Raw genomic sequence first — 118613 nt, 5'->3', positions numbered from 1 at the left:
TTCTGCTTTAAATCAAACGCTTCATATGTCTGAGAGCTTCTTCTCTGCGAATCACAGAGCTGCAGCTCACACCGGTGAAAGTACACCACGAAGAGTAGAAGTATGTGAGTATTATCAGCTACATGTATTTCACGTACTTAAAGTAAAATTGATTAAAATTAAAATTGATTGTATTTTATTTTTATTTTTTTTGTTCTCTTCTAATCAAAATGTATGATTTTTATGCTTCTGTAAAGCACTTTGAATTGCCTAGTGTATGAATTGTGCTATACAAATAAATTTGCCTTGCCTAAAAGTACTGTGTGAGTAATAAAGTGTTCCTGTCAGTGTTTCTCTCTGCTGTCTGTGGATTCATGTTCCTGCTGCATTCATGTGTTCATTCATGTTCCTGCTGCATTCATGTGTTCATTCATGTTCTGCTGCGTTCATGTGTTCATTCATGTTCTGCTGCGTTCATGTGTTCATTCATGTTCTGCTGCGTTCATGTGTTTATTCATGTTCTGCTGCGTTCATGTGTTCATTCATGTTCCTGCTGCATTCATGTGTTCATTCATGCTGAACTCTAAAACGATCCCTTCAAAATAAAAGCCTCACAGCATGTCAGCAGACAGATGGTGCTTGTTTGCAGACAGACCTCCGTCCGTCGGCTTGCTTACAGTCAGAGCGCGTAAATCCAGATGTGTCATGACCCACAGCTGCCGGCCGGTCAAGGTGACTGCTCCGTCCATGTGAGGAGTCTCTTCAGATGCCTCTGATGTCACGAATCGCTCGTCTCCTGCAGATGCATTAGGAGATTACATGCTTCACCTTCAGGGTGTCAGCATGCAGAGTGATGAATCCACTTCCTGCTGCGTCCACAACAAACCGCGGCCGCGTGTTCGTGGTTAACGGTGATGGACTTTAAATGTCAGCAGTCACACCTGCAGCTGAGCAGCATCCATCAAATCTGACATCTCTCCAGCAGCTCTGCCTCAAATCACCTGCTCCACGGCAAATATTTGACCAAAACTTTAAACGCCTCCTCCAGCAAACAGGCGTCCAGCAGCTGCAGGGCAGGATCTCCACCCGGATGAAGCTCAGCAGCCTCTGAAGCATGAAGCCATAAAGCCTCCACGAGCTCCTGAAGCTCACACGCCATTTGCTGAACATGAACGTTCATGACGTCCTCACTGTTGCTTTGAGACTGAACATGGCCACTTCCTGAACTTTCCTTTATTTTCTTAATGATTTTCTTAATTCTTCAGATGTTTTCAGACTCATCAACAGACGAAACACTCAGTGAAGCACAGAGGTGTGTTTTCGACGGGGAGTGAACACACTCACACAGAATCCATCACATCAGTTTAGGATTTACTCTGATTACAATCATCCAGCGTGTTAATGCACACGGCAACTATGGAAGAAAACATACGAACCAATAGGAAATTATGTGAGTTCAAAGGTAAATATGTAAACTTTTGAGGAGGAAGAAGCCGCGGTCATTTTCCCGGCTGTCATGGACTTCATGTGCTTCCTGTCTGAGGTTATGACGGTCAGCTGGTTTTATGAACGCTGATAAACTGAAGGACGTCAGCGTTTAACAGTTGCAATAAAAGTATTTTACAGTTTGAGCTTCAGTTGGTTTATTATCATCTTTGTTTGTTCTTCCCTGATTTTAGATTCACTGTCTGCTGAAGCGCATCATGATCAGAGCTTTCAATCCAGGAAATATCCTGAAAGCTAATCTAGGCTACAGGTGGAGTTCATGAGGCTGCAGGTGGAGCTCATGAGGCTGCAGGTGGAGCTCATGAGGCTGCAGGTGGAGCTCATGAGGCTGCAGGTGGAGTTCATGAGGCTGCAGGTGGAGCTCAACAGGCTGCAGGTGGAGCTCATGAGGCTACAGGTGGAGTTCATGAGGCTGCAGGTGGAGTTCAACAGGCTGCAGGTGGAGCTCATGAGGCTGCAGGTGGAGCTCAACAGGCTGCAGGTGGAGTTCAACAGGCTGCAGGTGGAGCTCATGAGGCTGCAGGTGGAGTTCATAAAGCTGCAGGTGGAGTTCATGAGGCTGCAGGTGGAGCTCATGAGGCTGCAGGTGGAGTTCATGAGGCTGCAGGTGGAGTTCATAAAGCTGCAGGTGGAGTTCATGAGGCTGCAGGTGGAGCTCATGAGGCTGCAGGTGGAGTTCATAAAGCTGCAGGTGGAGTTCATGAGGCTGCAGGTGGAGTTCATGAGGCTGCAGGTGGAGCTCATGAGGCTGCAGGTGGAGTTCATGAGGCTACAGGTGGAGTTCATGAGGCTGCAGGTGGAGTTCATGAAGCTGCAGGTGGAGCTCATGAGGCTACAGGTGGAGTTCATGAGGCTGCAGGTGGAGTTCATGAGGCTGCAGGTGGAGTTCATGAAGCTGCAGGTGGAGCTCATGAGGCTACAGGTGGAGTTCATGAGGCTGCAGGTGGAGTTCATGAGGCTGCAGGTGGAGTTCATAAAGCTGCAGGTGGAGCTCATGAGGCTGTTTGTTCAGTCTTGTGATTGAACGTTGGTGCATCATCTCATCCTGATTGGGCGAGATGTCACCGATAAAGACAGTTAAGAAAAAATGACATCTACAGACAAACTCGTCTCCAGCGTCGCGTTTCTTTTCTTTTCTCCACAGTCTGAACTCGAGCAGCTGATCCAGGTCAGAGCTGATGAGCCTCCTCCATGCTGACAGACGCCTGAGGCTTTGCTTCAGTCTGACTGGTTTTACTGGTGCTCAGCGGTGGTCCTGGCTCTCCTCTGCTGTGGTGGCTGCAGGGGTCTGGGGGTCTGAGGACTCAGCGGGTCTGCGAGCTGATGGAGCTTCTCAACTCTGAAAACGCTGAACTGAAGTGAATTTACTGATGAAATAACGAACATGTAAAACACTTCCTGTTGTCGGCCCGACTGGTCAACGCTTTGCATTGTGGGACCAGCAGGTGAGGCGGCCTGGTCTGACGCAGACTGGTGGTTTTTGGAGAATCATCATCCTGGTATCTGTGACGTGCTCCACAGATCAGCGCAGGCAGTGGTTCCCCGCAGCCCCCGTCTCTCTGACCTGACCTCAGATCTGGTCCAGGGAAATCCAGATCCGGGTCGCCTCCAGCAGACGATGTGAACTCTGCAGGTTTATTTCTGTTCTCCTGGAAGCTCCCTCTTCTATTTCTGTGGCACGTCGGTAAGTTTCACACAGTCTGTCTTTACGCTCGGCCTCCCTCATCGACCGCTGTCGGCGGGCTCAGACGCACATCAATAACTGTCATCCGCAGCTGCACGCGGCCGACGCTAATGTGACTAATTTGGGGGTGGGTGGAGGGCGGGTGGGGGCTGATGGATCCAGATTCCTGCTCCTGTAATAAAGCAAACAATGATTGTCCTGAAAAGCCTGCTCTTATTTTTAGGCCCTGACTGTGTTTTTACGTAACGGGTCACAGTCATAAGAATAGCTCCATCAATCACTGGGCAGCGCCGTCCAAACGTTCTGGGAACGCTGGGATCAGAAAACAGCTCGTTGTGCCAAGACCACGTTTCCACTTCTACTGTCCAAAAACCGCCTCACTTCTGGAGACCAGAGGACCTCGACGGACCGCAGCAGCGAGCAGAGCCTCTGCTGCTCTACGGTGCTTTTCTGTGGGCAGACTTCACTGTTTGTTCGTGAATCTGACAGCTGGAGCCGAGCTTCAGGGACTTAAACCAGCCTCCATCTGACACCACCCTGGACAAAGATCTTCAACAGCATGTTTGGTTCTAGAGGAAGATGTTCAATTAAATCTCAGAAAAACAGAGGAAGTAAATATGACGTAACTGGTGACATAACTCTGGCTTCCATCACGTCTGCCCGACAGCACGTCCTTCTCACACCTTTTCAGAACAATACAGCACCATACATCAGACATCATCAGCTGCATGTATGTACGTTCTATGTAAGTCATGAGAGACACCGAAGCGTCCAATCAGATGTTAGAACAGCCTGCAGCGTCTGAGAGGCACAACTGAGGGCACAAAAGTCACAAAGCAGAAAAAACTGAAAGGCATCCGGTGTGAGCTCATCAGCGTGATCAGCTGCAGCCACAGGAAGCTGCTTTCAAAGTAAAACTCACTCTGAGTTTTCAAAATAAAACACCCTGTGCCCTCACCCTCAGTAAACAGAGTATAACAGTAGAAGTTGCAGTAAATGGTGTAGAGACACTGCTGGTGCTACTGTAGTGCTTTTATTTTGGAGGAGGGGGGTTCTTCCTGGCTCTCTGGCTCTGTTTCACCCTCTTTCCTCCCTCCTCCCTCCCCACTGATGGATCCACACTGACGGTCTGTTTATTTTCCAGTTGGACCTTTTCTGCGCAGAGCGATGAAGGTCCACTTCATCGTCACCTCGCAGTTAATCGCCGCTCTGCAGGTCGCTCTCATTGGCTCTGCTGACGAGCTCAGGTGTGAGAGACTCACAGTCATCAGCAGCCTCAGTGTGTGCTCCTCCGGCAGCCGTCGTTTTCACATTTACAGCCAAGAACAGGAATTATCCGTGGCTTCACTCTAAGAATAATCTGTCTTTTCGACATTTTTCTTCTTTTTCTCTTCACTCATCTCCAGGACGTTTGTTTGCAGCCTGAAGTCAAACTGTTGGAGCTAAAAGCTGAAATGCTTTTAACTGTTTGCATCAGAAATGAACCAAACGTGCAGATGGGACGTGTTGCTTCACCCCGCCTGCTCTCTCTGGCCGAGGCTATGATGTAAGCGGGCGAACACACGGCGCACGGCGGCAGCCTGCGGGCCGTGCCAGCTCCGGGTCATGTGGTGAGGACGGGCTGGTCTGCACAGGAAGTGACTGAGGACAGAACGATGACTCTGCTGATTCAGGACTGACTCAGTTCAGGCGTCCTGCTCACCTCCATGAAACATGGCTGTTATTCATCAGAGCACTCGAACAGAAACAAACAGGAAGTATCAGGAGACTGATACTGTGAGAGTTTCTGTCATCATCCCTGAAACTCGCAGTGCTGAGCATCAACCATTAGTTTTTCTACCGGAGGCATTTAAAGATCCTGGACCTGGGAGGCTCTGGGACCAGGTTCTGTCTTCTGTCCTGACTGTGTTCCACAGACCGGCTGGGTGTTGTTGTTGTTGTTGTTGTTGTTGTTGTTGTTGTTGTTGTTGTTTTGTGCTGACAGATAACAACTCATTTTGACTTCTTGCACATTTAATCGTCATGATTGTTAAATTCATTGAAGGACGGATGTGACAGCAGGAAGCGCTACAGTCACACAGAGATTTTTCTTTCTTCAAAATAAAAGCACGCGTACCAGACCTTCGTCATCACATGGTTAACATAGTGAAACAGTTTGTTTGGGTTTAGACACAAAAACTACGTGGTCAGGTTGGGGAAAAGATCATGTTTGGCGCGTTATGTCTACGTTTTTAGACAGGAAGTCAGGACAGTGTAGAGAATCCAGTAAATTTTCAAAATAAAACACCCTGTGCCCTCACCCTCAGTAAACAGAGTATAACAGTAGAAGTTGCAGTAAATGGTGTAGAGACACTGCTTTGGTTGAAGTATTCAAGGTGCTGCTGTTCCTCTTCTTGCCTGTTGGCGGCACATTTTAAAGTCTCTCTGCAGGTGTGACGCAGCTGCTGTTGGATGATGTCAGTTTCCGGGTGCTTCGTGTCCGTCGGTGTCCTTGTCAAACACGATGGAGCTGTTTTATCTGTGCGTGGTTCGGGCAGGTGGAGCAGCGAGGTGAGCCGACATGAAGTCACGTCCGTGAAGCTCTGCGGGGACCTGCACGCCATTATTCATGTGAGCAGTCACACGAGGAGGTGAAGGAGCCGCTGTCAGTCAGACCTGATGCTGCTGCAGCTGCTCCGCCTCATATACCACCGAATAAGAAGTCATAAAGCCTCCATAACTTCACATCAACACGGCTGTTCAGCGGCGCTGATACTGACTAAAACATCCACCTGCAGCGCTGCGTTACGACGGGCAGCCTCCTCCTGCAGCCGCCTCCATCACCTGCTGATGGAGGAGGCAAGCAGAATTCCCTCTCTCAGCCTTCAGGGGAGGGGGCTCACCTGCCATGCCAGACTGTCGGTAGCCGTGGCAACCTGGACGGGTCCTCTGTGCCCCCCAGCAGCAGCAGGACGCAGAGGCTGACCTGCCACATCTCATCAGTCACGCAGAGCTCGCAGGCCGTCCGGCTGCTTCTGCTCTCAGGTGTGACAGGGACGTCCAGCTGTGGTCACCAGCTGTCCCACACAGAGACATGCTACAGCCGCCACGACTACAGGGGCCATTTAGGGACATTATTCATAGATATCAATCTGCAGGTGTTAGCAATGTTTTTCTGTATGCTGACGATTCAGCTTTGTTAGTGAGTTAAAATGTGTTTTCAGAAAGAATCAAACTTCATCAAGAAATGTGAGAATGAGGCACACGGCTGCTGCATTCAGACCTTTCCTAAGTAAATGTCAGTATTACCAAAGTAAAAGTCCTCCTGTCGCAGAACCACGTATCTCCAAAACGTCTGACTGATCCAAAAGGCTTTTAAAGAGTTTACTGAGCTGAAGAAGACACGAAGGAACTCTTCATCCTTCAGTTCAGCTCAAACATTCAGCATCAGCACATCTGGATTTCAGCTGAAATGGAGTTACGATAAAAGGCCACAGACTCTTTTGAATGCTGGTGGTAAAATACGTCGATATGATTCAGAAACTCTTCGCTCTCCTCTTCAGCGTTTCGGTCAAACTGAAAAGTGTCGCTGGTCTTGAGTTTTCAGTCTTGTGTGTCTGGCAGCTCGTTATAATTGCCTCTGTTGAATGGCTTGATTGGGGTCATCTCACTGTGGGTAATTGCAGTAATTGTATTCTCTGCTGCTCATTATGCAAAGCAGAGAGGCTGCACCACCACGGCGAGGTGAGAGCGCAGCAAAGAGGAAAGAAAAGGCTGCGGTCAGTCATTTATCACCTGGCTGAATACCTGAAGATACAGGAAGTGATGAGGGCTGAGGAGGCTTTGTGTGTTTTCTATTGTTCCATCCACGGACGCGTCCAGATGGAAGGTCAGTTAATCAAACATACGTTATAAAAATGACAAATGGCCCCACAGTGTCCGAAGCTCATAACCACACTTATTAAAGTCTGAATCCCACAAGGTTCTTCCTCACATCCACAGCGGAGGTCATCGGACCAATAACCTCAGAGCACTGGTAAATCAGTCAGATCGTAGCGAGCAGCCACGCCGTCAGGATGAGCTGGACGCCGTCAGTCACTGACGTGTTGCACGTTAGAGAGTAAAATCACCTGAAGACTTTCAGGTTCTGGATAAATCATGCAGGAAGCTTTTATGTGGCATGTTCGGACAGAGCTGCTCTGGGATCAGTCTGTTCGTGCTCAGCTTTGATTCAGGCTGAAATCTGCCTCAGACGTTCAGGATGAACCAACTCTGGCCATCATCATCATCATCATCGTCATCAACCATCATCAGGACAGCAGGTCTTGTCCTTTGTCTTGGTGTCTGACCGTTTCCCTGTAACGTGAATGACTTTCCCGTGAAAGCAGGTGGTCACATGATCTCAGAGATTCCTCTGACCGTCAGATTCTGAGAACGGTATGATATGAAATATGATATGATATGAATATGAAACACGCTCCTCGTCAATGACCTGCTGTCCATCTTTTCTAATGGATCCTCTGTGCTGCACACAGTTCCACAGTCACTGCAGGGGGAACATGACCCTCCAAATACCCAACGCTGGAGCTCACCTTCAGACGCCTCACCTGAATACTAAATAGACCAAACCTGCTGGAGCTGAACGGCTGAGGAAATATTCATGTGTGTCGACTCTTACGGGCTTCAGCTCTGCTGCCTGTGGCATTAAATCTGGATTATCTGATCGTTCGTCAATCAGCTGAGACTCAGCACCACTTTCCAGTTGCTAGGCTAACAGGTGATCACACAAGACGCTCGCCGGTAATCCCTGACCAATCACAGCGAGCTGTCTTTTACAACCTGTGTGATGTCATCGGGAAGGAATGTAAACAAACCTGGCGGCTGAAGCGGCGTATGATGACAGTGGCTGTCATCACTCCTCCATCACTTCACCTTGTTTACAGGTGAGGAGCGCTGCGCTCCTATTGGACGTCACCAACACGTTGTGCTGCTCGTCTTTCTGTGGGAAGCTGAGACATGTTTTTATTAAAATGAAACTCTGCCAGGACAGAAGACAGGACAGATTCAGACACACTGAGTGTGTGATGGACTTTGCTCTGAAGCTCCGCTCTCAGGGGACGACTTACTGCGATGTTAATTAGTGAACAGATAATGAAATTAGCTGAAATGTGCAGCCGGGACGTCGCAGAGTGAAGACGAACAAGGTCAAAAGATTTCAGAGCTTCTACCTGAGGACACTTACTGTCCCCTCGCCGCTTGTTAACTTTGAGTTAAGTGTTTTAGATGTAATTAAATTACAGACACACAAGGAACCAATGACATTCCCATCAGCTGTCATCATTAACAAATTAGCATGCTAGCATTGTTAACATGGTTAGCATGCTAACACAATGAAGATGGTAAACAAGCCTGATAAATGTCAGCATGTTAGCGTAATTTAGAAGCATGTTAGCATGCTGCTAATGCTGAAAGTCATGTCTGAGCTACGACTTCAGGTACTGAGACATGAAATGCAGTTCATGCAGTATATGTACAGTAGTAATATACAGAGTAAACAGTAGTAGGTATGGATGAACAGTTTTCAGTCTGGATGGAGGCGGTGGAGCATCAGAGCTTCAGATTCAGGACCAGATGATCCTCAATCAGCCTCTGAAGCCGGAGGTCGTTCCCCGTCTTTCCTAGCTGATGATTGGCCGTTGGCGCTCTCTCTGCCTGCTCGCTCAGTGTCAGACGTCTCATTCTGATGAGGCAGTAACTTTCTGTTGGTCAGAGGTCAAAGGTCAGGCTTTCCCTCTGCTGCTACAACCAACAAATGGGAACAAAGAGAGACGATGCAGCACATTCTTCTTGTTTGAGTGGAGCTTCAACAAAAACAATCCAGGCTTTGATTTGGATCAGTGTGGAGCTCAAACGGCGCTCTGAACAGAATCATATTTGACTGTTTGAGGAAACATTTCAGTGGACGCCTCCATTAGGCCAAGGTGAGGTGAAGAGAGACTGAAAGCTTTGCATCAGCAGCGTTAAAGCGCTCATAAATCCGTTCCACTTTGAAAATGAGGCTCTCTTTGCTGCATTTCAAGTCAAGAAATTCTATTACAGCTTCCTCGGTTACTCCGCTGATGGACCATCGACCTCTGACTTCAATTTCTGACCCTCGAGTCGCTGTTTGAGGAGTATCGCACCTCTGAGATCTGCCTGTTCGTGTCCGCGGCGGCCACATCAATCACAGGAGGTCGCCGCTGGCAGGCTGTTATAGCTTCTATTACCCATCACGCAGCGGGCTCATCACCAGCTCACATCATCTGTGTGAAATGAGCGGCTGAACTCGTCCACGTGCCCAAACAGATGCACACTTTAGCAGTCGTGGCGAGGTCACGGGGAGTCAACGCGCCGCAGGCCCACAGCGACAATGAACACATGAAACACAGACATGGAAACTCTCCACAGAGCAGAGGTCACGGTGGATGAGAGGGTGAAACACTTTCACCTGGAGGATCAGCGTTTGAGGCCTTTGACACCAGAAGTCGACGCTGACGTCTCATCTCATCACGTATGTAACGTAAAGTACGAGACATAAGTAAACGTACGCATCAGCCAAAACCTTCCCTAAAGCACAGCAAACTGTGACATATTTCACTGATCTCTGGTCAGATTCTGAAATTAAAATCTCTTCTGGTGTCTTGATGGATCCTGATGAGCTGCTCTTCTTGCTGCTCTCACAGTACATACGTATACTGCGTGTACATGTACACACTCGTACTGTCTGACGGAGTTTCCTCCAGCTGACCCTCAGCAGCAGGCCGTGACAGCAGTGACGCTCGCTGATCGATGATCATTTCTACAACTATTTTCTGGAAGTTTTGTGATTTGTCTTTGTCCTCAGCGTCCTGCCGAACCCCCCGATGTGCACACGTGCGCACACACACACACACACACACACACACACACACACACGTTTGCTGGGGTCACCTACCTGTTGGACAGGAAACCCAGGAGTCGTCCAAAGGGAGGTGTGTGGAGGCCCAGTGCATTCAGAGTGAGGCTCGACGTAGTTCAAGGTCTTCGTGGGAGGACACGCTGGAGCGGAACGACTGCTGACTGCTCCACAAATATCCTCCATATCCTGATTACAGTTTATTGAGCGGCCCGAGATAACGTATTGAACGCATCGCTCCGCATCAGGTGGCCGCCCTGCAGAGGTCACCGCTCGGAGAAACATGTCTCTGCTCATTCCTGTCTTTTCCTCTCCTGCTCCTCTGTCTCAGGTTTGTCTTTTGTCCTCGCTGTGGTCTCCAGCAGGATACAGGCTGAAACTCGAGACCTTTGTCCTTCCTCTCTAACAGCTCAGGAGTCACCACACGACACCACGACTCTGAGGATGAAGCATGGAGAGGCTTTCATCTCTGCACACACCTTCCTGCTCTGAGCTCCGCTGAGACGTCCCTTTGAGGAGCTTTCCCTCCATCACCTTCAGATGACAGCGCAGAGCTGCAGGGCTGACACGTACAAGCTGCACATTGATCATGACGTGTTTGGTCTGCAGTCATGCAGAGTGAATCAGCCTTCATCTCATGAGTTTTTAAGAAATCTTTCATCATGTCTGCGAACATCTGGCTGCTGTATCAGAGCCTGGTTATGCAGAGTGAGACACAACAACACTGTCCAGTCAAAATGTCAGCATGTCCACCTGTCTGCATGCTCGCCATGACGGTGCTGACATGAAGAAACTGGAAACAGCTGTCATGTGTCATCAGTCATGTGACTGAACTTATTTTCTTTTCTGAAAAGGCAAAAAGCATAAAAAGTTGATTTTTCAAAGTTTGTCGTTTCCATCAAACCTTCTTAATGTGATGGAATCACAGCGATAATCTCATGTGTCGACTTGCCTTCACTTGTTCAGCCTCTCAGATGAGCTCATGAGTTGAGTTTTGCATCATGGATGTAGATGTTTTCCCGCCCTGCTAGCTTACATCAAACTGCCAGGCCAGCGGTCGAACCAGCAACCCTTCATACTGCTCAGCCTCTTCCTCTCCCGGCCTCCTTAAATGTGGATTTCTCTCTGATTTCTCCTTGTGTTCAGGCAGCAGGATGAGGGGGAAGCAAAGGGAGAGCTGAAGCTAACAATTAGCAGCCTGGGCTGGATCTTCCTGTCCAGAGGACGATAATTAGCAGCGGCAGAGAGACGCTGCAGCTGATCAGCTGCCCTGAGTCATTACACTGAGTGGGAGCACAGCCACCCAAACCGGAGAAAGTACGAAAAGCCGAGGCTGAAGGGACATAAAGCAGAATGAAAGCTGACAGAGGACGCGTCAGCGGTGGGACGGTGTCGTGAAGGTGGACATGTCAGCGTCTTGATCGCTGTCTCTCAGCAGTTATGTAATTTTCTGGATGTCAGGAGCTGCCGGCGAACGTGCCGAGTGTCGGCGATGCCCGTCCTTCCCGGCAGCTCCGGCCTGCGCGAGGTTTGGGTTTCCCTCGTCTGAAAATAGCACAGACAAACATGTGAGGACCCCCGTCACGATCTCACTCTGCTGCTCCAGCTCCTCACTGAGGACACTGTCCTCGTCCTCGAGGAACAAACCTGCTGGAAGTGAGGGAGAGGTCCACGACGGTTGCTTAATTACTTATTCCTTGAAACCACCGACCCCTTAGTTACGGTTGCATCAGCTGAAATGACAATAATTGCTGAAACAGTGAATTCTTGATCTCAGAGCGACGCGATGGATCGTGAATAGCAGAGCTAATGCTAACCTAAACACTGGTGGACTATCATTCAGTGGCTGTTTCCAACATCGCCTGCGACCCCACAGCTCGTTTTGCACTTAGCTAATGACATTCAGACTGTTGGCAGTAACGCTAGCTGGACATGCTAACGCTAGCTTTGGTTCGGAAAGACTGAAACAGCTTCTTTGGAAAGACTGAGGCGGAGAAGGCGGGCAGGATGTAAAGCTGCATCAGATGATGTACAGAATGGATTTTCCTTTTTAAATTAGCTGGCTGGTGACTGACAGCTGACTACGCCTCCCCCTGCAGTCCTGGGGGGAGCTGACAGATGTGACAGATGTGATGGATGTTCATAATAACACACTCCAGTCTGTTGCCTAACAAACGCTGAGGCTTTCTGTGTCAACAAAACGGCATCAGAGACGGAGGAGGAGGCGGCTGCTGATGTGTTCAGGCTTTTATTGTCACGTAGGCAGAGGCCGCTGTCATGCTGGGGGGGGGGGGGGGACGACTCCGCGTCCTTGTCAATGACCTAATTACCTGCAGCAGGAGTCCAGGGGAGGGGGAGGCATTACACTCAGTCCTCTCATATTCTTATTTCCTGAATCGATCCAGTGCGGCAGCTGGCAGAAAAGCATGTTTAACAGCTGGCCTCAGGCTGCTCCAGACCTTCGTTTAGACCAGGGCTTCTCAAAGGCCAGACCCCGGCCCGCGTCCGGACCGACCGGCAGGACGCGGCCCGTATCGTCCACTGGCAGCCTGCGGACATCCGGACTGCCAAAGGTTACGAAGCCACCGCAGAATACGAATGAATCCAGAAAATGCTCTCATGTAACGCTGACAGGCCGGTCTGTCCTCAGAGCGACGCTCAAACGCGTCGTTAACGGTTTGTTTCCACTCGACGAGCTTCCACCTGCTCGTGAGTGAAGCATGTGATCGGATGAAGGAGTGATGATGTTTGAGTCAAAGTGTTGTGACAGGAAGGCTTTCTGTTCGTGGTCAATGAGCACAGAGATGATGCGTTCAGTGTCAGGGATCGACTTCACCTGACAGCTGCAACGACATCCTTCCTCTTCCTCTTCCTCTTCCTCTTCCTCTTCCTCTTCCTCTTCCTCTTCTTCATGCTTACAGTAAAAAGGTCACTAAATGTGAGTCTACAGCCAAGCTAGCATGGCTAACAGAGGAGGCTGAACTCCTCTTCATCACTTCCGGTCCATACGTCACGCTGTGAAGGTGAACGTGTTCAGGAGCTGCTGGTCGTGTGAGGCTGCAGAGCTGCTGTGTGGGCAGGTATGAAAGGAGGCGACGTGATGACAGACACCTGCAGCCTCCAGGTGTTTGGCTGCCTGCTGCTGCGTTCACAGACCTGTTACCACTGCAGTAATTCACAGAGATGCGGCGTGTTGAGCGGGACCGTCAGACAGACGGGGGGTTAACTACCAGCAGATGTATGACACCACTGATGGGAGCTTTTAGCACAACGATCATCCTCTAATTCTGTCCTCACGCTGAGGCCGCCTCCCTCTGGCCTGATTCATCCGTTATCTCAGCGCGTCGCTCAGAGAATATGACGACTGCGCCGATCTGCCTACAGGCATGAAGGGAAGTGATCGCTGGGGACTGATCAATATACCAAAGTCAGGCAGTGAATTTACATGAAACAGGCAGACATCAAACGTCTTCAGTCCTGCAATCAATGCACCCAAGAGTGAGAGTGAGGAGGCCAGCAGCTGTGTGTGTGTGTGTGTGTGTGTGTGTGTGTGTGTGTGTGTGTGTGTGTGTGTGTGTGTGTGTGTGTGTGTTTAGCTTATTATTAATGTTATTATTGACTATCGGTGAAAAGCTTGTTTTCAGATCTCGCTGCCTCTGAACAAAGACGATCACGTCACAAAGCTGTTTTTCAATATTTCACTGTCATGAGCCGATCATGTTGAGTAAGGTCATCTGAAGAGCTGTGTCACAGAAATGTTCCTGTTCTACACGAGGAAACCTGTCGTGTATCAAATATAAATATGAGGAAACCTGTCGTGTATCAAATATAAATATGAGGAAACCTGTCGTGTATCAAATATAAATATCTGCATGTGTCTGTGGCTGTTCTGGCCTCTGATTGGTTCAGGCCATACAAAACAAATCAAGCACATCTGAAGAAGAGGAGGCACAAGTTTGTGAAAACCACTCATTGTATTTGCTGCTGTGTCTGTGAGGCTGATGTCTGGGGGGGTGGGGGGGTCAGGGGTGTATGTGCTGATGAACACGCGTCAGCAGATCACCTCTGCACGATGTGCAGTTTGGTGAAGGAGACCAGCTTCAGCAGTTCCTCCTCCTCCTGGGCGTGGAGTTGGCGTGCTGAAGGGTGGGGGACAGGTGCAGCATGCAGTCAGTCCTCTAAGTATAGACCCCCCCCCCCGACCAGCACCAGCCCAGCATTCCTGCCGCGCCTCCCGCTGCAGGGACAACAATACGCCGGCTCGGGTGACGGACGCTGAAAAGCCTCCTGCTGTCATCCCGCCAAAGGCTCCACGTCGCTCACCCTGCGCCATGTGACCCCCCAAATAACCCTCCACACCCCCATCAGGGCCGTCGAGCAAACGAACGATGCAGTGACGCCCAGAGGGCCGTCAGCTGGGCGGCGCTGCTCTTCATCGGAGCTCCAGACTCTTCAGTGAATTCTGGCTCACAGGTGAAGATGTTGTGAAGCTCCTTCTCCTCCTCCTCGTCATCATCATCATCACCTCCTCCTCATCACCTCCTCCTCCTCCTCCTCCTCGTCACCTCCTCCTCCTGCTCCTCCTCCTCCTCGTCACCTCCTCCTCCTGCTCCTCCTCCTCCTCGTCACCTCCTCCTCCTCCTCCTCCTCGTCACCTCCTCCTCCTCCTCCTCCTCCTCCTCCTGCTCCTCCTCCTCCTCCTCCTCCTCCTGCTCCTCCTCCTCCTCCTCCTCCTCCTCCTCCTCCTCCTTTGATGCAGTGGACGTGGACATGAGCAGCAGTAGCTCTGCCTTGTTTTCCATCACCTGTGAGGTCAAAGTGAACCTTTAGCGTCACAGACAAACAGTCAGCGTCCCTGACAGCGAAGGCTCTTCAGTCCTGTGTGAGGACTCTTCTGTCCAGCTGGACCAGCAAGGACTGAACAACAGGGAACTTTTATCTTCTAACGAGCTGAGCTGAGGCCTGATGGGACGTTTAATGACCTGCTTCACTCATCAACGATGTGTTATTATTGTTATTATTATTATTATTATACCTCCATGTTTCCTTTTCCAGTGACATGAGCATTGGTTTTACATTTAAACATGAACGTGGGCTCTTTTGAACATGGCTAACAGTTCCTGAATCAACCTGCAGCCACGTTCCTTCAGCAAACAGTCACATCCATCCCATAATAAACGCTGCTTTGGGCTGCTGCGTGTCGATGAGTTCCTCGCGTCTCTAAACATGAATTAAATATTAACGTCGTGTGAATCGGCCCTCAGTAACACTTCCTCTGCTGCCTCTGCTCCTTTATGACCAGCTTGTTCTGCTTTAGACTTTATTGATTGCTGGACTATGGCAGCCTACAGAGGCCAAAACAAATGAGAAGCGGGTCCTTCCTCATGGTTTAAGCATTACTGATTAAAGCGAAGAGCTGCTGAGTAACAGCAGGCCGCTCACCTTTAATGTGTCACTGCTTCCTGTTATTGATCACAGCACAGAAAAGGCACTGACCGGCCAATGAGAGGCTCCAGAGAGAAGGCGGCGTTCATGACATGATTTATGGGTGTTTAGATTGAGCATGAGGCCCGAGCCCCCCCCACCCCCCCACCCCCACCTGCGCAGAGCACACACATGTACATGAGAACACGCAGGGGCACGCACACACATGCATTTGGAGTGATTGCGGTTCAGCAGCGGAGCGTTGAGGAGGCCTCGTCCTTGTCTCCGTGCAGCCGCTTTATTTCCTGACATGCAGCCTCTGACTTCATGATGGGGGGGGGCTCCTCTGCAGTCAAAGCCAATTTACCACAAGATCTCACAGCCAATGATGCCGATCTGCAACAATGGATTGATTCCATTGGACGCTGTGATGCGTGGACGCCTGCAGACGTCTGTGCTCCCAGAATGCTGATGCTGAGGACTGGACGGATGTCTCTTGATGCTGTGGACTGGAAGGATGTCTCTGGACTGGATGGATGTCTCTTAGTACTGTGGACTGGACGGATGTCTCTGGACTGGACGGATGTCTCTTAGTACTGTGGACTGGACGGACGTTTCTGGACTGGACGGATGTCTCTTAGTACTGTGGACTGGACGGACGTCTCTGGACTGGACGGATGTCTCTTAGTACTGTGGACTGGACGGACGTCTCTGGACTGGACGGATGTCTCTTAGTACTGTGGACTGGACGGACGTCTCTGGACTGGACGGATGTCTCTTAGTACTGTGGACTGGACGGACGTCTCTGGACTGGACGGATGTCTCTTAGTACTGTGGACTGGACGGACGTCTCTGGACTGGACGGATGTCTCTTAGTACTGTGGACTGGACGGACGTCTCTGGACTGGACGGATGTCTCTGGACTAACTGAACTTCTGGAGTGTTTAAACACATTTTCTTGACATTTTGTGGAAAGTTTGAGTGACTGAAATGCTGTCGTGTGTGGACGCTGTCCTGCTGTTATTTTACAAACTGAAAACAGTCGAAAGCTTTTTGAGACCACAAAGTCGTGGACGCGGCAGAGGTCAGAGGTCACGGCATCAGCTCGGTTCACTGGGATCAACTCGAGTTTTAATCATGTTTGAATCAAATCCCGCAGATTTCCACAGATTCGTAACAGAGGACCAAAAGTTTGACCTGAGCAGTCTGCAGGTGAGGCCTCCCTCCTCTTCCTCTCTCTCTGATGGTTGGATCGGCCGCTGTGATTGGCTGACAGCCTGTCACCAGTGATGGATGTGTCTCTGACCCTGCTGGATGCTTTACGGCCTGCCGCCTCCATAAACACCTTCTCTCTGATTGAAGTGCTGCTTCTACTGACGGGAGATGATTTTTATTTCCTCCTTTTTTAAACTTTAACGAGCGCCATCACCAACGGAGACATCAGCGTCCGTCCCTGCAGGGCGCACACACGGCGTCTCTGCTCTGTGAAGCATGGGCTTTGTGTGTTTGTTGGACAGTTATCACCACAGTAACCGCTAACCATGCTCACCATCTTCGGCTGTAGCTACTAGCTGCTGTTAGCCGGTTAGCTCAGTTAGCCGTGCAGCTAGTGGTCCTGTTAGCTGGATCTGTGTTCACAGAGTAGATTTTAACAGCACAGACAAGCAGAATGACAAAGTTATGAATAAGATTTATGAAGAAAATGGATCCAGGACGTCGAGAACAGTGTTGAACGCAGTTTCTCGTCACAAAAATGAAATGTTTGTCCTGCTGCTTCACATGTTTCAGAGCCGGCCATGAGGACGTTAATGGGTGTCTCTCAGGACTCTGTTCTTGTTCTCATATGATTAGGATTTGCCTTCAGAATGAGCTGCAGTTCAGATGTCTGTCTTTGCTTTGGACACACTCTGGACGCGGCCATCTCCAGCTCAGCACGTTTGACGCTGTCAGGTCTGCGTCCGGCGCTGCTGTTGAGTTTCTGGAGACGCCAAACGACTGAACTCACCTCTGAGACCAGACACACGACCTCAGTATCACACATCCAGATGGATTGTGGCTTTGATGGTTGAACGTTAAGGCAGCACTAACCTCTGAAACCTGACGTTCACATCAGATGAGCTCGGCTAACCCGACACAAACACATGGTTTAAGCTAACAGACGGTAACTGACAGCAGCCAAAGCTTTCTGGGCTGAACCTGCTGTCAGACTTCTGTTTACACGTGCAGAGATGTCATTAACTTTTAGCTCAACTGGACGGGGATGTTTGGTTTGTGGTGAGAGCCAAACTGATGCTAATCACAAACTGAGCGTTCCCTGACAAACGGGTTGGCTTGAACACCTTTACCTGCCGCAGTGATCTGCAGAATGCGGCTCTAACCCTCCACACAGACGGCCTCAGTGTCGCTCCTCAGACTGCAGATCCAACATCTGCTCGTTCACCTTTTTCCACCACAAATAAACATGGTACTCCCTGCGTTGGCACTAATTACAGAATGAGAACATGCACCATAAATACTAATGAGCGTCCTGTGAATAATGGAGACTCCAAGGTTTCCTGCTTTGAGTTCCTCGCCTCGCGGCGTTGTGGACATTGAATTGAGTGTTGTTCTGCACTCTGCTATCACGTGAAGTCCGACGCACTCGGACAAACCACCTCCTTCAGTCAACACTGGCTCATCACACACACTCCTGCAGGTAAACACCACCCGGCCTGCTTATCTGTTTTACAGCTGCTGTCTCCACGGCTTCACACAAACAAGCGGCTGCCGATGAAAGGCTCGTCCTTGTTTCAAACAGAGGTGTGTGAGTGGCGTCCATACCTTCGGTGGTTGATGGTTATAAAGGAATTTGCAAAACAAACACAGAGCAGGAAGTGAGACACACCTGTGTGGACTCATTTGAATGCTCAGTGGAATCTGCAGCTGCAGCATATAACAGTAATCTGATCATTTAGGCAATGATCAACCTGTGCGTAGATCACCTGAGAGTCAGCCCACAGACGACTGTCAGGAGAAGGCCGACTGAAGGTGAGTCTGGATGAAGGTCGACTCTCTCACACACCTTACACACATGTTCTCTGGTGGATCTCATTCCTTCAGGTCACACCAGAGGAGCGCTGCTTGTCCTCTTTGAGGTCTTTGGACAATGAGTACAAAAGCAGACTCACCAAACCTTCATTAATGAAAAGAGTTCAGTTTCATTCGTAGCAGCATTCACACAAAGAGCTTCCAATACAGACATGCTGTTCACATTTTTGACTCGTTTTCTGTAAACTGAGTTTAATCTGCTGGGTTTCATGAGCCTCAGCCTCCCTGCACTCTGCCGCCTCACCTGCAGGAGTCAAAGGTCGTCAGGCAGATGTAGCTCACCTGGTCCGACTGGCTGCTGTTTCTACGTTCGTTTGTGTCCTCTGTGTCGTTGCCTCATCACACCTTCTGTCATTCTGTCAGCCTTCATTCATGTAACTTTGGTTTCACGTTGATTCTTTTTTATTGATGTTTATTGATACTGAAGTTTTCCTTTCACACACACACTGCTGGGACGCTGCTGCAGAAACGTCAAACTGGGCTTAAATAAAGGTTTCCAAAAACACGTGCACATGCTCCTCTTTCCTTCCTGCACGTGTTCGGGAGGTGTTCTGTCTTCCTGCTGGCGATCGTGTTTGCTTCAGCGATGCTTCACTCGGGCTGCAGCAGAGAAATCCTAACAGGCTTCTGAATGGTCGTCAAAGCAGCGGGAGGAAAGCTCGTCTGCACGGCAGCAGCTTCGCTACGACTCAGGCTTTTTTGTTCCCCTTCTCTTTGAGGTTCAGAGAGGAGAGAAACGAACTCTCGAGGTAATTCTGCAGGCCGATCGTCCCGACGGGAGGAAACACGTCTGGAGGTAATTAGTGCCAAACTGAAACCCCCCGAGATGACTAATACGTGTGTCTAATATCAGTAAATATGCATGTTTCAGTATTTGTGCGCACATGATGCTGATTAGCTTCTGATGGTCCAATGAATAATGTCCAGCAGGCAGAGACGCACTGCAGGACATCTCCGTCCTCACCAGTTATTCTGCCGGTTTATCTGTCAGCTGGATGAACTTTCGACCTGGTCCACTCTCACTGAACCATGAAATATTAATAATCCATCCATTGTCTATACCCCACCATCCCTTTTCGGGGTTGTGGGGGGGCTGGAGCCTATCCCAGCTGTCGACGGGCGAGAGCGGGGTACACCCTGAACCGGTCGCCAGTCGATCGCAGGGCAACACACAAGACAGACAACCATTCACGCTCACACTCACACCTGAGGACAATTTCGATTCACCAACTAACCTAATGAGCATGTTTCTGGCCTGTGGGAGGAAGCCGGAGAGAAGCCACGCAGCACGGGAACAACATGCAGACTTCACACAGAAAGGCCCCGCCCGACCCGGGGATCGAACCGGCGACCTTCTTGCTGTGACGCGCACTACCTGCTGCGCCACCATGCCGCCCAATATTAATAATAATAATAACAAAAGCTCAATGCTTTCACTGAAGCCTGCAGGTAGCGTGCACTCAATGGCCAAAAGTATGTGGACACCCTGTCCACACGCTGTCCCAGCAGCAGAGACAATATTTTAGAGCAGAAACTGGACGTTCCTGTTTCACATCAGTTCTCTTTTACAGTCATTGCTTTATTTAAGCAGCTTGAAACAGCACATCAGAAAGAAACATGACGCTGCTCTGAGGAGAAATTGAACACATCAGTCACACCTGAGCTCCACCTGAGCTCCACCTGAGCTCCTCCTGAGCTCCTGCAGCCACAGCTCCAGTTTGGGAGAGAGGACAGAGGACAGTTTCCTGAACTGGAGCCAGTCTTTCCTCGGCCTTCAGCGAACGCTCCGCAGCCTAAACCGAACCACGTGTGGGACGCAGGTCAGCCAGCAGCCTGGAGCCGAGCAGCTTTCAGGCTGTTCGGGTTTTAAACCCTCAAAGTGTTTTTGTTGTGTTTGGAGGCAGAACTTCTGACCTCTGACAGAAGCCGACAGATTTCTCATCGCTCGTTCTAAAGACGGTGAACAAGACAATCCTCCCCGCCCGCCGACGCCCCGAAGCATCCAGCCCGCTGACAAAGGGAATGCCGGTTGCCAGGCAGCACCCTCACAAACTGGAGGGCCAAGCAGGTGCCGAGGACTTCTGCTGGCGGGTGGCAAGAGACGGTTGGCACAAACATCACTTTCATTGGTCGCTGAGGTTATTTTTGTCCCAGGGCCCGTCCTGTGAAGAGGAGCGCGTCCCAGAAAAGTTCCACCCTGATGACAACTGAGAGCGTTGTCGAAGCTGACCCGAGGTGGAAGGTTTCACCGAGCTCTGAGCGGCTGCATGGACCAACGGCCCCGAGCCCGGACGCGATAATGTGTGAGGACTGACGCCCTGACAGCTGGAGCACTGCAGTACATCGAAGTAAAAATACACACAAACCCTCTGATAGCTGGGAGCGCTTGTCCAGTGATTCATGACCACGAGGAGTGATGGATTATCGATTAAGAGAGGCCGAAGCCAAGAAAACAGCTGGAATATCAGCTAAATGTCAAATGAAGATTCAGATGATTGGAAGAAGCCGTTCGCTCCTCCTGAAGCTAACAGACGCTAACACGCTCTGCTCTTGCATTTCAAAGTGAGACCTGCTTTTAGAGATTTAGATCAACATCTCCTAATGTTGTTGGGTTTGATATGTTAATTTATGTTGAGGATTACAGTTGGCAGCACGGCGGCTCTTTGATGTGATAATGTGTTTTCATGGCACAGTGTGCATTGTGTTATAGATGAAAAGGATTTCACAGCAGCGCTCGTGAGCTGCAGAGACGTGACGGCTCGACAGAGACCTTCATGTAACGCACAGACCTCCACTCGGGGTTTTTAGACTTCATGCACCAACACACAGTTTGACGCTTCAGTTTTTAGGCCTCATCTTTCGGCCCTTTTGCAGCAAGCTAACGTTAGCATGCTAACAACTCTTAACTTCTCTGAGCTGGCTTTTCATAATGTGTTAACTCGCTTGCTGCTGTAGCTAACCTACAAGCTAACCAACGTATTTTGTTGTCTGTTTTGTCTTTTAGCGCCTGTCCGTTAGCAGTTAGCTCATCTAGCTAACTGTGAGCTGCAGTCGTCGTTTCTGTGGTGAAAGTTTGCAGCAGCTCTGACATTGAACTCATCACTGTAATGATTCAGCTTATGAAGACATGTTGAGACAGTGTCCTGGGGCCCACCTGGCTGTGATGAGTTCAGGGACTGATAGCTTTGCTCACTGACTTCAGTTCTCCAGCGCCTGGTTTTAATCTGCTAAACTGAACAAATGCACAGCTTCCACATTGATCTCCCAGATTAAAACTAAACTGCTGTCTCCTGGAACTGGATTGTGCTCAGGTCAGGGGTCAGCATTGATCCCTGTGGAGCACCGAGGAGACAGAGGAGCCCGTCCACTGCTCTGAGCTCAGTGACTGAGAGGCCTCGATCAAACAACCGAAATACAGATAAATAAAACCCCTTTTGGTTGACTTCCAGAGCAGCACAGCTGGTCTATGCTGAGCCTCCCTCCTTCTAAAAACCATGATCCTTTGCTTCTGAGACTGAAGACTGGGAAAGGAAACTGAAGCTCCCTTTAGAGATTCGACGACGTCAATCATGGTGCCACTTATCATTCCTCAAGGTCAACTCCTCGTTATGAAGCTTCTTAATTAAAAAAGCTATTTCAAGTGCACCGTCAGTAACTGCTCCACTGAGAGCTCAGGGTCAGGTCCGAGCCGTCGGCGGTCAGAGCCGCTCACGACCACGCGCTGAGGGTCACATCGATGACTTGGGGATGAGGTTTAATTGGTCTTCAGCTTCATTAAGGTTGAAAATCTGCTGCGTCTCTTGGTGGAAACGACCACAGAACAGAACATCGATCTGTTAAAGAGTTGAAGTGTGAGGCTGCTGCGATGCTTCGTGAAGCCTCTTCAGTGTGGACGACCACGAAGACACAGCGCGTCTCTCAAACCGCTGCTGACGTGGCTGATGAGGAAAAACCAGAATGGATGAGTGAAAGGTATTTATTATCATCAAGTGTACTCAGTCAACACTGTGTAGGATTTAGTGGCAGTACTTAGATGAAGTACTTAAAGTAAAAGTACTCCTGTATCAGTAGTGTTTCTAGGAGTCGCTCTTCAGATCATTAGGTGTTTGATTAGAGAGATTTGATCATCACTGATCAGTTTCTGTCGCAGACTCTCTGCCTGACATGTTTCCTGTGTTTCGCTTTGTGAGCTCGATGGCGACACGTTTCCAGCTTCTCCTCCGTCGCCTCTCAGAGCTCGGCTGCTCAGAACCTGCAGACTGGAGATCAGCGTGCAGCCTGCAGAGCTGCATTCCTCGCAGGTAGAAACAAGGGCGTCCTGTCCTGTCAGGGCTGACAGGTGCTCTGTGTACATTGGACCGCGGCCCGAGAAGCGCTGCCAACTGCAACTAGGGCACACGTTTGGCAGGAAGGCAGCAGCGCTCCAGCCGCCCTCAGAGCGCCACGGAAAAAACAGAGTGAGCATAAACAAGCCGGCGAGCGCCGCGTGTCCGCAGACGCGCAGGCGAACACGGCTCTGCTGTTATTTCCTCATGCAAACAGGCGAGCGGCTGCTCGTCAGCGCTCTCTCCTGAGTAAACACCAGCAGGCCAGACACGCCCGGCCGTTTACTTCCTGTCAATTAGTCCAGTTCAAATTATGTGCAATTAGAAAATGATGCTTTCAGGCTGCAGTCAGGACATTTTAAAGTCTGTCATTACACACAAAGTGGCCGATTCTAGCGTTGATAGACCAAATTTAACTGTTACAGTGACTCAGTGTCCTCCACCAGACGTCATGCAGGAAGACAAATGAAGACAGGCGTTCATGGGATTTGTTTTAAATCCCTGAAATATGCACAGGCTTTGGTTTGGACAGTCGCTCTGTTTCTAAAACGCTGTTTGCGTTTGCTCTGAGCGTGAATGAAGCGCCTGTTTGTGTCGTTGCACAGAGCCCGGCAGGCGTCACGGAGCTCACAGAGGGACTGAAACACGGCGTTCATGCTTTAATGGAGAACGTCACCGAGCGTCACGGACGAACCGTGAGCGCTGAACCCAGAATGCACTGCACAACCTTCTGAGACCTCAGGCCACATTTGTCTCCGGACAGAGACGAGCCGCTGAGGGTTTGTGACACAGTCGAGGACACAGTCAGCTGCCTCGAATCAATAGTCCCTCTGACACACCGAGTCACTCCATCAGTCAGACATTAATAAAGGACTGCAGAGTGAATATATGCAAATACTGCGTCTCTTTGAAGTACTGAACGCAGTTCTTTGATGTTTTCCTGCACGTTTGACATTGTTACCTGTCTTCAGCCACGTCTGTCCTTTCACTGAGCGGAGGACAGCAGGAAAGCTGCCAGTTATTGGCTGATGAGTGCGACTTTTCTGTCTGCTGTCATGAACAACGTGTAGAACGTGTGCGAGGATTCATGACTATGAAGATGGAAATGCTTCCACACAGGAAGTCGACATCACAGCGTGTGTCCAGAGATGGTCGGTGGGACGAAGAGACGCAACGTTTGTCTCACAAAGAAAATAAAGTTCAGTGAAGTGAATTTGCTGTCGACAGTCTTTGAATGATTTTAATGGAGTCTGGAGACGTTTTTGTTTGTCAAAGTTCATGTTTTCGTCAATAAAATGAGTTCTGCAGAAATTTACTGTAAACAGCGAAATCGAGCCGAGCGTCCCCCTGACCCCTGTGTGGTATTTGAGTCCGAGCAGAGACCATCGATGGTCTGACGGCTCATCGGAGCTTCATCAGCCGTGCTTTCCTGCTCGTCTACCTCAGCCTTCCTCCTCAAACACACTGAGTTAATTAGAATCCAGCTTTGTGTCTTAAACTTACGATTTCAGCGCTCTGATGGATTGAACGAGGTTATTTTTAACCTCAGAGCTCAGAGTGAATTTAGTTTTTCTTTGTTTTTGAGCAGCTTTTATTAATGAACACATGAAAATCAGATTTTAGGTTTTTTTTAATCTCAGTTCAAACTAGTTTTAAACTGAGACTCAGATTAAATGATCATAGAGTCAGAAACTGCTGCGACACATTGGACCAATCAGAGTCGCTGTTTGACCTCACTGAGAGCATGTTAGCATAGCTTAGCATTATGATGTGTTTTATTGAGCGACCACCTTCAGACTCGACTGTTCCACATCATTTGATGAGCGCATCAGTAGATCGATGATCTGATGAACCACGTTTGTCCTTTCACCCTGAAGTCATGTGACGAGATGCGGCTGACAGATTCTCCTCTGATGCACGGCGTCCTCTCACAGAGGACATATTTCACTGAGAGGGAAAGTCCCCCCATGACTTCCATAAATCATCCGCGGTTCGACCTTCGGGGGCCGGACGCTCCGCCGTCCTTCACAGGGGAACATGCAGCGGACGCCGCTGTGCCTCCGCGTCAGGACCGGACATCCGATCCATCACAGCCGACAGTCATTCACTGCGGCATCATCACCAATGAGATGAGGGGAGCTTTATAGAGCCTCTGCGGGGACGAGGACGAAGACGCAGGATTGATGTTCATGTCCCGATCAATAAGGTGATGCCATGGACTCGACTCCCAAAGCTCAGGAGGTGCATTAACCTGCTGTGGGGGGGCGATGCATCTCTAAATGAAGTGGCCCTGTCACTCGCTCTCATGTTAAACTGGCCTCTTTAAAACCTCATCAATTAGACTGTGTGACGGCCGTGTGGGTGTGAAGCACGTTTCCTCTGAGGTGCGTTTGTTTTCCCAAAACACTGACCCCCCCCATCAGCCTCTTGTGACCTCTCGATGATTCTGAGCCGCTGAATGAGGCCTCAGAGGCTGCAGAGGTTTGCCGGTGTCGGACATCCGGGCCTCAGCAAAGCTCCTGATCTACAAACACCAACAGGAAGGACGAACACTGAAGCAGAGGACGCCAGAGGACACCACCAGCGAATCAGATGTCTCTTCACCTGACTCTGATCCTGGCAGATCTACGCTCCGGACAGGAAGTCTTGGCCTTCATGAGCGAGCAGTGAGTGTGCAGAAACGTTCACGTCGGCCTCTCGGCTGCTGTGGATGTCCTGAATCCAGCTGTTTTAGAGGAGCTACAGCCACATTTCATTATTTAATCCTGTTCTGTATGACAACAGCACAGCTGAGCATTCATATCTCAGTTATGTAAAATGAGTTGTGTGTATGAAGGCGTATCTCGGCCACCACGCGCTCTCATTTATTGTTATTACCTCTAAATGATGTGCTGCTGAGGGTTTTCACCTTGGTGCTCTCATCAGATGCTGGAGACCGTATGAAAGGACACACTGAGGGGAGTCCTGCACAAACATGTCTGACAGCAGACCGGAGGCTCGCCGTCCCGCTGGAGGTCCCCCTCAGCGTCGTATAAGAAGCGTAAAGAGGCAGATTAGCGTCGCTGTGGCTCTGAAGGATGCTGCTCAGCTTGGATGTCCTTCTAACCGAAACGGCTTAACGGCAAATAATAGTGCCAGAGAGGCAGAGAGAGCGATTCATTGACTGTTAGCTTTCAGTTTGTTCCTCAGCTTGTCGAGGTCCATCTTCAGCACTGCGGCAGAAAACCAGGTTCCAGGAGCTGAAGCCCACACGGCCACGCTGTCAGTTCTGCGTGAACGTGTGTCTTTCTGTCGCACAGGTGGACATCTCACCTGATGGCTTTAACGGACGCACGAACAGTAAAAGGCACACGAGACACCTGCTGCATGAAAGGATCGAGCGTGCGTTGAATGTCGTTCTTCATCCTGATGAAATCAAACTCTGTGTGCAGACATAAACATCAAAGTTCAGCTCAACAACAGGCGTCACTGCAGCTCGTTTCAGAAGTGCATGTTTAGACGTCTGCAGAGAAAAGACCAAGCCGCTGTGTGACAGGAGACACAGACAGAGACAGACAGAGACAGACAGAGACAGACAGGGCTGCAGACTCAGCCTCTGCGTCAGTGTGTGCTGCAGGTTTGGATGAAGGACGCTGGAGAAACAGATCTCGTCCCTCGGGGCCAACATGTCCCTTTCACCTTCCGTCAAGAGTTTCTCCAAAGTGCACGAAACTTTCCACCTCAGCGAGGATGCAAACCACACCAGAGGAAACCTGGCAGGAGCGCCTCTGCGGGTTTGCTACCACGATGACCTTTGTCAACGTTCCTGATGAGGTGACGTTTCAGATCATCCCACCGGCCTCAGATCAAAATCCTGGAACACAAAGCGCCGAACAGAAAGCTGAGCTTGAAAAGTTTGTGTGAGAGCTGAACTTCATTCCTTCCCTCTTTGATTTGGTGTCTAAGCTGTGGCTCCTGCAGCCTCCAGGCTTCGGTCCTCATTCTTTAATGAAGCTGATTCATCTCCGCCGTGCACGCTGTCACAGTCTGAGAGGCCAGACTGAGCGCTGACGTTCAAAAACACCACCACAGGTGCGTTTCGCCTCGTTACTAACACCTGATCTGGTTGTGCTCTGTGCAGATCCACAGAATTTTTTGTTTCTCTGCATTAACTTGGAAGCTTGAGTCACTTTTCAGGTCCAGATTTTACACTAAAAACATACAAGTCGATACAGTGCAACTCGTTTTAAAACAATAAATCAGCAGTTTCTGACTTTTTCACTCGTATAAAATCAGTAGCCGTGTTTCCATCGAGGTGTTTTTATGCACATTTTAAACGGCACAATTTGAAAAAAGGCCGTTTTTACGCTCGCTTAAGGTGGTTTTTGCCTCATCTGAGAGTTGATGTGTTCAGTGAGAGATGGAGACGCTTTTGATCAGATGATCTGTTTCCCTATTTTCTCTCTGCTGACGGACTCTTTATTTTAATATTCACTTTACAAATGACAGTTTTTCATTCCCTTCCTGTCAAGTGAAAACCACGGATCTCCACAATATAATTCTGCATATTTACATTATTATCTTCATTACTTAATATATTGCTGGATAGCTGCATGGCTGATAATGCATCGTGATGTATTTGTTTACTTCTGACCACTCATCACATCATGAGGTGTAAGAAACATTATGTGGACCTTTAAACCTTCAGGCAGCTGCTGTGTGTCCAGCTTTGTGTTAGATATCAGTTATAAAAATACAACAGAGACAAACCAACGAGAAAGAAGCCGACGAGCTCTGTGATGAATCCTGGACTTTATCTTCCTCTCGAACAAACGGCTCTCCCGCAGGTGAAGCGGACTCTTCTGGATTTCCTGTTATCTGAATGTTGCATATGGTCGTCGTTCTTTGGCCAGAGACGCTGATCCAGAGGCCTGCTGGGAAAACGTTTTCTGTAAATCACAGCGACGCCTTTGAATGGGTGAGAGTCATTATCTCCATCAAAACAACTGTAGTGTTTTCTCTCTGCAGTCTCAGGGCCCTGCAGGGACGGCCGTGATGGATCCGTGTGTGTGTGTGTGTGTGTGTGTGTGTGTGTGTGTGTGCGTGTGTGTGTGTGCGCGTGTGTGTGTGTGTATGTGTGGTGATGCACTCCTGTGTGAACGTGAATGCAGATGGAGGTTTGAAATGTCTCCATCCTTCACTGTGTGACAGAACTCATGTCATATCTTCTCGGCTTTGATGCTTTCAGGTGCTCGTAAACATGAGTTTGTGTTTAAAGGCACAGCAGAACATGTTTAATGTGCTTTTGTTTGCTGTGTTTTTCCATTCCACTATGAATCAGGCTGACGTTTAAAGTGCAAAGTGTCGCCGTGGTTATCAGGACGATCAAAGAAAAGTGTTGATTTAAGAACTGTTTTATGACTAACAACTGTAACCGTCTGGGTTGTTTGGCTCAAAAAACCCTTGGCTGTTTCCTCGGTTTATCTGTTTAACCGTATTATCGATAAAATGTGGTTAAATGTTTATTTCCTTAACAGTTTTGTGATTTACTACTGAACTTGAACGCATCATAATGCGTCTCTTTAACGTTTGCATTGTGGGGCGGTGTTAAAACCTGATTGCTAGTTTGCTTCTTACGCTGATGATTGTTTGAGTCTGATTCTAATTAGTCAGTCAAGATGCAACGTCAAGTTCCTTGGCTTCTGATTGGTTGGGGGCGGAGCGTCAGCGTGAGGGCAAGGGTGAGTGAGAGCACACGGTGTTTTGGTCTGTGGCGGTCTGACCGTCCATCGGAGTGAGCGCGGAAGTAACGCGCTGATATTCAGCTCAAGTTAACAGCCGAGCTAACATCGAGCTAGCATGAGGCAGCCGTGGACGTCATTAGCCTGGAAACTAACGCGCTTTGGGACTTCAAACCGCATTAACCAGTGCTAGCCGTTAGCCTCCTCACTGGAGAGGACATACCAGACGTGAGAAAACCAGGTGGCGCATTGGGTGACCAGGTGAGGCTCAGTTGCACCTCGCGACGAGAGCCGTTTTCTTCACGGAGCCAGGACGTCTGTTAATGAGCAGCCGCTGCCCGGAGGCGGAACTGACGGAGGGTGAGTGACCCGCTTCACGGCCACATTCCGCGCCAAACATTGGTGGTCATCTGAGTTTAATTGTGATTTAAAAGGCCTGCCGTTCACATTTTCATCATTCAGTAATATTGGGGGTTGATATTTCACGTGTGTAAAGCACTTCAGGAGTGTATTGTGGTAGCTTTACTAATTGCTGAGAGTACCGTGTAGCAAATGTTAGCATGCTAACACACTGAATTGAGATGGTGAACATCGAGAGCAATACACCTGTTACACATTAGCATGTTAGCATTTAGCTTAAAGCTCCAATCAGAAGCGGCCTCACAGAGCTGCTAACATGGCTGTAGCCTTCGTCCTGTTCCTGGATGCAGCTGGGTGGCTAAGCCTCACCCTGACCTTAGTCCTGACCCTGATCTTAAGCCTGACCCTGATCTTAAGCCTGACCCTGATCTTAAGCCTGATCCGCATCTTAAGCCTGACCTTGACCCAAAGGATGCAGAAAGGTTTCATGTCCATTCTGAAACCTGTGTTAACTATGAGGCTTCATTTTAATGTATTTAACTAAATGTCCTCACAAGCTCAGGACTAATGTGTAAGTATGTGTGAACACAGTCAGTTAGAAAGACACGCATGTCTTCGTCCACGCTCTGCCCGTCCTCCCGTCCTCGGCGAATGGAGTCAGCAGCCTCTGGTCTCGGAAAGGACGGCAGCCATCGCTGCTTATCTCTCCCCCGCAGCCTCCCCTCTGCAGACATGTGAGCGCGCTGAAATCCTCCACAGCAGCCGCTGATCATCTCCGCCCGCCTCCTTCTGAGGATTATCGCACAGATTAACTGCAATATTGTCTTGACATCAGTTAGCAGCTGTGTGCTTTGGCTCGGTCCACAGGTGAGGGTTGTTCTCCTGGTGTGACCGTCAGAATGCTAATGAGTCGGTTTCCACGGCGATAAATGTCCTGGATGGTGTGTGTGTGTGTGTGTGTGTGTGTGTGTGTGTGTGTGTGAGACTCAGATCAGGTGTTTGCAAACAAGCAGAGATCACAAACACACAATGATGCAGGCCGTCAGAGATAGATTTCAGACCTGTGAATGTTCACAGCCAAAATCCTAAAACTGATAAAAATGTGACGAAAGTGAGCAGAAGTCCCTGATTTCGGCGTCCTTCACGTCCCTTCATGCCAGGACGCAGAAGTCCCTGATTTCGGCGTCCTTCACGTCTCGTCCTGTCGTGTCAGGACCTTCAGCCACAGGTTAAATAACTGTGATTTGCTTTCTTCATTCTTTCTTCTCCTTCACATCTGCAAACTGAATGGCCGACCTCTGACCTGACTGAAGATGAAACATGGCGGAGCAGGCTGGAGGACGACGGAGAGCACGGGACAAACAGGACGAGAAAAGCTCTGCAGGACGACAAACTGGAAAAATTACAGCTGAGTTTAAAAACCAGCTCGCAGCGTCGCCGTCGTCCTGAGCTCAGTCTGTGCTTTGAAGGACTGATTCATGTCTCAAAGACTGAAGATCTGTCTGATGGAAGTCATTTGTTTGAACCTGGGATGTTCTTTCTGAAGCAGTTTCTCTCTGCAGCCATAAAATGAAAAGCTGTTTTACTGAATAAACAGTAAACAAACCAAAGTGGACCTGAACCAGGAGCTGAAGGAGGCTGAAAAGCTGCTGGATTTATCTGATTTATCTGCACCATCGCTGTTTGTTTTCCATCCACAACTGTCACAGACTTCCTGGAAACTGACTGTCTAACCACCATGACGCTAATCTGAGTGTTGTGTGCAGTTTGGGACACCCTCCTCCTCCTCATCATCATCATCATTGGTGACACCTCGAGGCTTCAGGCCACACTGAAGTCTAAAGTTTCAGAGCAGCAGACATCAGGACGGAAACCTCAGACCAAAGTGAGTCTGACACACCGGGCTGTCCAGGCCTGGCAGGACAAGCAGTCCTGGTTTGGGTGTGTCCTTCTGTCCCGGGGACACTTTGAGACCTGTTTGTCTTTCTTTGTTACTGTTGGATATGTGGGTCAGACTGTCCTCCAGGCCTGTGTTTTTAGCAGGATGAAGTTTGGGAAAGCTGAAGGAGCCTGAAGCTGCTGGGATGAGTCCAGGTCCAGGTCGTGTCCCGGTGTCCTTTAATCCATCGCACGTCCACAGAAGGATCCTCGACTTCAGCAGCTGACGGCTCAGCGTCCTCCTCCTCAGCATCCGTTATTCATCCGTCTGAGTCCGGAAATCAGAGCGAAAGCCGCAGTCGTCCTCGTGCTGATGACACTGGAGCTGCTCGTCTTCATCAGATCACAGAGGAAGAGGAAGACACGAGCGCAGAGCCACCTGAGTCATCTCCACGCAGCTCAGAGCGCCGAGCGTCGCTGATGAGGATCAGGAGCTTCATGGCAGACTGACAGTCCTGAATGATTCCAGGACTTTTTCCAGGAAACTGAATTCAGTAAAGTTCGATTTTAAACCAGCTCACCTGAAAATCACACCTTCAGCTCAGTTATCTTCATTCATTCATTCACTCATTCATTCATTCATTCATTCATTCATTCATTCATTCATTCACTCATTCCATGAGATCACAGTGTTTCTGAAGGGAATGACAGCTGGTGTACAGTGACTGATGTGTGACAGGTGTTTCCTGTGTGCAGTGGCGTGTCCTCAGGCTACCTGCAGTGCTTTTCCTGACGGTCATGTGCAGAAACATCTGACTGCAGGTAGAAAAGATTCATTTGATAAATGTTCCTCTCCATCTCTCTGAAAGCTCTGGAGATGTTTCAGTCTGGACCAAAGATGCTCTGCTCTTAAGATTTTCGTTTTTTTTGGAGAATGAAGCAGATTTTGGTTTTGAATCTGGTCTGTCGAGTCATCACCATCATCATCACATCACCATGTCATCAAAAAACCTAAACCTGACCTGGAAGATTTAGGTCTTTCTGGACCGTCTGTTAATTCTGACCACATGTCTCTCAGAGCAGATTGAAGTCGTACAGCTGAAGCACATCAGAGGAGGACTGGCCCAGAAACTGGCTGATAACTGGGTTATTAATGTAAACACGGAGGCTTCAAACCGCCCACCGTCATGCTGAGGTGACGGCGACCCTCCACCCGCTCAGCACGCCGCAGAGAAACATGTAATAATTGGCAGAGGAAGAGCGAGCGTGTCCACGAAGCGCCGCTGCGTCCAGAATGTCATCAAGACCTTGAGATTACAACGGAAAATCAATTAGGGCCTATAATGCGGCGCGGTGGGCCGGGCGGCCGCCGCCGCCACTCCTCACGGTTTTAAATTGGTGGTGGAGCCGAGGGGCGGCGGCGCGGCTCTTCAGCTGATTGTCCCTGGCAGAGGTCAGAGGAGCTCTCCAAACGTTTAACAGCAGACAGCAGGACGGCTGATTACAGGCGACGGAGACGCCGCGTGCAGGACGTCCGTCAGCAGCTGCAGCTGATCGGATGGACAGCGTCCTTCAAGACAAAACACATTCCTGATGATTATTTTGTACAGTGTGAGGACTTATAGATCAGTCAGACCAACTCTGCACATTGATTCAGATCTAAAATAATATGTTGTAATCATCATTATTATTATGAATTATTCTGATGTGATTTCTAATTTTGTCCTTTTATGTTCAGAACAAACACTCTCACTGCAATAAGATGAAAATCTTATTTAATGTCTTTAGTGTCTTTGCGCTCCAGTTCCTGGACATGAAGGACTTTGACGTCGTCCTCTGATAAGACTTGAGACGTTGTCAGAGAGACAGTGTGATCAGTGACAGCAGAGATCAGATCAGTGGTTTCCTGTGGACTCAGCGTCCTGTTTGCTGGCTGTGAGAGACACAGGAGACACGTTAAATAGCAGACAGGATGATTTAAACATGTTGGTTCTCATCCTGAAATCATTAAACGCAGCCTTCTTCACCTCTTCTCTAAAACAATCTCCTGAACACATCAAACCTGAGCTGCAGTCCTTTTAAAGGTGCCATGTTAGCGCCACGTGGACGCCTGCAGCTGTCCTCGGGGCTGCAGCGTCCCTGTGCTCTGGGTGGAAACAGATAAATGGTGGACGAGCCGTCCAAACATGGCTGCATGCTGATTACCACAGCGCTCGGAGGCCTCGGCCTCTTGTTTATCTGCCTCAGCAAGAGCCTCCGCCGCCGCCTGCAGCGCTCAGCGGCTCCACCGCCGTCTGCTGCAACGTTGACACCTGCTGGCCGCTGGGCTGCAGCACAGGACGACCAGACAGGTGACAGCAGAACCTGCAGGTGGAACCTGAACGCAGCACAGAACCCAGGAGACAACAGGAGAGGCGTCATGATGGATGGTGATGATGATGATGGTGATCCATAATATAGCAAAGGTGTACTGACGTGTGTTGAAGGTACAGTTATTCCGATGAGCAGGTGGGCTGCGTGCATTCATGATGATTCATTTCATGTCTGACAGTAAACGAGCGAAGGACTGAAGCAGCAGGTGAGGAAGATGAGAACAGGCTGAGGCTGAAGGGTGTCCACCTGTCTTTGTCCTGGTGCTGAGGGATGATGGATGGATGAATCTGCCGCTGAATGTGTGGATGGATAGATGGATGATGGATGGATGGATGAATGATGGATGGATGATGGATGGATGGATGAATGATGGATGGATAGATGGATGAATGATGGATGAATGATGGATGTATAGATGGATGAATGATGGATGTATAGATGGATGAATGATGGATGGATGGATGGATAGATGGATGATGGATGGATGGATGATGGATGGATGAATGATGGATGGATGGATGGATGGATGATGGATGGATGGATGGATGGATGGATGATGGATGGATGGATGGATGGATGGATGATGGATGGATGAATGATGGATGGATGGATAGATGGATGGATGGATGAATGATGGATGGATAGATGGATGGATGAATGATGGATGTATAGATGGATGAATGATGGATGGATGATGGATGTATAGATGGATGAATGATGGATGTATAGATGGATGAATGATGGATGGATGGATGGATAGATGGATGATGGATGGATGGATGATGGATGGATGAATGATGGATGGATGGATGGATGGATAGATGGATGATGGATGGATGGATGATGGATGGATGATAGATGGATGGATGGATGAATGATGGATGGATGGATGGATGATGGATGGATGGATGATGGATGGATGGATGGATGATGGATGGATGGATGATGGATGGATGGATAGATGGATGGATGGATGAATGATGGATGGATAGATGGATGAATGATGGATGGATGGATGGATGGATGGATGGATGATGGATGGATGGATGGATGGATGGATGGATGGATGATGGATGGATGGATGAATGATGGATGGATGATGGATGGATGGATGAATGATGGATGAATGATGGATGGATGGATGGATGATGGATGGATAGATGGATGAATGATGGATGGATGGATGGATGGATGGATGGATGGATGGATGGATGATGGATGGATGATGGATGGATGATAGATGGATGGATGATGGATGGATGGATGAATGATGGATGGATGATGGATGGATGGATAGATGGATGGATGATAGATAGATGGATGGATGATGGATGGATGGATGGATGATGGATGATGGATGGATGGATGAATGATGGATGGATGATGGATGGATAGATGGATGATGGATGATGGATGGATGGATGGATGGATGGAGTTTCAGAGGGATGGGTGGTTGGATGGCTGCCTGCCCGTCTCTTTGTTCATGACTCCGTCAGGATGCTGCTGGATGATGGAGCCCCCCCCCCCCCCCCCCCCAGCTTCACCATCCCTCCACTCTGTGTCTATTTATAGATCCTGGCGTCGTCGTGGTGAAGTGGACTCCAGCTCCTCACTCTGTCCTGTGGACGTGTGCTGTCCACATGTTTGGACACACTGACCTGCAGCGACAGGAAACCACCGTTCACCATCTGTGCACCGCAGGAAGTCACTGGACTCATGGTTATTGTAGTCCTCATGTAGGTGTGGACTACAAAAATGTAGGTTAAAGGACGAGATATTTAACGACAAACAGCCGAGACAGACACCTGACTGTCCATCCGTGAGATAACAAGAGGAGACGTTCATCTCGGTCATCATCATTTGTTTTATGATTAAAGTCATTTCGTCCACCTCACCTGTGAGTCATTTCACCTGTTACACACCTTAGCACTGTCTCTGTGTTAGCATGTTGACGTTAGCGTAGCTCGAACCTCCACCTGCTTCGTCTTTGCCTTCTATGACGACACATAAACGTCTTCTGATGTGACAGCGGGACATCGTTTGTCCTTCGCCAGTGTTTCAAATCGTTGTTAAAGTGATAATAAAGCTGTTTTCTGCTCCTGTCATGATTAGTGTGTCTGCTAGAGGGCGCTGTGTCCTCAGCAGGAGCAGGTTCAAGTCACGTCTGTTTTTCAGACCAGGCGTTAAAATTAGGGACTGGGACACGTTCTCCTTCCTTTTCTACATAAAGCTGAGACGTTAAGACGAGCTTACAGGGAGATTGAGACAAACCTTTTGTCCTCTTGTCTGTCAGTCCACCATGGACAGCAAAGAGGAGACCGTGTGTTAGAAACGTTGAAGTAAAATAAACTGTATCTGATATTTGTACATGAAAGTACAGTCTGTCTGTCCCGAGGACCGTCCTCCGCTGTGTTTATTGTAGTAAATCCATCGTCTGTATTTAGAGGACGGCTCGTTATAGTGTGTCTTCCAGTGTTATTCCCAGTCTGCAGCGTGTGGACATGTCCGCCCTCTGCTGCCTGCGATGTATTCTTCCATATGTGGGTCACAGAGTCCCAGTGTACTCCGCTCATTTGCATAATCACAGAAAACCACATGAAACCCTCTTTTTTTAGCACTGCGGTGTGTGTGTGTGTGTGTGTGTGTGTGTGTGTGTGTGTGTGTGTGTGTGTGTGTGTGTGTGTGTGTGTGTGTGTGTGTGTGTGTGTGTGTGTGTGTGTGTGTGTGTGTGGAGTTGAAGCTGTGTTTTCATTGGTTGCTGTGTATCATGAAGCCGTACAGTGAAGCACGACTGACTGTGGACCAATCTGTAGCGTCCAATAGATGACCAGCAAAAATGTCCAATTAGAGTTTAAGTCAACAGCACCGCTATGCTAACGCTAGCAAGTGGTGCTTGTTTTAGCCATGCTAAAGGCTAAATGTTGCTCTGTGTCAGTCCACGGCTTTGCTTCAGACTGAAACGTCATTGGATGGATTCAGGACAAACATTCAGGCTCCCCAGAGGGTCGTCTTCATGACTGTCCTCTGATTGGTCCTCTCGAGGGGCCAATGGGATCATCTTACTGAGATAACAGGGAGCCTTTAATATTCCCCTCAGAATGAGTCTAAAGGCTCTCATTAGCTCCAGCTGTGTTTGCTTAGCGAATGTTAGATTAGCATGCTAACATGATGGACGTTAGCCAGAAAGCCGGCAGCTCCTTCAGAGGAAGCGTTTCGCTGCCGAGCGTCCGCGTTGTCATCGTCAGCGGCCCCGGTGTCGTACCCTGAGGTACTCCAGAGACAGTCTACAAACTGAATATGAGCGGGACAGTAATCAGGACAAGACAAAGACGCTGCAGCAGCGTGTCTTCAGTCAGCTACCTCCATCATTAACAGTGAGGACATTATACTGTTTGATTTCAGACTTGTTGACGTCTTATTCTGGTCCTTCTGTCTCCTGTAGCTCCCTCTTTGTTCGCTCGTCTCGGCCAAAAGACAAAGACTCACCGAAACGTCTCCCCTCAGAGATTGTGCCAGCTTTGCATATAAATGTGTTTGTGAGTAAATCTGTCCCTCCAGGACGTCTTTCTAACTCCGACGCCTCAGCAGGAGACGGAAACCAGAGACTCCAGATCTGACATTCAGATTAAAATCCAGATCCTGACCAAGAGGTCAGGCACAAAGGTGAGGACAAGAGACGAAGCCATTGTCCCCATAGTGGATGAAAGTTCAGCAGAACGTCAAATTCAAACAAACGCTCACAGTGAAAGATGATTTTCAGATTTCAGATTTCACGCAAATTTAAAGGCTTGAAAATGTGTTTTTGGTTAAAAACGGCAGCTCAGAGTTCAGATTGACTCTCAGAGAAAACTAATCGATGTCAGAGCATCAGATCAGTGAGACAAGTTTTTATGTGGAGGACAAGATGAACGTGCTCGAGTCTCTTCCTCTAATGATGATGATGATGATGACATGGATTTACATGAGGGTCATTGTTTATATGTGAACACAGGTGTCCTCAGAGGACAGGTGGACACTGCCGTCAAATCCTTAAATCTTCATGAAGGTTTAGGAGCTTTGTGTCCTTCAGAGTCCTCATGTGAAAACAGCTGAAGATCATTTTGTTTGTTTGTTGTTGTTGTTGTTGTTGTTGTTGTTGTTGTTTTTGGGTTGAGGTCAGTGGAGCAGCTGCAGTGCACAGCTCCGTCCAGCAGGTGTCAGGATTCCTCACCTTCAGCAGCCTGACGCTCTGCGGTGGACCTGAGGCTCTGCTGTGGCTCTGCTGTGGACCTGCTGTGGACCTGCTGTGGACCTGCTGTGGACCTGAGGCTCTGCTGTGGACCTGAGGCTCTGCTGTGGACCTGCTGTGGACCTGCTGTGGACCTGAGGCTCTGCTGTGGACCTGAGGCTCTGCTGTGGACCTGCTGTGGACCTGCTGTGGACCTGAGGCTCTGCTGTGGACCTGCTGTGGACCTGCTGTGGACCTGAGGCTCTGCTGTGGACCTGAGGCTCTGCTGTGGACCTGCTGTGGACCTGAGGCTCTGCTGTGGACCTGCTGTGGACCTGTGGGGACCTGCTGTGGACCTGCTGTGGACCTGAGGCTCTGCTGTGGACCTGCTGTGGACCTGCTGTGGACCTGCTGTGGACCTGAGGCTGTGCTGTGGACCTGCTGTGGACCTGCTATGGACCTGCTGTGGACCTGAGGCTCTGCTGTGGACCTGCTGTGGACCTGCTGTGGACCTGCTGTGGACCTGAGGCTCTGCTGTGGACCTGCTGTGGACCTGCTGTGGACCTGCTGTGGACCTGAGGCTCTGCTGTGGACCTGCCGTGGACCTGAGGCTGTGCTGTGGACCTGCTGTGGACCTGCTGTGGACCTGAGGCTCTGCTGTGGACCTGCTGTGGACCTGCTGTGGACCTGCTGTGGACCTGAGGCTCTGCTGTGGACCTGAGGCTCTGCTGTGGACCTGCTGTGGACCTGCTGTGGACCTGCTGTGGACCTGAGGCTGTGCTGTGGACCTGCTGTGGACCTGCTGTGGACCTGCTGTGGACCTGAGGCTCTGCTGTGGACCTGCTGTGGACCTGCTGTGGACCTGAGGCTCTGCTGTGGACCTGCTGTGGACCTGCTGTGGACCTGCAGGAGACGCTGAAGGTTTTCTGACTGTCATCTGAACATAAATCTGACGAACAGTCTCTGCTGGCTGAGACGGAGCTGAAGAGAAAATCGCTGTCTTTGTCTCCTGGTCTTCATCCTGCAGCACGTCAGGTCACGTTTGTGTGGTTCTGTGTGGACTTTAAAGGGAACCAGAGAACCGAGTCCACGCGTCAGAGAGTCGTGATGAAAAAGAAATGGAGGTTTGACAAAATGCAGAACAGGTCACCTGTGAACGACCTCGACGGGACGTTTGTGTTAAGGATCATTTCTGCACTGATTTTTAAAGGATTCACATGTTTGATGTCCCACAAATCAGCAGAACCTCTCTGCTCACCTGTGCTGCTCACCTGTGCTGCTCCTCCTCTGCTCACCTATGCTGCTCACCTGTGCTGCTCACCTGTGCTGCTCCTCCTCTGCTCACCTATGCTGCTCACCTGTGCTGCTCACCTGTGCTGCTCCTCCTCTGCTCACCTGTGCTGCTCACCTGTGCTGATCCTCCTCTCCTCACCTATGCTGCTCACCTGTGCTGCTCACCTGTGCTGCTCCTCCTCTCCTCACCTATGCTGCTCACCTGTGCTGCTCCTCCTCTCCTCACCTGTGCTGCTCACCTGTGCTGGAACACGGAAGCTTTGCTTTGAGCAGAACATTCACCCTCTTGGCTGCAGGTGAGACGGCGTTCAGCAGAGAGCTTCAGAGACGCGTCCCGACACGTCGTCTGCTCGTCGGTTCAGTACTAATACCACTGAAAGTACTTCAAGCGAGAGGAGGACGGAGACGTGACGCTTTGTTTCACCCTTTTAAATTATGTCTCTGTCCTCACCAGCTTTGACTCTGTCTCATTTTAAGTCCACTTCCTGTCCCTGTCCTCGTCTTCTGTCTCTATGAGACACTCTGCTGATGTCTGTTTAGGGACTGGAAATAAATGATCAATATTATTACTGGACAGGTGTGTGTGTGTGTGTGTGTGTGTGTGTGTGTGTGTGTGTGTGTGTGTGTGTGTGTGTGTGTGTGTGTGTGTGTGTGTGTGTGTGTGTGTGTGTTGAACTTTATATCTTCCTTTATGACTTCATTATTTTGTTTTAATCCTCCAAAACTCCTCTAACGCAGTATTTCTGTGGTATTACTGCAGTAAAATGTGAGTACTTGAAGTAAACTGAGGCGTTTCTTGCTCTGTGCGGGAGTGTGTTGTGCGCATGCGCAGTGGCAGACGGCGCTCAGTTGAGGAAGTTCAGATCAGCCTGGTACCTGTCGATACGCGCTGTGTTCACGGCAGCCCTCCTCTGGACCAGGTGAGTGTTTGTGCTTCGCGCGGCTTCTTGTCTCCTCGTGAACCGGATGAAACGTCATTCGACGCGTGCGGAGGTGAGTGTGTGTGACGGTTTGTGTCCGCTGAACGCGGTGTGACGGTCTGAACCTGCTCAGGTGTTCTCCGGTACTCCTTCTAGCGCTCACCTGTTAGCCAGCACGTGGCTGCGTTAGCTCGCTGGAGGTAAACTGAGGTCACCTGACCTCAGGTGTCTGTTCGTCTCGTTCCGCCGTGACGTAACCGCAAAACGGCAGGAAGTTACTGCAGCTGTGTAGAAATACTGCAGTTTCTCAGAGTAACAGAAGTACTCACGCATAGGTCCCGTTTATTGGATCATGATCACTGATCAATGAATGTGTTGATGGTGTCAATAAAGTTTGAACTTTATTCATGATCAGAAATCAGAATTGATTTATTGATTCTGTCGTCACTGAACGTGACATGAAGTAACAGTATGAGGTAACATGTGAGCACAGTACTGCGGTACTGCAGTAAATGTACTGAGTGAATGAAGTCTGGATCCTGAAACTCACTTTTCTGTGAACGATGACTTATTGATTATTGATCGATTCTCCCTCCTGATCAGACATGACGTCAGCAGCAGATCTGGAGCAGCTGGCGGAAATCGGTGAGTGTGAGGGAAGACGACGTGAGTGAGTGAGTGAGTGAGTGAGTGATGGATCAATAGTCAGACGTTTCCCTCTTTCATGTCAACATCACTGTTTGTTTATTGATTAATCTGCTCAAAGCAACAAATCTTCATCTTTAAGACGCTGAAACAGGAAATCTTTGACGTTTTGATCAAACAGTATTTGCATCACTTGAAGTAGAAGTGAAAGTACTTTAACGCTGCATTCATGTGTTCATCACTTTAATGCTGCAGCTGATGATCAGTTTCCTGTTCATTGATCCTCAATGATCAATAAAGTTGCTGTGCTGAGCTTTCAGTGACTTTATGGACGTTTTTCTTTTCTTCATGTTGTTTCTCCTCTTTCACTGTGACTGAAGAGCCCCCCCCCGGCAGCCCCCCCCCCCCCCCGGCAGCCCCCCCCCCCGGCCCATCGTTTCCTGTCTGTTATCAGCGGCTCTGTGTTTATGAGACACTTCCTCTGCGCTGCAGCACAAACATCCAGCTGAAGCTGCTTTCCACTCGTCGTCTGTTACTGGGGCGGCGAGCGTTTGGCGTTCCCGCTTCAGGAAGTCGTGATTGAGCGTTTCCCTTCAGACGTGCTCTCTGTGGATTTCACAGTTTGTTCTTCGCTCCTTCGTCAGCTTCTGCTTTGATCTGCAGAGCTTCAGAGGGAGGAAGAGGAGGATGAGGAGGATCAGCCGAGCGCCGCCGACGGGCCGTCGCTTCCCCCCGGCGCCGCGCTCAGCCCCGCCTCTTCTCACCCGTATTACGACGTGGCTCGACACGGCATCGTCCAGGTGTCAGGTAGCGCTTCGCCCGAGCGTTCGCTCTGTTGCCATAGAGACGACACATGAAAGTCACCTGTTTCCTCCGCAGGTGACGACCACTACGGCAGGAAGCTGATCGCCTTCAGCAGCTGCCGTCTGCCTCCGTCTCACCAGCTGAACCACCGCCGCCTGCTGGAGTACGTTCAGAGCGCAGCCTCCATCCGCGCCTGCCGCTCACCTGCCGCTCACCTGAAAGCCTCACGACGGTCTGCCTCCCTCTGCAGGTACCTGAAGTTCACGCTGGACCAGTATGTGGAGATGGACTACATCCTGGTCTACTTCCATCACGGTCTGAGGAGCAGCAACAAGCCGTCGCTCAAGTGGCTCCGAGAGGCGTACAGCGAGTTCGACAGGAAGTACGACCACGCCGCCGCCGCCACCGCCATTCTGGGTCTTAAATCAGGGCTGAGTTCACTGTCCCTTTAAGAGAAAGTGTGTGTGTGTGTGTGTGTGTGTGTGTGTGTGTGTGTGTGTGTGTGTGTGTGTGTGTGTGTGTGTGTGTGTGTGTGTGTGTGTGTGGGTGGGGGGGGGGTGCATGCGTGCATGCGTGTGCGTGCTCACGCTCACAGGTACAAGAAGAACCTGAAGGCTCTGTACGTCGTTCACCCCACAAACTTCATCCGCATTGTGTGGAACATCTTCAAACCTTTGATCAGGTAACCTCACCTGCGCACACCTGTCGGAGCTCAGACTGCTGTCAGTGGCGCTGAAGGGTCTCCATTTTCTCCGCAGCCACAAGTTCGGGAAGAAGGTGACGTACGTGAACTACCTGGCTGAGCTGCGGGAGCACCTGAACTACGAGCAGCTGGTCGTCCCCGGCGATGTGCTCAGGTAACGGCTCCGCCCATAGACGCTGACTCGGCGAATCACGGCACAGGAAACCACCAGCTGTTTGTGTGTCGTCTCTCGCAGACACGACGAGAAGTTACGAGCCGCTCTGAAAGACGCACCCCCTCCCTCGGCGAAGACCCCCCCGCCTCGACCCCCCCTGCCCACGCAGCAGTTTGGAGTCAGCCTGCAGTAGTGAGTCCAGAGTCCACCTGTGTCTGTCTGTCCGTCCACGCTGTGACGGAGAATCACTGAAACCTTTCTGATTGACAGCATCCGAGAGAAGAACCGAGAGGCCGTCATCCCACCTGTCCTCAGGCAGACCGTCACCTACCTGAAGGACAAAGGTGAGCGTCGCCGTCGCTCCAGGTGTGTGAATGGACTCTGGGTCAGTCCTGCGTCCTGCCACCTCTGCTGACGTCTCTGTGTCCATCAGGTCTGAGGACTGAGGGCATCTTCAGACGTTCGGCTCGAGTCCAGCTCATCAAGGACATCCAGAAGCTCTACAACCTGGGTGAGTGGGGTCTCCCTTTCTGAGCGGCAGGGGCCTTCTATCTGTGCGTGTGCGTGTGTGCGTGTGTGTGAGACAGGAAGTCACAGGATCAACTTGAGATCATAAAACTGGTCCTGGAGCAGTTTTTTAAACACTTTCAGCAGGTTCAGGTTCAGAGACCTGATCCAGGACCTGAGTCCGGCCTCGGCTGTCTGTGGATCAGGTCTCTGTTGTTTCAGGCTCAGGTAGATTCTCCACAGGTGTGTTTGGTCCTTTCTGCCTTCAGCTGAGTCCTGAAAAGATCTAAAAAAGTTCATAGAAGTTTACGAGTGACTAACAGCCCAGTGATGAGAAGGACGCTCGGTGCGAGCTGAGCTGAAGGTCGGCGTGTTAACGAAGATCCATCATGTCGTTTGAAGGGAAACCGGTGAACTTTGATGAGTACGGCGACGTCCACGTCCCCGCGGTGATCCTCAAGACGTTCCTCAGAGAGCTTCCTGAGCCGCTGCTCACCTTCAGAGTCTACAGCCAGGTGCTGGACATCCTCAGTGAGTGCAGGAGGAAGACCACGGTGTCGATGATGATGATGATGATGATGATGATGATGATGTGCTTCCTCCTCTCTCAGGTGTGGAGAGCAGTCTGAGAGTCTCCAGGTGTAAACAGATTGTTGAAAGTCTTCCTGAACATCATTTCATTGTGACCAAGTTCCTGGTGTGTTTCCTGCACATGGTACGTCTGATCCAGTCAGGTGATCCGGTCAGGTGATCCGGTCAGGTGATCCGGTCAGGTGATCAGTTTGAGGGATGAATCTCATTGAATACTGTCGTTAATCCAGATGTTTAACTGATGGATCAGATCAAGCAGGAGCTCATTTGTCTTTGTCATTTGTAAATAAATAAAATCTGAACATTTTCTGAAAAACATGGAGATGATGAAACAGGAAGTTAGACAGCAGTAACCATGACGACAGGTGGGAAGGCGGTCGACAAACAGACGAAACGTGAGTTAAACGTTGAGTTTGAGCTGAAAAGAATCTCAGCTGTGATTCAGTTTTAAAGCGCGTTGTGTCACTTCCTGTCTGAAAGGTGCTGATAAAGTTTATCGTCTCCTCTGACTGAAGCTCAAAGCGTTCTGACGTCCTGTCTGTCTTCTGACTGCCGCTCCTCTGTTGGCCACCAGGTGTCTCAGGCGAGCATCGAGAACAAGATGAGTCCGTCCAACCTGGCCTGTGTCTTCGGGGTGAACCTGGTCTGGCCTCGTCACGGGTCCGTCTCCCTGACCGCCCTGACCCCCGTCAACATCTTCACCGAGATCCTCGTGGAGCATTTCCACACCGTGTTCGGCTCCCGCTGCCCACCTGCACAGGTAACGCCCTGAACCGGCGCCTGCGGGTCCTCGTCCTCATTCCCAAAGACTTAACGTGTCATCAGGACAGAACGCGCTTGTTCCTGCAGCGCCACCTTCAGGACAGAACGTCAGTGACACTTTGACCACTGAAGTTTTTCTACTGCAGTTTTTAATGATCAACATGATAAAACACATCAGGGTATTAACACAGCGCTGTAGTTAGCATTAGCATTATTAGCATTGGTAAGCAAACAGTAAAATGTCTGTAAATCAAAATAATCTGTTTCAAACTATTTATTCTGAATGTTTCATCGTTTCTGTTCAACCGTCGTTCATTTTACTGTGACGACAAAAAACACTCAACGTTCGTTTTATAACACTAAAATGTCAAAGTGTAAAAAGTTCAAGTCCAAACTTCTTGTTTCTGAAATGTTTTTCAAACTGTTTCCATGAAAATAAAAAGTCACTTTGATTCTTCTGATTTCACTAAATTCAGTTGAAACGTCTGAAGAGACGAAACAGAAAAGATGAAAGAACATTCGAACAGTGATGATGAGGAGGAGGAGGAGGAAGGCTGCGGAGTGAAATCACACGCTTGAATCAAACTTCTTGTTCTTGAACTTTGTTTATTAACGATTCCTTTTTTTCGTAAGAACTTGGTACAAAAAAGTGAGACTACTCTTGATCGTTGAGCGACGTCCATCGACTCTTTAATGCATCGTAAAGAAGAAAAACTACACTGGCATATTAAGACAAACACGTTCCTATACACACTATCCACTGGACAGTCCCGCAGTAATGACAAAGAAAAGATCTACTTCAACAGACATTTCATTTCCACCTAAACGTGTCGCCGCCGCCGCCGCCTCCTCGTGGCAAAACAATACATGGAAGGTGGCGAGCGAAGGTCGGGATGCAGAACGGCAAACGATAGAAAACATGTTCACCTTTTTTTCTCGTCCATAAAAGAATATAAAAATGTTCCCACGTTTCTTTGTTCAAATGTTGAGTCGTGTATTAAAATAGATCTGTTTAAGCACTGCACAGTTTCTCCCGGAGAAGAGTTCTACAAACGGATGAGGGGTCGGGGGGGTCGGGGTCAGGGGTCGGGGGGTCGAGCGCTGATATGGTTCCACCTGGACTCTGGTCCCGGTCCTGCGGCTCTCAGCGAGGACTCGATATGCATCACGTGGTACATTCTGAGGTTTCTGTCCTGATGATGATGATGTATTCTTCGTTAAAGGCAGTTTGGCTCAACGCTCTCGTGTTTCCGCCGCAGACGGCGGCGCGGGCGAGTCCGCCGCTCAGAGGACGCCGTTTTATCGCGTTCACGGTTCAGACCTGCGGACGGAAAACCTTCGATATGAAGACGGATCTGATCAGTTTGATGTGAGAGAATTCTGTTTGCAGGTTTGAGTGAAGACGACGCCTCTGATGACGACCGCCGCCGCCGCCATGTGTCTGTTCAGACGGCAGGAAGTACCTGACCGCGTTTTATTACTGGAACATGTGAATGTTGTCAGAGTGAAGGCAGAATTTACTTCACAAACTTTCAGTGATGTTTCATTTCTGATGATCTTAGTTTGAAAGTGCAGCCGTCACGTTAACGCAGTACAAAGCGCAGTACTACTCTGAAGTGTACTCAGGTAGCGTTCAAACAGTTGACTTTGAGTCAGAGGACTTTTCTTTGACGTCCTCTCGTGGTGAACGTGGCCGTCCAGGCTCCGCCCTCTGCCGGGGCTCCAGAAACACTTCAAACCTGACGTGTTACTTCATGTACTGCGAGTTGTACTGCGAGTTGTACTGCGAGTACGTCGACTGTTCACTCAGAGAAATGTGGAGAGAATTCAGACGTTCTTCTGTTTTCATGAAACGATGGATCGATAGCGACGCTGTCGTTAGTTTGAACGTTTAATCTGTTTGTTCGATTGATTGATTGAAAGTGAAAAGCTCGGATTCTGACTGGTCGTCAGACGTCGTTCTGTCGCCTGATTGGCTGCAGCGGAAACAGTCTGACGTCGCTCGCTCTGAAACATGGTGGAAGTGTTCGTACGAGGCTGATTTCACGTTCGCTCGTCGTGTTGTTGTTTCCCTCTCAGTCGAACTCGATCGCCGACGCTTCGGTTGCTTTGACGACCTGAAACCGTCTTCTGCTCGATGGCGAAGGCGTTTCCTCTCTGAAACATTTGTTCGTGTTTGTGCATCAACGGGTCGCAGAGCTGCGCCGGCGAGGACAGAATGAGGACCGAAAACTGAAGAATGGACTAAATCTGAGTTTGAACACTTAAACTGAACCTTTCTGGACCAGCAGGAAGACTAACGAGACAGACGGACCCGGCGGCAGCGGACGGCGGCGTCCCGCCTCGGCTCAGGACGCCGTCCCCGTCCCCCGGGTCCGCCGACAGTCGAAGTGTTGTTGCAGGTTGACAGGAAACCCTGGATCTGAAAGGATCTGGACTTGAGGCAGTGTTCAGACTTAAAAAATAGAAAACAGGCAGGAAGGAGAAGCACGATGGACGTCCCAGTACAACAACTGGGTGAAACTGGGACGAACGCTCCCAGATGAACGCTCCCAGTACAAAAACAAAGAGGATTTTTGGCATATTTTCCATACTGGTTAAAGGGGGCGGGGCTGAACGATGCGTCGCGCTGACGTGTCCGAGCGCAGCGCTGAACAAACGCTTTGGTCCTTTTTCCGCTCGGCTGTTTGTTTCCTGTGGACGGCGCCGGCAGTCGTCGCCATGACGTCCTGTTTTGAAGCTCGACAGGAAACGGAAGCTTTAAATTCTTCAGTTTCAAACTTCGCTGCGATCACAACGTTCAGGTTCAGATTCAAACGCCGCCGTCGTTCACTGATCAGCTGTTAGCGTCAGCAGCTCGCCGCGAAGCTCAGATCAGCTGATTCATGTTTCTGTTCAACCGACGTCGCTCATGTTCTGGATTCTGCAGCTTTCTGAAAACTGTTGTTTATGTTGTCGTTTTGTTGTTTACGTCGCCGTTTTGTTTGCGTTGTCGTTTTGTTTGCGTTGTCGTTTTGTTTACGTCGCCGTTTTGTTGTTTACGCCGTCGTTTTGTTTGCGTTGCCGTTCGCTGACGTTTGCCGTCAAACAGGAAACAAACAGGTAAACGGGGACTCGCCTCGGTCTGATGTGACTCCAGTAAAGTTTGAACCCAAAGAAAAGCTGCGATGATCAGAATGACAATAACAATAATAACAATAATAATAATAATAATAATAATACAACATATGTACAGTGATCCCTTGAATACTCCAAACTTACATTTATCAACAGGCATCAGCATGAAAATACTAAAATCTCCACTAGAAATGCTAATTTCTGTAGTTTCATCTTAAATACTTTTTTCTTTGACTCTATTAATACTGAAAACGTTATTCTCTGTTGTTTGAAGGCTCGTATGCGTTTACATACACGATGGAACATTTCCTGAATCGTTATGGCAGAAACATTGTTCGTAGGAGAATGAGACAAACATCTACTCAGATATATCGCTGTACAGTCCTCCGCCTCGTCCGTCCACGTCTCCGCGGTCCAACGGTAGTCCCACCTGTGTTAAAAAAGGACCGGGGCTCCGTCGAGCCGCCGCGGCGCTCTGTCGTCTGACTTCCTGTCGTAAATACGTTAAGGCCAAGAACATGAAGAAATAGAAAAGAAGTGGAAAAAGAAAATCTCGTAGCACTGAAGGTGTCGCTGTAGAAACACTTGAATCGAGTGGACGATCGAGGTCGAGGCTCTTTGTTCTCCGCGTCTTCGGAGGAAACACGCTTAGATATTATTGAAACAAAAAAAACACCGCCGCCCTCCGGCACCGGGGGGCGGGGCTAGTTGTTGGCGTCGTCCTGGCTGTGGGCGTGGCTCTTCTGCAGGGGCGTGGCCGAGGGGCCCGGGGCGGCGGCGCTGGTGGGTTTGATCCAGGACTGGGAGAGCAGGGAGGCGGCGATGGTGGCGGTGGTGGTCATGGTGACCTGGATGAGCTGGTCGCGCTGGATCAGCCTGATGAGAGCTTTGAGGCGCTCGAGCGACGCCTGAGTGTCCCTCTGCTGCCCCAGCAGGCGCTCCCTCAGGTCCATGCACTGCTGCACACACAGGAAACACACGGTCAACATGGCGGCCGCGTGCCTAGGCGGCGCAACATTTTCTGACTATTTAACTGGTTAACACATCACTGCTGCAACAGACCGACTCGTTCTTTAACGTCTGCGCGTCACTTCCTGTTTGTCAAAGTTCATTAAAACCACTGGACGCTAACAGAGCAGTGATTGGCTGTGAGGGTGAAGTGTGTGCTGACTGGTTGAACATTTTGAAAGACCTGCGTGGATCTTTACACATGTCTTTAAAAATGGAGGTCACAGCAGGACCGGGTCTGCACAGGGACCGGGTCTGCACAGGGACCGGGTCTGCACAGGGACCGGGTCTGCTCAGGGACCGGGTCTGCACAGGGACCGGGTCTGCTCAGGGACCGGGTCTGCACAGGGACCGGGTCTGCACAGGGACCGGGTCTGCTCAGGGACCGGGTCTGCACAGGGACCGGGTCTGCTCAGGGACCGGGTCTGCTCAGGGACCGGGTCTGCACAGGGACCGGGTCTGCTCAGGGACCGGGTCTGCACAGGGACCGGGTCTGCACAGGGACCGGGTCTGCACAGGGACCGGGTCTGCTCAGGGACCGGGTCTGCTCAGGGACCGGGGGCCTCATTTATAAAACATTGCGTAGAATCCACACTAAAAGTTTGCGTACACCCAAAAGCTGAAAATGGCCAAAAAATATTTGGATTTATAAAACCGTGCGTACTCACACCTGCACGCAATTTTCCCTTTATAAATCACACTCCACCTGGAAGATTGCGCAGGTGTATTCACCTCACATCCCGCCCCCGACACACCCACATTTTACCATGAATGGTCAATGCAAAGTACCTCATGAATGTCTTTGCAGATAAATATGCCTGCTGATCAATGGCATTTATGTTCGATCATGGCAGAGAAAAGGAAAAGAAATTTTACGGAGACTGAAATCGAGGTGCTTGTGGGTGAGGTGGAGGCCAGAAAGGATATTTTGTTTGGTGGCCACAGTAGTGGCGTCACGAATAAAAAAAAAAAAAGAAGAGTGGCAGCACGTCGTCACCGCAGTGAATAGTTCCAGTGCTACAGAGCGATCAGAGGCAGAAATGAAAAAGAAGTGGTCGGATGTGAAGGTGGAGGCCAAGAAGAAAGTGGCATGACACTGTCGAAGCGCATCTGCCACTGGTGGGGGCAAGGGCGCACCCGAGCCCCCACCACTGGACACCAAGATAGCCTCGATCCTTGGTACGGGATGGCGCGGTTCCGGCGGGTGGGTCTATCTAACACTGGGCCCAGTTCAGCACACAGATCCAAGAGCACCGCTCGAGGGAATCTAAACCTGCTCATTAGCCAGTCATCATCATGGACCAGGAAATCTCCGTGGTCCCTAAAACTCTCCATCCTCATCCTACCATTTGCGTGATCTTCCAGCAGTGCCAGCGCATCCATTGTGCAGCATCACGCACGAGTGTCACCGCACTGTTTATATGCTTACTCAGCAAATTGAATGATTGTTACACACCTTGTCAGATTTAACACTAATCCATCAGTGCCATCCACCGCTCTGTATCATCTGAAGATGGAAGTATGATATATGAACACTGAGCATACAGCAGTAGGCCTCACTAAAGGAACACATCTCTAACACTGCAGACTTGGCTGTTTATGATTACTGTCTGTAAGTCTGATATGTGATGACATTAAATGTATGAGATCAATTTGGCTTCAATTCACCACCTCACCATCTGCACCGCCAGTTCCTCGTCTCCAAAATGTTCGTACGCAAGCATCAAAGTTGGCGTACCGGTGCGCACATCCTCACGCTAAGTTTACTTTTATAAATCACAACCTTTGCGTAGGAAGTTGCGTACGTAACTTTCAAGCCCCGTTTTATGTGTAAGCAAGTTTTATAAATGAGGCCCCAGATCTGCACAGGGACCTGGTCTGCACAGGGACCAGGTCTGCACAGGGACCTGGTCTGCACAGGGATCTGGTCTACACAGGGATCTGGTCTACACAGGGACCAGGTCACTGCAGGACCTGGTCTGCACAGGGATCTGGTCTGCACAGGGACCTGGTCTACACAGGGACCAGGTCACTGCAGGACCTGGTCTGCACAGGGACCTGGTCTGCACAGGGATCTGGTCTGCACAGGGATCTGGTCTACACAGGGACCAGGTCACTGCAGGACCTGGTCTGCACAGGGATCTGGTCTACACAGGGACCAGGTCACTGCAGGACCTGGTCTGCACAGGGACCTGGTCTACACAGGGACCAGGTCACTGCAGGACCTGGTCTGCACAGGGACCTGGTCTGCACAGGGATCTGGTCTGCACAGGGATCTGGTCTACACAGGGACCAGGTCACTGCAGGACCTGGTCTGCACAGGGACCTGGTCTGCACAGGGATCTGGTCTACACAGGGACCAGGTCACTGCAGGACCTGGTCTGCACAGGGACCTGGTCTGCACAGGGATCTGGTCTACACAGGGACCAGGTCACTGCAGGACCTGGTCTGCACAGGGACCTGGTCTGCACAGGGACCTGGTCTGCACAGGGATCTGGTCTGCACAGGGACCTGGTCTGCACAGGGACCAGGTCAAACGTCGAGTCTTTACTTTGAGTGTGTCGTTGAGCTTCTTGTCTTGCTCTTCCAGGTGAGCGCACTCGTTCTTCAGCTCGTTGTTTCGTCTCAGCAGCCGTCGCTTCTCCTCCTGCCTCACTGCTCTCACACACACACACACACACACACACACACACACACACACACACACACACACACACACACACACACACACACTTACTTGTCATCAGCACAGGTGTGAAGGTGACAGCGGTGTGATGTCATCAAATGGACGGCTTCTCACCTGTCTTGTGTGTAACGTAGGACTGAACAAAGTTCTGTGGCCACGACATGTTCTCCTTGTTGAGGACCTGAAGAAAGTACACAACAAACAAGCAAACAAACAAACAGTTTACGACGTCTGAAACGTCTTAAAGGTTCAGAAGTTTTTCAGCCGTGAAGAATTAAGACTTGTGTTAAAAGACGTCTGTTAGCTCATCTAAAGGTGCTTTCACTTTATGCTAAGCTAGGCTAACACATCCTGACTTCAGCTTTCAGCTACAGACACTTTGTCTCGTTCACTTTGATTCCACTCACGCCTGCACAGTAAATCTGAAGCTACAACCAGCAGCTCGTTAGCTTAGCTTAGCATAGAGACTGGAAGCAGAGGGAAGAGCTAGCCTGGCTGTCACTGGTAGAAGAGGAGCTGTGGACAGAGCCAAGCTAGCTGTTTCCCTCTGCTTCCAGGCTTCATGCTAAGCTAAGCTACCCGGCTGTAGCTTCTCGTTCATCTGCACATCTCAAACTGTTTGGTTGGAAACCGGCTGGTTACGCCCTCTGCTGGTTCCCGCTGGCTGAGTCGCGTCCTGAGGCGACTTCGCCTCCTGCGTTCAGTCACATCGCGGCCTTTGTACCTTCTTCTGGCACTTGGGGCAGTACCAGGGTCCTCTGGGTGGGGTTTTGAGCGGCGGGTGGAGGCAGTTGGGGTGGAAGGCTCTGGGGCAGTTGTGGCAGGGCTGCAGCTCGCCGTCCTCCTTACAGACGGCGCAGTGGTCGTCATGCTCCAGGTCCTCCTGCTCAGCAGCCATGAGCGACGCAACGCCACGAGCAGAAAACAAAGTTCAGTCAGACGAGCAGAGAAATGACCTTTAACCCGTTTGTTTGCAGATTCTTTCAGATCGTTAGAGTAAAAATGTTCCTGCCGCTACACTGAACAAAGAAAAGCAAAGCTTCAGCAGGAAGAGGAAGCAGCAGGTAGAGACTCCTTCAAAATAAAGCGTCTGACTCGTGATGATTATTCATTCAAAAGAAAAGATCTCAACATACAGCAGGTGTGACATCATCAGTCATGTGACCTACCTTCCAGCAGAAGTCCTCAGAGTCTGGCATGTGAATGGAAGCAGAGCAGAGGTTAGTGGCAGCGCAGACGCACAGGTGAGACGCAGGTGAGAGGTGAAGCCGTGATGCAGCACAGACAGACAGACTGACAGTTTGATCAGTTAAAGAAACATCAAAGCAGAGTTTGTATTTTTGGTGACTTCAGCCGAACCGACAGACGACTGATGGATTATGATCACAAACTAAAGTCGACAACTTTGTTAACAGCCAACATGAAGTTTAATGAGGTGAAGCAGCTGATGTTGCTCACAGGAAGTCGTCCTGCAGCCCATTATTTCTCCACTAAAAACGGCCTCGTGCTCAGTTACGCTCTGTCCTCAGAGCTAGCTGTAAGAGCTAGCTTCTCACAGCTAGCTGCAGACACGTTCTGCAGCACACCATCAACTCACCACGAGCCTCATTTTTATGTCAAAGAGCAGGGTAATGTTCCTTTAAAGGAATATTTCAACATTTCAGGACGTTCAGATGACAGACGCTGAGAGGACATCGACCTCAGCTAACACGCGCTTAGCTTAGCTTAGCTTAGCACAGAGACTGGAAAGCAGGGGAAACTGTTAGCATGGCTCTGACCAACACGTCACATCTCGTCTGTTACCAGCTTTAACACGAGCATGAAGATAGTTTGATGCTAATGGCTGATCTGAAGTCTGCTGGTGGATTTTTAAACAGAGTTTAGGTTTGTTCAGCAACGATCTCTGAAATCTGAGGAGACGTTTCTAACAGCGACGCGCTGTGAACGCTCCAATCAGATCAGGAGTTTGGCAGTGATGCAGGTGGACGGTGAAGTGTGTCTCAGGTGTGTGCAGGTCGTGTTTGTGTGCTGAGGTGTGTTTTACCTCGTGCTGACAGGAAGAGCGAGCTGCTCAGGTAATGTGACGCCAGGCGTTTACGCTGCAAACAAACAGGAAGTGAGAGAAGAAGAAGGATTAAAGGTCTGATTGGTCGGATGACGTTCAGCTTGAATCAGACGCCGTCTCTGACCTCGGGCTCGAACAGGCCGCTGTAGGCCGGGTTGGCTGTGCTTCGTCTCTTCCTCTCCTGCCTCTTTGTTTGTATTTCTGTTCGAGAGAAAACAACCAGCGGCCGTTTGTGAGACCACGACAAGAAGAAGATCAACACCTGAAGATCAACATCAGTGACAGGAAGTGTGTGAACTCACCTTCCAGGTGCTCTGTGGTGACGAGGCCGAGGGCGACCATGAAGGCGATTTTCTGTCAGAGAGAGACGATGTCAATAAAAAGACACAGACAGGAAGTCCACTGCTGCTCATCCTCATGGGACAGAGTCTGGACCAGGTCTGAGACCAGTGAGAGATCTGCAGGTGCCCTGTGGATCACGTGGATCACTGATCTCAGAGCAGATTTTGTCTCACCTCGGGGTCCTCGTCTTTCTTCTGGGAGGGGGATTTCGGGGCCGGTGGTTCCTCCTGTGAGGGGAGGTCAGCCTGGGCCCCCGGGGACCCCTCGGTGCTGCTGGGGGCCTGCGGCTGGATTATTATCACCTGCTCTCACACACACACACACACACACACACACACACACACACATCATTGTCAGTGTTTGAGCTGTTTGATGCAGAGTTCAGCTCAGCGGAGGAGCGGCGGCTGCACCTTGACGGCCTCGCTGACGGCGGACACTCCGTTGCCGGTGGCAGGGGAGGCGGCGATGATGGCATACGCCACGCCAGGGCCCGCCGAGGCGTGCTGGGAGGGGGCGCCGGAGTCGGGGCCTCCAGACGGGCCGAGCGGCGGGGCCGGGGGCGGCGAGGCGTCGCTCTGGCCGTTGGGCTGGCGGTCGGGGCTGAAGGTGCTGTTGGCGGTGGGCAGGGTGGGGCCCTGGCTCTTGGGACTGACCACGGCCGTGGCCCTCTGCAGGCTGAGCGGCTGCAGCTCCTGACAGGGACTGTGGGGGAGGCTGTCGGGGATCTGGGTCTTTGGCCTGACCTGAAGGAGACCGCAACCGAGAGGTTAGACCACCTCGACAGGCGGGAGTTCACGTTTCTTCCTCAGCAGCTTCAGCTCACTACGACAGAGCTGTTTTTGAGACTTTTCATTGGTCGGCCGGGACGCCTCCCTGCACAGAGACGTGTGTTTAACACACACACTCTCGCCGACTTTAGGCCGATCAACAGTTCAGTCAAACTGGTTAAAAACAGCTGAAAATCACTGAAATCTGGACCAGACGGACAAACTGAAGGAAACATTTCAACCAATCAGGTTAGTGATGTGTGTCCTGTCGTCTAATCAGAGGACAGAGGGGCGGGACGTGAGTGTCTGTCTTCATACTGTGAGGATCACTGGCAGATGAGTGTGAGGAGGTTTGTGCTGCCACCTGCTGGACGTCTGCAGACGCTGCAGCTTCAACATCGACTTCATCAGCCTGATGACACTGTGTCTGTTCTCTCACAGGTGTGTGTGTGTGTGTGTGTGTGTGTCAGAGAATGTAATTATGTGTGTCATGGGGGGGGGGGGGGGTCACCTGAGGTAGCACAGTGGCTGCTTGTCCTGCCAGCCGGTGCAGGGAGCTGACTTGAGGCACCTTGATGGGCACAGCAGTGAGAGTTCCCACCATCTGAAAGACACATGAACACAACACTGAGAGCAGGAAGCACATTCAGGTGTTTCACTCACAGGTACGACACAACGACAAACATCACACACACAGTGTTTTATAAGGACAGGAAATGACACGGCACGTGCAGCTCAACCACTCACAGATCATTTTCTGCTGATCAACTCATTGATTAATCAGTTTGAGCGATCAATGCCACACACACACACACACACACACACACACACACACACACACACACACACACACACCATGTGTCCAGGCGTGTTTTATACATCTGTGTCTTTCTGAAGTCTTTCTGTTGCCGTCTCACCACCATCCATATGTCTGTTTAGCGTTGCATTGTGGGAAATGAGTGTGAGCTCTCAGTGTTTCTGTGTGTGAGAGTGTGTGTGTGTGTGTGTGTGTGTGTGTGTGTGTGTGTGTGTGTGTCTGGATTTCAGCTGGTACAAAAACATCTTTTGTGTTTTGGTTTCAGTTGTTGTTGTAGTGACCACCACTGGCCACCAGGGGGGCTCCTGCTACACCGCACACTGTGCACCTGACACCTGCTGCATGCTGGGAAGGAGAGACAAACATCAGAGTGTTTGTGATCCAGAGTCAGGTGTCCTCTGAGACAAAGACCTGACTGTTCAGTGTCGGGCTCTGCAGAGGACGTCCTGCGTCCTGTCTGTCTCTGCTGACAAGCGGCATCCTGATGAAGCTTTCTGGGCTCAGGCTGAAGATCAGCCACAGCTGGGCTTCAGGTCAAAGCAGCGCTGACGCTCACGGCTGACCGACATAAACTACGGTGAAGCGCAGAGGACAATCAACAGCAGAGGAAGACAAAGCGCTCTCACAGACATGAGACAGACTCATGTTTAAACAGAGGGATTATTTTCATGTCTGTCCATCGTCTTAATGGACGACAGCCTGAGACTTTCAGCTGTGGGCTGAAGGTGCCCTTTCCTTCCTGTTCGCTGTGAATTCTGGGAAATGGACGGCCGCAGGACGAGTGAGCTGAGATGACGACAGAGACGACCCTTTGACTGTGTCCTCTGAACCTTTGGCTGAGCCGCTGTGTTCAAAGACAAACGTAAAGAAGGTGGCGGTGCGTTCAGGCGTAACGCAGCTGCTCGTGTTTCTGTGCACATGAAGCTCAGCGCGAGCGTCTTCGTGACATCAGATCCAGAGAAAAGAGGAATGGAGGCGTGGTTCTAACGAGGCCGCGCTGAAGAACGTGAACTTGAGTCAGCACAAAGAGCTTCGTCACCGTTTGATCTGAGGAAGAATCACTTCCTGTCTCACTGAACCGGCGTCCATGTTTTTCCTGTCAGCTGCTCAGAATCAGAAAAGAGGAAAGTTTTCTCCTCCTCCCCCTCTGGAACACGGCTCGCCCCCTCCCCTCCTTTCTTCTTCTGTGAAAATCCCTTCGTTCCATTGTATCGTGCCGCGGCGAGGAGGGGGGAGGAGGCGGCCGAGGCCTGTTCCCATGGCAACTGCCGAGATGAAAATTCTTGCAGTGCGAGGCCTTTCATTTTCGTAATTGCTTCCTCTTTTCTCCAAACCTAAGCACCTTCTCTTTAGGGGGCCTCCTCCTCCTCCTCCTCTTCAGCATGAACAGTGAATACAACCTTCGACCAGTCATTTCCTCCTTTTTTAACGATTTCTTCTTCTTCTCTCTAAATCCCAAAGTCGAGCCCATCACTGAGACAGACGACAGCTCTGCAGCAAAGACTGACCATCCTCCTCCTCCTCCTCCTCCTCCTCCTCCTCCTCCTCCTCCTCCTCCTCCTCCTCCATCCTCTTCCTCTATCCTCCTCCTTCATCCTCATCCTTCATCCTGGGGGGGTTTGCAAACTGCAAGGCTAGCAGTTTCCCCCTGCTTCCAGTCTTTGTGCTAAGCTAAGCTAAGCTAAGCTAAGCACACCCTGTGGCCTGATCAGAGACTTTCGCGTGTCTCCGGACACACGGATGAAAACGTTTGGAGATATTTCAGAACTTCTTCTTGTAACATTTGATTGGAGGAGCAGCTGTGATTGACGAGCCCGAGCCAGCCTGTCACAAACATGGCATGGAGCTCCCGCCTCTCATTCAGCCTCTCATTCACTGACATTTGGGACGTTTTTTTCTTGTCTCTCTCTGTAACGGGTGTTCTGCAGGTTTAGTTTATCTGATTGAAATCTTGTTTTCTTCTCTTCATCTTGTTTCCTTCTCGTCTCTCTTCTCGGTGAGTTGCTGAAAGCTGCTGTCCTCTGATGTCTCTTCATGTCGTACAGAAACGAGTGGAAGTCAAAGGACGTCTGGATGTTTGAACGCTGCTCTGTGAGAGCAAAGTGTTCATCTTTGAAGGTAAATGTCATCTTCAGAGGTCCCTGAAGGCCTCGCGTGGCGTTCTCCGCTCTGACATAAACTAGGTGTTTCTGAGCTTCAGCTGCAGTTTAACTACAAACATTGGTTTGAAGCTCAGACTCGGCTCCTCTGGTTCCTCCATGTCCCGTGTCACATGCTGGATTACAGAGACCTGCATGTGAGCATGCACTGTGTCTTCAGAGGACAGCTCAGAGCTCCGCAGACGTCCTTCCTCCAGCTACCAGCGGAGGGCGCTGTGCAAGGCCACGTCAGCCCTCGGTCCTCCATCTTCACCCAGAAGAAGCTTTCAGTTTCAGGTCCAGATGGACTCTGCAGGACGAGGACGAGGAGCCGCCGTGAGGACGAGCGGACACTTCGTCTCCTTTCCTTCAGCTGATTGAGGACCTGATCGTCCTCAGAGACCGTTTGACGGAACCACGGAGGATCCAAAAACCAGGTTTAACGAGCTGCTGGACTCTGAAAGGACAGCTGAGATTCAGACGCTCACCTGAGCCAACAGGTGAGTCTGAACCCCAAAAACACCAAGTCCAACAAAATGACATCAGAGGACAAAACTTGAGTTCATTTTAAAGTCTTCTTCACATCTTTGAAGTTCATTCATTCTTTCTTGGATCATTGGATCATTTAAATCTCATTTCTCCTTCTTTTCTTCATTTAAAACATCATCACAACCCTTTCCTGGAAACTTCCACAGAAGTGATCAGTTATTGACTGATGAAACAAAGTGATCAGTTATTGACTGATGAAACAAAGTGATCAGTTATTGGCTGATTCCACAGAAGTGATCAGTCGTTGACTGATTCTGAATCTTAGAAAAAGAGAAAAGCAGCCGATCATCAGCGCCCACAAACTGAAGACGTTTGATAAACTGATTGATCAATCAATCTTCTCTCTGCTCCGCTGACCTCAGACCAGCAGGACCACCACAGTTACCATGGTAACACTGTTCCTCCTGTCTTCCTCCAGCACCTCCTCCAGGACCCTGAAAACTTTCCTGACTGCCTGAAGAACTTCTAATCCTCACAAATGACGGCCAGATGGTCCTCAAGGACCACTGGAACGTCCTCAAGGAGTCCTGAGGACACACATGCTCACAGATGTCTGTCCATCCAGACACTTAGACCCTCATCAGGACTCATCAGAGCTTTCTCCATGACACTTTCATGACCTCTAGAAGCTTCTCTTTAACCTCCAGGACCGATGGGACCTCTCAACCAACACTCATGGTGGACGGCTCAGTGGACGTCTCGGCTCAGTGGACGAGGCTCAGATGTTCTCTGTTCAGCTGATCAACACGTTTGTGTTCAGTAAATTATTTTTAGAGTTAAACGGTCTGATCTCTTGAACATGGTGGAGGGACCAGAACCAGGGCTGACTGAGCTGTGAGGTTCCTCTGCAGTTCATCTGCATCCTGTCTGATGGACAGTGGACACGCTCTCAGGCTTCACTCCCTGTCCCAGACAGAAAATTGTCCTTCATGCGGTGCGTTTGGTTCCTGCTCATCAGACCCATGAAGGACCATCTACCTTCCTCTGCTCTGACCAGACTTGGAGGCGGACGGCAGACATGACCTTGGCTGGTGTTGAAAGAGGACGAAGACATTTTCAGAAGGCGGCGAGACGGAGAGTCATGAAAGAGGAGCTGGATCGGCGTTTAAGCACTCTGCCTCCTCGTAACAGGCTCCAATCACCGGTCAGGGTTTACCAGCAAACACGTCCTCCCGTCTCAGCGTCTCCGTCCCCCTAAATAAACCCTCATTATGCTGCTTCTGTGGAACAGAACTTTTCTCACGTAGTTCCTCAAAACCTGCAGAACGTGTGAGGAGACGATCGTCTCCATCAGTCTGTTCTGCCTCTTTTCACATCATTACATTTTCTCTCTTAGACAACGTCACTTACAGCCGACACAGAGGCCACGGAGAAACCGCTTCCCAGTTAGGAAGAGGATTCGTGAAAAGTGACGGTCAGCTGATAAGAAGCGACCTCGAAGAAGAAACTCAGACTTTGATCTGAGACGAGACTTCACTGAACCAAGTGAGACAGACAGGACTGAGACCTGTCCACCTGTCAGAAGACCCACGAGTGGAGAAGAAGTTCAGAAAAAGCCTGTGTGTGTGTGTGTGTGTGTGTGTGTGTGTGTGTGTGTGTGTGTGTGTGTGTGTGTGTGTGTGTGTGTGTGTGTGTGTGTGTGTGTGTGTGTGTGTGTGTAGAGCTAAAACAATGCAGCTTTAATGTGTGCACTCATGCAGAGAAACACCTCATTATTGATCTCCAAATTAGGGGCCAGGTGGTCTGAGGGACCTGCAGCCCCCCTCCACACACACCCCACACACCAGCCAGGACGGCCTCTGATTGGCCGAGCCTTTACGGCTGTCGATTGATGGCGGTAAGAGAAGCGAGGAGGCCTGCGAGGGGTTTTCTTTTTACGGCCTGGTGCAGGCAGCTGGGTGAAGAGCCCGCTCCCTCTGAACAATGCAGCCATAAAGAGCCCGCACAATCCCGCCGCCTGACCCCATCACCTCCACCGCCCGACAGCCCGACGGGGAGGCTGAAGAAAGACGGGGACCGGGTCCAGATGATGACCGGGGACGGGGGGAGGGAGCAGGGGAGGAGGGGGAGCCTGGGCACTTTGATGAAACACAGCAGCTTTATCACAGCCAACGTCTGCGTCGGAGCCTCGGACCTGTTCTGCATCCCAACCAGAGGACGGTATGCCCCCGAGGAACCGGCCAATCAGAGACCTCCGAGGACTGTTTGGATCCTGATCCTGAAAACTCGCCGAACCTCATCGACCATTTCAACATGTAGTACTCTGATCCACTGCTGTAATACTGCATGCTGTGTGTACTCAGCATTACTGCACTACTGCCCTAACCCTGTCTGTCTGTCTGTCTGTCTGTCTGTCTGTCTGTCTGTCTGTCTGTCTGTCTGTCTGTCTGTCTGTCTGTCTGTCTGTCTGTCTGCAGGATGTCCACGTGTCTGTCCTGCTGCTCTGCGTGAAGGCTTCATGATAACAGACATGTTCCATTTTCTATAAGGTGTGTTGACGGACAGAGGAATCATAAAGCAGGAGCCCGGGGGCCCGAGGCTCGGCCCTCCTCCCTCTATGGCGCTGTGCAATTACAGTAATAGTGTGGAGGCTGCAGCGTGGAGCGCGGCGCTCTGATCCCCGGCCGTGTGCTGATGGAGGCGATGGTGCTGAATACAGAGCGCGGAGGAGACGAGACGGTGAATCCTAACAGACGCTGGAGGAAAAACACGACAGCTCTGACCCAGAAGAGCCGTCAGCTGTTCTGTGTCCTCCGTTTGGGAGGCAGAGGGCGTGTTCCACATGTAGACAGGCCCAAACCACAGAAGAAGAGTCTGAGCTTCACCGAGCCACCTGAAGTCACTCAGACAGACGAGCCGATCATCAGCGGCAACACGCCACCAGGGCACGAGGAAGCAGCGCTCTGATGGCGCGGTGGCAACAGGAGAAGACAACTGGCCAATCAGAGCGGAGTATGTACTGAGGACTTCCTCTTTTACCTTTCACAGGTACGTGAAGAGGGAGGTGTGCTGGTGGTGATGGGAGTGCAGGAGGCGGGTCGCTCTGCACCTGCACGCCGCTCAGCTGGCCCCTCCCCCCACGCAGGTGTTCCAGGTGTTGTGATGTCAGACGTCTTACCTGAGAAGGAGGCAGCTCTCCGGCTCTCCTGCTGCTGAACGGGTGAACTCCTGCGGTGGCTGTCCTGCCGCCCGTCTGGAGGTTGATGGGGGACGTCTGCAGCGGCTCCGAGCTCACCGCCTTCTGTCCGTTAATGTGTGCGGTCACCATGGAAACGGGAGCCTTGGCCGGCACCACGGAGATGGCGATGCCCTGACTGGGAGGCTTGATGAGGGACAGCGGCTTCGTCGTCCCTACAGGACAACCTCTGACTGCCAGCTTCTGCAGGGGGACACAGAGACAGACAGGAGACAGGGTTAGAGACAGACAGGAAATAGGGTTAAAGAAACAGGAAATAGGGTTAGAGACAGACAGGAAATAGGGTTAAAGAAACAGGAAATAGGGTTAGAGAGACAGGAAACAGGGTTAGAAAGACAGGAAATAGGGTAAAAGAAACAGGGAACAGGGTTAGAGACAGACAGGAAACAGGGTAAAAGAAACAGGAAACAGGGTTAGAGACAGACAGGAAACAGGGTAAAAGAAACAGGAAACAGGGTTAGAGACGGACAGGAAACAGGGTAAAAGAAACAGGAAACAGGGTTAGAGACAGACAGGAAACAGGGTAAAAGAAACAGGAAACAGGGTTAGAGACGGACAGGAAACAGGGTTAGAGACGGACAGGAAACAGGGTTAGAAACAGACAGGAAACAGGGTAAAAGAAACAGGGAACAGGGTTAGAAACAGACAGGAAACAGAGTTCACAGTGTTTGTACACATCTCACTGCTGTTCTCACACTGACAGCTTTCTATTGAAGTACAATCACCACATCACTACTGATAGTACTCAGAGTACTAACAGTACTGTAAGTACTCACAACAACATCTGTGACTGTATATCACTTTGTGAACTAATAAAGTTTGTTTTGAAACTTCACTGGATGAAGAAAGAGACAGAAAACTGAGAAGATGAAGAAGATGATGAAGATGATCCATTCAGTTACAGCAGTACTGATACTGAGGATACTGCTTACTACTACTACTACTACTACTACAGTTCTCAATGATACTGCTGACATCTATTTCCACCACTACAAATACTAGTACAGCTGGTAGTACAGTGGAAGGTACACAGGTCACATTCCAGCCCAGCACAGCTGTTTGTGATGGCGGAGATTGATCAGTATTGATCAGTGATCAGAAAGTACTGCAGCCTGTGTTTTACTGCCATCACGGATGACAGAAGCACTCAGTGTTCCTTTGTTTGTCTTCTGTTAATAAAGTTTGTTGTATTTCTACATTTTTAAATGCTGGCTTTGTTTACAGACGCCACTGATCTGGAGGTCAAGCGTCGATGACATCACGTGGTCACGAGTTGTGAACGTGTGAAACAGACGGCGGCTTTTCCTTCTCAGGACTCCATGTTTGGAGCTGTGAGGCTGCTGCTCGACCGTCGTCTCACCAGGCCGGCCTCACCACACACACACACACACACACACACACACACACACACACACACCCCGTCAGACCCCTCCCCCACCCACCCAGCCTCCTCTTCAGCCTGGAAAAGAAAAGCGTCTTCCACAGCAGAGATAAGTACATCTGGTTTCCCTGCGCTTCAGCCTCGCGCTGCTGAGAGAAGAGGCTCTCTAAATATTTTATATTCCGTCCAAACGGCCCCCGTCATCCCGCCGCTGCCTTTTTTCTGCCTTTCTGTGGCTTCAGTGGGTCTGTGGGTGGGGGGTGGGGTGGGGGGGGTCTTTTTCTCTGGCAGAAGCAGACAGTTTGTGCATCTGCTGAACAAACATGAAGGCTTTCTGAGCAGGCGGCGCGGCGTGCAGTTAGAGAGCGTTGGAGACCTGAGCGTCCTCGCTCGCCGCAGTAATTACCTCGTAAATACATCAGCAAAGAGGCGCTTTGATAAACAACATCAAACGACAGGGAGAGGAGGAAGAGGAGGGTACATGCTCCTGTTTTACACCCAAATGTTCCCAAATCACCACAAACCAATCTGAAGAATTCATCCACACACACTGAATTTCACTTTTCTTTCCCTGAGTGGACCCCCCCCCCACTATTACAGGCTCTATTATCCACCCAGAGTGCAGGGAGGGGGTGGGGGGAGGAAGCAGGGGGTTTACACATCCATTCAGGGGCCCGCTGCTGCCTCAGATGCTGCATTACTAATCAGGCAGTCCTCCTTAAAACAGGCTGCAGCTTTAAGGTGGACTGGACAAGTCCAGGTTTTGTTTCCAAACCCACTCACATGCAGCCAACAGCAGTCTGATTTGTTCTTCAGTAACAGCGTGCTTTTATTTTGAAATAAAGGCAATAATCCTTCCTGAACATATTCCAACACTGAATCTTTTATGAAATGTCAGTTTTTACAGGCCCAGCGTGTATTTTTAGTCTTTAAGTCAGAAAACATCAAAGCGTCATAATTAAACCACCACCATCAGTTCACCGCATCATTTGTACTATTATTATTATTATTATTATTATTATTATTATTATTATTATTATTAACACAGTGAAAAGACGGAAAGTTGCTGTTTTCAGTCTCGATCACACACTTCTTCGTTGGCCTTTAGAGACTCTGGTTTCTGTCACAGGACTTATTTTCAGTCCGAGCGGATCAGAGGATCAGCTCGATCGGACAAGAACCTCAACATTCAGTCCATGTTTGGACACTGTCTCTCAGTGCCCTCTCACTTCCTGTCTGTGGCTCAGCTCTGAGCTCATTGGCTCCTGCTGAAGACGTAAATCACGGGTGTTTGGCTTCATGGCTGAAGGGGTCAGCGCTCCTCAAACAGCTGCTCGCTTCAGCAGAAACAGCTTTAGCTGGGGACTATTCTCAGGGGCGGATGAATCCACCTTTGGGTGTTTGAAACAGTTTCAGCACAGACTGGACCGTGCACGCCGTCGCTCCGCCTCATCGCACCTCTGAACCTGACGGAGCGTATCCTTCCACATGTTTCACCTGAACCGGAGCGCAGCCTCCATGAATCAGACAGCTGTTATATAAGTGTGCGTCTCCAGATTTCACTCTGCAAACCTGCTGACGGTGTGAGAAGCAGAGTAACCCAGATTCACCGCGAGGGCGAGGCGTTCACTGACAGAACAACAGGAAGCTCTTTCACAGCTGCACAAATCACTCCACGGCCGAGGCCTCCAGAGCCCATCCCTCCAGAACCCCCCCCCCCGCATTTATTCACAACTTGTTATTTATTAATTCGCCGTCAACAATGAGCGCGCCATGGCCCCATTGTTTCAGGGGATCAATGTAATCCACAGGCAGCCCGAGCAGCCGTCTGCATCGGGACCCGGGGGCCGCTGCTCGCCATTCAGCATTTGTTGGAGCCGGGTCACCTCCGATTGTCTCAAAGGTCACCCATTCAAAGCCCCTCCAGGCTGGAGAGCAGAGACTCGTCCCTCCTGGAGAGAGCCGAGGAGGAAGTGAATGAAGTGGGAAACAGAGCGTGGTGACAGCAGGTACCGCCGAGGCGCATTCAAGACACTCCAAAACCTTTTCAAAGCCACCTGGAAGCAGATTCAAGGAGGATTTACTTCTAGAGAGAGTCTGCTCCTGAACGACGCAGCTTCAGGATTCATGAACGTTTCAATGTTTCCTTGGTCTGACGCTGCTCTGTCCTCAGGAAATCCACACAGCCGGCACGATGAACCGGCGGAGGAAGCATGAAAAGATCCACGAAGTCCGTCTGCTGCCACAGAAACAGATCACACACCCAATGAGACATCCAGGAGGAGTTCAGAGCAGAGAGCAGCCTCAGCACCAAAGAGCAGACGAAGACAAGCCGTTCAAAGATTTACAGCTTTAAATAAGTCAACAAAACGCAGCCCGGCTCACACGAACACAACAAGGATCCACCTTCCAACAGCCCGACACACGAGCAGAGAGCGTCTTCCTCTCTGAAACACCACAGATGATGAAGAATCCACACTCAGAGGACCCTTTAATGCTCCTTCTGCGTCCACACAGAAAGCCCATTAAAGCATCCAGCACGTCTGAATCATCCACTGACTCATTAATCCTGCACTGAGGTTTGACCCGGAGTTAGAAAAAACACTCATTTGACAAATAATTGAAAACATAATTTAAAGTGGAAAATCAGAGGAGCTTTTCCTGTTAGCGGCAGAAAACATGCAGAGTTTTTACTCTTAAAATAAAGTCTAACACGTCCAAAATCCATTAAAAACACTGTAATATGTTCGAGTCCAGGTTGGACCCTGCTGGAGACAATCAGCTCCAGAGATGATGCAGGGCCTAGCAAGGCTAGCAGTTTCCCCCTGCTTCCAGTCTTTGTGCTAAGCTAGGCTACATTACATCACAAAGATAAAGTCGTCATGGTGTTTGGGAAACCCTCGGAGCCGTCGTCAAACCGGTTTCACCGTGTCTTTGAGGTCCTGGATGACTTGAAAGCAGCAGTTAGTGTTGAATGACTGTCAGGATTTCTCTTCAGCTCCGTGACTTCAATGTCATGACGCGTCTTTCTACGGGACACGGACGAAACTCATGTCTTCATCTCCGTCTCATCTGATGGAGAACAAGAGGACTTGTCAGAATCATGTTGATAAGCAGGTTGGAGGGACGTCTCCGTGGTCATTTATTGGACCTGAAATGCTTTGCTTCAGCTTTTCTTTGTGACATTCAGGCTGAAAGCCAAACTGTGTCGTCCTCGCCGCCTACAGGATGGCTCGATGGCCCTCTGAGAGAGGAGCTGACAGGCATATGGGGCCATTCCAGCCCCTCAGGTCTGCGGCACAGCGGGATGAGGCCCCTCTAACGTAGGCCGGTGCAGAGGCACAGAGGCCGGAATGCTTCAACGCGCCGTCTTCTTCTCCGAATTAAAGGCGCTACCTCTCGCTGACTAATGAGTGGTTTTACTCAGCATCGACGCCTTCAGAGCGCTCCTCAGCCTGAGGAACAGACGTCGGCTCCTGACACAGAGCGACGTGTCCAAAATCAATCAGCGTGAAGCCACGAGACGGCAGAGGACGTGTGTCTCCACACCGGGACACTCTGGGGGACACGCTGACCCCTGAGTGGACGGTTCTACCTCACAGGAAACAACCTGTGCGAGGGAACCTTAATGAAGCGACACAGGGCCACACGTTAACGAGCTAATTCCTCCACATATCTGGCTGAGTTCAATTAGCGTCCGCTCGCTGCTCACCTTTCATCCTCACTGCCGCTCTAATGACGACTGAACACCGTGATGAGGGGACACGGGCGCTCTGATGCACGCCCAACGTTCTGCAGCTACTCGCCAACACCGTCACGTTAGACCAAAATTACCCCCCCGCCCCACCCCCAAAAGAGAAAGTGGCTAACATGAAGACGACGTCAGGCTGAAAAATCAAACAGCTGTTCAGCCTCAATATGAGCTCAGGGAGAAAGAAGGAGGACGAAGGCCAATGTTTTATGGATGACTGCACTCCTGAGTTCACCTCTGAAGACATCCAGACATCCAGACCTCACATTAACGTCACCATGCTGATATCTCTAAAATAAATGTGATTTCAAACAAAAAACCTCGTTCCGCTGTCGTCTCCACCTCATGTCATCCAGCAGCGCCCAGAGGAGGACCACGACGCCGCTCCATGGACAGTAAAAGACGACTCTAGACGGAGACGGTGTGTTGGTTTTACAGATCGATCCCTGGACGTCTCCAAAGTGGATTTAGAGACTGATCAGAGCTCAGGTGTCTTCGAGCCTCCTCAGTATTTGTCACACTGCTTGGAGGAGCAGCAGGAGTCAGTGTGCCATGCAGGGCATGCTCCTGCTGCTCCTGCTGCTCCTCCTCCTCCTGCTGCTCCTGCTGCTCCTGCTGCTCCTCCTCCTCCTCCTCCTGCTCCTCCTCCTGCTGCTCCTCCTGCTCCTCCTCCTCTTGCTGCTCCTGCTGCTCCTACTCCTCCTCCTGCTGCTCCTCCTCCTCTTGCTGCTCCTCCTCCTGCTGCTCCTCCTGCTCCTCCTCCTCTTGCTGCTCCTACTCCTCCTCCTCCTGCTGCTCCTCCTCCTCCTCCTCCTCCTGCTGCTCCTCCTGCTGCTCCTCCTGCTGCTCCTCCTCCTCCTCCTCCTCCTCCTCCTGCTGCTCCTCCTGCTGCTCCTCCTCCTCCTCCTCCTCCTGCTGCTCCTCCTCCTCCTGCTGCTCCTGCTGCTCCTCCTCCTCCTCCTCCTGCTCCTCCTCCTGCTGCTCCTCCTGCTCCTCCTCCTCTTGCTGCTCCTGCTGCTCCTACTCCTCCTCCTCCTGCTGCTCCTCCTCCTCCTCCTCCTCCTGCTGCTCCTCCTGCTGCTCCTCCTGCTGCTCCTCCTCCTCCTCCTCCTCCTGCTGCTCCTCCTCCTCCTCCTCCTGCTCCCGTCAAAGCACTTGAGACAGAGAAGTGAGCTGGAACCAGAGAGCCGTCACGTCAGGAGCTGGCAGAGCCTGAAACAGCTGCACCGTGCAGACTGTCAGCTGAGAGCAGAGGGACAGCAGGTCCATGAGACATGGCTGATGTCCAAAGGACACAGAGACACTGATCCTGAGAGAAGGCACCTTCAACATTTCATTCACTCTGATTCCTTTTCAGGTTCACGCAGCGTTTTAAAGCCCAGACGAGCGTTTTAGCCCCACGTCAGAAATAATCTGTCACATGACTCCACGCACACCAGGTGTGTTTGCCTCCTTTAAGCAGCAGACAAGAGTCAGAGGACACCATGTGACTGACTGGACCCAATCAGAAGGTGAATGATCTTTGTCTCCACCCGTCCAGGCGACAACACTGTCCCACAGATGTCAAACTAAAGCAGGGTCGGCAGCGTTTCCTCCATCACTGCTGATGTCCTCCACTCGACTGCTGGACACCTGAGTGTGAGACAACAGTTCCACCTTTAACGCCTCCTCCTCATCAGTCCTCATCACTCCTTTCATCAGTCCCACCTCCACGAACGCTCGAGCAAATCTTTTGTCTCAAGTCCCACTTGAACAGACACACGTTTCAGCAGGAAAAGGATGGACACTTTGAGACAAGTCCTCTGCCTCAGCTGCTTCAGCTTCAGCCACACCTTCAGGAGAACGGGGGCGTGGGGGCGGAGTCAGAGGTGGCATCTGGAATCTAAAGTGGAAATGTAAGGAGTGAGAGGGTGCGAGGGGTCTGCTCTTCCACCACTCGTCTGGCAGGATTTAATTGAGGACGCTGCCGCCGCTTGACGTCCACGTTAAGGTCATCTGTCGGCCTGGCTGTTTGCTGCAGATGCAGCGGGCGGATTATCCACTCATTATGTCCTCTGTTTTGATAGTGTGCCTTTGAGATAACTGGGCTGCTGGAAAACGCATTAGTAACTGTTCAGATTTCCATCAGTGCAGCTGCCAGACGCTTTCTTTGTTTACACTCCATTTAGCAGCGAGGCCCTTCAGTCCTGAGAGGTGCTGAGGAGACGGAGGGCTGCAGTTTATCCGGCTGCCTCCCAGTGCTGCGAGAAAGGCTCAAATCCTTCATTGTGGTAATACAACAGTACAGAAATATTCCCTTAAAGGTCCTTCGCTCCTGATTTCACCTCAGTGGAAATGAAAAGGAGGCAGCGGTGAAGCGCTCAACGATTCAAGGTGAGCGTACGAGGACGCTCTCAAACCGAAAGGTCCGTTCATGGCAGATCTGGAGCTTTTCACGAGAGCCCAGGATCCTTGTGGTCAGGTGGACGTTGGCCTGTTCTCAGGTAATTGAACACATTCGTCTACAGTTCCGTGACCGCTGTGCAAACTGCTGAGGAAGACAGAGGACACGACTGAAAGATCCAGAGCAGCTGCTAAAGGGACTCTGTGGAGACTGTTTTGTCAGCTGCTGCTTCCACCATGAATTTTTAATCTCAAGTTTCATATTTGAGAGAACAAAGCAGAGAAAGACAGAAAACGACTGTAAAACTCTGAAATCTGTCCCACAGTCATCAGAGCTGCTGTGGTCCTCCGCTGATCCCCCTCCCCTGCAGTGGTACAGCTTATCAACAGGGGACACAGGACAGAGTCTGGCCCCTCGCCCACAGTCTGGCAAAGGGGGGGGCATCAGGGACCGAGGCCCCCCGCTTCCCCACATGTGGACAAACACAGCATGGGAACAGCTGTGGGACCGCTGGCGGAGGCCCAGCGGGGAAACGCTCCAGAGGTGGTTCTGTGACCAAACCTGCACCCGCCATCCACCCAGGACCTGATGGGGGGGCGGCAGCGTGGGGGACACTCAGACTGACCGAGCCTCCGAGGACAGACGAGCACAGAAGACAGATTCGTGTCCTGAAGTCCTGAGCTCAGTTGACTTTGAACTGATGAAAGACGTCAACGTCCGCTCAATGAGTTCACTGACGTGAGAAAAACAAAACTCCAAACAGGAAGTGAACGATGACTCTTTGCTTCTTGTTTGTTTCTGTGAATCACTGATAAGACAACAAAAAGATCAATGTGAATTTAACAGAAATCTAACTGTTCGTACGCTGGAACATCGTTACTGACAATGAAGTGTAATGTCTGGATGTTTGAGTTTGAGCTCTACCTGTGGTGGTCTTTAGAGACACTATCACACGTTTTAGCCTCGTGTTTCATCTTTGTCAGAAAGCGTTAATGTGCCGCTCATGACCAAACCGATAGTCACCTGCCGTCACAGCTTCAGGTACGTACCGACAGTCACCTGCCGTCACAGCTTCAGGTACGTACCGACAGTCACCTGCCGTCACAGCTTCAGGTACGTACCGACAGTCACCTGCCGTCACAGCTTCAGGTACGTACCGACAGTCACCTGCCGTCACAGCTTCAGGTACGTACCGACAGTCACCTGCCGTCAGAGTTTCAGGTACGTACCGACAGTCACCTGCCGTCAGAGTTTCAGGTACATCCAGAAAGGAGGACCTGTGAGGCTCAGAGCTGCTGCAGGTATTCAGCCTCCATATTAAATGTTAATCGTTGGTATCGGCGCTCCTTTGCTTCTGTCTGACAATCTGTCTTCTGGCTGATAACAATCACATTAAAACGTTCATTACGCAGGTAAATAACACACGAAGGCGTCCCTCTAAACTTTGATCCCGGCGTTACGTTCAGGCTCCTGACTTCCTGTCAGAGAAAACACGATCTGATCATGTGGTCAGTCTCCGCCCATCACACCGACAGCAGACAATAAATCCATTTAAATGCAAATCAAACGCGCCCCAAGTCTAATTTTCTTCACTGGAATGTGACACACGGCGTCAGCTGCTGCGCTGAAGGACAGCAGGAAGTCCACAGCCAGCTGTCCAACCATCGACTGACTTATTGATTAGTGGATCAACGACAGCTCAGACATGTAATTAAACTCTGAAGAGATGTTTGACTTCACACAGATTCGTGCGTAAAGATGACTTACGCTTCCAGTCAGCGTCCGTTCAGTCAGTTTATCTGTTATCAGTGACGCCTCCCTGGTCTGTGATTGGCTGGTTTCAATGTCCACGTTCACCTGCTGTCTCGATAAATCAACAAAATGTCCACTAACACAAACACTTATTCCATAATCGAACACGACAGCTTTGACTTTTACTCTGAAACATATGAAGGAAGTGCTAGTGGCTAAAAACAGACTTTCTGTTTCTGAATCTGACGTCAGTGAACTGTGACCATAAATAAACAAACAAACAAACAAACAAACAAACAAGCAAACAAACAAACAGGAAGTGCTGAGCTGGAAAAAATGAACAAACAGTTTTTATTGACTAATTACTTCCAATGACTTCTAACAGTGAAACTCAGCACATCCTGGTTCATGAAGAACATCTTCCTGCTTCTGTACTAACAGAGTACTGTTGAGGTGTGGGAGCAGTATTTTTACACAGACTACTGTAGTACAGGTAATAAAGCTCCTGCTCTGAGCGTAAACACCATTTAAAGAACGTCCGCTGAACACTGAACAGTTACAGAACTGATGACAAATCAACAACACGATGAAATGAACGTCACGTTTCTCATAAATAACTCGTCAACGCGTCCTGCAGGAGTTTGTCTCCACAGAGGGACGGAAGAGAAAAGCTCTGCTGAGTCGCCCGATGAGAGAAACTTTAATTACAACAGCGGAATCAGTGACAGCGCGTCTGATCGATCAGTGAACTAATCACTTGTTTGTTCGGCGGCGGCGGCGGCGGCGTGCTGCCTTCAGGTCCTTTGAATCCTTTCGGTTTGGAGGACAAAGTAACAGGATATCACAGCATCAGCATCAAACTCCGCTTTGTTTATCATCAATTAGCTTTCAGCAAAGTGCCCACAAGATGTTTGTGGACTGAACGCCAAAGCAGAGACGGAGGCGTTTCTGAGGCGAGCCCGCCACGAGTCTGCAGCCGTCGCCGTCATCAGCGGCCAGATTTCAATCACCAATCTATGCTAATTGGGTTTTCAGCAGCAACAGAGCGCTGCGCCGCACAGATGAATGGCAGTTGATAAAAGAGGTGAGTGAGGGACGGAAACAGCCTTTTTCTACACCCTCCACCTATCAGAGCCCTCGCCGCAGAGCCACGGCGTGCTGATTGGTCGACAAAGTAAAATTTAATTGAGAGTTTGTGACGTGATGATCGTATGGGGAGCGTGATCGCAAGTCACGCTCCCCATCGGTGGGCGACCCCCCCCCCCGCGTTTATCACAGGTGAAATGCTGCGTGGGCCGGCCGGCATCCGCTAACGGGACTCTGCAGCGTCACACCAGTGTTGCCATGGAGACTCATCACACAGCAGATGAACACGACAAGAGGAAATAAAATAAGTGAAGAAGAAGCTCAATCTGACTCAAGCCTCTCGGGTTTGTTAAAAAAGCTCGGTCTTCTTCATCAAGACCCCCGGCCGCTTCCCATCAGCCTCTGGGAGAGAGCTGGGGATTCGCCTCTGACGGCGAGGAGGAGGCCCGGCGGCGAGGAGCAGCAGCAGGCGACGCTCTGCTGGTGCTTTTACACTGAAGAGAAGTGTGGCCTTCCTGTCTGATCCACAGGTGTCTTTACTGGATCAATAACTGCTCCGCCCACTTTTTAAGCCAATCAAAATCAAATCAAAAAGCAGTTTTACTCTCAGCTGAGGAGCGAAAACGTCCGAAGAAGAAGAGAGAATTCATTATTCATTATTACTGATAAATCTGTGGATCTTTGTCATGTCCTTCTGTCGCTGACTGAAGGCCTGACGGCTGACTGCTGCTTCTCCACAGGACTGGCAGCTAAGGCTCATGGGAACTGTAGTATTCAGAGACCTCCGCCAAAGGGACTGGTGGTCAGAGCGTGAACCAGCTGACCGACGTCCGAGGATCAGACGACGATCGTTGAAACTTTTATAAGAAACGTGTGGCTGCATCACGTCCAGGATGAGGAGATGTTTACAGAAATCAATGAAGCTGATCAGACAAACGTTTAACAGACTGACTCTGTGCTGTTTTCAGGCTCAGGTGGATCCAGGTGTCGTGGAGCTGCTCACGACTCGCTCCTCCAGGGAGAAACACGGCGCTCCTCAGCGTTTATCTGAGGCCAAACCCAATCACCGGCCGAAGCAGAAGCGACCTGAACACCACGGACAGGAATGTGGCTCGGAGCTGCCGCCGTAATGAAGACATTCATTTGGCCGGCGAGCGGCCTCGCACCTTCAGCGAGAGCATGGAGTATTGACCGCGGCGGCGACAATCACAAACCAGGGAAAGGTCAGTCTATATTAAGTGAAGGGCCGCCGCTGCTCCACTGATCATCCCCGCTCTGCTCTCCTGACCGCAGATAATCAGAGGATGAAAAATGGCAGCAGGAGCATCAGGAGACGTTATTGGTGCTGATTAAATGGACGGTTAGCGTCGGTGTGCTGAGGCTCTGCCGGGCTCGTTCACATCGAGGAGGAGCCTTCACATGTCCAGATGTATGTCCACCCAGATGAGATGTAAGACGCTTTCACTGACCGCTGATCTGGGAGCAGTCCGTCCTGGTATTTGAGTGACATGCAGATCAGGGTCGACCCCCCGCAAACTACAAACTACCCATAAACTACCAAAAATAAATGACTGTGGTTCCTTTTGAATGCGTTTCCTCTCTTTAAAGACCAGATCTGATCCAGATTCACGAAGCTGAAGATCCAGACGAGGACGAAGGTGAGCGACAAACAGTCTGCTGATCAATAACGTGTGAAATCTTTAGAAAGGCCTCGACTTCTCCCGCCTGACCAAAGATGACAGTCTACGACCTGCTGGCTTCACCTTTCTACGGCACAGCTGACTCAACTGAATACTGAACCGGGATTGGCATCCCATGTTTTTACAGGAACATGGATTCTGTGAGAGGCTGATCAGAAGTTTCCTGATACCTTTAGAGTACGACGACAGAGTACCACACACACACGCACGCGCGCGCACACACACACACACACACACACACACACACACACACACACACACACACACACACACACACTCTCACACACTCTCACCGATCCACCTGAACGTCGTCCCAGCCTGAATGCAGCTCTTCTTCTTCTGCATGAAGCTGATTTTATGATCTGAAGACGTTTCCTGCTCAGTGATCAATACTCACTATTGGCATTCTGAGCTATTGATCAGTGAACCCAGTCAGTGTCTTTCAGCAGGACTTTATATGTCGGTGTTGTCCTTCATCAGGTTTCATGAGTCAAACAGCTGAGATGAATTAATCATCCTTCATTAGTCAGATCGATGGTTTGATCTTAAAACATCAGAAATCTGTGAAAATGCCTCAAACCGCTGTCTAAAGGCCGGATGACGTCATCAAACGCCTCGTTTTGTCATTAGACCTAAAAAACATCTAAATGTGCTTAAATGGAGTTAGCAGCCTCGATGGTTCAGTGCGATGTTCTTTCACAGAGGGAAAGCAGGAAAACTTGTTTCACTGATGCACAGAAATTATTCTGCTCATGGAAACTGAATTAAAACACACATTCAATCATGTGACCAGAAAAAACAAATAAACAACAAACAAGTTCCAGCTGACTGAAACAAACGTTCAGCCTGACGTTTGTGAACACTGAGCTCAGTGATGGAGGGACGGAGGAGGAGGAGGACAGCTGGCTCTCCTGCAGAGGCAGGGAGAGGCTGGGGGAGGAGGGGAGAGGATGGGGGTGTTCGCTGCCTGAGCAGGAGGGTCTGAGGGGGGAGGAGGGGCCGAGCTGGAGGCCAGCAGATGGACCCCTGCAAACAATAGAGGCAGACAGATGCAGCCACAAAGAACAGCGACCACACACTCCACACACACACACACACACACACACACACACACACACACACACACACACACACACACACACACACACACACACACACACACACACTCCAATGCACAAAAACCAAGAGGCAACCTCCAAACATGGACGTGGAGGCTGCAGTTCACCTGACGGCCACCAGGTGCTCACAGAACCTGAACATTCAGCTCAGACGACCTTTGACACCAAACTTCCTGTCAGCCTGAGGACACGGCCGAGGTGTGACTCTTTAAGTTTGCTTGTGTTTGTGCTATTTGTTGGTCACATGACTCACTGATGGATTCCACACTGTAAAAAGTGTCAGTCCATCAAGTCGCTTCCTGACAAGCTGAATTTCTCAAAGTGTTTCCTAAAGAAATCCACTTTTCTAGAATTTGACGTGTCTTGAAATTACAAAAAAAATGTATAATGTGTTTTCTGAAACAAGTATTTTTGTGTACTTTTTGTCCACACGCTGTCATGAAGAGGACGAGCTGAACATCTGCTCCTCCTCTCAGATATCTGAGAACTTCCTGCAGTCACCCAGGGGGCTCTGAGGGGACAAAGGAGGGTTTTCTGTCACTCCCAACCCCCCCCATCAACGGAGGGGCGACACAGCCTGAGGCGGGGGGGAACATCCCAACACACTCATCCATGCAGGGGAGGGGCCTCCGTGTGATGTAACATGGAGGTCTGAAGCTGGAAGCCTCCATTAGCACCTCCACAAACAAAGCAGCTGCAGCAGACCCCAAAGAGTCTGCTGGACCAGGTCTGAGGGACATCCTGCACCCACAAGACTCTGTATGACCAGTACCAGGGGACACGGGGACAGCTGTCAGCTGGCTCTCCCCCTCCTACATTTCCCACAATGCAACTGGTTAGTCCTGCAGTCTGTAACACAGCCTCAATGTTTTTATGACGCTTACAGACGTGAGATCAAGTCTGATGACATCAGCATGACATCAGCATGACATCAGCGGTTTCAGACGATCTGATACTGCATCTCACATCAAATCAATATCTCCTGATTGATGATCCTGACAGCTGATGGACGTGATTCTGTTCAGCGCTGCGTGTGATTCAGAGGAGAACAGCGAGACGACGTTAACGATGACGTTAACGATGACGTTAACGATGATAGAAACTTTCTGATCTCACGCTGCTGACATAACGACGAGAAGGATTTGTCTTTCTGAGATAAGAAGCTCAGATAATCATGATGGAGAGACTGGGAGCTGAAAATAATTCTCAGTTTGCTCATGAAGAATTTTTCAGATTGAAGTGGTCAGTGAGACGTTCACAGAGTGGACGGACAGAGCAGGAGGACAGAGTGGATGGACAGAGCGGCGTCCATGTTTCAATGTATGCACGCAGCCCGTCATCACTCTCTGTTTCCTGTTTACTCGCCCACGTCTGACAGTAATCTCTGCGCTAAGGCCCGACCGAGCGTCCTCCCTGCCGGGACGTGCTGAGGACTGACAGTCGAGCTGCTGCGGAGGACGTAAACGAGGCATCCTGTCCAAACAGGGAGGCTGGAGACGGACTCTGCATCCGAAGAAGAGACGAGACCGAGGCTGGACGTGGACCTGAAGACCTGCTGAGCCAGAGGACACCTCCGCCGTCTCCTCTGTGTCTGATGGTCAAAGTCCGTCCATGTTTCCTCTGAACGGTGCGATTCAGACTCAAACTGGAGATTCTTATTTGAATGGCTGAAGCCTTCTGATCAGAGTTATGGAGGATCACATCTGTCTCTCTGCCTCCTCCTCCTCCTCCTCCTCCTCCTCCTCCTCCTCCTCCTCCTCGGCTTGCTGAGTGTGACGACTTTCAATATGAGTGTGTTTGATTTGAGGCCAGCGGGTAAATATTGACGGAGTGCAGCTGAATGAAAGCGCTCCACGTCTCCGATGAGTTTCCTCTGCGGGCCGAGGAGGTTCTGCGAGGAGGTGGCTGGAGGACATCTCTGTCCCCTCTCTGCATCCGTCCCGCTGACCGCTGCCCCCATCGGCACGGCTGCTGTGGACCGTCAGTTCCTCCAGCACAGCCCTGTCCATCACCTTGTCTTCGCTCGTCCATTTTGTCTGCATTCAGACGCCTCGGCCTCTCTGCCCGTTCAGGTCAGACTGAATCATGAAACAGGACTGAGGAGCAGCGAACGCATGAAGAGACCCTGACTGCTACCTGAACTAGTTCACTGTCCAACTCCATGATTCACTCCACACAGACAATTAAAGGCGGCCTTAACAAGCGCCAGCTCGCCATCGAAGCTCTCTTATCCGCAATCACTTCAAATTAGATCCACGAGTCAATACCACGAGTCAATATTTAATTTGCTCATAGCAGGTGGTGATTCAGCCAGAGGCACGGTGGACCGCCGGCACAGGCCGCCATCGTCAATCAGCAGAGACGCGCTGAGCGTGGACATACGCAGGCCGTCTGTCTGAAGATTTCAGCCATCCTCAGACGAGATCACATGAATGAAGCTCTGCACGCAAACACCGAGCGTGAAGTCTGGACTCGTGTCCAACCGACGTGTGAGGGTAACAAGGACATTTCAAGACACAAAAACAATATTCAGGAAACCCTCCGATCAATGACACTCCAACCGAAAGGCTGTGGTTCGTCATCAGAGGTCCAGACGAGCCAATCCAGCAACACGCTTCCAAAACACGACTAATCCACAGAAAGACGTCCCGTCGTCTCAAGGTAAGATCGCAGACGAGCTCATCTTCCCTGTTTCAGCTCCAGGAAACAACATGTTGGTTTCAAAATGGCTGTCGCACTTTGACCTTTCAGCTGACACCACTCTTGTCCAATCAGGAGCTTCCAAAAAGTGATCAACTGCAGCTGACGGTGCATGATTTGCACTTCGTTTAGCCAATGAAATTTTAAGAACCAGGAAGTGCTTCAGAGGGTCATCTGCCGCCAAAACAGGAAACCAAATGCAAACACATCTGTTTCAATGAAACCCTCAGATCTGAAGCTGGGCAGAGTGAGGCTTCCTGCTGGGTTTTCACTGCGAAAGGTCAGACGAGTCATCGATTCACTGCCTTTAAGGAACATCGTTTCCCAGAAGGCCACAGTCAGTCAGCTGAGTGGACCGCTGAGGAGCAGGTGGAGACTGAACCATCGCAGCTCTCTTCAGCGACCTCTGAAGGTCCATTTCTGATTTAAAGGATGAATTTTAGACTCAAAGTCTACTTCAGGAACAACCAGTGTCTGAATGGTCCTTAATGGAGCATTTGTCTGACCCGGGAGCCCAGGTGCATGCTGGGATATTCTGTGACTCCCCAACACCGGGCTGAAAATGGGCCTGTTTTGAGGGAAAGGAGGCTGGCTGGCAGAAGCTCCAGAGGCCTCCTGAGGATGGTTAGCAGCTTCACTCTGTGTCGTATTGTGATGTTCACCATTGATCTCCCTCTGCGCTGAGTCTAATTACGCCTCAGGGAGGTAACAAAGGAAGGTGCTGCGCAGCGTACTCTTCATTACTCGGCCGGAGGAAGACCTTGGCAGCGGCTCAGTTGAGTCTTCAGCCACAGAAACAAAAAAAACATGGAGGACTTGTGTTTGTCTGCCTGAGACTGCCCCGCTCACCAGGAGGAGGAGGAGGAGGAAGGGGAGGAGGAGCAGGAGGAGGAGGAGGATGAGCAGGAGGAGCAGGAGGAGGAGGAGGAGGAGGAGGAGGAAGGGGAGGATGAGCAGGAGGAGGAGGAGGAGGAGGAGGAGGAGGAGGAAGGGGAGGATGAGCAGGAGGAGGAGGAGCAGGAGGAACAGTTTTTCTCCTCAGACAGACAAACAGACTCTGACTTCAGACAAAGTTCGGCTGAGTATCACCAACATCTGATGCTCCATCTGATCGCAGGATTGTAGGAGTACGTGTACTGAAGTACTGCATTTGAGGAAACTTTCAGGTAATTGTACTTCATACTTGTACTCGTCTACAGTCATCTGACAGCTGAACTACTTTCCAGTTAAACATCTACGTGCGAACATGTGACAACCTTAGAAAACACGTGGAAAGCACAACGACTAATCAAACCACCAACTACTGATCTGCCGACCCTCTGAGGGCCCGACCCTCACGTTGGGCACCACTGGACTACACTGGCTCACAGTATATGAAGTATTTAGGGCGGCTCCACCTGCAGCAGCTCCAACAGGAAAACGCTGCTCTGACACTGAAGTTTCAGTGTGAACAAAGTGCAGAATGAGTACTTTTACTTTCTAATGCAGGACTTTAAGGTACATTCAGCTGCACAGCAGGGTCTGCAGTAATACTGCTGTCTCTCTGAGACAGACCAGCAGGCTGTCTCTGAGTGCTGCAGACACACAGTGTCCATGAGGTGTGGCGGCGTTCATACCTGTCCGTTCTGCAGCTCATTGAGGCCTTTGCACAACGTCTGGTTCTGAAACAGAAGAAGAAAAACGAGTAAATCCAAGTGAAACTGAATTTCCTGAACTTCACACGCTGACATCGAGGAATTCAGCTCAGAAACTGAAAGTCCAACACATTGGACAGACAAAAGAAAAAGTGCTGAAGTGAAGAGAAACCAAACTGTAATGATCTGTCCGTCTGTCTCTCTGTCTGTCTGTCCATCCGTCCATCTGTCTCTCTGTCCATCTGTCTCTCTGTCTGCCCGTCCATCTGTCTGTCTCTCTGTCAGTCTGTCCATCTCTCCATCTGTCTGTCTGTCTATCCGTCTGTTTCTCTGTCTGTCCGTCTGCAACACCAGCTGGGCGCGGTCAGGTGCTGCAGCCAGCACACCTAAACTCAGGTGACATGCGTAACTTCCTCATCTTAATCCCGCCTCCTAAACTCTGATTGGTCCTTTCTTGCGACCTCGGCCTGGCTGACAGTCACGTGACACACAGTGTTCTCAGACAGAAAGAAAGGTGTGCAGTGTGACCGTGTGGAACCAGATTAATCCTGAATGAAGTGAAGACAGTCAGAGACGCTGATCGTTAATGTGAAGCTGATCAATAAGCAGGACAGTTACTCATCGATGGACGTCTGTTCGCTCTGTGCTCACACTGATCTTCATCAAACTTCTGTCTGATCGTCTTCATACTGCAGTGACCGACCGAATGGATCACGACGACCAGCAAGAGGACAGGAGGACGAACACGGCCACTGCGCGTGAAGACGGACAGAAACATGGACAATAACCGTTAGATCAGAGCGTCTGACGAACGGTGTCAATCAAAGTCAGCACACAAAACGTAAAATTAACTTTGTTTCCTCTGCAGAGCGTCTGCGCAGACGGTCAGAGCAGAACTCAGAGTCTGCGCAGACTCTGAGGTCAGAGCAACGGTGTGTGTGTGTTCAGAGGAACGGTGTGTATTCAGAGGAACGGTGTGTGTGTAGATGTAGGTGTGTGTGTAGATGTAGGTGTGTGTTCAGATGCAGGTGTGTGTTCAGATGTAGGTGTGTGTTTAGATGCAGGTGTGTGTTTAGATGTAAGCGTGTGTAGATGTAGGTGTGTGTGTAGATGCAGGTGTGTGTTCAGATGTAGGTGTGTGTAGATGCAGGTGTGTGTAGATGCAGGTGTGTGTAGATGCAGGTGTGTGTGTAGATGTAGGTGTGTGTGTAGATGCAGGTGTGTGTAGATGCAGGTGTGTGTAGATGCAGGTGTGTGTGTAGATGCAGGTGTGTGTAGATGCAGGTGTGTGTAGATGCAGGTGTGTGTTCAGATGTAGGTGTGTGTAGATGCAGGTGTGTGTAGATGCAGGTGTGTGTAGATGCAGGTGTGTGTTCAGATGTAGGTGTGTGTAGATGCAGGTGTGTGTTCAGATGTAGGTGTGTGTAGATGCAGGTGTGTGTAGATGCAGGTGTGTGTAGATGCAGGTGTGTGTTCAGATGTAGGTGTGTGTAGATGCAGGTGTGTGTTCAGATGTAGGTGTGTGTGTAGATGCAGGTGTGTGTTCAGATGTAGGTGTGTGTAGATGCAGGTGTGTGTAGATGCAGGTGTGTGTGCTTCACACACTCACTGATCGTGGACGTGACGTCCAGCAGCGAGCGTCATTCTGAAAACTCTGAACTGACTCTTCTTCTCTCTGACAGGAAAACAAATGGCTGAACGTGGTGGATTTGGATGTTAGCCAAACTCAAATCAGACTTTTCTGATTGGTCGGTTTGAAAATCGCTTTTTAAATGCACGCTGAGGTCGTAAACGAGCAGAGAGGAGGCTGCGGGCCGGACGGACGACGTGAAGCGAACCCTCCGTCGCTGCTTCAGGACACGAAACGCAGAAAGAGCCGTGGACGTCGGGCTCAGTTTGCGGATCAAACCGGCCGACGTGTTTGTTTGTCCTTTGCTGCTGAAATACAAATGTTTGGTTTGCACGAGATAAAGATCAGCTCGTTGGAGAGGAGGACGGCCTGCATCCGAATGACTGTTTTCTCTCAGCACATAATCCTCCCCCTTCCCCTGAATGCAACAAAATGAAAACAAATGGCATCTCCCGTATTTACAGCCAGAGCATCTGTTCACAGCGCGCACAAACACACACACAAACACAGCCGGCTTTTGCTTTCTTGTTAGCGTTTGGACGGGGAGGCTTTCTGGGAGAGCATTAGCACTGTTTGGCTAACTCTGACGGCTTCATCTCTCAAAGCTGCAACCGTGAAGCCTCGTGGGAAACGGCGGCCACCTGGCCAGCTGCTTCCACCGCCTTCCTTCCAACGCTCCCGTCGAACGCGGCCCAGGCCCCACGTTCAACACCCGCCAAGTGCCTGCAACGTGTCTTTGGTGGTTTAATCAACAAGAGGAAGAAGCCAAAAGAAGCAGCTTCTCAAGGCGATTACGTTTGAAGGGTTAGGGTCAAAGGTCACAGAAAAGTTTACTGAAGACAGACACGATGAGGACAGCTGGACAGACATGTTCAAACAAGGAGGTTTATCCCCTCAGGAGCTGGAATATCAAGGCCATTGGCTTCGTTGTCCACATACAAAGGGTTCATCCTCTGAGGGCCAAGAATATCTACAACAGCTGGCACACGGGCATAAAGTAAAGAAGCCACTAATATTACTGAGATTCATCCTCTGAGGGCCAGAAACATTCACAAGAGACTTCATGGATGGACAGGGCAGGAAAGACCAGGAGACACCGAAAGCTTTGAAAGTTCTGCTCTGAGGAGTATGAATGTCCATTGCTAATGTAAAGAAAGTCCAGTGCTAAGCATCTAAAATATCTTCTGATAGGACAGAGTATTGAGCAAATTAATGTTTAAGGTCGAGGTTCAGGAGAATCTGATGGAAACATCTGGAGACCATGAACAGAGAAACAGAAACTCCAGCACTCTGTTTTTTAATATCTTGGCAAACATCAAAACGTGGACCGTTTGGACTCAGGCTGGTGCTAGAGGAGGAAACTCTGGGGATCATCCTCTGGAAACCCAAAATATCTGAAGCAGACTTCCTCCACCGTGACGTGAATACGGTGACATGGTTCTGTGTGTCCGTTCTTTTGGATGGAGAGGACAGACACTCCAGCCTCTTGGCAAGCGAGCCTGATGTTGGGACACTGGCCGGAGAAGCCGATCACTGGAGGGAGCTGCCCGGGGAGCAGAGGAGGAGGAGGAGGAGGAGGAGGCGTGAGGAGGAGCAGGCCTGTCCCCAGTGTGACGGCAGCGTGAGGCCGAGACATGCTCCGACATGCCGGTGTCCAATTAGAGGTGTGGCTGTCACACATTCACGGCTCCGGCAGGAGAAACAGCCTCTGAGTTACAGTGAAAGTGACGGCGGAGCGTCTTTGAGGACGCCGGTGGACACTGTGTCTACATGTTAATTAAAAGAAGCAGCTGTTCTGTCATTTCTAGACAAAATACTTTTTCTTTGCAGCAGCTTGGCTTCTGTAACCAAACAGGATTGTTCAGCAGCAGCTCCTTCAGGTTCTCTGCCCACTTTCTAATAAGGGTTAGGGTTAGGGTCACTTATAGGAGAATATCCTTTGGGTTCCTGTGGGAGGACAAACACAGCCTCAGAGATTTATTCATTAAGCATTAATATCTTATTTGTGGCATTAATAAAGCCGTTAGTCACAGCTGACGAGCCTGAACAAACACTGGAATGAATGAGGCTCGAGGGTGGAGCCGAGGGGAACTCCAGCACGTCTCTCACACAGCGTGCTGAACACATCACTGCCTGCAAATGTCTTTAAATAAAGTCAAAGGAGTGAGAAGTGTAAGGACGGGCTCAGATCTGATCTCTGCTCTGGATTTAAGAACCAAAAACCAAGTCAGAACTGCACAAACCTGAAGCTTAACCTCAACCGCCATGTCAGGTTGGTGACACAGTCTACGTCTGAAAAACATTAACAATCAGAGGACTTATGTCCACGCATGACGAAGAGCAGCGCGTCCACGCTTTTACTTCAGCGAGTCTTGTCTCAGGTCCCAGAAAAGTCTTCTTTGAGACGCTGGCTCTTAGTGCCTCATAGACAGAATGTGAATCGCTGCCACTTTAAATCTCGCAGTGATTCTGGACCTGAAACTCTTCCTGCACCTGAGTCAACAAACAACAAACAAGCCTGACTGCCTTTTATTGCTTTTTACTTTTCAAAGGATAAAAACATGGCAGCCCTTCAGAAAACCACAAATCTGACCTAAAGTGCCTTCACAAACGCTGGATTACACATTGAAGGCCGGACAGGTTGCTGCATCCTGCTTCTGCTGACACCTGAACACCTGAGCAGCAGCTCATGGGCTGAAGGGGAAGATTTAAACATCTTTCATCGTTTCAACCCTGCTGCAGCTCTCTGATTGGATTGGCTTCCAGTTTCCAGCCTGTCTCTTCAAACCCGGAGCTTTCAGGCTGCCGCCTGCTGAGGCTGTCGATAGCCGGCCTCTAACAGGTCACCGTGGAGAAAATGATTGAGTTTTGCGGCGCTGCAGATGTGGCGTGGTCTCTCCGTTTGCCTCCAGGAGCTGCAGACGACGCGCCGTCATTGGTTCTGCTCTGAACCTGCAGGCGGACGGCTGCGCCCGTGTCGGCATCTCGCTCCGTCTCCAAGCGATCACACAACAAATTGCCTTTTCATTAGATTCAGGTAAATGAAATTGTCTTTCGTCTCTGCTGCTGCACGCGTGACAGCGAAGTCGTCCATATTCAGACAGAAAGTCCATTACGGCGCTGACAGGACGGCAGGCTGTGGTGTACAGGACAGCGTTACAGAGGCCTCACTCGTTCATTTAACCCTCACAGAAAGTCTCCCCTCACCCTGTCACAGTGACTGATGCTGCAGCGCTGAGCGGACACATCTTGATGAATGTCCTCACACTGGTGGACATGAGCAGAGGAATATGGAAAGCACACTGTACTCCAGCACTCCCACCTCGTCTGCTGCGGCTTTGCTTTGTTTCTACGGGCTCTTGTCTTATTTTTGTCCATAAATCCTCTCACGTCTCTCATTCAGTCTGAGGAGTTCAGCCGGCAGGGAGGGTCTCACCGAGAGACGCTCTCAGGTTACATCACAGGAAACGTAGGCTCGTGTTTTAGAGCCGCACTCGTACGACTGGCTGAAAGCGAGGACATCTCCACCTCTGCTGCTTCGATTTCGGTTATTTCTGTCTCTCACAGTCTTTATGGAAGCGTGCTGCTCAATCAATGTCTCATTAAACGTCCGCCCAGCGGCCGCGAGCTTCACTTTGTCCTCGCCGAGCGGAGCTGGGCGGGAAGCACAGCAGAGGTCAGCGGCGTCTGCGATGTGTGTTTACTGAGACGATAACAGGCGAAGAGACGGGACAACCTGCATCGTGTCCAGCTGCAGGTGAGGGTCCAGCCCTTCGTCCTCATTTGAATTGGGTGTTTTACAGAGCGAATGCCGTCAGAGGCTGTGAGATCAGGCCTGCAGCCCTGCTTCTGTCAGCGCTGCACGTCTGCATCCTGTCTCTTTATTTTTACAAGCAAGCCTTGTTATATTTGGCATGTTGCTACGGAAACTGGCCTTCATTTAAGAACCATTGTTGCCTCTTCCACGAAGGGTAGAACAAACTGTGCCGAGGCTTTTCTTTCATTTCTGAAGCGTCCCTTTGACACGGAGCTCAGGTACAGCAGAGTTTAACGCCACGCTAAAGAGCGTGAGGAGGAAAACTGCAGCAAGCAGGTCATTATTTTTCATTAAGCAAAGTCGCACAGTAATCACTCTGCAGTCCAAACCCAGATTCAGCTGACCGTTGAATAATGTGCAGCCAGCACATGCACACACACACACACACACACACACACACACACACACACACACACACACACACACACACACACACACACACACACTGTAGCCAGCAGCTGTGGACAGACAGTAGAAGGACTGTACAGTCCTCAGAAATAACAGCGCCTGCAGGCAGCGGCGCCGCTTCAGCTCGCGCCTGATAATTGGGTTAATTTAGCCGTTTAGCGTGATGACGCCCCAGGACGGCGCCCAAAAAGTCCACAGCAGGGACAACAGTTGTGACAAAAACTAAAGAAGAGAAAGGAGGCGGCAGCGGCGGCAGCGGCGGCAGCGGCGGCAGCGCTGACGGAGGGGCTGCTGACAGCCTCCATGCTGGTTCTGCTTTATCTCTTTCTCTGGGGCAGTTCTGTCCAAACCCCATTTATTTTTAATTGCTTTTGTCCGCATCTTTGTTTACGTCTCTGCGGCCTCCGATAAGCAAGGCAGTAATGGGAAATTAATTTGAATACATTTACAGAGGTAGCTGAAGTGTTAGCCTGTAAAATCAAACAGTGCTGCAGAGCGCGGCGTCCCTCTTCTTCCGACACCGACATGAAGCTGCTGTTGTTAGTTTTCTGTGCACCGTTCACATTTCCATACGCCAGCTCACAGAGCAGCTGGTGTCCCCGACGGCCTTCATGTAAACACAATGTATGTCAGAGGGCAAAGACGCTGCTCGCAGCGTCTGGACGGAGGGTCACGGCGGCTGCAGAGCACCAATGCTGAAGCTGAAACAGTCAGACCGTGTCAGCCCGAATATCAGGAGCCTGTGTGGAGCATCAATACAGCGTTAAACAGGAAGTGGGCCGAGCTGAAAGTGCTGGCTTTACTTAAAAACACCTTAAGGGCCCCGAAAACATGGCCGCCGGCGTCTCTTCTTCATGTGTTTCTTTTGAACGGATCACATCACATTAAAGACTGCAGCGTGAGACCTCGTACTTGTTCATCAAGATGTCTCTTCACTGGAGGTGAGGACCCTCAACCACACGACGAGGAACACACCACACCAAAACTCGTAGGAACAGAAGGGCTGTCCACACACTTCTGTCCATGTAGAGCATGAAGAGACTGTCTTAAATGTCCCACAAAGCTGTCTTTTCATGAACGTGACCCAACTACAGAGAACTACGTTTCTGTTAAATCCTGCTTTTGTTGCCTGGAGTTTGGAGTCAGATGGCTCTGAAAACTACAGCACCCATAAGGCTTTTCTGCCTGTTGGCATGGTGACAGCAAAGCATCTCTTCCACCCGTCCTTCAGCCCTTCCTTTCTGCTGTTTTGATGCATTCATGTGCCGTCAAAGAAGTGGGAACAATGACTCTGAAAGCAGAAGCGCCTTATGGATTTTGCCCTTTTTAGCCGCTGCGAGCACGTTTGGGTGGAGCGAGGCTGTTATCGTCCCTCCTCACGTTTCCTTCCTCTTCACTCCAACACTACATCCCGTCGCTGCTTTTCAGCCATCACTCACGGCGACCTTGTCGAGGAAAAACAAATTAAAGTCCCATTTATTATACGGCGCTCTTTGTTAGCGCCTGACTGGCAGCACAAGGACGGCCCCCTCCACGGCTGCATTTAACCCCAAACCCCAGAAACACTCCGCAGACGATTCAGGTTTCTTCAGCTGCTTTTGATGAACTGTTTGTGGTTTTATTAGCACGGCAGTTCGTCTCCGTCCAGCTCGTCCTCTCAGAGGACAGATGACACTCGCTCACACACAGTTATTTTTCATTCAGTTCAGTCTTGAACACTGTGGACGAGCTTCAAGAGCACTTTTTCCACCGTGCTGTCCTTCATCTCAAGGTCATCCTCAAGAGCCATTGAACCAAATACAAACCTCACGAAATGTTCAGATCTTACAAAAAGTCTCTCAGAGGGACAAAGCATAAATCTGCATTCTCAAGTTTCTTCTTGCCAACAAGTCCACAATAAGACTAAAACGATGGAAAGCAGCGCTGCAGCAGATGAAGTCCTTCATCAAATGTCCTTTTAAAGCGTCCATGAAGACAAGCATTAAAGGCTCGGGGCTTCCTGAGCCCGCTGCTCACTGGACATCATGGATCATTTCTAAAATAACATCCAGTCAAACAGTTTTGAACAAAGCAGCTGAGAAAAACTGCTCATACTGATGTCATGACCCAAACGCTGCATTCAAGGACATCAGTGAGTTCACACTGAAGGTACTGGACAGACTGTAGATGATGAAAGAAACACAGCGTCGTAAACAAGCCTCTGACCGAAACTCAAGGATGCTTGAAGGCCTTGAATCCAGATATCAGACGTCCCAAAGACATTTCGCGGCTGACTCTTCACTGCAGCCACGATTCAAATGTGGCAGGAACGTTAATTCAGGTACTTTTTATGGACCTGAACCCTCTTATTTTCATAAAAAATGGAGCTCATGGAGGCTTCAAACCACCCCCCTCGCTGCTCCTCTCTTCCAAACAGCGTTTCTTACGGTTAAAGTCTGATTTCAACACGTGAATGAAAGAAAAGACGGCAGCCATGCTAACGAGAGACAGAATCCATGAGTCAAACGCTGCACGAGCTGCATTCAAGGACGTTTCTGAGGCCTTGAATGTGGATTTTCAAAGACGTTCTCCTGCTGCTTTTGTTAAATTACGAGTCTTAAGTCGACGGTTTCCGCTCCACTTTAGTTACCAGGCAACTTGGCTGCACATTTCAAGTGAGACGTGATTAAGCAAACATATTATTCTCCCTCTGAAGACCAGACGAAACACATTTCAGCGCCGGCCCGTTCGTCTCTGCGCTCCTGCTTCTAATTCCTCTCATGCAGCTCTTTATCCGGCCCAGCATGTCATTGCCTTTCCAAAATTGTGACCGGCGCTGGTGTCCTGAAGACCGGCGAGCCATTAAAGCCTGAATGGGAAAAAATGGCGCCCTGCGGCCGAGGAAATGTGTCAAAAAGCGTGTTGGCGGAGGAAAGGTGACACATTGGCACCTTAAATCTCAGCTCAAAGCAGGAAATCCCTCTTCAGCCTGAATCCCAGCCATCAGCCACTCACACAGCAGCGAAGCGGCGTGTTCTTTATGTGCACGTTTGCATCCGTGTGCTGTTTTACAGAGCGAGGCCGGCAAGTACAGCTGTGGCCCCCCCACACCCCCCAGCCCCCAGTGAGCAGCAGTTTATTTACAGACTCTCACACACTGATTTTAAAGCATGGAGGGCTATTAATAGTGCAGCAGCCCTGATCTCCGCTTTGAGACGAGGCTGCATACGGACCTTGCCATCTTCTGGCTGCAGCAGAGAGAGAGAGGCTGAGCGAGGGGGGAGAGGGGGAGAGGGGGGACGAGTCACCGCCGACATCCAACCGGCGTGGACGTGGAGACAGAGATGCTGCTGCTCGCTAACGATAAGAAGCCGCACGTGGAAGCCTGTCACTGCACGGCTTTCCAGAAGCATCTCGCTCAGCACGCCGTCCTCTGAAAGCTGACGTGGAACAGCGGCGGCGGTTAGTTCAGGCTCGAGTCCAGCTCAGAGGGAACGAAGCAAAGGGACGCTGCGCATTTACTACGCGACCAACACGTGTCCCCGCTCCTCCTGCAGGATGTCCGCGGTCACTCTGCTGCTAATTACAGCGAGTATCAGTGAAAACAAACACAAACAAGTGACTCATCTGGATCTCACTTCAGCAGGATTCATCAGGCACACTCCTCTAACTGGTCTGAGGCCAGACATGAATAAACGATCCGGGCTGGAAGTGAACCTCGGCAAACAGACTGTCTGCAGATCGAGCTGCACTTCAGCGCTTCGATCCGCGTCAAGCTCAGACACTGATGAAAACATGTTGAATATTTCATCAGACAGAAATCTGCACGTTCAGGTGTGTCAGCACGTTCAGGTGTGTCAGCTGTGGATTTTAACCTGTCAGTCACATGATTGTAGGAGGGTCATCTTCAGTGCACATGATGCACATGTTGAGGTTAGATCATCGTGTCTCGTCTGCTGAATCAAGCTCCAAATCTACCTTTGGTTTGACTTCCAGTTCAGTTTGTGTTCCTAAGATTACAGGATACAGTCTGAGGCCTGAAGACCACCTGCAGCAGCTTCCTGCTCTTAGCGTCTGCTCAAACACAGTGAGGACACGGCAGCCATTTTGTTTTGGGCCTGTGAGGAGCAGCTGTCCCCGCTCTGTCTGCTGGACTCCGCCTCCGGCAGCGCCGCCTGGCCCCGCTCAGCGGCGGGAGCGGCAGGTTCCCCTGAACGCCGCTGCTCTGACGCTTTGCAGCTGAAGCTGTGACTCACAGGTCAGCGTAACCCGGCAGGAAGAACAGGAGGAACATGACTGATATTTTTAGGTGAGTGACTCACAGACGCGTCTCTCTTTTCTCCACGCTTTCACTCCTTGATTTAGCGTCTTGGCGCTCCAGCAGTAACGAGCTAACACGGGGAGGATCTGCGGCGGGATAAAAGGCCGCGTCGCCGCTGGATGGTGTGTTTTCATTATCTTCCTGAACACACGGCTGAAAACAGCTCCATCCAAACTAGAATTACCTCGTCTGACACCTCCATCACCACGAAGATCTGACGAAGAGGTGACGGCCTCACAGCTCCCTTTAAGTGTCGGATTATGTTTCATCATCATCTTCACGTCTGATCATTCTGTGTGATGCTGATATTTCTGATGTTTGGGGTAATCAAAGGGGTCTCAGGCTCATTTTGTCCCCCTGCTCTCTCTGTTACATCATACTGTCAAAGACAAGAGACACGCGAGTGGTTTGGTGGTTCTGGTTCCAGGTGAAGCGACACGGTGGCTGAAAACACGTCAGTCCGTCAAAAAGCGGACAAGACACCTCCAACAGGACCAGAGCTGAAACCAGCAGCCAAACAATCAATTAGTCCATCGACTGAAAGTGAGACATTCGCTGATTCCAGCTGCTCAAACGGTCCTTTAACATTTCCACAATCAATACACGTATCAATAATCTGCTGATCGATCGATGAACAAAAGGCCTGCTGCTCTGAATGAGGAGTTTCACTGAGATCTGCTGTTTGAACTGCTCTCCTCTTCCTCCCGTTAAAGGAAGATCCACGCACTCACATACTGACACACATACTGGCTGCCATGGTTACCAAAGACCCTGAGTAAATACACACACAGCCACACACACACACACACACACACACACACACACACACACACACACACACACACACACACACACACACACACCACGTGACTGGATGTAAAAGCAGATTTCTTCTGAATTCAGGCTGGAACCTGATGTGATGTAACTTCCTGTGGCTGCTCTGTGGACCCAGACCGTCCCTTCAGGTGGTCCACCTTACGGACTCTGAAGGTCTTTGTTGGATGCTACCTAGCGTACAGGTGTGGGCACCGTGAGGCCTTCAGTAAACGAGCCTGACTGCATTCATGAGCAGTGGCACGGCTCAGAGACAGCTGTCCACTCCGACGGGGACACCAGCATTGGACACTGTTTGAGGACGACAGAGCCAAGTTATGTCTCCTGACGTTTTAACTGCCTGCAGACTCATTCTGCTTTCAGAGGACGTCTGAGTGTCTCCAGTCAGGACACGCTGTCGCTGGCAAACCTTTGGGCGCCGTGTGCAACAACACGTCCGGGTTGGACTGCAGAAGTCTGTTTTACAGCTCAGTGTACCTTTGTGGCGGCGCCCCGTCCCCACTTCAAAGCACAGAGACTTTGGAGGCAGAAATGTCCCCAACTTTGAAGTTGATCAGGGACGCTGATGGTGGGAGGGGTCCGGATGAAGGCTGAGAGCCTCCCCAGAGGCTCCTCCACGACTGCAAGAGAGAAAACACGACGCACTTCAAAGCACCGCCGCTCTCCGTGGTGGCAGCTCGCTATCTTCACTGCCTCTGCTGCCTCAGCCGCCGCCACGCCGCCGGCGCCTTCACCAGCACTGCTGCATGGACGTCAGGACACAGGCTGCCGTCCAACCCAGTTTCTCCAAAATACGACCAGCTGAGCACAACAACACGCCGGCAGTCACACGGTGGAGGCTGCTGGGTAACAAACGTCTGGGTGGTCCTGGTGACCCCTGACCTTTCTTCTAGTGGCACCACCAGGCCAAAACTCCCACTATTCAGGTGATTTATACTGAAAGGTCCAGACAGAGCTGCTGCGGCCTCAAGCTTCGCTCTGACGAAGTGTGCAGGTGGAGAGCAGCGGCGATGCTGATCACGGTGGATTCAAACAGCTGGAGTTCTTTCATTTCACCACACTGCAGATCACAACCAGGTTCACATTTGTTCAGGATTCATTTCATATCTAAATGAGCTTCAGGCAACACTAATTATTCCCAAACCTCGTCAGAGCAGCACTGTACAGACAGCTTTGTTAGTTCTTTCCAGACTGATGTAAACAGTACTGGGACGTTACGTACCGAGCTGAAGTGAAATGAAGCGTAGTGACGAATGACGTTGACTCTGAAGGTGCTCCAGACACCTGCAGTGTTCACAGAGCACGCTATAAGCGTGATCCACGCTCCCTTTCCTCCACACAAACACGGATTGCTGTCGCCGGCTCAGCGGAGGTAAATTTAGCCTGCAACACAAAACTCTCTGCAGCATTTTGCCGTTTCAAGTCTCGTTTCTAGTCGGCCGTTTTCCAAGGCGATGTTTGTGTCACTGCACTTTGATTAAGGGGATTTCCAAAGATTATATTCCCCACAAACGAGAACGGCATTATCAGCATTAAAGCAGCAGCGCCTTGAGCTATGTGAGATCTGTGGATGAGATGGGATCTGAGCGGGATGGCAGGATTAGACGCAGAGGCGTACACCTGACAGCTCATCACATCACCGCCCATACCCCTCCATCTCTGAATGCTGGACCCAGGACCAGACCCCGCCTGCCAGCAGGGACAGTTCTGTCTGATGGATCTGAACGCACCCACAGCTCACACATCTGGATCCCATCACAGCGACACACCTCGTCTGTCTAACACACCCGACCAGGTGAGGCCAGGTGCCACGCCTGCTGAACAGGTCTCCATGTGGATGCTCCTGGCCTTCACAGGATCAGTTCTTAGGACCTCACTGATCACCTGTTCAGTGATCAGGGGCATCAGTTCCACGTTGGCCCCCTCCAGCTCTCAGAGAAGTTTGTTTTGGCCCCTGGAGTGAATCTAATCCAGCGATTCGTTTAGAGATAACAAATGAAAAAGTGTCACAGCGGCGAGGCCACGCTTCTCTGTCACATTACTTCCTGTTCAGGTTTCTGCCACCTCTATACGGCCCGGCGCCACATAATGAACGACCACGAGGGCACGGCATCATGTGACACATTCATCATCTTCCCCTATACCACTCCCTCCCCCTCCTCCTCTGTTGCATCATGGGACAACAGGGAAGCATTAGTAAATCAGGACATCTTCTCATGGACCGCCATGCAAACAAGAGCTTCTCCTCCATCGCAGGTCACTGCTGCAGGTCTGCTGCCTCCATCACGTTCAGTCTGCAGCGTCACCACTAAGAAGACATTAAATCCTTCACATGAACAGCAACGACGAAGCCAGAAGGTCCTGAGTGCAGGTGCAGCACCTGTGCTCGAACCTGTTCACGTCGTCACAGCGAATGAAAACACTGCACTTTTCTTTATTTATAATGCATAAACAAGTATTTAAGGTGAATATCCGCAGGACTGGACACACGACTGCATGAGCGTCAATCAGATGGACGTAACGCTCGAGACCTTCATATGATCGAACATCTGGGGCGCTGGTCACCTGGTCGTCCCTCCAACAGCTGACCTCCACCCCCCTCCAGGCTGCGAAGCAGCACGTGACGCTCAGTCTTTATTATCATTGGGCGGCGTAATGTGATGCACGACCTCGTGACCTCCTGCAGAGAAAAGGAGGTTCCGGAAGAGGGGTCGCAGAGCGATCGGCTGGACGCACCGCGGCCTCGGGCGCCGGACATCACGCAGACACACGGCCGCCATGGAGGACAACAATGGGCTGATGGGAGTGACGACACAGCTGGGACTTCAGTGAAGTCAAACTGCTCCACCGTGAAACGTGACGGCCAGGCTGGACGGAGCCCGTGAGGAACATCACGAGAACGTTTGAAGACTTCAGAGATATGAATGACTTTTCTTTTGGCTGCATCAAAGAGCAACTCAGGTCTGAGCAAATCAAAGTTTTATATAATCAACTCATCACAGTTTTTTGGTTACTCTGTTCTGCATCTAATACGTTCTCTGAGCGTGTTCACGCTAGAACGGTTGAGTCGCTCTTTAAAGTTCTGTGCAAAGCATTCGCTTCAGTTCTCTGAAGATTTCAAAGTAAAAAGATGATACTCAGCACAAATCTGACTCAGACGAGGCCCTGAACACTCACATCACACAAACATCTTCAGCAGCACAGATAAGACAACAGCCGAGGCCTGCAGCAGTGTGAGCATCATCCTCACACACACACACACACACACAGGTAGAATAACAGCTGATCGGGCTGTGAACGTGGTCAGTCCACCTTCAGTCGGCGGTTAATGCCCCTTTGTTATGACTCATGAGCGAACTGCAGAAACACCAGCAGACATCAGGCTGAGCTGCGATCGAGAAGTGACGACTGACCTGAGCTGTAACCATGGAGACGTTTCTACACCATCACTGACTTTTAACAGACCATAATAATACGGCCTTCAGTGCACACTCACAGGACGTGAACGTGTGACAGGCGTGACCTATGCAGAGCGGCTGTGGCGTCCTTGCTCCTCCAGAGGACTCCTCAGCGGCCTCCTTAGCTGACTCCTCAGCGGCCTCCTCAGTTGACTCCTCACTGGACTCCTCAGAGGACTCCTCAGAGGACTCCTCACTGGACTCCTCAGAGGACTCCTCACTGGACTCCTCAGAGGACTCCTCAGTTGACTCCTCAGAGGACTCCTCAGTGGACTCCTCAGTTGACTCCTCAGAGGACTCCTCAGAGGACTCCTCAGTTGACTCCTCAGAGGACTCCTCAGTTGACTCCTCAGAGGACTCCTCAGAGGACTCCTCACTGGACTCCTCAGAGGACTCCTCAGAGGACTCCTCACTGGACTCCTCAGTGGACTCCTCAGAGGACTCCTCACTGGACTCCTCAGAGGACTCCTCACTGGACTCCTCAGAGGACTCCTCAGTTGACTCCTCAGTGGACTCCTCAGTTGACTCCTCAGAGGACTCCTCAGAGGACTCCTCAGTTGACTCCTCAGTGGACTCCTCAGTGGACTCCTCAGTTGACTCCTCAGAGGACTCCTCAGTGGACTCCTCACTGGACTCCTCACTGGACTCCTCAGTTGACTCCTCAGTTGACTCCTCAGAGGACTCCTCACTGGACTCCTCAGTTGACTCCTCAGTTGACTCCTCAGTTGACTCCTCAGAGGACTCCTCACTGGACTCCTCACTGGACTCCTCAGTGGACTCCTCAGTTGACTCCTCAGTTGACTCCTCACTGGACTCCTCACTGGACTCCTCAGTGGACTCCTCAGTGGACTCCTCAGTGGACTCCTCAGTGGACGCTCTGTGTTTCTTCTCGTGGTGTTTGGTGCTGTGCAGCTGATAAAAGGCCTCAGTCTGAGATCTACTCCAGCTACAACCCCACCTGATCAATTTTTCAAAGGGTCTTTGAAGTCACCCTCGCTGAAGACGCGGCCCTGCTTCCTTTTATGGCCAGGCCTCTTCCCCTTTTAAGGATGCCACTAGGAGACTCAATAATGCATAAAAAGCAGGGCATTGTGGGATGGCGGCCTAGAAGGAGTGTGTAAATGAAGGCAGGGTAAGAAGGCCAGAAACACAGGCCACTCCCACACATTGTTCTGACTTCAGCAGAGAGAAAAAGGCTGAAGACGTGACGTTCCTCTGAACGTGTCTTCAGTGGACTGGAGGACGGCAGCAGGACAACACGTTCTTTTCTTGAAGACCGCGGAGCGAGGAGGGCAGAAAAGCTGCAGCATTTCACATCTTCATAGACGTCAGACGCACAGTCAGGGCCCGGTGTGGACAGCAGGAGAGCGTGTCTCCTCGCCGAGGACGAAACGGTTTCCATAACAAAGAGTAATCAGAGCAGCGATGGAGGGGCCTCGGCTCTTTGCGAGGCCTCTTCCATAATTGACCTCTTTATGGTGATGTCTGTTTAGCTGGCTGAGTGAGTCCATTGTTTGTTCCTAAAAAAGCTTTGACGAACCAAGCACTTCCTCACCACACACACACACACACACACACACACACACACACACACACACACACACACACACACACACACACACACACACACACACACACACACACACACACACACACACACACACACACACACACAGGCAGGAGACGAAGGGAGAGGCAACAAAAAGCTAATCAGAGAGCAGAGAATGAGGCCTGGACAGCAGGGCTGAGAGGGAACCAGCTGCTGGAGGAAGACAATAACATTCCTCTTCCTCACAAAGACAAAGACACACAGCTCCTCCACACACACACACACACACACACACACACACACACACACACACACACACACACACACACACACACACACACACACACACACACACACACACACACACACACAGGTGTGTTCAGGTGTGTTCACAGCAAACAGTCCAGAAAGTTGTTCTGTGGCGCGCTGACCGAGGCCTGTCTGACTGATCACATGCACGTCAACGTGCCGGTTACATCAGTCATGAGTCGTATTTAAAGTTCTTAATGCAACACAAATAAAACGCCCTTGTTTTACTCAGCGTGCTGTGAATCCAGGTTTCTGCAGACATTCTGATGCAGTTTGGACAAACAGGACACCATCCTACACGTATGTCTTTATGTCAAATCTCTAGTTTCACCTGTAAGATTCCTGTTTTATTTGCCTTAAAGTACACGATGACCATCTGTGGAAACATCCAGTCAACTAAAGGCACCACAGAAGAAGAACGTTCCAGCGGTGGGTGGACCTGAACAGGACGCCGCTGCAGCCGTGCTGCTCGTGTCAGCAGCAGGGATCAGCTGATATCCTGTGAATTCAGCTGGTGGTGGACATCGTGGAGGACCTGGTCCTGACGCAGGAACCCGTCTCAGTCACATCTGCACAGATCTGAGCTTCCAGTTTCTTACAGTCCTCGAGGAGTTCCTCAGAGGTTCTTTGTCTCTGGGCCTTTCTGCTGTCAGTCTGTTGTACAGCTCTTTGTTCTCCCTCCACAGAACATTTCCTCTTTCGCAAAGCCTTCAAACAAAATCTCCTCAATTTGTGAAAAGGCCTTCTCCGTCCTGAAAGCACCACAGAGCACGGAGAGAAACACAGCAGGCCTCCGACTCCCCTGACTGTCCTGAATAAGACCTTTGTGGCAGCTGGTTCCAAATGTTTCCACAGCGAGGAGATCCACAAAACTTCAGTCTGTGTCAGCTGACAGGTCCTTTTCAACACGGCACCAAGAGAACACGTCAAAGTACTGGAAGGAAGGCTCAGGTCATTCAACAGGACAGACCGAGGTCCAGGACAGACCAGGGTCCAGGACAGACTGAGGTCTCAGACAGACCGGGGTCCAGGACAGACTGAGGTCTCAGACAGACCGGGGTCCAGGACAGACCGGTCCAGGACAGACCCTTTCATACCGCCTGCGGCTGAGCTGCTGCAGCTGAGGACTGATTGGACTCCACCTCAAACTTGGAACAACATGGTAACTGATGCTGTGATTTCGTCCACACCAGTTCAACAGATCAAGTACAACAATTAATAATTTGCGGTGTGCAGTCACTTAACATTATTTATGGACGGCCCCCCTGGCCCCTCCATAATTACCCATTTAACAGAGCCATCTGAGCCAATCCGGGGTGAGGATGCTGAGGGGGGGCTGACTCAGCAGCTCTGCAGACGAACCCACGCTGACTGATGACACCACACTTCTAAACTCCACCGCTGTGACTCCCGCTCACCATCGGGTGGTGACGAATCGCGTTGAGCTTCCAGAGGATCCAGAGGATTGTGGGACGGTCAGCAGAGGTGTGTGATCCCTAATTGACTAATCCCGGCGGTGGGAGAAAGCGATCCGCTGACGACGCGAGGCGACGCCTGGCAGCCAAAACATCAACAAAATGACTTCCTGCCCCCGTCAGCCTGACACCTCCTCTTTGTTCCTCCTCCTTTTAACTCCCAAACTGCAGCAGTGTGCTCAATGTTTAATCAGGACGACCTCTTTAGTTCAGAGGAGGAATGAAAGATTAAAGAGGAGCCCAGTTAATACAAAGGCAGGAGGCGGGGGGGCTCACAAACTCACTTTCAACTCCCGACTTCTCCAGGTCGGCGCCACTTAGTTACAGCTGCTGACTGTCCTCACCAGCAGCAACAACAACAACAACAACAACAACAACAACAACAACAACAGCAGCAGCAGCAGCAGCATCTGAAAGTGACGCTGCAGAGAGTCTGATGAGAAACCAAAACTGGAACTCGTCACTGACCCAGAACTGAAGAGGCGACAGAGACCGGCAGCTAACAACAGGAAGTGTCTGTCCACGTCTCCGTTTGGACGTCGCTCAGCTTTGACTTTAAACGTGGAGCAGAGGAGGACAGGAGGACGAGCAGGAGCAGCCACAGCTGAGCCGACGGACAGAAAACAAACCTCCAAACACATCATCAAGGTAGGAAACATTAAGGTAGAAGACATTTTCCTGCGGTTTGGAGAAACAGCTGCAGGAATCAAACGCGACACAAACTCAGTGCAGCGCTGTCGTCCTGGCACAGCTCGCCGTGCTCCACGCCTCCTGGCCTGACAGATGGAGGTGAAGTGGGTTATGGGAGCAGCGGGCCACTGCAGCCCATCATCCTGTCAGTCTGTGGGTTAATTGAATCATGTGTGGGGGGCGTCCCCCTGCCCGTGCAGGCTTCCCTTTAACTGATCACAGTGCAGCGTGACATCGGACACATCGCCACAAACCCACAGACCTCACTTCCTGTTTGGGGATTGTCGCTCAGTGGGAAGACATTTTGAAGGTCAGATAGTCGGCCAATCAGCCGAAAATCTTACAGCAACTCATGAGCATCATGTGGTTGTTCTGTGATGACTTCAGGTGACGTACACACACAAAAGGCAGATAATGACAAAATGAAATGACCTGATCTGTAAGCGTCTACACGGCGAATTTGTTTCAAAGTAAAACCTCATTCACATTCAACTCTGTGCTGGAGCAGCTTGTCTGACGTACACTTTCACTGAAACAAGTTTTCCTCCAGGAGTTTAAAATATTAGACTACCTGAAACAGGAAGAGCTACGCCCTTTAAGCCACCATTTCAAATGAAAAGCCTCCCAGGGAAGGAAGGCTTTTAACGTGGACCCTGTGTCCAGAGGTCACACCTCCAGGTCCGTCCAGCAGTTCAACAGTTCTGATCAATATATTCAGTACGTGAAGAGGAACGTGAGGTAAACGCAGATCAGACTTCAGTTCTAGAAAAGTCTTTTAAAACAGCTTTAAGGTGGAAAGTTTTGTCATGTGAAGTCTTAAGGACGTGTCCTCCTGCCGTCTGGCATGAAGACGTTTCGGATGCTGCTGTCCCGGTGACTGTCACAATAATCTGCCATAAAGCGGGTTGAGATGCTGCGGCTCAGCGTTTGATGATGAGGAGGGTCTTTCTGGCTGCTGACTGCGCACAGCGCTGCCGTCAGCCGGTAAGCTGCTGACCGAAGCCTCGGCCCGCCGCCCCGCTCGGTTATCACCACAGAGACGAGCTGGAAAACCTTATCGAGGGAAAAGTCAATACGGCTGCCTCTCCTCGCGCCGTGCCCTTTACAGGAAAGAAAAATGCTTCGACGAGGACCCGATTCTAATCTCCGTGAAAAAGTCAGAGCCGTCCTTTACATTACAGCGTTCAAGGTAAGTCCATGGAGCCTCTGCAGGCTCTGAGCGTGATGCACAGGTACAGCAGGACAGGTGCTTTCACAAAGATCTGCTTCAGAGGTTCATGAGGACGGAGCTGCACCAATCAGCTGCTGCTTCAAGAGGTACGGAGGCCTCCACGACCAAAACACAACAGCAATGCAACACGGTTCACTTGACCAGCCGCCGTCACTCAAACGACAAGTTTCTGACGGATCCTGGGCTCAGATCAGCAGAAGCACCGCTCACATGCTGCCCTGCTCAATGCTGATGACAGTCGCCGCCTTCGTTCCAGTTACGTAGCCAATTAGCCTAAAAACGCTCAATCAAACTGCATCATGACACACAGCGCTGACGTTAGAGCACACCATCAGCACCGTCACCGCTTCAACTCCACAACATTTGTCCAAATGTCATTTAAAATCTGGATAAAAGGACACGCACGAGGAAAAGGACGTGACAATCAGAGGTTATAATCAACCAGCATGCTTTGCTCTCTGACATGATCAGAGTTCAGCCCACGATCGGCGCTGATTGACAGATGAGCGGTGACTCAAACCTGAGCTGAGCTGAGCTGTAATCCGTTACGCATGAAGGCACTGCGTACACGAGCTGCTTCCATGTCAGGGAATTCGCTGGCGTCTCATCTTCAGAAAGACGTTATTCACAGCGTCAGTCAGCTGGACGGCTGAGACGTGGACAATACGAGTGTGCGGAGGACGAGGAGAAAGACTGAACGTGAACGACTCTGGACTGACTGACAACAAACAAACGAGTTCCAACACCCTGAAATAAGAAGTCAAAGACGAGAGCCTGCTGGCCTGAATGCTTTTATTCTGAAGGTCTGAGCAGAAACTGTTCCTGTGCTTTATTCCTGTATGAAGCATAACACACAGAGCTGAGTCCCAGGTGACCGGACGGTGGTAAACATGTTGCTATGATACAGGGGTGAGAGAGTGTGAGGAAGTTCATTAAGAGTGAAGAAGAGTGAGGCTACGGAGGGAGAGAGGGGACAAACGAGTGCAGCTCGTCAGCAGGCCTCAGATCTGACAGCAGAGATCAGCTGACCTCCACAAGCTGCCTGTGCTGTGGACACACACACACACACACACACACACACACACACACACACACACACACACACACACACACACACACACACACACACACACACACACACACACACACACACACACACACACACACAGCCTTCTGGTAACCAGCATGTCCGCTGCAAACGGACCAAGGCGACAAAGATGGCCGTCCATCAACATTCACACTGAGCTCATCTCGCAGCAGCTCGGCAGCCCATTGGTTACAGCGTGTCACATGGTTGCAGGTTTGACTCCAGCCGCTGACCTTTGCTCCCTGTTTCCTGTCCGCCTCTTAACACAAACAGACAAACAAACAAAGCTTCCTCTTTAGAAAAAGCATCATGTCCGCTCCTGTGACGAAGCTTTCCTCTGACGCTGCCCCTTCATTAGCCTCACACTGTGGATCTGAGTCCACATGAGTCCACCTGAGGCCTCCAGGCCTGCACAGATCCTGCAGTGGATGAGCATCAGGGTGAACTTTGTAAATACCACACCTGCCGATACACCTGACCCTGCAGACAGGCTGAGTGTGAGAAACAACGCTGCGTCCGCCAGCAGAAAACACACTGATGTCCGTGAAAGCGAGCAATTAACTTCAGGTCTGCGTGAAATGAGCAATGACGCGGACTCGTGCTGAAAGCGGCGTCTCCACAAAGGGCAGCAGATCGCTCCCGTAAACAAAACACGCAGACGAGTCGGCGCTGTGGCGCTTCGTCTGAAACACGCAAACACACATCTTCAGAAGAAGAAGAGGCTCCGCGCAGCACGCAGGAGGCCATTTTCACGGCTGTTTGAGGATAATCCGAGCCGTGCAGCACTCAGCAGCTCCCACCAAAAGTCACCACAGAAGAAGAGAGGAACATGTTTCCAGGCTTCTTCTTTACTAATGAAGTCTCAAACACGAGGGCACATCAACGCCTCACCACCAAACCTGACGCCAGGCTTCCTCTGGGGGGGCGGACACGATGGGGAGGCATCAGAAACTTCTATATTAAAAGACGACGTGTGCATTTACACGTCAGAAAGGTTTGACAAGAGGATAATATGACAGAAAGAATAAAAACACACTGAGTAAAGCTCTACCTTCATCCTAATATAATGTGTTTCATCCAAAGGAAAAATATTTCTGATGATAGTGAAAACATAATTATGTGAGACAAAGACATAAAGTCAGAATGTATACGAGGCTGGAACTATGAGATAAAATCATGCTTTTATTTTAGTAAAATGTGAAACACCTGGAAATCTGAATTCTTCAGAAAACTTTGAAATCCAGCTGGAACTTTACAAAACATGGAACAAATTTAGAATCATAGAAGAAGAACGTGAGTGTGATCGAACACTCGAGGACGTGTTTTACCAAAATAAAATCAAAATGGAACATCGCCTTAATCTGCCGCCTCTCAGTCGAGTCTTTAACAGGAAGTACAGACGCTACAGACCGACTGCTTCCTGCTCTCACCTGCGATCACAGGTGAGGTCACAGAGGGCAGCGGGCAGTACAGAAGCCCAGCAGGACAAAGTGGCAGCGGCGGAGCAGCAGTTGCAGCGCAGCAGCTCCACTTGCCTCACGCTCAGTCTTTCTATCAATTTCACTCACTCGCGTCTTTCGTTTCGGTACGTTTTCCAAAGCAAACTCTCACATTATTTATTATTTCCCTGAGCAACAAATAAAGAGGGAGTGGTGAAACTTAACGACTGCCTCTTCTTCTTCTGTACCTGCTGGAGCGTCCACAGATGCTCACGAGCCGCTGAATGGGCCTGAGGGAGCTTGAGAGGGGAGACCTCCACGATCACCAGGACCCCACTGCATGATGGGACACGTACGCAGGAAGGTTAGCTTCATCGATGACGAACACCGTCGTCAGCTGTGAAGGAAACTCATCAGCAGCCAACATGCAGGGTGCTGATCCAGAAGAAACCCAGACTCACTTTGTGTTTCTGTTTGCTGAACTGTGAGCGTGAAGCGGGGGGGCAGGGGGGGCGTTTTAATGGGACGCAGCTGAAATATTTAAAACAATAGAGCCGGTTTGTGGAGATGAAACCAGACTGAAACTGATTTCACTGTTTCCAGGATGAAAAAGACGTCCTGTCCAGATCGAGTGTACAGACTCTCCGCTGTGTTTGGTGGCTTCCATAAACATGTGCGTTATGTCCTGATCTATTTATTTATCATTCTCAGCCCAGCGAGCTCTGATCTTCCTGCTGCTCGTCTGTGCGAGCAGAGGCCACAGAGGAGCGGCAGCTCGGCGGTCAGCACGGGTTAATTCATGGCCGCCTCTCTGCTCTCCGGCCGCATCAGCACTTTTCTGTCAGCCTCTGGAAAGACTGTTTTCTGTCGGTAATGAGGAGGCGTCACACGGAGGCCGCTGGCTGATGCACAGCCGGCCCGGGCGGCGGGAGGAAGGCTGCGGCGGCTGATCTGAAACCAGTTTACCGGCCCGACTCGACGGCTCCAGACGCGCTCCTCTCAGAGAAGATCAGGCGTTTAGCTGCGACACACACAGGCCTGAGCCGTCAGTGTCTCAGTACTTCCTGCCAGTGTTTAAAACTGGAAGTCTGCAGGAAGCAGAGGGACTTCAGCTCTTTGGCGTGGAGCGTCAGAGCACGCTGAGTTTTCCTGGCGAAAAGGAAAACGCAGCAGAAAAAGCTGAACCTGATCGCTGAGATGAAGCTGATATCCACCTTCTCATCTCCTAAAGGGAAAAATGAGGATTTCCTCAAATGTCACGCTGTTCTTTTAAAGCTTTGGCCATTTCCTAAGTCCCATCCGTCCTCCCAGGACGCCATCACGAGTCGACTGAAGCTCACATGGCTTAAGACGCCCGGCGAGCTCCTCGTAGCTGCTCCAAGCTCAACAGTTTTCACCTCCTCCGAAGCAGGAGCGACCTCCTTATCGGCTAACAAAGGCAGAGCGTGTTCAGGCCTCTGATTAAAGACGGCCCGGCGGACGTGAAGGCATGTGGAGACAGAGAGACAGACAGAGAGAGAGACACAGAGAGAGACAGACTGCCTCCCTCAGGAAGAGTCATCACAGGGTTTCCTGCTATGTTACTCTTAATTAAAGGCGAGCGTGGCTTCCAGAAATGATTAAAAAGAGCAAACAAAAAGAGGGACGAGCGGCTGCAGCACAAGGACAAAAGAGGACAGATTTACGGTCCTCTGAGGCTCAGCAGGGATCTGCTGCTTGGTGCTGCTGATATGTGGGTGCCCTTTAGATGGCCCTTCCTGCTGAACACACACACACACACACACACACACACACACACACACACACACACCCCTCCATTTGTCTTACTGTACTGTGAACATCTCAACCTGCGAAGACACAATTTCCTCGACAACATTACGGCGTTGGACGTCAAACGGACGCCTGATTCTTCTTCTGCTCAATGACAGTCGACTACTGACTGAAGAACCAGTGGACTAACTCTCCTCCTCTTCTTCTTCTTCTATGGTAGGAAAGTCAGACTGTTTTGAGTTTTGACCGTCGTCAGATAAAACGTAATCAGGTTCATGTGGACGTCTTGGTGGAGGACACAGCTGTCAGCTGAGACAGAGACTGGCATGGACGCCATGCCTCTGAACTCCACTCCTTCATTTTCTCTCTCTGCTGGGACTGAAGCATATCCCAGCATGCACTGAGGCCTCTTGGACAGGCTTCCAGTTCATCACAAAGAGAAGACAGAGACAGACGCTCCGGTTCATACCAATGGAGCAGTTAGTGACCACGGTCCAGCTGACGGGGAGGACATGAGTCCCCCAGAGGGACATATGGACGGGGGAGGGAGCGGCCACCTCACCGCCTCCCACCAGAGACCGCCGACGGCTTCTCGGGCCTCTCAAACGTCCAATCACTGAGCAGAGCTGATGTATGAGGCGGTACGGCCGGCCGACCGCTGACCCTGCTGCCTGAAACCGCTATTTCTGATACAGCGGCTTTAAAGTCATCATCATCATCATCATCTTCCTCATCGTCTTCATCATCATGAGCTGCTGTTTGCTGCAGGTCTGATGGTTCAGACTAAAACTCCTCAGAGATTGCGGTCTCTGCGGTCTCTGCTGTCTCTGCTGTCTCTGCTGTCTCTGCGGTCTCTGCGGTCTCTGCGGTCTCTGCTTCTACCTGACGGCGTTTTGAGAATAAAAGGAGAACTTTTACACCATCACAGTTCACAGGACGACCGCTGCTACGCCCTGTATCCACCACAGCTGGATCACTGTCCAAGCAAGGTGCACAGCTGGCCTGGCCTCAGAAGCTCCAGGTGTCCTGTACATCACCTGGATGTCCTGCTTTATCACCTGAGCTCAGGCCTCTGTCTTTTTAACTTTTTACGTCATCAGCTGACTCTCGTTCCATTTGTCTTTTCCAGAGAAAAGAATCCAGAAAACCACGAGACGCTGCCTGAGACGGGACAAACGTGTCCACCTGCGAGGAGACGAGCTGAAGCTGTTCGAGCTTCATCCTCCCTCATCTTCCTCGCTGTCACAAAGCTCCTCCAGAAGCAGCTGAATGGATTCAGAGCAGCGACCTCTCGTTATCCAGCTGACTGTGGACGAGCTCAGGACGGAGAACAATTGAGATTACGAAGGAGCCGGGGACACGATGAAGAGCTGGCAGGCTGGAAGCTCGTCTCAGCCGCTGGAGACTCCGGCTCATTCATTATGCAGAGCTGTGAGCTGTTTTAACTGACGCCATGTGAAGGTGTGTGTGACATCACCTCATCCAGAGTTCATGCAGCTGCTTTTCACAGCAGACGTCAGAGGTCCTTCATCATCGTCATCATCATCACTGTGTTTACCGCTGTTCATATGAACTCTGATCATCATCATCATCATCATCATCACTTAACGTGCACTGAAAATAAACCTGACCACGGCTCATCTCAAACCTTTGACTGTTGCTGAAAGATGAAAATCAAGTGTTTTTCAAGGAGAATGTTTGAGTTTCTAACCTTGAAATCAGTTCAACTCAAGACTTTGTCCAAACCCTCTGACGAGCTCAGCGGCGGCCATGTTGACGTGGACCTCGCCTTCACCAGGTAACACCAGAGCTCGTCTCACAGTAACCTGCACTGACTGCTGTCCCTCAGCAGGACACAGAGACAGAGAGCAGCTGCTCACAGCTGGATTAACACAGCTGTAAGCGAGCAAACCTCAGAACAAGTTCTTCACCAAGAGCGGCGCTTTGAAAACCGCCTCTGTGTCCTGAAGTCACATCTGGGCCTCAGTTTGAGTTCAACTCAACTCAATCGATCCTAGACGAGAAACTCAAAGGAGACGCAACAGCAGAGGAGACACGGAGCAGCTGAGGAGACGAGGAGACGAGGACAGTTCAAATGAAGCACACTTTATACATACATGTGCCTGCGACACAAATGAGACTGAAACAGCCACAATTAAAGTGAGGAGACGAGGACGAGGACGAGGACGAGGACGAGGACGAGGACGAGGACGAGGACGAGGACGAGGACGAGGACACTGAAATAAAACTGCAACAGAAAACATTTGTTGTTATTGACTGATTCATCGTGGTCACATGACACCCCCATCCTGTAAACAGCGGCTCTGAGTGTCATTCACTTCAATGAGTCTTCTGTTTTAATGAAGCAAACTTAAGTTGAATTTGGTCCAGTTTTGACCAGTTAGATCCCAGTTTCCCAGCAGAAAGGCAGCAGTGTTCCCTGTCACACAGGTCTGCAGCAGCCTGCAGCGGCGCTCTCTAACCACGGCCGAAACGTTATTCATGAACGTTTTGTTAAGCAAAGGTCTGATGTGACTGTGCCTCCTCATGCATTCACGTACCAACAGAAACAGTATTAGTACACACAGTGTGTACTCTCCAGCCTCAGTACACAGTATGCAACGAGGACACGCAGTGTTAGTCATGACCTTTCCACGCAGCGCAGGCCTGGATATCCAACCATCCAGAAACACACGTTCCTCATCAAAACAACGCTGATTAAAACCATTTCCTTTAACTGAGTCCGCTCTGAGCCCGCCTTCTCCTCCGCCTCAGCCAATCACAGGAGCTGTCGCAGGTCCCTGCACCAATCGGACACCTGCATTCCTCAGGCCAAGCTTCTCTTCACAGATCAAACAAAAGCAGCTCCATCTGAGCTACAACTGCGTCCTCCTCTTCCCTCCTTCATCGCTGCCTCTGCACTCACACTCCTCTCCAGTCACTCTCACTTTGGACAGCAGGTCTGTGTGTCTGCTGTCCACATGTCCACACCCCTACACATACATACACAGAGGACATGATAGAGACGTCCCTGTGTGAAACTTTAAAAAAGCCGCAATGAGCTGCTCACCGGCGGCGTGTAAGAAGCAGGATGAGCGGCAAACACCCGATCGATGGCGATGTGCTTCACGACATAAACACAGACCGCTGCACAACAACAAGTGAAGGAAGACAACTTCTCTACCTGACGAGTGGAAAAAACTGAAGCCATGATGCAACACAGAGCAAGTGGAGCAGAGCGAGAGAGGATCGATGGATCCGCTCTTCTTCAGCTATCAGGGATGAAGATCGTCCACGCAGACGTTAGAGAGCTCCACACTGAACTGCAGGTTCCTGAACGCATCGCAGCCACTCTGCACTTCTGTTCACTTATTTTTATTTTCTAATCACTCCTCGTTTGCATTTCCACCCCCCATCAACACGGCTGCTTTCTGGAGCAAACGTGGTGTTATTAAAGCGTGTTCTTCCTCTCAACATGGACGCTGAAGACAGACTGCGCTCCACATTCACACCTCAGACGTCTGTCTCTCTGCTGAAGGACATCAAACTTCACCTGCAGGCCTCAAACTGTGACCATGAAACGACCTCCAGGCGTTACTCCGGCCAGCAGACATTTCCTCAGCCCCGCTAACCAACACTTGTGCTGTTATCTATTTACTTCTGCTTCCGGCTGATGAATACTTGCTCTGTTAACAGCTTCAAGTTTATTTCTGGGCACAGCTGATGTTCACACAGCCTCAAAGTGGGCTCACTTCTAGCCCACGTCACCACTGGATATGTGCTGGACGTCCAGTGTGGACGGAGGATTTAAGGCTGGTTTGGGTGAAGAGGGAAGCGGCTCGTGTGCGTGCAGAGGAAAAGCAAAGGTCACGTTTAGCTGCGAGAAAGAGGAAAACAGAGCGGTGTGTTGTGATTAAAAGCATGGCCGTGCGGTGCTGACTGGGCTTTCTGTCTCTTTTTCCTGCCACCCCTCCCCCCTCCAAACCAAAAACAGCATCAAAGCAATCAAAATGGTAATGTTAGGCATGAATGGGGCCCATCCCCCTCCCCTCCTCCTCCTCCTCCTCCTCCTCCTCGAAACTCTGCAGACTTTTTTCCTCTCCATGTTAGGGGGGGGGAGCAGCCACCCCCTTCCTCTCTCAAAATGGAAGCTTCCACTATCAAACTGACAGAAGAAGAAAATACAACACAAACAACAAGGACTCAGACTGAGGAGCAGGCCAGGACCAGGACCAGGACCAGGACCTGGTCCTGGACCGGCAGCTGGGTGCAGCTGTGTCTCATCGTCGTGCTGCTATGTGGCTTTTTACATACAGCAAGTTTAACGGCTTTAACTGCAACAAATCAAGGCGCCGCTCCAAGTGCTCACAAACTGCATTCCACAGGAAATGTGATCGATTACAGGCAGGCAGAGGAAACAGGCCCGAGCGGGGCAGATAAAACACAACACAACGCGCGGCTAAATAAAAATCGACCTATTTTCCCTGAATTATTCTTCTTGCTAATGTGGGGAAGTTGTGTGCGCTGCTGTCGGGCTGGGACCGACCGGCGGGGCGGTGCAGCGGGAGCCGGAGCAGGCGGAGGAGCTGGCCGCGGTGCTGAACGCCGCCGCTGCCTCCATCAGCATCCATCCAGACCCGCTGCTTCCCGGCGAGCCACGAAGCTTCGAATTCACCTGCCTCAAAGTTAATATAGGACACCGTTTGCTGGCCATGAAGGTAGTAGAAAAGTGAAAGCGTAACCGTGAGCGAATCAAATGCACCGCTGTGGTCATGTGACCGACAAGAAATAATACCACTAGACTAAGTATAAAGTAATAAAACCGGGGTGTTTAACGGCGTGAAAGACGTTCAAAAGCGAGCTCAGAACGACGTTAAAGGTCACTTTAACCGACAAAACTTGAGCAATGCTGTTTCCCAAAGTGTGAGTCGGATAGTTAGCTAAGCTGCTCCTTTATTAGCCTCCACCGTTACTCCACAGAAACATGTCGACCTACTCAAAATGGACGCTAAAATTTTTCAACATTACACAACTTTGAGAGCCGAGACAAGAGCCGGGGTGAAGCCCGGCCGTTAGCCTAGCCGTGCCGCCCGCCAGAACACAATGAAAAGGGTTTTCACAGTCCACTTTCACATCCACGGCGTTGTTATGGCGAGTTGTACCGGGAGGAAAGCTTCCTCTGCGGGCACAGAAACGGTCCTGAACGCCTCACACAGCAAACATGTTGGAGCTTACTTGTTTATCAGTCAGGGCTGTGAGTCTCCTGTCGTGCAGCTGTCTCTTAAGCTCTCCATCCTACAACCCAACAAGAACACTGTCAGTGTACATGAGCATTTTTGGACACAACAATGAAACTTCACAGCACACATGACGGGATTTTTTCAGCAAAGTCACGATGAGGGCAGCTCAGGCGGCCACAATAAACGGCAGCTTCGCTAAGCGGTGATCTGCTGATGTTCACCGACAACAAGAACAGATTTATGCTGATAAAGTTTCTCGCACACTCCCCGATCCGCCTGCCCGGATCGAGGAGCTGAGGAGCCTTCGGGAAAATATAACGTTTACCTGTGGGTCCTGCTTCATCTGTGCAACTAGTTTGTGAACGATGGAGGAGTGAAATGGGAATTACAAAAGTGTCTCAAGTTAGTCTGTCAGGGAGGAACAAAGCGGCGATGATCGCCACGGACTCAGTTTCTTGCACCTCATAAATATTCAGGTCGCGTCCTGATCGCCACACAGCAGCGCCGCATTATCACTCCAAATTCATGTTGCTCGGAGAAAAGAGCCACGACAATTAGCCAAAGTACTGTGAAAAGTGCACTTAATCAGACTTGGAAGTGGACGCCGCGTCGCCAGCAGACATTATCCGCGACATGTCGCATAGTTCTCCCCTCGGAGTGTTCACCTCTCATCCCTTCACATTCTCCCCTCCTGCTCTCACTTGCTCATAACACCAATAAGGGTAGAATAACACGATGTTTCATTTACCTGATGACATTGGATTTCTACTTTCAACGCCTCTTGCAGGCCTTGTAGTTCCATGTTCCGACCAGAAAAGCACTTTTCTCCCACTTTCGACGCGGCCGAGACGAAGTTTAAGTGAATTAAAGATTTTTTAAAGCGACAATAACAATTGAAAGAAGAACTACTCAGGCTGCAAAGCAAGTTCTCGCTTCTTTTACAGGCTAGGACTCATCACCCACTTTCCGCCCGTCTTCAAAAGTGCTCCAAACCCGGCGGAAAGAGCTCAGGCCCCGGACGGGTCCTCTCCAGATTACGTCCGAACGTCGAGGGGTCCGACGAGGAGGCGGGTTGGCTTTTCTTTCGATAATTTTAAGTTGAAAAACGGGGACTATATGTTGTCCGAGTCCGCGGCTTGATTTCACTTTGCCTGGGGAAAAGTTGCGCTTCGGCTGTCAATGGTAATTCTGAAGTTCCCGGATGGAGCAGAGCGAGCAGAGCCCCCCCACAGACCGCGCATGCGCAGTGAGCCGAGGGAGCCACAACTGCTTGAACACAGTGAAGAGTATTTAAGATAAAAAGTCCTGTTTTTCAGTCCGTAGTTAAACTACACGAAGATGGCGGAATAATAGAAAAGACAGCATCCATCAAAAATAGACTTTCTCTTTATTCTTCATGTTTTTATGTTAGAAGGAGCTAAAACGATTCTAACCACCATTAAAACGGATATAATAACCATCCAGTCATGGTTACAATAATCATACGAGACGAAATTAAAAATGCATTTTCATCACAAAACTGCATTAATTTTACACATGTTGAAAACTGACACGTACAATATTTTAGACTGAATATCTCCAAAGTCACAAAATGCTTTATTCAAATACTGGATTTAAGTGCAGTTTTGATGCGTTCAGAGAAATCCAGCCTGACATATTTTGTACTTCTGGAAACTTTGGGATCTCATGTAGATTTTAAAATAAATTTGTGTGAGACTGAATGATGTTTAACTGCATAACATGAGCTCGTAATGAATGGGCTGCTGCTCCTTAATGTACATTATTAGAACGTGTTCTGATGTCTTTCTGTCTCATGCTGCTAAATATTACTGATTTTCATAATAACACAAAAAGGCCGTCGAGAGTACTGAGTGAGGTTACCAACGTACTGACGTCAGAGGAAACTGATGCACGTCTCAGCTCTGAACTTAAGGTGGAGGCTCTGCCTAAACACAGAAAACTAAAACACAAATAAAAAAGCTTTGAGCGTTGTGTGTAAAGCAGCTCTCCAGAGGTCAGAAACACCTCATGTGTCGACGTTATGGCTGAATTTTATTTAAAATCAATAAGCTGGCAGCTTAAAGGAGCTTGTTCTTCCCAGTTAACGAGATATAAATCTCCACGTTTTATATTTTCCTGTATCAGGTTACATAAATACAGCAGCACACACGTCTGAGGTCACATCAGTCAGCACATCGTCCCCAAATCCCATCTTCCCTCCCCAGTGACTGACGTGTGGGTGACAATCTGCGTCTAGTTGTTAAAAAAGGCCCAATTAAGTGAAAAACATTTTCCTGAACGACGTCTTCACTGCGGCCGCTGACGGCTGAACGTCGTACGAGCTGAACTCGTCCTCCGTCCTGTATTCATCACATGCTGTCAGCGACTTTATTTGGCTCTCGAGGGAAATCTGGATTTCTGCTTTTCTCAAAGTAATCTTTGACCGTCCAGAGAAAACGCTGGATCTCAAATCCTGCTGTTTAGCCCCAGAAGAGACCAGTGTCTCTCCTTATACTGGCACCAGTACTTTCATGGGCAGTAGTATTATTACCGTCTGTAGTATTTTACCGTCTGTACATAATGTACATGAAGAAAGCTGATTTTCTGTTCTACACCCTGCATACTTTCATCTTGACCTTTCTGTGCCGCTGTGTTTGCTCTTTGTGTGTGTTTGACTTCATTCCCCTCTGTGGGATCAATAAAGTCTTATCTTATCTTATCTTATCTTATCTTATCTTATCTTATCTTATCTTATCTTATCTTATCTTATAATGTCAGTTCAAGCACAGACTTTGAAATTATATTGTGAACCTCATTTTCAAAGCGCAGTCTTTTGGACTTTTATCCGAGGCCCAATTTCAACTTTCCAAAGGTTAAATTGTGATAATCAATATGATCAATCATTTTTCTGTCCATTAAAATGTTGGTTTATCCTATTAAACTGAAGACGATCTGAAAAAATTTGGCTGCTGAAACAAAGGATCGTTTTCACTTTGGATTCACTTTATCACTCGTTGACTTTAATCATAAAATGTATAAAATACGCTAAATGTTTTTTCCTTCTGATATGACTGTGTTTGTGATGATGATGATGATGATGATGATGATGATGATGATGATGATGAGCTGCAGTTTTTCCATCTATTCATGTGCATTAAGGTGCCAAACTTCTAATGTAAGTTCAGACTCTTCTTTCAGAGGTGATTCAGCTGTAAACATGGTGAAAAGGCTGCGGCCACACGTCGAACACTCTTCATCTGTTCTGGACTCCAGCTTTAACAAGAAGAGCCAACATGGCAGCAGCAGCAGCAGCTAAGGGAGAGCGAGGGGAGAGAGGGGAGATCACAGGGACAGGGACGTGTCGATACGGATGAAGCCTCCAACCAAATCTGCCCAGTTGCAGTTTTTGTCTCTTCAAACACAAAGAGGCCAAATGTGGCAGTTTGTTCTCAGAAATCCAGCCTCTCTTCCCCCATTTCTGTCAGCCTAACCCCCCGCCGCCGCCTCCTCCTCCTCCTCCCGTCCTGTGGACACAAGCCGAGCCGCTATTGGTCCAAACTGGTGGTTCAGTGCGCGAGGGACGAGATGGGGCGTCAAGCGCGAGCCAATCAGGAGTTGCGAGCGCGGAGGGACAGGACGGGGAACCAATTGGCGGATGGGAGGGGGGTGTACGCGTGAGTATGTGATGTGAGAGTTGATGAAGAGCAGAGATGGCAGTTAGTGTTTGACTTTATTGTTAACTCGGCAGCGAATGACTGCAGCTCAGCTGTCAGAGCGGAGGGCGTGAAAATGAACGTAAGCAGAGGTTGAATGTCTGTTTCTGGCTGTTTTATCGCGCCGAGCACGCGGCCTGTTGGCGGCCTCGGCACGGAGCAGCACCACGGACAGAGGCAGCAGCTCGAGGCACTCACACGGACATGAGCCGTTCGTTCATGTCGGTGCTCCTCCAGCCTGGAGCTCCGCTGCTCTACGTTCATTAAAACAACACTGCGACCCGAGGAGCCCCCCCCCCCCCCCCCCCCCCCAAACACAGGCCTGCAGTCCACACAAGGCAGCAGTAAAGTTGTAGTTTGTAGTCAGCTCGCAGCGCTGACAGAAAGTAGTCCCTCCGCCTCCGCCCCCCCGCCCGCTCCGACCCTCCCCCACCGGCCAGCGCTGCTGCTTCATCAGCTGCTACTTTTCATTTCACGGCTCAGCGGTGAAACTCTTCGAGTCTTCTCTGTGGTGGCTTCCAAGCCAAGCTGCTCCGCCCGCTCCGCCTGCTCCGCCCGCTCGCTGTGAGTGGACGCAGACTTCAGGTCTGCTGCAGCTGCTGCTGTCCTTCATGTCCTCTTTCTTCTCTGGCTGAATGTCTCCACAATCAGAGACAGGCTGAGGTCAGTCCAGGTCCCCCTGATGTCCCCCACCGCCTGTGTGCTCCCAGTTCATTCTGGAAACATGTTTTAATACCAGGTGTGTTACCTGTTTCCCACACTGACACCTGAGCAGCTAAACCATCTGCACTTTGTTTGTTATTTACTTCATGTTTTTGCACTATTTAACTTATTGTTCAGTTCTTTGTTTGCTTTCCTTTTGTCTTTTGTTTGTCCTTTTTCTGTCCATGGAGCGCAGCAAGCTGATCCTGATCCTGGTCCTGGTCCTGGTCCTGGTCCTGGTCCTGATTCTGATTCTGATTCTGATTCTGATTCTGATCCTGATTCTGATCCTGATCCTGATTCTGATTCTGATTCTGATCCTGATCCTGATCCTGATCCTGATCCTGATTCTGATTCTGATCCTGGTCCAGGAATAACAGTCATTATATCATTGTTTACGTTTGGATAATATGCTTTTTATTTACCAAAGATACAGTTTGTTTGTTTGTTTGTTTGTTTGTTTGTGTCAATGTTAGTCTTCTGATACTAAAGCTGTTTTTGTTTACACCCCCCCCATAGGTCTGTGGACACCTGGACATACCTGTCATGTATGTAATATGATGTGTTTTCTGTGCGACGCGTTTATCGTTGTTGTTGTTGTTGTTGTTGTTGGTTAATGCGCTGCTGTAACAGCCTCCACTCTTCTGTTTCAGTCTTTCCTCGTGTCCACTTCTGTTTGTTGATGGTGTCCTTCACGTCAACACTGAGGACAAAAGGACAGTTATTTATTATTAAATGATACAACTTCTGATACTTAAAATGTGCTTACAGCACTGAGGGTAAAAGTACTCTTTACACATGAGGATCATCTTCAGAATCATTTACACGTCATATTACTGGATCTGGATTCTATTGATGATGCATTAACATGTTCATCGAACGTCACCGAGGCATCGATAAAGACTGAGTTCACTTTTCAATTAGCTTCAGTGGACGTGCAGTCGGAGGGACACAGGAACTCCAACAGATTTCAAGTCAGCTGGACGTTAGTCTTATCTTATAGTCTACCTCGGGCCAGGCCTGGACCGCCATCTGTCCATCCTGGCAAAACCCGGCGAGGCCTGGCCGGTCCTGGACCAGCCGGGTCGTCGCTCACAGGAAATGTTTAATGAGGAATATTTGGAAAACAGATAACGTGCGGCAGGCTGCTCGACCGGCTGCAGACACTGAGTGACAGGACTTTTATTTTGGTGGTTTGAGGGGGCGGCGCCAGTCTGCCACAAGCTGCCTGAAACAGAAGTCTCAGAATCACTGACGGCCCTGAATGCAGCACAGACAAATAGAGTAACAGGCCAGTTCTGTTTAATCAGTGCTGGAGGAAGGACTCAGATCTGTTACTGCAGTAAAAGTACTAATACCACACTGAAAATACTCCACTGAAAGCAGAGTTCCACTCCACCCGAGCGTTCGATCACTGCGACTTCCTGTCGCGGTGTCTCCTCCTGTCCGCTGACGTCACGTTTGTCTGGAGAGATGATGATCTGAGCTGCTGCTGAAACAAACACGCCTCCTCATCTCTGCTTCATCACACGTTCATGCAACAGCTCTGAGGTGAACACATGAATACTGATGACCGTCAGCTCTGTGAGGTGACACTACGTCAAGACAGAGGTGGAGGGAGTACTCACATACTTCATTTAAGTACAAGTACCAGTGCAACGGGTAAAAATACTCCATTACAAGTTACAAGTACTTCATTCAAAATGATATGAGTAAACTTATGAATGAGTAAAAGTACAGCAGTATTCTCAGCTTCGTCTAGTTAAAGTACCAGCAGTAAAAGTACAGCAGTATTGTCAGCTTCATGCAGTAACAGTACTGCAGTATTGTCAGCTTCATGCAGTAACAGTACTGCAGTATCTGCTGCTACAGAGCTATTTTTCGCACCGCTGATGACTTAATTTACTGATTAATAATTTATTGTTTCCTCGTTCTACGTGTCCAGAATCTTCAGAGTAACTATAGTAACTATAGTTACCATAGTAACTGCAGGTACTTAATGCTGTAGTGCAGTGGAGGATGAAGTATCTGAGTACTGAGTAACTGTACCATCAGCTGCTGCTCAGACAAACAGAAACTCTGACCCTGTTGGCTTCATGGTTCTTGATGAACGAATGTGGCCTCCAGCTCTTCAGTCTTCTTTGGGTCAGGGGCTCTCTGAAGTGTGTTTCTTGCTCCTCTTCATTGATGAATGAGTTTCCTGACAGAGTTCTTCCAGTTTGTGTTGAAGTCACATCGTCCTCTCAGTGAGCGAGATGAGCCCGAGGGTTCGAGATCAGAAGCGCTCCATTATTCGTCCTGAATATCTTCACTGCAGTGGAATTAAAAGCAGGTAGGAAAGCACACAGGCTGAAAGACAAATGGAAAGGAGAGCCAGCGTGCTCATCTTCAAACCCAGCCATTAACCTGCTCACGGTGTCAGCACACCTTCACGTAGGATCTGCCTCACGCTGGCCGTCGCTGCGTCCTGTCGCATTGAGCTGAACGTGTGCGGGACGACATGGCTGACGCTCACATGTGGCCTAACATCAGCAGAGATGCTCCATCACTGAAGTGCAGCTCTGACGGTTTTATTTGGGCCTCCAAATGGACGGCTGGCAAACAGCACGGAGCCTGCAGACGGAGCGCGAGCCAAGAACAGATCCTTCAGCGCTGATGAAGAGGTACGCTGACATCTGTAAGGACGGCGTCTCCGGGCTGATGAGGGGGACCTAAGAGAGAGCTGGCAGCTGAGATCAGAGCAGAGAAAACACTGCATGCCTGCAGGTACAGAAGCTCAGACCTGCTGGAACCACACACACACACACACACACACACGCACACACGCACGCACGCACACACGCACGCACACACACACGCACACACACACACACACACACACACAAGCACGAGTCACGCTCAGGTGTTCAGGTGTGCACACGGACAGGTGTATGTGCACAGTTTGAACTTCTGATTGTTCCCTTGAGCTCTGGAGTAACGCGTACTTTTACTTTTGGTACTTGCAGTATATGTTGATGCTGATACTGCAGTACCTTTACAGTGTCTCTAACGGTGCCTCACTTGTGTTACTGTGTCCTGTATGTGAACATGGTTCACAGTGGGAAACACCTGAAATCCATGCAGACGCGTCACAGACGTGTTGAGGTTGACTGTGAATAAAGGTTTCAGCTGAAAGACTCGTCCTGTGAACTCGTCCGTCTCAAGTCTCGACGTGTCCATACGTACCACGTGTGGTGCAGAGGAGTCTGACAGGACCAATGAGAACAGAGGACAGAAGCCTGCGAGGACTGCGGCTCGTCCACAGTGTGGACGTGTTGTCCACTGCGCTGCTTCGGTCCAAACACCACCGTCCTCTCCGAGTTGACTGTTGCTCTGCGGAGGCTGTGACCCAGTTCTCTCACTCAGAGCTTCTTTCTCCTCTCTGATAAGAACACAAGTTTTTGCTGTGAGTGGTCTCGGCTCGACGCCGGCTACCAGCCGAGCACATAACCGAGCAATCCTGCAGCGCCGGCCACAAAGAGACAGCTATTGAACGAGTCGCATTTGAACAGAAATGAGGCGGCTGCGCTCTATTCTGCTTCGTGAAAGGGAGAAAAATGTATTGTTCAGCTTGAAATTGTCATGCAGAGATAATGTGCTGACATAATAATGATTCAGTGTGTTTCTGTGTGTCAGAAACATGCAGCGTCGCAGGCAGCCACCGCCGCCGAGGCTGGAAGAAAAACCAACATCAGCAGCATGTGATTAGATTTCTACAAGCTGCAAAGCAATAATTATCAGATCGTGAACGGGCCTGAGGAGCCCCACAAGCTAACATTTAACAATTAGGTTTGAATATCTCTGTATTATTACCAACATGACAGGAAATGTTCTATTCAGCAGCACTTCAGCAACAAACAACAAGCGGAACTGGTTTAAAATGATTATAAATTAATGCCAAGAAGCACCGAAAACCATGAAATGAACACCAGGATTTCCATTAAAGAGAGAAATTAGTGTTCAAGGACAACAAAGTGTTTGACAAACTGCAGTTTTTGAGAATCTGGAGGGTTGTTTCTGCCACATACATGTAGTAAAAATGGCATAAAAACTGGATTTAATCAATAATCAAAGCATATTTCATTCCCTTTATTGACCAACTAGCTTTGGAATGTCAGCTAACAGGGCTAGCAGCCCAAAATAAGCTAACTCATAAACATGTTCCACAACAAGACCCCAGCTACGGTCTCAAAGCTAACATATGCTAGCAAGCTAATATTAAAATCAGTCCACCATCAGCTCAGTATAAAGTTAGCACCACTAGCAAGACTAAGTTCCTTGTCTACCAAAATCAGATAACAGGTTGCTTAGTTAGCATCAGTGTTACAGATGGCTGAAATAAACTAACAGGCCTGAAGCTAATATAAACAACCTCTGCTACTCCAACATCACCCACTGAAACAGGCCATAAAGTTAGCATAGCATCAACAGATCCAAGCTATCAGACATCCAAACCAGCAGAGTATTACCATGGCTAAGCTACTTGCAATTAAACATCAGCTAACAGGCCAGAAACTAGCATTAGCAAGGCCAATGAGCTATGCTAATTAAGGTTACACAGTAAACAGCTAGCAAGGCTAAGCTAAGATCCACATTAGCAGTCTAACCTGTCGACTGTCTTATAAATACACACAGAGACACGCTATCAACGTTTTGAAGGAACAAGGCCATCAACAAGCTAATCAGTGCTGCTCAGCAGCTAGCACTGATGTTACCTATGCTAATTTCATGTTGCTAACAATCAAAGCCTTTTAAAAAACACAAAATGAATGAACTGGTTCCTTTATGTGGTGTGCTAACACAGCTAGTTATCACAACAGCACACGAGGTTGAAGCAAACAGACCAACTCAACATTATGATGGCGCCTCCATCTTTATGAACCTCCACCTTTTGTCTGCAGTCACAGCCCTCACTGGCACCATGTCGGCCATGTTTGTTACTGCCTGCTTAAAGCTGCGCACTCTGAGCTTGCCCAACAAAGCCCCCATACTGCGAGCTCCACGGGGGGCTTTGACCTCTGCTGACCTCTGTTACAGTACCTTACATCGAATTACCTTACGTTACGTTACATTACGTTTATGTTATGATGTTACGATACGTTACGTTACGTTACGTTACGTTACGTTTATGTTATGATGTTACGATACGATACGATACGATACGATACGTAACATTACGTTTACGTTATGATATGTTACGTTACGTTACGTTTATGTTATGATGTTACGATACGATACGATACGATACGATACGATATGATACGATACGATACGATACGATACGATACGATACGTTACGTTACGTTTACGTTATGATACGTTACGTTACGTTTACGTTATGATACGTTACGTTACGTTATGTTACTCTGTCAGATTAGACAGGGTTGTCGTGCTACACACTGTTCGTGGTTTTAAAATGACTCGCTGGCAGCGTTAAACTCCCTCAAGCTGAAACGAAGAAGCTTTTTTCCAGTGGTGACGCAGATCTTTGGCAACAGCCAGTCACTTGTTCTAAGTTTGAGGATTTAATAGGAATGAATTATTAATCAGCATAATTCAATCATCTCAGTCTGATTGTTCTCAAGTCCCTTTAGTGTTTGCCAAGCCACTTCATATTAAAGCAAACAGACAGTTTGTAATCAGGCGGCTTTAAAGAGTCTGACGGCGAATTCATTTATCACATGGATATTTCCCCAGGTGGAGGATCAGCTTCACAGGCTGTTATGAGCTCTGATCCGGAGCAGCGGGGAGGAAGAACTCCCAAAAACATCAGACGGCGTGCTGTTAACGCCGCATCCAGCAGAGAGACATCAAAGCCAGCCTTCATATAGCTGCTGCATCTGAATCTGAATCACACCGCTGACGAACAACTGCAGGCTCCAGCAACACTCACTCACTCACTCATTCATTCATTCATTCATTCATTCATTCATTCATTCATTGGTCTCTCTCCAGGGTCAGGGCTGGAGGGTATCCCAGCATGCACTGAGACAGTGTTCACCTGTTCTCACGTGTTCATGGATGAGTTTTCTTTCACGAACAAACCAAAAAAACAAACCTCACAAACTGACTGAAAACAACATTTTTATGGGAAAATCTGATGCCTGAGACAAAAAAACAAACTTTCATAGCTTAAGAAAAGAAAAGAAAAGAAAAGAAAAGAAAAGAAAAGAAAAGAAAAGAAAAGAAAAGCTGTTGTTGTTCAGATTTATCCACCGTGAAAGAAACAAAAACAGATTTAAGAAAGAAAAAGAGCGAAAGGTAAAAAATGTTTGAGGCGGTAAACAAAAGCTCAAGAACAGAGACAAATCACAAACATGACCTCCGACCCCTGAGGGACTGACACTCCCCCCCCCCCCCCCCCCACACACACGGTAAACCCTGACACACTGTGATTTTGTTACCGTGACTCTAAACCTCCAGCTTCCTCTGAGAGGAGACAAACAATGACGGGAAAGAAACAACCATAGAAGAAGAACACAGACAGGAAAAGAAAGAAAGTAAATCAGGCATCCTGCTGCTTCTCTTAAACTTTCTAAACATATTTTATTTGTCAAGCCTTCATCACTCTAAGTCCTTCTATAAACGTTCACCCTCCTCATCTTCCAGAGAGGAGCAGCGACTCCCAGCAGGAAGGAAATGATGTCAGCAGGTGAAATATTGTTGTTTGGGACTTTTAGAGGCTGAACTGACGGATGACAATTCATGTGAATATGAACACATGAATAAATGCCGAGTGGATGTCCTCTGTCGCTCCCTGTAGTACCGTCCTCAGCCACTAGAAGGCATCGCGCTGTTTCCCTGAGTCCAGAGAGAAGTCCACTTTTGTTTTCCTCAGAAAAGGAAGAGGAGGGGAAGGTGATGAAGATCTTGAAACACCTTTTTGAAACAGAAAGA

General features: G+C 50.0%; 2 protein-coding genes across 10 annotated transcripts; one reads left to right on the top strand and one right to left on the bottom strand.

Annotated features, from left to right (window-relative positions):
• The first annotated feature begins 39579 nt into the window (after positions 1-39579).
• On the top strand, positions 39580-44287 carry LOC139350524 (rho GTPase-activating protein 8-like). Of its 4 annotated transcripts, none has more exons than XM_070991978.1 (13): positions 39580-39669; positions 40273-40314; positions 40978-41121; positions 41194-41281; positions 41369-41500; positions 41714-41800; positions 41877-41975; positions 42057-42167; positions 42246-42319; positions 42409-42486; positions 42885-43013; positions 43094-43197; positions 43648-44287. In XM_070991978.1, the coding sequence occupies exons 2-13, from the start codon at positions 40275-40277 to the stop codon at positions 43843-43845; spliced, it is 1284 nt and encodes a 427-aa protein (XP_070848079.1). In that variant the 5' UTR covers positions 39580-39669; positions 40273-40274; the 3' UTR covers positions 43846-44287. The 4 variants fall into 4 exon arrangements, 2 of the variants coding, with proteins under 2 accessions (XP_070848079.1, XP_070848080.1); XR_011603526.1 differs by having other exon boundaries at positions 39593-39669; positions 42885-42997; positions 43648-44286; XR_011603527.1 differs by having other exon boundaries at positions 39599-39742; positions 42885-42997; positions 43648-44286.
• Positions 44288-44425: 138 nt separating this feature from the next.
• phf21b (PHD finger protein 21B) lies at positions 44426-108380 on the bottom strand. 6 transcript variants are annotated; one of them, XM_070991576.1, is made up of 15 exons: positions 108011-108380; positions 107258-107317; positions 78008-78052; positions 60443-60703; positions 54332-54424; positions 53464-53796; positions 53227-53355; positions 53014-53065; positions 52836-52912; positions 52691-52745; positions 51816-51838; positions 51371-51529; positions 50761-50827; positions 50512-50615; positions 44426-47908 (listed from the first exon to the last, which is right to left on the bottom strand). In XM_070991576.1, exons 1-15 carry the CDS (start codon positions 108062-108064, stop codon positions 47657-47659), a joined length of 1764 nt encoding a protein of 587 aa, XP_070847677.1. In that variant the 5' UTR covers positions 108065-108380; the 3' UTR covers positions 44426-47656. The 6 variants fall into 6 exon arrangements, with proteins under 6 accessions (XP_070847677.1, XP_070847676.1, XP_070847678.1 ...); XM_070991575.1 differs by having other exon boundaries at positions 44426-47911; positions 108011-108379; XM_070991577.1 differs by lacking the exon at positions 108011-108380 and adding an exon at positions 107588-107838 and having other exon boundaries at positions 44426-47911.
• Positions 108381-118613: the final 10233 nt, after the last annotated feature.

Source organism: Chaetodon trifascialis, chromosome 22, assembly GCF_039877785.1.
Source record: "Chaetodon trifascialis isolate fChaTrf1 chromosome 22, fChaTrf1.hap1, whole genome shotgun sequence".
Lineage (NCBI taxonomy): Eukaryota > Metazoa > Chordata > Actinopteri > Chaetodontiformes > Chaetodontidae > Chaetodon > Chaetodon trifascialis.
The sequence above is the reverse complement of the archived record's forward strand: the minus strand, read 5'-3'. Positions and strand labels throughout refer to the sequence as shown.

Excerpts from the sequence above, each read along its gene's own strand:
- LOC139350524 (XM_070991978.1), top strand. The coding sequence starts at position 40,275 with ATGACGTCAGCAGCAGATCTGGAGCAGCTGGCGGAAATCG. Across the intron at positions 41,801-41,876 it reads ATCTTCAAACCTTTGATCAG|CCACAAGTTCGGGAAGAAGG; the intron begins GTAACCTCACCT and ends TTTTCTCCGCAG. Across the intron at positions 42,168-42,245 it reads TTTGGAGTCAGCCTGCAGTA|CATCCGAGAGAAGAACCGAG; the intron begins GTGAGTCCAGAG and ends TCTGATTGACAG.
- phf21b (XM_070991575.1), bottom strand. The coding sequence starts at position 108,064 with ATGGAACTACAAGGCCTGCAAGAGGCGTTGAAAGTAGAAATCCAATGT. Across the intron at positions 53,797-54,331 it reads CAGCCACTGTGCTACCTCAG|GTCAGGCCAAAGACCCAGAT; the intron begins GTGACCCCCCCC and ends GGTCTCCTTCAG. Across the intron at positions 52,746-52,835 it reads GCGGCCTGTTCGAGCCCGAG|CGTAAACGCCTGGCGTCACA; the intron begins GTCAGAGACGGC and ends GTTTGTTTGCAG.